Source organism: Pagrus major, chromosome 16, assembly GCF_040436345.1.
Source record: "Pagrus major chromosome 16, Pma_NU_1.0".
Classification (NCBI taxonomy): domain Eukaryota; kingdom Metazoa; phylum Chordata; class Actinopteri; order Spariformes; family Sparidae; genus Pagrus; species Pagrus major.
The window spans coordinates 17,525,088-17,669,266 of record NC_133230.1 but is presented as its reverse complement, the minus strand read 5'-3'; the positions used below and the strand labels follow the sequence as shown (position 1 = coordinate 17,669,266).

At 40.8% G+C, this 144,179-nt stretch overlaps 1 protein-coding gene across 1 annotated transcript; it reads right to left on the bottom strand.

Moving 5' to 3' along the window:
• Positions 1 to 78,258: 78,258 nt before the first annotated feature.
• Positions 78,259 to 143,685, bottom strand: stxbp6 (syntaxin binding protein 6 (amisyn)). Its single transcript, XM_073483319.1, has 6 exons — positions 143,406 to 143,685; positions 132,201 to 132,423; positions 92,495 to 92,625; positions 92,192 to 92,357; positions 81,885 to 82,042; positions 78,259 to 80,018 (listed from the first exon to the last, which is right to left on the bottom strand). Exons 2-6 carry the CDS (start codon positions 132,352 to 132,354, stop codon positions 79,995 to 79,997), a joined length of 633 nt encoding a protein of 210 aa, XP_073339420.1. The 5' UTR covers positions 132,355 to 132,423; positions 143,406 to 143,685; the 3' UTR covers positions 78,259 to 79,994.
• Positions 143,686 to 144,179: the final 494 nt, after the last annotated feature.

Here is a 144,179-nt window from a genome sequence, read left to right as displayed (position 1 = left end):
CTCTGGACAATTTCTAGCCGTGTTTGTGCAGACCCTAACCAAGTGGTTTTTGTGTCTAAACCTAACCAGACTATAAGCACACTTGTCACAATATAAAATTGAAAATTGAACCTAAAGAAACATTCAAAGTTGCAACGTAAAGTTGTGTAAAGTTTACATTTTCATTCAGAAACTTTTATTTGGGCAGGTGGGTTGATCTTAGTTATCGTTTTGAGTACAATATACTAAAAAGTCAGATCAAACATTCTGCTTTTTAACCTTTCTTTGCTGTTTCCCCATCCACAACTAGGTTTCTTTTTTCACTCTTTGAAACATTGCGTGTCTAATATCACCTCAAAAGCCCTTTTGCCCCTGTATAGTTTTGATGGTGACACAGTTTGCACGACCTTGTTTGTTGTCCGCATTCTGGCACGTCTTTTGCCATTCTGACCCTCTCCACTCACTCACCTCTGGGTGCCCATGCCTGCCAAGCGAGCAAACACTCACTGTCAGTCATTTTTTTCGTCAAAAGGCTGAGAGCATTCCCTCAGGACCGATGTCACCAATCAGCCAACCAGTTTCCCCTCTCTCCTGCCCGACGTCCCAGTGTACATGTCCCACTTTGGTCTCTCAAGTGACAGGAAACAATGGAGGCCGGAGCGAGCGATAAAAACTGAAGTTGTTTGGTGGTGCTGACGGACAACTGGTGACGCAGGATGTTCTGATGTCCATCTCCAGAGAGATTGACTCAGGAAGGACTGAATGATGAGAATTATATAATACAAAAAACAAACACACACACAGGCAGAAACTTCATCTTGACCCCGCAAGTGATGATTCATGGATGTCTTCAATCAGGGACTCATGGGAGCCACTCCTGAGTCATTCCATTGCTCACCTGAGAGATGAGCTGGTGGCATACTTTCTATTCATTTTCTTTTCTGCTTTATATTGTAGCCTACGGGAAAGTAATTTTGAAAAAAATAGACACTTTCGTTCAGTCTTTCCAGGGCACAGGGGCAGCAACTTTTTTTTTAATTTAATTTGAATATTCTCTACTTGACTGCAGCACCCCGGAATAAGGAGGATTTAATGTGTCTGGCTGAAAGGCCAAAGGCTATTATAAGGATTAAAGCTGTGACTTTCCAGCTACAGAAACCTTTCTCTATCTGCCAAAGTATGTATGTAGAAGTTTTTTAATTTAATTTGTGAAGCAGCAGTAATAAATCATACTGTTTTACTCCCAGACATCTTCACTTACACTGTATAGCTGCAGTAAATAACCTGCACTGCTAGCGTGAAGGTTATTTTTATTCCTGTTAATATCACATAAGTGACGGCATAACACATCCAATCTGCTGAAATGTCAACATGATTTCTTCACCTGACAGTCTGAAATGCACATATGTATGGGCCACGCCTCTTCATGTGTACCTATAGACATCATCAGCTGCTAGACCGTACAGTTATGTGCGGCTTCTTAGCTCATTCCAAAGGCTTTTAACACCTCCTGCACCGTTCAGGGCTCGACACATCTGAGTGAGAGTGAGTAACACGTGTCACGCTCGCATGATGGACTCCAAACCGCACTAGCTCAGCTTGTTGTTGTTGTGTGTGAGGAGGCCACGGTGCCATATACAGTGACCCAACTGCCAGTTTACAGGAGGGAAGCGAGAGCGGCTGGCCTGCTTTCTCGCACTCCATTAGCTGACTCAAGATGAAGCGTCTGAGATCTTATTTACTCTACATAGGAGCTGCAGGAGTGCAAACACACACTCACATCGAGCCTGACAGCTGTCCAGTAAGACACCATGCCTGTCAGCATCATAAGTGGGGTAGCCCGACCAATGCAGCGCTGTGAGAACACCACAGACTATCCTCCTTCCATCCTTCGTTAGTTTGTTCCTATCACAAATCTGGAGCGTCTCCTATTCTTCATGTCGCTTTGATTACTTGTTTTCTCATCAGTGCCAGAGCTCAGCTGTGGCCATCGTGGCGTCCTCATCTCTCGTCACAGACTGTGTCTGAGGGATGCCAGAGGCTATTCAGACTGCAAACATACTACGCTACACAAACATGCAAGAGCATACACACAGATACACAAATGTTGTTATAGGCACTTACGGGTGACGTAGAGCAGGCAGACAACCCTTGTCCAATACTGTGGTATGCAGTACAATTCAGTACAAACAATTAACAATACAATCTACACTCTAAACAATTACCACAGGAGCCAATCAACACGTTTTTCAGACATTGTAAGATTCACAAAGGCACATTAGCAACCTGCAATAACTGATTACTCACATATTATTGTCTTTTTAGGTGATGTAGTGAACATGACACCTCAATAGTCTAAAGAATGTCCCATTTGACAGAAAGCATATTTGTCTATTCAAGGGTTCAATTCTGTGCACACTTGCCAAAGAGATGTAATTTTTTTATGGTTAGTGCCAGGTTTTTTATTCACTTTTGGCATCTTGCACCTGGTACGCTTGAAGGTCGGAAGTTTCAACTAGGAAATTCCAACCTCTGACTTTTCAGCACCATGGACAGGGCCAGCAGTCACTGATGGGAGAGTCTGCAGGGAGAGTGGGCATTTGAACCAATAGGTGTTTGTATTCAGGAAAACGGCTGTCATACAAATGGGCTTTTGGTTTCATGGGCCATGGGACTCTTGGGGTTTCAGAACAATGGACTGTCAGAACAATGGCATGGCACGATTTGGAGCTAGGCAGGTAGGGTAGTTTCAGTTTGTCAAAGCTTTTTGACTGAAAACAAATGCCAGCTGCAGCCAAAAATCCTGCAATGTCAGCGATGCCAGGGTGCTAAAACAGGTGAGTTGCAGCTCAGAAAAAAAGGAACAATGAGCTGAAATAACGCCATAAACCTCAGTTTAGCTAAAAGGAGCTCCAGATTTGAGTTATAATTCTCTGTGAATTTTTAACCAAATTGCCATTCAATCCAATTTCATTATAATAAAGATTATAGCAACTTTAAATATTGGTAATATCCATTTGTGTCGAAGGATGTTAAAGTTGTTAACACAACATTTTTATTATGTAACGTCATCTTTTAGCTCAGAGGGCTTTTAGAGATTTCAGGATACAAACTCTTACATATGATAAAGGAGACTGGACTTGCTTGTCAAAATGACCCTTTGCTGCATGGGTGAGCTGGCCCAGTGACTCACAGGTTAAAAAAAATGAAAATCCAGGATGACTAATGACAGAGTTATTATAAATGGCTTTGCTGAATTGCATTGATAAAACTAAACGGCTGCTCGTTAATGGAAGAGTGTGTGATTGAGTGTTTGCCAATTGAGCTGTATTATGTAATAGGCAGTCACTTTATACCTGCAGCAAGTTGCTATGGTTTCCGTTTTGTAAAGCGTTTTTTCCACTTAACCTTTGTTTCCCCCCTTCCACACGTCTATTTTCTGTTTGTGCACCTGCTGAAGATTAAAGCGCAGTTGACAGTCCAGGGCTCTTTTGAATGTGGCGGAGCCGAGAAGCAGCCTGTTTCCATTAGCAAACATGGATTTGTGTGCTCAGGACTCTGTGTTCTCTGCCTCTTTCAGCTTTTCTTCCCTTTTTACCTCCCGACCTCTCCCCTGCTGTACAGGGCCAACATTGAGCAATGCACATTAAAACCAAAGATCTTCACATTAACAAATCACTTTGAATGTTGTTTGTTTCCTGAGGCAATTTTCCTTACTTAAATTTCAACGAATATCTCGTTTTGATCTTTGTTCTGACACATTCTGCAGTGTCCTGCTTTGTCCTTTTCCACCCTCACATCCTAATGCAGTAGTTGGTATTCTACACGGCACGGCTTATTTTCACTGTAATACAGAAATGTCATTCAGCTTCACGCCTCTCTCTCAAATATTACCATACAAATAAAGGCAGGAGAGCAAAAGGATCAGAATTTATGTTCTGCATAAATCTAAATAACAGCTCGACTGAGCTTCATGCATCACAACCCTGCTAATGATTATAATAAAAGTCATAAAAAGCTGTCCATTACCAACATGCAAGATATGGATTGGACTAAATTGACCTAATAAATAATTCTCTTTCATTGGTAAGCACATTCACTGGGAGAATTAAATATACATTTTGCAACCTCGCATAAAGTAGCCCTGCATTTTTTCATGTTTACATTCCAGGTTCAAGAGTTCAGTTCAGATGTTTATTACAGGGTGAAACCATAATACGGTATACAAACACACGCAATGGCCTGTGTATTCTGGTTATTTATCATTTCAATATGAAAACAATGGTCTGTATGGTCATATAACAATGTACAGACAACTGTTCATGCACATCCACACTCTCACTCACTACGATCAGGCATAAGTTTATGTATGGATTCAATTTAAATGTTGCAGCTACTGCTCATTTCGATCACTCAAAACAATATATTGCATATGTTCAAGAAGTCAATTTCACAGATCAATCTAAACACAGCTTTCCCTGAAAGAGCCAGACAATGTGTAGAGCAATTGCAGAGAACCAATTTCAATATGTTGTATATTTTATGATTGTACGTGAAAAATAAGGGGTTTTTGTAGATCATTATGATTTCACAGTGACGTTGACCTTTGACTTTCTGGATATAAAAAGGCACAACTTCATCATTTTATCTTATTAGACATTTGTGTGAAATTGAGTCATAATTTGCAGATGAATTATTGAATTATGGCCAAACACTTGTTTTTGAGGTAACAGTGAATTTTACCACATTGCCACCAAAATCGAATCAGTTTATCCTGATAAGATGGGTGGATGGACGGATAAATGGTCGGATGTTGGCTGTTGCTGGTGCATTAAGGCTAAGGGCCTCAGTGTGCTTCAAAGATGTGCATATTGAATCATGTAATAACATCTGTACCCCCTCCCTCCACACACCTTTTCAACAGCAGAACTGCATCCAACAATTTTGTAAAGATTAGCCAGGTATGTAGGGGTGAGAAAAAAAATAATAAGAAAGAAATTAAGAAAGAAAAATCACACAACTACTTATGTTTTGCATGTACAAAACAGTTAATTCTTTCAAGAAAATCTCTTTTAGCATAAATAATTATAATGATCATAAGAGAGATGTGTAGTTTGATAATAGCTACTCATACACTCAGATCATAGCACAGCAACTCATTCAGTTGCTGTGAATTCATCTATTGTTCTTACGCTCAGCTTTCAGTATTTTCTTACCCGAGACGACCAATGTGCAGATTAAGCTAAAATACAGCACGCAGCTGTTGGAAAAGAGCCTGGATTCTTTTCTCCATTGATGTTTGAGATCAGTACTTCATGAGGATTATTTTTGTCCAAAATGCTAAATTCCATCATCTCCAAAAGAAGTCAGCACAATGGCTGGAGAATTTGCAGCTGTTGTGACTTTAAAGAGCTGTAACATTTTGGGATTCAACACAAAAACGTTTCATCCACACTATCTCCCTCTCCTCATTTGGAGCAAGGCTTAACCGAGCCGAATGAAAAGCAACACTATCTCATTGTCTCAAAAGCAGATTATCTGTGACTTGAAAACCCCCACTTTAGGCAATGCAACACATTGCTGCGCTGTATCCGAGCCACTACTCGGTTTCATGGCATAAAAGAGTCTGAAAAAGGAAGAGTGTTAATCTCTTTCCCGATGCAAACCCACTGGAGGAAGGTGGAATCCGCCTGTTTCATTTTGGAGAATGATCTGCATTCATAGAAACTGTGCTTTCTGCAGGTGAGTGTTTATGTGTATAAGAAGTACCAGTGTGTCTGAGGGAATCTGCCAAAGACTGCTACACCTTGTCATTCACATGCAGTCAGGGGATGAGTGCGTGAAGCATGTTGTCACGGGAGTGTGAGTGTACAGTATGTTTGCATGTTTGTATGTCGGTATGTTCGGCGTCAGGCATGACACACACACACACACGGGATGCCCAGTGTCACGCTGGACATGCTTGCTCCCTGCATCTCCTGTCAGGCCTCTGTGGAACTTAACATCTTACTTTGAGCCCTTTCATCCTCATCGAAAGTCTCTCTCCTCTCGTCTGCCCTGCTCCCATTTTCCCTGTCCTCCTACATGAAATTGAGGATTTACTGCCCTCATTGCAAAAGTTGTTCCCTCCTTTGCAGCCTCTGCTTTCCATCACGAAAGACTTTTCTGCCAAATGGAACAAAACTTAGATAGCATCACAGATAATGTGATATCCGTTGTATATGACCTCTCTGATATACGTATTTGTAAATGTTTACGAGTGAACATTATATTTAAATGACAGGAGGCTGTCATTATCCCACTATAAAGCAAATAATCTCTGTCTGTTTATCTGTATGTTTGCTGTTTGCATATCTCGAGAACCATTCATCCAATCAGATTCGTATTTGGCAGGTTTGTTGCTGAGGACCCGAGGAAGTGCAATATTGAATTTGGCAGAATTAGGACACATGGCATGTTCAACATTGATGCATCTTGGATAAACAACAAACACCGCTCTGTGCAGCAGCAGGGGTGTGACTTGAGTGCTCTGGCTTCATGGCTCTGCAGACTGAAGCTGGGCTAACACGTGATCCCTTTCCTGTGATCTCGTGGGGAAGCAGACATAAACAAAATGGAGATTAGCATGGTGTAACAACTTGCTGTAATAAGTTGTAGTTGTAAGTGAGAGAAAAACAAAAGCAGAGGGTCAAAGGAGTCTGGTTGCATGGGGAGATGCAGTCAACATGGGTTTTCTATTCTTCACCAAGAACTGGGGGTGAGATTTTAGGTTTCTGTCAATAGTAGTATGCTAGCTAAATTTAGCCTCAAGGGCTAGCCTCAGTTTATGTGTCTTGGATATTAAGAAATCTTCCTCATTCAAATGGCATACACAAATTGGACATCTCTAGCATTTCCAAGTGTTATTATTCCTGGCGCCACTACACAGGAAACGCTGCATTTATTTCCAAATTCCCATGTAGAAACGATCAACACCACATTGTAAATAAAATAAAAGACAGAAACATGTTCACTAAAGAGGAACATGGTTCTTCCAAAACATATTCCCTCATTTGGTGTTTGGATTATGTCGGTGTGGCATAATTTTTGTCCCATCATTTTCAGGCTCATCAAATCATAAAGGGAGCCCTCGTGCCCTATAGATATATAGCTGTCCTATCCATCCACACGGCCTCCTCATTCTATGATAACGTCAACTGGTTTCCTCTTTTGCGGCTGGCGTTTTTACTACAGCTGGTAGAATGTGACATATGTTGGTTTTATCCTCTTGACATCACCTACAGCAGTTTTTTTCCTTTTCTATTAGCTCTAAACAATAGAATTAGCATGTGTCGTGAGAGTTATTGTTTGCACCACTCCACATAGCAACAGTAGTTCAGATCATGATATGTTGCTGCTTGGGCTTTTCACACCATGAAATGCACCTTGTCTTGCATGATTTAGCCACTACTTACTCCCCTTAAGTGAATTGTATTTAAGATTATCAGTATCTACCTCTTTCCCATAATAAAATGTTATATTTCCTGCAGTCCATCGTATATTATCTGACAAAATGCTGCAGAGTTCTGCTGTGTCACTCCGTCTTACTGCCTCAGGGCCGCAGCCCCCTCCCTGCCTTAGTAACACATATATCTTTATTCAGAACTGGCCCTGTACAGGGGCAAGACATCAATCCGCTTTGTGTCTGCAGCCTCTGCATCGCTGTGCCTCTCCGCTCTGCTACGTGCCTCTCTGGGTGGGGCCTGGTTATTGAATTGTCTGTGGCTTTGTTTTGGCTCGCAATCTCTCTTCTTTTTTTCCTCTCTGCTCCAAAATCATGGCCCATTTATTCTAACCCAATTATTATTGAAGCCTGGCTGAGCGGAGTGATAGATGGTACTTTGTCAGAGCTGGGCTATTGCTGACACACATGCTGCTTTGGTTATACAGCCACCGATTAGGCGCACGCACACACACGGAGTCCAGAAATTGTCCTAATTTATGAGGGATGACAATTTTTATTAATTAACATGGCAGTGTGAGGCAATAAAAAAACAATGTGAACATGAATGGCTTGGCTAATTGAGCAATGAGTGCGAGGGAGGGTTGGTGTTTTATTGTGCTTTGTTTCGACACGGCTCATAAGTCACAACACAATGGAGACAAGAGACGAGGTTTAACTGGAGAAAAATTATGTGCAAAAGTTAAAAAAAGGAGAAAACAACAAACTCAAGTCTGAAGTATTTATAAGGGAAAGCATCCTACAGTGAATCCCCAGTCCAACTGCTGATAGGTAGCTTTAATCAGCCCAGTTCTCTGAAGCGCTCATGATCACACCGCACATGTTGACGAGATTGCTGGGCTGTGCTAATCCCACTGGATGATCCTGTCTGCTTGTTAGACTCAAACAGACTGGAATCACACCACAATGACCTTCTCCTTACCTGCCAATAACTAGCTCACTATTGTGCGGTTGCCCATAATGAGGACATCACCTACTTCTTTGTTTGCAACTGTCCCTTTGTAGTGTTTTTGCGCTTGTTTTTTTTATATTATTTCACAATAAATCCCATGGAAAGACCAAAACCGACAATACATTTGCTGTCTTAGCAACTTCTATGAGTATATTCTGCATATACTGTATATTGCAGCTTACATCTACACCCAACGCAGTCCAAAAACACATAAAATACCCTTAACATCACATTTTGGTGAATTATTGATTCATTACAATGACATGGCATCTGCAATTAATTCTGGAACAAATCTGTCGCATTTGTCAATTGTTACCACATGGTCAAAAGCTCCAGAACAGATAAGTAAGTGACAGTCTTGAAGGGTTGGCCTATTTCATACATGGGGATTTCAACCACTGCCCTTTATAACTCTGTTATGAGGGGCAAGGGGGTGCTCTAAAACAAAGGGTAGGGGTAAAAAAAATGGAAATGGGATTGACTAGGGAGCAGAATAAACACACATCTAAATTATGAAGCAGCTGAAATGGAGTCACATTTAACTTATATATCAAAGCCTGTTAGCTTCTCAACTACTACAAGGTCTGTTACACCCCAATGTGGTATGTAATTGTAAGCCTAATATTATCCTCTCCAAGGGCAGCGAGGGGTGATAGGAAGTCAGGGTGTAATGAACATATGGCCATGATAGCTCGTGAGCTAACTGTCCCCCAGTTCGCTCCACAGCGGAGCTTATCTCTCCTGGACTGGAGGAGAAGCGCTGCCTGCATGTCAATGAACCCGATTCCCTGTTAACCAACTGAGTGCACAGGGTCTCTTGTCTCACACACACTAGCTGCCATCTGCACCCTGAATGGGCTGCTCTGAGGCTGTGTGTGTATGTGTGTATGTGAGCGTGGAGGTGGGGGGGGGGGGGGGTGTAGCGAGAAAGAGAGCTCTTGAGAGGATGGGCTGCAGTTAACCCCATGCACATGGCTGTCTTACAGCCTGCTGCTTTGAGAGGCTGAGAGATCATTGAGAAAAAGATCTATTTTTAGACATGAAATAGGGAGGGGATAAGCATGAGCGGTGTGCACATGGATGTGTATGTGCGTGTGTGTAAGGCTGTTTGATTTCTATGGGTGAGTGTGATGCGTAGTGATAGTCTTATCCAAAACAATGTAGCAGAAGAGGCACAAGCTATCTTAAACTTCACACGCGATCATATAAGCCACACATGAGCCCTTAGAAAAACACACACATACACAAATCTGGATATCGTCCTATTGTGCCTGCAGCTAGGCCTGACAGTGGTGTTGGACTTACATCACACACATGCAGACACACACACACACACACACACATACACATCCTCCCTAGCAACGGGACACGTGATGATGGTATTGTATGCCCAACCTTTTCACGTTCTCTCTCTCTCTGTCTCTAATCCATGTCTTTCATCTTGACAGGTGCCAGCGGCTGGTGAACCAGGCTGCAGATTGATGATTAGAGTGGGCAGGATGGACACATGGACTGGTACCAATCCGAGGTCATATAAAAGTCTGTTCGTCTGTTGGGGAGGAAGAGTTTACCAATCGCGACTCGGGGCTAAAAGTTCATCTTTCGCTTAAAGGCTAGTAGGTAATCATCACAGTACACACAGAGTATTTAGGGCTTTTTATATAATCCTATACAAAAACCTGGCAGGTTGTTGTGGAAAGAGGATTTTTTATGCATGCGCTAGACAAGTATTTCCTAGCCTGGAGGCCAGGTGAGGTATTGCAAGATATACTTTAGGGGTCATGAAATAATTAACAGAATAGGAAAGCTGAAAAAAAAAAATGCTACAAATAATGTTGTGATTCAAACGTAGGTCATACTGTGCCTCCGCTCAGCGCTTGACCAACATAGCAACCATATCTAGCATGTGACTGTCACACTTTGGATTCTCAACAGTTTAGAGGGTTAAGTCAACATACAAAAGCCAAATTGTAAGGAATGGATTAAACATTGTGTTTGTATGCGCTTACGTAATCTGTAAATGTTAGCATACCTGGCTAACAGGTTGACTACCCACAGAAGTAGTAACCCCACATTTTTTCCAGGCTAAGGAGCAGCTGACTCCATTCTACAGCCAAGTCACCAGGATAAAATGTTGCTAGTTGCTGCTCTGCAAACCACTGATATGTTTACATCTGTACGCCTCATAGGCTGCATATCATATTGAAATTTCTGCAATACGTGCTGTATAAAGTTCACATTACATGTTTATGATATATCTGGAGGTGGATGGGATGATGGTTGAGTTACAGGGAAGGAGGCTGCCGAGCTATTGACAGCAGTTCAAGACTGTACTTTAAGGGTCAAACCACTGAATATTTTTCCAATTTCCAGCTGTGTTTATGGCAACAAAAACAATATTTTTGATGAGTAGTTTGGACGTATCCAGCCAGTTATGTAGCATGAAACCAAGGCATTTTTAATGAGATCTCTCCAGCCATGCCTGTGGCGACCAAAACAGGTATTTTAAGTCGAAACATTATCTTTTCCTAACCAACTTATAAGTGGTTTTGGTGCCCAAACCTAACCAGATCATATAAGCACATTGTTGTCAGAAAATAACATTTAAAATTGAACCCAAGGAAGCATAAAACTGCAACATAAAGAAATGTAAAGTTTCAACATATCCAAGATTTGCAGGAATGTACATCACCAACATTTATTCTAGCAATTGGGTTGTTATATTGGAATTGAGAGCAACAATAGTGGCTCCATCCTGTTCTTTATGTGGTTTGGAGATTACGCCCAAGCCAAATTCATCAGGTGCAAACCATAACTGGGCTCTTAATCCCGAAGCCTTTTCTCTTGTAAAACTGAACTGCTGTTAAAAAAAACATTCATTTAAATATGTTACGTGTCTAAGTATTTTTTTCCAGAGTAAGCATCAAAAAAGTGGAATACTGTGTAGCCTAGCTTGAGCCTTTTAGCAATATATCATGCATGAAACCATAAAGTGCATATTTAATGTCCTTTTACAGGGTTCGTGTTTAAAGAACGAGTCAGCTGACAACACAGAAAATTCAGCTGAAAACAGACTTTTCAACTGGTGTGCTGGGCTAATGCTAATTAGCTAGCTAGTTACTGCAAATAAAATCTGCCGCAGACAGTTGTTACTTTCAGCTGATGGTTGCAGATGGGAAGCCTTTTTTGTCGGCTTCTGTGTGAAACTAAAACCCACGTTAGTTTTAAACTGAGAGTGCTAATATTGAACTAAATTGTAATGTTTTGAAATTATTTTTTTAATTTCTTTGTAGGAAAATAAGAACAAACTCTAAGGCTGAGATATGTGAATTATTAGTGGTCTCTGCACCCACCCTGGAGTGTATAAATTACTGCAGCGAGTGAGTACCATGTTTCAATCTTCTACTGAAACAGCTTAAAAAGCATCAAAGCTAATACAGAGTTTAATCTCCTGCAACACACTGGTTGCTGCATAGAAGCGAAAATGACAACGTTGAAAAAAAAGGCACATGCACGCACAGATTGTCACTCACATTACCATATTTTCATTAGCATGCATGTGAGTGCTCACCCACACTTATACCCCTCCCCAGTCTTTACAGTTCCCGTCATGTAAAGAGGCATGTAAACATCAGTGCATTCAAACGTGGAGACGTTTCAGAGTCTATAATCTGACTGAGTCTGACACACAGCATATCTTCTCTAAGACAGAACGTAGTGGCAATGCAACACCAGAAACCCACAATCTTTTCAACCGCCCTCACAGTCTAGATCGATTTCTCAGCCAAACCAAGATATCAGTCCTTTTTCTGTAATAGCTCCAAAGATCTGTCCACCCTCTCAACTCATTTTCAAACCCTTGACCGAAGCAACCCCCCCTCCCCCCTCCGTCACCCAATCTCAGCACCACACCTCTCTTTCATCTGCGGCACCAGCTTGTTTTCATTCCCTGCCCCCTTCAAAACAGTGTCCCCGGTCTCGACCTTTCCGACTGATTGTGCGCTGACCCTGCAAAAAAGGAAAGGCGTTCTTTCGGTTTTAATTATTCATGTGCGATGAGAGGCTCCGGCTCATCTCCACTGCGAGCCAAGAAAAAAGGGCTCCTACAGTAAATGCATGTGTGTATGTGTGTGTGTGTGCCCATGTAACTGTTGTGCCATTTTATGCTGGTGTGCAATTATTGAGAGCATAATTTTGAATTTTTGTCTCGTTGTCAAAGAGTTGACCATCATTTCTAACAACGTACTTAGTAAGTCAGTTACTGAGAGCGAGAATGTAGTGAGCTAGTGACATTGCTAAAAAGAAAAAGAAAAGAAAAAGTAATACCCAAACACATCGATTATACCGAAGAGACCGACCACTGGGACTTACTTTGAATTATCGTACTTAGTCATGGTTTTCCCTGGCAGCAAGGGATTATTGACTATGCCATTGGTATTGACTAGGGCATCTCAGTAGGCTTTGTTTTTAGTTTGATCTTGAAATAAAGTGTTACAACCCGTCCAAGGTCTCTTGGACTTGTATCGTCTGATCTCTGCTTTTATTTAGATGAGTACAATGTTATCACAACCAACTGAACTGATGTCCAAAATGACAAAATAATAACAATAATAATAATAATAATAATAATAATAATAATGCAGATCTATCCTAAAAGTGCGGGAAACTTAACTTAAAGGAGGATATAAAATGTGCAATTTAATGATACATCGTTTTATTACATTTGAATCATATTATTGGAACATTACTATGCAGTATACTGAAATATATGCAGCCTCACTGAATGCTATACCTCCATTAAGCCGCTCTAACTTGTCCAAGTTTAAAGTGATTACTTTTCCCACCAAGCAGCAAACTCACTTCTTTCCCCCGTGACACCACTGACAACTCCGCATGACACCTCCAGGAGAAGCATGATTTTAAACTCCTTACAAATTTCACCATTAGGCTGACAAATGAAATGCAGGCTTTAAGTCGGCAGAGCGAGCCTCAAAAGCTGGTATGGAGTGGATGGAAGGAGATTATAGGGGGCCTCATCTCACCGATACGGGGCAGAAATCGCTGACAGTCAAGGCGATGCGGAGCGTCACGCTTCTGATGCATAAAGTCTGGAAGTTCATTACCCCGCATATCATCACTGAGCACACTAAGGACCCCGGAGCTCTCTGCATTCCTCTCCGCTTCTGTCTCTCTCTCGTGTTTCTACGACCTCTCATTCTCACCGTCTCTCTCTCATTCTCTCTCTGTTGCTGAAGATGATGAAAGACTTCGGAGCACACAGTCATCATTATACACCTCAAACCCCTAAATGTGTCATGGTTAGGTCTGTCAGGCAGAATAATGGCCACTTACTCAGACTGCTAAAGCCATGTTGTGGTACAGTAATATGGAAAGGAGCAGAAATATAACGAGCGAACTTGGTTAAAATTGCAGTTTAAGTGCAAACGTTAATCCCTCACACCAAGAGCTCATCGTGTAAAAGCAACATCGTGCAAGAACTGGTATTTTTTGTGATATGACACCCCTACAGTTTCGGTTTGCAATTCAATTGTACACCGTCGTAAATATAGACAGCTGTACATGTGCATTTGTGAAGATTAAATGACTTATGATCAAAAAGTAGTGAGTCAACAACTTTTCTAACACAGCCAAACATCAAGCAAGTGCAACAACACAAGACATAGCAAGCCGGCTAATATTACTCACAAGTTCAACAAGTTCGCTTTACAACACTTGTCACATTCACCAATTCACACACACGTTCATACACTGATGGCGGAGGATGCCATGCAGGGTGCCACCTGCTCATCAGGAGCAGTTTGGGGTTCAGTATCTTGGTCAAGGATACCTCCTGAGCTACAGCCAGACTCTTGCTCAGTCACTCTCTCTTTCTCTCTTCTCTGTCAACATCTTCTTTTTTGTAATGTTGTCTGTAGAGGTTGCTAAACCCAAATCCATTGCTAGCTCACCCGGCTGCAATTCTGTTGCCCATTTCAGTGCCGCGGACCACCAGCATTAATTGCTCTGGGTCTGAAAACCTCCTCCCAGCAGTCCAGAGCTCTGAGCTCCCAGTCCTGCCCAGGCAGTGTCAGCTAGCTGCACGGCTAACTGAGATTAACTAGCTAAAAGCAGCTACGGTAAGCAACCATTAGTGATTACTTTAGCAACAATTAAGCTATCTGTCCATCAGGAAACTGCATAAAGACTTTCAGTAAATATGATAAATATGATGTTACACACTTCTTGAGGAAGATCACACCCCCTCACCCAAGTTGCCTGCAAAAGCAGGCAATTGGGTCACACAGTGAGATTGACAGAGGTGCTGTTATCCTTATTACAAGTCAGTGTACCATTAAAATTTATGGTATAATCAGTACGCCAACTGAGGGGGAGGCAATCTGCCTTTGTTAGCAAAATGACCAAAATGTGTCCCCTCCAGACCCAGACGCAATCCCATTCAGACCCTGACCTATAACTGATAAATTATTGAAAATTATTACATGTTGAAAGTGTCTCTAATTCAACTGGCACAGCTTTTCTCGCCTTTACTGCACTAGTGAAGGCTCACAGACCAATTGCACACATTGTAAATCACTCATGTATTTTGTCCAGCATTGTGGTTCGCCAGACAGACGAGAAAACTGACAGCGACTGGGTATAATAGTTGCATAACGGTGCTTTAATACACTTCTTATGTGTGCATTTGCAAGCGTGAAGGAATAAAATAAAAAAATAAGGTGTTTTTAATCCTCCTCCAAACACACCTGCATGACACCGTGACTCAGACCATTCGCCTCCGCATCTCCATGGTGACACCACTCCTCTCGCCAGGCGACAGGGTCACCCACTCAGGCGAGCTCATTAGGGCTGTTGTCACGTCGGCCATTCCGCCCGTGGGTGCCTTTGAAGATGACACTGTGTCTGTGTGTGTGTGTGTGTATTTTTCATGCGTGCTTGCCCTCGTTTGTGTAAGCAAGTCTGTGTTGCAGAAGGTGTGTGTGTGTGTGTGTGTGTGTGTGTGGATAATCAGATATTGTGGGACAGCACTGTGTTCTTAGCAGTACCTTGCTGTCACATCATAATGTTAAATCCCACATCTTTCATAAACAAGCACAAGCACACTAACCTGAACTATGACACTAACCCTAGCCCGTAACCCTACATTACACATGTAGCATGTAAAGTAGTCATTTCAGGACCATGGACAGCTGCAGAAATGGGAGCTATACATTAGAGGGTGAATTTCATCTCAGTATATGTATTATTTACTATATGCACACACTCACACACACACACACACATAACCTCCCACCACAGGGCACACAAAGAGAAGCTCTGAGGAAATTTAAGTGAGATTGATTGGTTGAGATGATTTCAGAGCAGCTCTCGCCAAAGGGGCAGCAGTGATCGCAGGTCTGAGACGCTGACAAAGGAAACAAACGACAACAAATGAGACGAATGAAAGCCACGACTCACAAAAGGAAAAAGTTTTAGTTCGGGAGATTTAATTCCGTTTGTAATGAATTTATTTCTTTGTCATTTGCTCAGGGCTCCTCTCAACCTCTGGGGTCCTGTCTTTACTTATTAATCAGCCGTGACTTTGTCAGAGTGTGGCAGAATGCTCAATAATAGATTGGGAGAGAAGTCATGTGACTCACAGACACATTGGGACACACACAGAGATACAAATTGAACATTCAATCACACCAGCTGTTTAGAACGGAAAAAAATAAAGAGGATGGAAGCACTTTCTACTCTCGCCAACACGGGGTGAAATTACATAAACACTCCCGGGAGCTGCGCTTATTCTAACCTGTCCCTTGGCTCAGTCAACTGAGGTAATCTAGCAATCTGCAGAGTGAGACTGAGTACACATTAGCTCACCCTCACCTCAATTATCTACCATCATCCCATTTCTTTTAATTATTTGTGACTTTGATCATCAATGTTTGGACAGTACTTTTCAGTCAGACAGGTCTTGATAATGTTTTCTGGCTTGGCTGTACTTTCATTAGTATCTACGGGAAAGATACTGTGTTCAAATGATTATACTATTAAATTATATCAGTTTTTATGCAGACTATGATTGCTTATTTAATTAGGCAATTATCTCTGAAAACACAAGGAGGGTACATGATATCAGGTAACACGAATGAAGCCTTCGTTAGGCAGAATACCCATGCAGATCCCAAGCAAAAAGTTAGCATCCTCACCAGTTGATAGCCTAATTGTAGCTAGTGGACAAAGAAACAGCATTGTTTTTGTATTGCAGTGTAGATCTTTCAACCCCAGTGTAATTAGTCAGGAGAAATTCCTGATCAGATTGTTATTTCATATTAGCATATTAACATCTTGGACCGGCTTCCATACATTTCAGAAATACCACATGGACATGGATATGTAGGTAGTAAGCTCATTTGCTGGGCATGGTAACAACTGTAGCTTGTGTGCAGAAAAACAAACTCATTTCATACACTTGCTCACATGTTTTGGTTTTGGAAAGGCTAAAATAGACAACACCCTGTAAATGCAGAGTATCGCTCTTGCTACAGCTTCATGCACACATTGGCACATGAAGAAATACAAAGCTGGATGGCTTGCTGTGCTTTGCTACATTGGCTAAGCTATGATTGGGGAATCACTGCATGCTCAGGGAACAGTCAACTGAAGGTTAACATATGATATAAAGGGAGATTAAACAAAACTGTAACAGCTTACTTATTGTACAAACTGGAATTTCAAAATTCACATTATTTCTGTCTATCCCTTACAACACTTGTTATTATAGGTGGCTGTCAACGCACAAACTAGAACTCCTATGGTTTGTTTCTTGTGTGCTCTCTGAAGGAGGCAGATTGTGCTGCCCATCCTCCAGAGTGGATTCGCTGTGACACTGTCTCTTCGAGGGCCTCATGAAGGGAGGCTCGGCTCCCCTCAGAATGGCCTGGGAGCTTGTCAGTGGGCTGCCTGTCAGCACACAGTCAGGCCGGCGACGTTTGATGTACCACATGAGGATGAGAGGACAGATGGGAGGAAGGGATGGCAGGGAGATAAAAAAAAGAAGGTAGGAACAGGTGAAAATAACACACGTACCAGGGGAGTGGAACTGTGGGTAAAACCATTACAAGGTTTATTATTCCCTTTATGACCAAGATTTTTATGTATGACAGGTGGCAAAATCCAGCCGAGCAGTGTTGAGTTGCCCGAGGAACTGATTACTAATCCTGACACCGCCTTGTCTTCACTGTACATGGCAAGACAAGCAGGCAGAAGTGGGATTGCTAATTAGACAGATATTGACTTGGATCAACGTTTACTGCATAACCTCGGGGTAAGAAAGCCAGAAAGAGGAAAAGATTTTCCAATTCAGGCCTGACAATGTCACAAAAGAAGACACTGGGGATGCAGACAATCCTGCAAACTTTAATAAGGTCTTCTTTCAAGCCAGGCTTTGTGATCACAAAAAAGCACCGCAGCCAGATCTCACTGGGAGCCAGTAAAATGTGTCATATTCCGCTTTAATGACTTTATAACTTTCATTTTAAGTGCACCCTGACAGTGACCAAGGAAATTGTAATTTAACACTGCTATGCAGTGCAATTACAACATGCTCATACTAATCATGCCCTACATTTTTAAAAGACATGGAAATTGAGGGAAGCTGCTTCTCTTTTGCTGCTTTTGTCTCGATCCTTTTCAGAAAGGGTTTGGCTGTTTCTGCTTCAATTATATGAAGGCAGAGAAAAATAATGGTCTTTTGGCACTTTAAAATGGCTGCATTGTTGGTGCCCTCATTATATGCACATACATAGTCAGTCTCACACAGCTATAGTCCCACATTATTACGGCACATGGAATATCCCATTCACATCGGGCTGGGAGCCTTCTTATAATAGGCCCTCCTCTGTTCTCTCATTTAATCACAGTGCCTTCCATAATAAAATAATGATTTAAAGCACAGCATCCCATCTTTAGTGGATATATGATGCTCCTTGCCGTAGGACGTAAAATTCATAGTACAAGAAGGTACACATGCTAAGGACGGCAGCTTATGTGTGGATAAATGCACTATTTAATTCCATCCTTACACGTTGGCTCATGTCATTTTGGTTTTGGACAGGCCAAGCCAATTTTACTGTAGATAAGAATTGCAGCAATAGCTTACTCCATAGAGGCGTTGATTGGGGACCAGTTCCAGGCCTGCTTAGCCTCCCTTTAGCAGATTCACACCTTGGGGTAGGGTGTCCCAATTATTGTTGGTATAGGGCGAAGTCTTCGGACTGAGATTGTTTTGAGGCACACTTCAAACCGAGGCCTATGAGAACTGTGATTTTGATTTATATTGTCCATTTCTTTTAACAAGCACAAAGCAATTAATGCTAGTTTGCTGATGTCTCAGTGGCAAACTAGCTAGTTAGCTAACGTTACACTGTTATTGCTGGTTTGTGCATGACAGTCCTCCATTTTGACATATTTCATAGGGGGAGATTTCAACCACTACCCCTTGTAATTGTTCTGAGGGGTAAGTGTAAAAACAGGAAATGGAACATTCGATACAGAGGTCTGGTAGCTGGAGAGGTGCCAATTCACCTCCGGGGCACTTTGACTGAGCAAGGCACCTATCCTTTAACTGCTTGCGGCGTTTTACTACAGCAGAGCCATCCCTCTGACATCTCTCCACACCACCAGCATGTGAATAGGTAATAAGTAATTATTCTTGCTGAAATCAGCTTAAACTACCTTCACTTGTCACGTCAGACACATCGGTATATGTGTGTGATGTACAGTACATGGCAGACACTAGCAGAAAGTGTAATGATTGCCTGTGTTTGCTGCAGTCTAGCACATAATCAGCTAACTCGGGCAGTGTAGGTGACTGGCCTCCGATCTCTGGTGCTTTGGGAGCGCTCCAGCCACACTGGAGGCACTGCACCATTTGTTGCCCTAATTAAGAATTCATTGGCCACTAACGATGAGTTCTGACCTCCATTTCCTGCACCTTTGTCTCCCCCACGGCGTTGTAAATCAGCCTAGAGGGATAGGCTTGACACACACACACACACACACACACACACACAATGATTGGTACTCCGTGGCATGCAGCATAAAAAGGAGGAGTTTGGAAAGAAAGAGGCAGGAGGAGGGAGGTGATGAAGAAGAAGAAGAAAAGGTAGAAGGAGCAGGGAGGAGATCAAGCTAAGTGGAGATAAAGGGGCTGAGTAGAAATGAGGAAGGAGAGGAAACGAGTTGGCCAGACTCCAAAGCCAGCCATATAAAGATGCAGAGTAAGGCTGGCATTAATATGGAGCCTTGGGGAACGCCTAAGGTACTGATAAACACACCCAACTGTCTGTCTGAGCCCTGTTATCTCTTGCACTGCACTGTACACACCACTGTTATCCCTGTGGGAGACAGGAACACTACTAATCTCCCCCTGAGGTGACACTTGCACCTTGGCATTCCCCAGATGTTGGAACGCTGTTCGCTGTTATTACTATTTTCATCATTGCAAACATTTAAGCTACGACAATTAGTTTTCTGTCGTTCTCCTACTGAGCCACCATAATTGTTCCTTGTTTAATTATGTATTCTTGTAGTTCACACATATTTGCATCAGCTGAGCCAGTGGATGCCAGAATTTGATTGACAGATGGCAATTAGAGCACCCCAAGGATGATAATAACTTTATAAGAGGAATTAAAAGAGAAGTGGTGGTGTTTATTGAACCTGGGTACTTACCAATCATGGCGGCTAATGTCTGTGTCTGCTTTTTGTCTGACTCACTGACCGTTATATCACTTAATCGACTACAGATTTCTGGATTGACAGTGTTTCCTTGACTCTGAAACTCTGTCAGACCTATGGCTATGTTAAAATCAAGTTGTGCTGCCAAACATTATTAAAACCAGTAGAAAGTCATATAAAATTCAATATCCCAAAGTTTCCAAAGATACCAAATATGCCAGAAGACATTTTTGGGAAACGTACACAGGGAAGATGCACAAACCTTCAACAATATTTCCACTTGATATAACACAGCTGTCAAAACATGATGCCTTAAGTTTGAATGTGTAATTTGGTGCAAGCATCATACATTTTTTTCTTAAATTTACATTTATTACCTTGCGAGACAGCTAGATTTGCGAGATCACGTGATCATGACCTGTAATCATCTGCCAAGTATTTTTTGAAAGTGCCTGCCCTTATCGAAACAGTTTCTGGCATTGTCTTTCCAGATGGTTCTGTGGAACCAACCATCTGGCACGTCAGGTTAATTTAAATAAACTTCAAGCGGAATTTAATTGCATAATCAGGAGTAGTTTAAATGTCAAGATAAATAATTGTCTGACATTTTAGGATAAACGCTTGTTCACTTTCTTGCTAAGAGTTACTTTAGATGAGACTGTTGTTAGCTTAGCAGAACGGCCAATGTGTCATTGTCCCACATTAGTTTTTGTATGTTTTGATAGATTCTAATAGATGAATCACTGTCTATTGTTAGCCGTGTTACTGTGCTGTGTGGATTTGTTTTCCTCTGCTCCTTTCACCTTATAGTCTGTACCTGGATTGGCGTCTATCAGGGATACAGCGACTCGTCTTGCTGCAGATGGCAGAAAACAAAGAGATATATCCTCGGCATAAGCACTTCCCACTGCCAGAACAATGTCAACTGATTTAAACTGCCACGGCTTTCCTGTCACCACGGGCAGGGCTGGGGCCAGGGCTGGATATGCTTGGCTGAATATGAGCAGGACAGATTGCTCATTCACGCAACACGACGACAAAGACGGATCCTTCAAAGTCTCTCACTTGCGCGCGCACATCCAAATGCACCAACTGGCACGCAAACAAGCATCCCTCATCACCGACGAACACGCACGCATGCACGCACGCACACACACACACACACACACACACACACACACACACACAGCCCGGCATGATAGATGGGAAAAGACACAAAGGTCAGCAGTCAGCAGGGCTTCACTTAGACAGGACTCGGGTTCTTTTACATCACCTTGACTTAGGAGATGGAGCTGACCCAAACCGATCTTTTCCACAGCCGCTGCACTGTAATATACAGTACAGGTCAGCAAATGTTTTAAAGGGCTAGAGCTCTAAAAGGCCTCCAGTATCCTCCCCGCTATATAACCTGTCATGACCCTGCTGTTGCTTACTTCCTGTCCTCTGGCATGTGAAGAAGGGATCCCATGTGGTTGTGAATGACACGTGCATTTATCTTGTCCCCGTTTGCAGATCAGCACTCCCGTCAGCATGATGGTATATCTCGCTGAAAAGATACCCTCAAGGGGAAGTGATATACAGAACATATCATTCACACACACACACACAGGCATGATTACACAACTTGTCGCAGAGATGGCGAGGTGACTGGTTGTCACACCTGTTGTCCCTCGGCCTTCGCTGTGCTATTAAGACACAACATGCACTGCAAGTTTACCATCATACATAAGAGCCTGTGTTTATGGTGTAATCTCATTACTTTGCCCATGTGTGAAGATTAATAAAGATCCTCATGTATCTTGTTATTATTTTCAGGTTTGCAAGTCTGTGCATTTGTCAGTGGAAAACCTATTTTCCCATTCACAGGAAGCAATAACAACAGAACCTGTTGCAGGGCAGACTGTAGTTAAGCTCCTTTGTTGTAACTTTGTTTTCTCAGACACAATCGTGCATACGCCACAGTGCCTGGATCTCATTAAAGCTCCTATAATTGGCCTGACCTTGGTGTGACGCGTCACAGGTCAGGGGTTGGGAAAAGATCAGCGAGTACCACCAGAAAACACTAACAACCTCAGTGTGAGAGCTGTCAGCAGGTTTAGCTGATAAACTAAGGATGACCTGTTGACAGACTCCCACGTGACCGATTTAGTCCATTGTCTGCTGTTGCACTCAGAAACTCTGGGTGGCGGCAACAAAAAATGCCAATTTCTACATAATGTTGCTTTAACTGCTAAATATTGCTTGATGTCTGTCAGATATTTCAGTAGGAGTGTTCGCCAAATAAATTTTACTAGATAATATGTCAATATTGTGTTTTCAGTTAATTTGAGTTAACAAGTGGCCCAAATAATATATTTATGTAGCTTTTATGTAAATGAAACCAAAATATCCCATTAATCTTGACCAAAATTCCTTACCACAACAAGTTTAACCACTTTAAAACAACAACAAATTTAACCAAAGCTATCCAAAGCAATAATTTAGTTGTGCTACCAGAAAAAGAATTAAACTGATACAAGAATTAGGGCAGACAGCTTTCATCAGACAGTAAACAAAAATGTGTGTTTTTCAAAGGACAAACTGGAGTCAATGGCCATGAAAATATGTTGTTCCACTTTACTAAAGTGCATAATAAACCCATGATCAAAGCTCAACCATTAGAAACATTGTTTCAGTAAACAGAAATGCCTTTTTTATTAACTGGGCCAAGGCAAACTGAATGTGTTCACTCAGTGATGGTTGGAATCTTGCTTATTTTTGTCTCCCTTGCCAATCTCCACTGAATAAAACGCAAACACTCTGGCAAACATTCTTTTATAAACATGGGTTCACTGGAAAGCGAACAGAGATTGTTTTTGCTTTGGTTTGTTTGTAGGATGAAAAAGCCTGACCAAGCAGTAACCACAAGCATGCATGAACCTCTCTCGAGGTACACGGTTCCTTCTAGGACACATGGCGGGGCGTTCGTGTCTACTGGGCAAGAAGCTTGGCAACCTGCAGCCTCAGGTTGGAAAAGAAGGCTTAAAGTAACAGGATCAGGGGAGTTTACAATCTCAAGAAGGGATAGTGAAGTGGATTACACTGTAAATGATTCAAGATCTATTTACCAGCATGTCTCGTCAGACGTCTGCAACTTGATGCCTACTTTGTAGTGTTACGCAACAAGGAAAACACAGTGTGCATGCGAATTGGCTGCTTCACCAATCATGTGCTTGCTTGATTTGCATCCTGCATCGCTCACATTATACATAGCACATAGGACACGAAATCAAATCAAATCATCTGCAGTATTTACATATGGATGGCATGTCATTCTGTAGAATCATGTCAACAGACGCTTTGTTACGCTGTGAGAATCTCCATCAGCTAGGGTATTCTGCTACATGTCAACTTAAACTCATCAGTTGGTGGCAAGTATGCACTGAAGTGTTGTTTCCCCAGCTGTGGATTAGCAAACAAGGGAGCCGAGATCTTCTTGGCCATGACTGTCAGTGTGGTGAGATAGACGGTGTAATTAGCGCTTAGTGCCAGCATCCAGGGCAGATCCTCTGACTGGTGGGAACCCACTGGGAGAGAGAGGAAGATGCTAGCAAAAAAGGGCTAGAGGCTGACTGACAGTGGAGAGGACGGAAGAGGAAAGGAAAACAGACGAAGAAAGGGAGATAGGCCAACAATAATGAGTTGCAGCTCTGGGCTTCTGAGTTTTCCTTCCTCTTTCTTTTTCCTCCCTCCCTCCCTTCTTGGCATTGCATCGAGGGCGATGGGCCTCCAGTGCTGTGATGTCCCTTTTAGTGCATGCAAGTGTCTGTTTTGACTACACGGGGAGGCAGAGGGGACTGCCACTGAGAAACACGCATTACAATAACACCCATTTTTCTCATGTATTATGCATGTCCAGTCAGCATTCTGGATAATAGGAATGCAAGGAAAGCCTGCTGACATGGAAGGCTCATTTTGCATGTGCAGTTTAGGGGATAATGTTCAGCATGCATATAAGAAGGCTGATTACAAATTATTCTAATTCAACCAAAAGCAGGCAGCCAATTAGACACATGCACTCTGTGCCAGCAAAGTTGGCATTTTGGAAAAATATGCTAAGCTTTAGATCAAATCATCGCATTACCGAGATATGTGAAATTGGCAAACTTGTTTATTTTTGTTGTCATTTTCAGTAACAGTAACATTTAAAGATATAATTAATTATCATGGATACGCATGGAGGTTTATAGGTTAAATTGCATACAGACATACTGTATGCTAAAGGCTTTGCGAGAGCAGTATGAGGTAAAAACTGAAGCGTGCTTAAAGATGTTATTGTAAATAATGTGATCGGAGGAAGATAAATGCGGAATATAGAGCTAACAAATCATATAAATGTATGCTCTAGCGACACAACAACCTAACAGACACTTCAAGTGCAGCAATCATAACACCATGGGTGATCCCCTAGTTCCCCCATGAGAGTAGACATGGACTGCCTAATCCAGCATAATGAAAGGTCAGTGTGACAGAGACCCGCCCTCTCTCCTGGGGACACTGTGACAAGCAGTGTTGTGGCTAAAGCATGCTGTGTGCTTGTGACATGATGCACCATTGTGTGTGTAGTTACACACATATGCAGTGAAAAGTGCGAGAGAGGTGTGGGAATGATGTGGGTGGGTGTCTGTAAGTGTGTTCCAGTTGGTGCTAGGCTGCTTAAACAGCACATCGTAATTAACCTACAGGTCAGTCTGGTGGTATTAAGGCCATCACTCCAATCCCAACATATTCATCACAGGCTTCAGGTCTGGATTTACAATGCTAGACCCTGCCTGACAGGTTAAGGTGAGCCTTTCACTGGGCAAGAAGCCCCTGTTTTTGCCTCTAACTTATAGCTTGTGGTGCTATTTGGCATAAGATTTATGGCGCTCCTCCTTGCAATACTTCAGTACTCAAGACTGATGAAAATCTGCGATCAATAACCAAATAGGAACTGAAAGGACAGACGGGATCTTAATTCATTGGCATGTGAGACAGGGGTGAGCCATGGTGTGATGGGACTTGGATCTAGGTGTTCCATCAATCCTGCAGCTGGACACCAGCCGACCTGTTCCCATTTGAACTGAAAAACCAGGACACGGAAGGTCTTAAATGCCCAATCACAGTTTATTACATCTCGCTCAGAACCTATTTGGCCAGGTATCTCAACAGCTTTTAAACAAAGATTCATCAACACTAGAAACAACGAGGATAGGGGAAAGAAGATCCCGGCAAGATTAAAAAATTTAAAAAATATCCAAATCCAAAATTATTAATGGATTAATTGGTTCAAGCTTTCTCATGTCAAGTTAGCAATGAACAAAGATAAAACACTATACTTTGACTGCAATTATATCCAAAGTGTTATGTACTCAGAACCACCACTAATGGGAAAAACCACAAAACAGTTTAGCAAGCATTTACAGCTCTTACATGCTATGAAGTAAAGTGTCAGGGCCATGAAAAATGGGGCAAACCCAACCATTAAAAAAAAAATGAAAAAGTGAAAACCCAGAGAAAACTACTTTTATTACAAGCAAAATAACCAAGATTGGTGCTATTCTAACATATCAGGAGAAGACCCTGACTGAATATCAAACAGCTCAAATATTCCTGTTTGTTTATGAGAAGATTGATTAAATCAACAAATCACAGCTGTCAGAGGACTGCAGGATTCATGGTTACTAAATCAGAGCAGCTGAAGATTTATTGCCAGGCTACAGTCTAATCCCTCAAACTGGAAACCACACACTCCCCTGGCACAAAACTGTGTCAGAGGTCTTGGGGAAAAGTGGGTAGAATATGAAATAACACTAAGAGGTTAAGGGTTAGAAAATATTACATTGGTTCTCAGAGTAAATTAGGTTACCAGATTTTATGATTATTATCATTATCTAATATATAATTTGTAACACTGTTGGAAACTGGAAGATTAAAGTAAGTCAGGACATTCTTTCCAAATCAGACAGTCCTGCACCAAGCCCACTATAAGCCGTGGTTGGCCATATGTGTCAAGAGATGTAAACTGGACTTACTGTGGTAATTGTCGTTACAGCGTTCCGGCATACACGATTGCATTGTTTACAAACCGCCCACTGACAGCAGCAGAGTCGCAGCAATGAGTAGCACGAGTCATGATTCCACAAGAGTAAGGTGAGTTGACTGGCAAGACAATGGCAGAGGATTTGTTGTCAAAGGGAAACGCAAATGCACCTATTTGGCAATATTTTGGATTTAAACCTAATGCTAATAGAGAACTTGATAACGTAAGTGAGGGGAAAGGAGTTGGTTACTTCACTGAGAAGTTGTAGGTGTGCAGCCCTTTGCCTGCAACTGTTCACCCAACAGCTCACTGTGGCTGTTCTTCTCGTTCCATTATTCCAGACTGTATGAAACTGTTCCCTGACATATTTTCAAACTGATCCACTGTCACCAAATGCCAAAAGTGCCCAATAGTGGTCAGTGCTAAACTCACTGACAAACACATGACTTGCATTTCTTATGACATAATAGCAGCCAACTCATGTTTCACTTGTCAAATGCTTTTAATGTGAAGCTGAAGCAGTAGGGAGTGTTCGGTTTGAATTAGCAGTAGCTTAATACATCACTCTACAGATGAGTGGTAAGCAGTGAGCATCTTTTCTTGTAAAATGTCTGGCATGATCAGTGAAACCAGTGTTGTCACATGTTTATTGACCGGTGTGAAAATTCCCTTTCCGTGGCATCCCAGATAAAAGTCCCTCAAGCTCTCTGTTTTCAATCTTAACAACAACTTCTTACTCCACTTGATGCATGCACAAATAAGTGTAACACAAGGAGAAGTGCCTGACAGTGTTTGCCTTTATCACTATTTGTATTATTCATTAAACTGAGTCTACAGCAATGCAAAAAAGACAGAAAGGTCTCAAAGAAAGATTAGGGAGGAAGTGAGATTGAGTCTGGGAATATAAGGGGTATAAATATAAATATTTAGATGCGCTCAGACTGCATATTGTACAAATTAGTGGATTTGAAGCATATTGAGGCTTGTAATTCAAATACTGGCAGCAGATATGCACCTCCATCTACCTGAACACATGACACTTTCAGTTGCACATCATTGTCTGTAGACATGGTGCAACTCTTGAAACATAGATGCCAGAAATAAAGCTAATATGTTTCAAATATATGTAATTTATCCTGACCATGTATCACACGACAATCTGAAGACATAAAACTACTCCAGGATAGAGCCTCGGCTGAAAAAACTGACACCTGAATACAGGTCTCAAAAAGCCTTTATGTGTCCTCTGTGACATATTTGACATAACCAGCAACGTACAAATGATTTCAAAGCAATGGATCAATATCTACTTATTTGCTTCACAGCAGGATTCAATGAAACATCACCAGTGTTTACCGTAGTTACTCTGATGTGACACGCTTCATCCTTGCTATAGGTTTGATGTCCATAATCTCTGTCCTGGCTTGCAGCCCAATTCCTTCATCGGAGAAGAGGGTGGAAAGAGGACAAGGTGTTTTTGTGTTTACTCCGTCACAGACCCACAATTCTTTAATCCATACTTTTGAAATGACAAACTGGCAAAGGATAAGAAAGAGTGATTTGGACTTAGCACAAGAGACGCCATGCATGCACTGAGAGCTAAACCTGGCAACATTTGAAATAAAATATGGTGCATACCCATGACTTTGTGCATGATTCTGTGCATGTTTGCATATCTATTAAGCACTGCACGCATTGATGTGTGGTTTCCCAACAACCAGGAGCTCCATTTAGTCTTATTTGCGCAGGGTTGGAAATTAATTACAGCTAAAACACACAGTGACAAGATCAAATCCCTCAACACGTGACCGATGGCTACAGGGGGAATTTTTGCGCTCTCTCCCTCCACTCGTTAAGGCTATAATTAATTAGCTGCTTCTGGAGATCGTCACAAATACATTTAGTGAAATTAATCTTTCTTTCTTTGCCTCTTACCTCAAGGATAAAGCAGATCTCTCTCAGGTATTTCCCCTCATTTGACCTTTTGTTACTGCACCGCCAAAAAAAAAAAAGTTAATAAGAGTGAACTCAAGTTCGTATTAATATCCGCGGGCCAATTTCTGCATCAGCTCTCAGTAACAATTGTGCTACAATCACATATATCTGAAAGCTCAGGAATCTCTATTTTAATGTGGGAGAAAGGCCTCAGAACGACATTAAGCTCTTCACATCAAAGAAAAAGAGTAAATGGTTTTCTGAGGGCTTTTCTCACTGGTATGGAGGAGAAGAGGCTGATAAAGCATGGCAGAACTGCATCGCAGACACTGAGATTGAGATATCGACCTAATAATGTACAAAGGGCCCCTTGATGTGCAATCTCTCCCGGTCTGCCCCCATCTCGTTCTTTTTTGTCTCTCTTTTCACTTCCGACTCCCCCCGTTTCTTTTCCACTCTCTGCCTCTTTTTTAAGGCCTGATTTTTGCGCCTCCCAGGAGGCAGGAGAAACTTCTGAAAGTACACTCATTTATCCCAATGAGTGGCTTTCAAACTCAGCTCATCCGTCAGGGACTGACACTATTCCAGAGTCCAAGGAGGAGAAGGAGAGAGAGAGACAGATGGAGGGCAGTGTGGTGTATAGGAGGAGGAGAGAAGTATGAGTAGCAGAGGTTTGAGAGAGAAAGAGAGCAAAGACGAAGAGATGAGAGCTGGAGAGTACGAGAGTGTGACTCACCTAGCTCAGCAGGAGAGCAGAGGAAGGACGAGCAGGTGATAAATACAGCAGGATGTCATTCCAGCGCCCTGGAAAGCTTTTCTTACGCACTTCCCCTCGTTTCTGCAGAGCTCCACACCATGGAAACAATACGCTGGCCCAGTAGAGCCACAGCAAATGCACACTCACATCAAACCTACACTTTACCCATTGTGCACCATTGTGCAGAGTTGTAAATTGGGAGAAAGCGGAGCATTTTTACTTGTCACACTAAGTGTACTCTATAGGCCCGCAGTGCACTCTGGGTCTGACTTATTAGACAAACCCAGTGAGTCCACTGTAGGATTTATGTTTGATACTGGAAACATTTTTTTGTTCTTGTAGTGTTCTTTGTCCACTCAGACAATGGGAAAAGCTGTCATGTTGCTCAGACAGAGATTTTTGTTTCATTGTTTGTGATGAAACTGAGAGAATGAGACACAATGCTTTATTCTGTGGATAGCATACATATGACAAAGGCTGAGAGAAGCAGCAAATACAAAAACAAACTGTGTGCAATACAAGACTGTATAATGAAGTTTGTAATTCCTGAAGCTTTATACACATAAAAACTACACAGGCTAATTAATAACCAATAATCAAGTCAGAAAAATGGACTATTCATCGTGGAGTGTTGAGGATGAGGTCAGGAATCTCACAGTCTGAGGAAATAAGCTGCTCTGTAGTCTGTAGTCAGCGGATACTTCTGTATCTCTTGCCAGATTGCAGCAGGGTGAACAGACTGTGACTGGGGTGGCTAATGTCTTTTAGCATCCTTGAGGCTCTGTGCAGACATCTCACTTTACCAGATGTGAATCACCCTTAGATGATACTGCCCAGAACTAGTGCATTTCACTGTTGCATAGTAACAGTCAACATTGCCCTCATGCTAATGCTGAATATATTATAATTTTCTATCATCTTGCTCCGTACTCCATATATGCATTGTGCAAACATATAGTGAACATACATGTTAATGTTTCACCTACACAGCAGAACATGGTAATCATGTGTGACTTAATTAGCGATTGGTTATTCTTGTTGTCTACTACAGACAGGTGAAAGGCACAGCTAATGAGCTTTCCACCCTCACACCAGGAGTCATCCGGGGAAAGATCAAAGCTTTCACACACCCCCGACCACACACACACGGAGAACACACAAGGATTCACACAGGACGGATGTGCAGACTAGACAAGAACATGAGTGAGAAGATCGGGGGCAATTAAGAGTCTTGCAGACCACCTTCAAACACTTGGTCAGAATCAATGTTCGGATTAAGTCGCCAATATAGACAACAAATGAAGCCGAAATTGGTGTGCTCTCAGAGAAAATAAGGTTTACGACCCACAGATCAGAACTTTCTCCGCCCCCCAATGAGATGCTGACACCAAGAAGAATATATTCCTGGTAGCTTGGAAAGATGGCCACCGTTCTGCCCGAATGCAATCTAGCAATTCCTGCAAAAAGCCAGTCAACAGCTACAATTACATATAAAATACAGAATACAAAACAAAAATGTAGCTCAGATAAGAAAATAAATGATAAACTCATTATTTTCTTACTTTTGTTTGCTTTTTAAATATCATAGTTGCAGGAGAAATGAGATTCCGTGCAAAACCAACCCAACGTGCATACATAATTTCCCTAAGAGAGTCTATCCGAATATGGACTGGAGGATAATTAGTCCCAATCCAAAATGCAGCCGACCTGAACGGACACTAATAAAGAGAGGACAACGTTGCTGGCAGCAGCATGATGCGCCAATGATTTACAAGCACACAGGGTCAAAATGAGCAGCTATACATGTCAAGATTCCCTTCACTTCACAGTTTACACCACTCATCTCGTGTCAAAGGAGCTGAGAGCGAGTCTGCTCTGATCCATTCAGTTATTAAACATGTTTAAACACAGGTCAGAGACTCCAGTGGACCTGGGATGACTGAATATAACTGTAGAAGCATTACTTCCAAGGTGCATGGAGGAGGGAAAAAGCAGAAAGACATAAAAACTCCAGCAACACATGTAGTATACTGAACAACTTTATTATCAGACCAACACATTTCAGCTTGTAGCCTTCATCTGGGTCATCAATCACGAATCACAAACAACACTTAGAAGGTAGATTAAAAAAAGTAAAGAAAAAAAAAGATATCTATGAAAGACAACCAATCACAAAGGTGGGTTTCCTTATGTGGTCATGTGGCCACATAGCCAACCCAACCTTTGTTTCATGATGACCCTCATGATAGCTCTCATTATTGGCCACAAGGCTCCCAAACAACCGCAGTTCAAGCCTGTGGGGAAATGTCCATTTATTATGGTGACTGGATTGGTATGTGAGTGGACCTGACACACATTTGTTGGCTTTAGCAAACAAAGGTCTGCTGATCATTGTTTAATAAAAAAAATTAAACCACAGCTACATTTAACGTATCCGCTTCCTCCTGTATTATCAGCTCTAACTTCACCCCGACCGTGAAAGCCGCAGACATTTCTCCTCGTCTTTGTTTTGAATTTCACCATCAATATACTGCAGTGAAATTTCCTTTAGCATGCTGGCATTTACACCTAGTCCTGTATTCAACCTTTGAGAGCCCAAAAAAATTTGCATTCATGTGGAGTATACTGGAGGGTTTATGCAAATACACATACACACACTCGGAGACAGCACTGTGGGTCGCAGAATCCTGTTTCAACACATCAGCATAAAGCCAAATCTGGAAGTGGCACAGTTCTGAAGGAAATTAATTATACATGTGTTTTCATGGGATAATATGTCTCTTTCGGCGCAGTCTTGCTGGATATGAATGGTAGGGTTGACTGTGTCCTGCACAGGCCAGGTCAGTAGCTACCCATGTGGCATGACAGGTTACCCTGCTGATGTCGGCCTTTTTTAGAGGTTAGAGTGCGACAGGACTGGAAAGATTCTCTGCATCCGCCCGTTGACATGAAATATCTGCCGTGACACCCCGTTGAGAGGGGGGAGATTCCATAAAAAATTCCGCTGACGCCTGCAGACGTCGACTTCTATTACTCAGCACACATCAGCAAAGTCATTTTCATTGGATAGTCTTCCAGTGTCACCTGTTTCGTGTGCTGTACTCAGGTCCTGCCTTTCCTTTTGTCTTCCTACCATAAAAAAGAGGCACTCCAAGGCAAATTTAAAGATTCATTCAAAAACAAAGATATTTCCTTTTTACGGTCAGTCATTCGCTTTCCATTCTATTCATTGCTGTATGACTGTCAATGTCTTCTCCCTCTTCTTTTACCCTTTTTACCCTCCTCTGTTGAGGATGAGTAAATTCTCAGATTTTGCTCTCTGTCCCCACTGTACTGCCTGACATTGGGTGGACAAGGGTCACCAGCTACCATCAATAACACTGACAACTATGTTTAGACAGCAACTCCACCAGTTTATAATAAATGACAGGAGGGTCATGCAGTTTTCCAGCACGTGAGCGATGCAAGCACTTTTTCCTGGACGCTCTGACAATCACCAAGACAGAAGACAGAACTATTTATTATACCCAACAAATATATACTACAGCTTATGAAGTGAACCTTGAAGACACTCCAGTAGCTCTAAGGGCACAGTTATTTTCCAACTAAAGTGTATGTTTGATGGTTGAACAGATACCAGAGTGCAGAGGGCTGCATCCGACAATTTCTGCAACTTCACAAATCTGACAATCCCACGTTCACAACCACTTCACGCGATTTCTCCTCTTTAACACTGTTGCCAATCTGATGCTCAACCTCCCTAAAGCCAAATCATACTGTCCATGTCCACGAGGGGTCCGCTAGTGAGGTCAATTTCATCATCAGAGGGTGCATGTATAAGCTCTGTGCAGATATCTGCGTAAATCCAATTTGTTGTGACAGTGCAGACTTGTTTGTGCGGCCAGCATGCAACAGCATGGATATTAGACTTCAATAATTAAATCAATAATGTGATGTCAATAATATTGCAATTAACTGTCCAACTGGGGTGAATAATCCGATGTTCCCATGACACTTTGCTTCTCTGTTCAGTGGCTCCCTGTTGCAGCTCGCATCCAGTTCAACACTCAGGACTGCTCTTTACTCCCTCCAGTCACAGTAAAAAACATTTACTCCTCTTCAGCATCTAAGTGATGCTACCACTTACTTATGTCAAAGTTCCTTTAAGAAAAAAAACAAAAAACTCCAAGAGAGTTAAAAAAACATTTAACCCTATGGTTAAATGTTTTTATGCCATCTAGCTCTTGCTCTTATGGAGATTGAATGCACATACTGTGAGTCAATTTGGATAAAAGCATCTGCTAAATGAATGTAATGTAAATATATAAGGCCTCTAACTTGCCTTCTTTGTATCGTAAATCTCCACATTAAGCATGCGGTGATTCATTGACGTATACGTCACCCATGTTGATTTTATTTTTCTACCATTACACGTCTTTACTAAATGTTGCCAGTAAATACAGCAACATGTTCAGTTTATTTACTGGCCTCTTGCTCTTTTTTCTCGGAGCAGTAATATGATAATTTGACTTGAGGCCATAAAATGTCAAAAATGATTTATACTTGATAGTAAAAGGCCATCAATCAATAATTAAATGACATTTGTTCCTTCAGACTACTGTCCATTCCTCCTAGAAAATATTATTTATTTAAGTAATTACTATGTTCCTTACTCACATGAATGACAAATAAAATATTGACATTTGCATATCAGTATATAAATAAAATATCATACAGGTATGCAGACGGAAATGCACAAGAAAATGGCTCATAAGGTATCCCCACTCCAGTCAGTGCAACCTTGCTGTTTTCAGCAACTGTGGCTTTTTTGAGATTTATCCTTTACCTCAACAGCTTTACAAGGACTTTACAGATACTGTATTTCTGATACTTGGGTGCTCAGACAAATCACATTACTAGTGAGTCAATAGGCAGGAACCAGGCTTAACGCAGAAAACTGGATCCAGGGGATCTAACCGGTTCCCACTGGAACTCTTAGATCCTCGAGTCTCTTTCTGAACACGTAAAGTGACCTCAAGAAAGGGACATGTAGAAGGGAGACTTTAAAGTAAGTGTGTGTGTGTGTGTGTGTGTGTGTGTGTGTGTGTGTGTGTGTGTGTGTGTGTGTGTGCAGTGGATGTCATATGGTTTGAGGTTTCAAACCACAAACATTCATTTATTCAACCTTGAGGGCCAATAAAATCAGTAAAGCAGAGGCTATTAAGAGTCCTCAAAATGGTGTGCACATAATGGCTGCAGGGACAAGCTAATGCGCTAACATATCTGTTTCATATGTAGTAGCTGCTCATTAATTTTTTTCAACCATCCGACCCCTTTTGTAACATCTAAAACGCTATCGTCGCTTCTCTTTTTAAATGCAGCTGACTTTGTGTCTCTTCTCTTACATCACACGGATGAATCTGTGTTAACCTGACATGTCTGTTTGCTCCCCTTGTTCCCTCCCCATGAGATATGTCTCGTGGCACCTCAGCTCCATATCCAGAAGCTGAAAAATCATCTGCCTTGCTGCTGCTCCACAAGTCAAAATCATTTAAAGCATTAAATATGACCATTTAGAGTCACTAGCCTTAAAATCTGGAGCAGATGGGTAGAATACCACTGAAATGGTTGTGGTTGTGTCATATTTTTGTCAATTCTTGACATTATATTGGCCGTATGAAGAAGACCCGGCTATCTGTTCCTAATGGTCGCGTTTACATTCTAAGCGTGGCTCTTTTGCTTGCCTTGGTGTAACCCTGTTTTTCTGAAAAAGTTATTCCAGTCAGATATCAGTCAATGCGTTTATTGTGTGTTTAAACACATTGAACAATTGTTAAAGCACTCTTTTGGGAGTGCCACTCTGGATTGAGTTGCAAAAGAAGTTGGTGTTGTGAAACCGTATGCATGCATGTGGGAAAAAGGCGTTTTAAACTATATTTTGGGGCAAAGTCACCAAACTTTTTTAAGCAGAGAAGTTTTCATGTCTCACTGACCAATAAAAATGAAGTTAGGACTCTCCCAATTCATTTTCATAGGGGACTGTTCTGTAACTGCGCGGGGGCATTGCCAAGATGGCTACCAAGTGGCAAGGCTTGCCCATAAGGATTTTGGGTTTGTTTACCTTCTAAGCTAGGCTAATCTGTTAGCCTCAATGTTAGTAAGCCTGCTTCTTAAAAAGTTAGCATGTAGTCGCACAGTGAGAATAACATTATGCAGAAAAATCAGGAATTCTGATGCATCAAAATGGCGTTTAATCATCTCATAGTAGCACTCATGGAATCAAATCGCAAGGTGCCGAGACATGCCCGTCTCTAGTGAGAAAGTTGGAAGGTACAAGGTTAGTCAGGGTGACAAATATGCCCGCGACAGACAGCTAAAGGCCTGCAGATGCCATTTCACCATCTGCTATTCCCCTAGCCACTGATCCTTCCTTTCACACTTCTTCTCTGCTTTTCTGACTACATAACAGGGAGGGTGATGGAGGGATCACACTCTAACATTGACTTTTTACCTCCCTTTCTGCACGGATACAAATGTTTGTAGGAGAGTCAATCATCTGCTTCTCCCTGGCAATAAGCGCAATCATGCTAAGTATTCTGTGGTTTGCTTATCACAGTGCTTTTCCTTGTTTACCTTTTGCTCCCATTTTAATCATGCTGTGTCACAAATATGAGGATTATGAGATTTTCATTGTTTCCACATGAAGCAGACTGGGGGGCTATTTTTTTTAGATGTGGTGGCAAAGTGATCGCATTGTTCAAAAGAACAATAACAACAAAAAAACACGCATGCACATGCACACTCAAATCCAGACATGCACACACGCCATACACACTAACATGTAGCTGCAGAGAATTAGAGGTTTTTAAATACATGGCGAGGCCCACACTGGGATTTGAGGAGGGTAGGATCCCAGCAGCAGCAGCAGCAGTGGCAGCAGCAGGCTCTCGGCTTTGTCCAGCTCAGCTCTCTCAGCACACATCATTAATAACCTCATAGAAGAGGAGAGGGGAACAACTGTTACTCCTTTTGATTTATGGCAGAGTCTCCGTGTTTAAGAACGGATCCAGAGCCTCGCAACACAGGGCCCCGACCAGCGGTAAGTAAACCACAGTCCCCAGTGTGCAAAGGTCAAGGTTTGTTTGCGGAGAGGTCATCTTGTTCTGGAGAGAGAGAGAGGGAAGGTACAGTAGGGGAAGGGGGTGTGGTTTCCAGACTGACATAACATCCTGCCGGTTTCCATTCGACTCCTGGAATGTGTTTGTCCCTCCAGCGACTCTCTGTGCCTCTCTGTCGGTGCTATTTCAAGATCCGCGTGCCTATGGATAGATCAATACATACCCAGAGCAAACAGCGAGTACTGAGCATATACCCTTCCTACTGCAGTGCAGAGGGGCGGATGAAAGGTGTGCTAACTCCACATTGTTCTGGGACATGCTGTTTCGAAAACTCCCTTGCTGAGAGGTTCCCAGGTTTGGAGAGACCAGGAGAGCCGAGTCAGGTAGAGGCATTAATATTAATAAACAGTTGGGGAGTTCTGTTTGTTTTATCCAAACTTTATTCGATCTCACACAGTGAAGGTGACATTTAAGTGACAGTGAAAGATAACCAATCTTAGGAAGGGGGTATAAAAAAAAGCGCAACAGGTTTCCTGAGAAAGGAGCGAAGATGATGGAGGGAGTTCTTTTTTGACAGAGCAAGCATTCACGGCGTGTTCTCAACAACAGCGTCGGCTCAGGATAGGCGAGGATAGAGGATGTCTGTCATTCTCTCAGCGAGAAGCCTTGCCGGGCCCGTCAGCTATCTTCCCCATATAGGCTTCAGAGGCTTAGAGTCGGAAAAATGAGAGAGCAAGCGAGAGGGACAGAGGGGGCAAGAAAACAGAGATGGAAACACAGACACAAAGGCAAAGACAGTGACTGAAGGGTATGAGCGTAGGAAAAAAGAGAATAAAATAATGCAAAAAGAAAAGAAAAGCCCTGAGTCATGCGAGAGTGGGTAGATAAAGCCTGTGAATGTACAAGCATCAGCACAAGTACAAAGTTAGGAATTTTTTCGTTGCACCAGCAATTAATAAGCACTATCTCTTTGGGCATGGGTAGGAGGAAAAGATAAACCCTGATCATGTCAAGTTTTTGGTGGTTCTGGTGGATTTTGAAAGCTCAAGAAAGGATCAGATTGAATCCCCTTATCGTTAATTCACACATCGAACCGGAGTTTGCCTTATAATATTTCTGTGCATAATGAAAGGGCGCCTGTTCTGGCTTGGGGATCCTGTTTTCTATCTCCTGCAGTTTTTATATTAATTTCATCACATCCTGGGAGGAGTAAAAGCAAGTGTTTGATTAGATTTTTTGGTATCATCCGGACTCCTTCAGGAACCTATGGGCTACATACACACTGTTAATAATGCTGCTAAATACAGATACAATGATTTGAGCAGCTAACAAGCTTATAATTATGTTCGCTTAGAGGAACACCACTCTGTTGCTGTTAAGCTACTGGCACTTGATGTATCCAATACAGGACCCAATAGAGACATATCGGTCTTACGTAACACAGATTCACTATCATTATTACTAGTATTTTATAGTTGTTTTATTGCAATGTTTACCTACTAGGCAATGTTTGGTCTTAGGTAATTTGTTGGTAACATTTTTATTTGTTTGCTCTGTTAAGTTGTGTTGAGACAACAGGTGCAAATTCATTTATGGGCTAACACTGGCACATTTACATGGATGAATGTACAATGAATGTGTATTGACCCCTGAAGAAATTTAACAATAAACAAACTAAATTAAAAACACTAAAATAAAAAAACAAAACAAAAACAAAGTGTCTATCACTGGCCAGATTTCAACCAATCAAATAAACGAAGCATATGACGTGGTGTGAGATCGACACCAGAGGAGCCTGTTGGTAAATAACATTCACCGAAGCCATTTGAGAGAAGAGCGAAAACATCTTTTCCATCGAAAAAAGCCTTCAGTGCCAATCTTTGCTCTTCTTTCAGTTAAATAAACTCTGCACTTATGATATAACTGATGCTAGGGCAGCATCTACGCTAAGGTCCTCTTCTTCTCTTGCTGGTTGCCACATGCAAGCGACGGCCATGGCTTCATTAGTCGGTCAGTAGTGGTTCAACACTGTATGTTCCACAACAGCATAGCTTGATGTTTGGCGAGATGGATTCGGAGGGGAGGGTGGTGTGAGAGGAAGCAAACAGTCGTCTACCTCAGTCTGCCCACTTTTGAGTGATCTGTAGGAATGGATTTAAATCATCCACATAACTACACCCTGCCCTCATATTCCATGTCACTCGTATGTCGCCCAACGGAAGATAAAGATGTCTGACGTCTGTTTTCACTGTTACTTGAATTATGTGCACTGCATTGTATTCCATTCAGTTATGATATCCTATTAAGGAAACACTTTCTCTAGCCTTATGACCCGCGACATGGCTTTTAAAAAGGAAAACACACAGCGAGCAGAGCTTTAAATTGGATTAAGGTGAACTGCTCTCAAATCGAATGTAATCCTCACAACAGAAAAGAGCCTGCAGGGATTTTTGAGTGGAACAACGGTGACCTTTACCAGGTCACCTCAAAAGCCAGGCTGCTAAACCCCCACCCCCGTCTCAGGGAATATACCCCCTTACAAGAACACACGATTCTCATATTCCAACGCAGTAAACAGAATGATAGATTCTTTGTCAGGGCTTTTGTCACATCATGCTTTATTACAAGGTTAGCTGAAATGCCAGCTGCTCTCGTGGCATTCAGTTTTATGGCTTCCCTGTAGCTTGCAGAGAAATGGTCTTTTCCCCCAGAAATGGACCCAGAAACTCAGTATTTCATTAATATGCACTCAGCAGTGGGAGGACAGCACCACACATCAGTGCCATACCTGATAGGGCAAATATGAAATAAAGAAAAGGATTAAGCCAACGCAAATAATACTAATCAGCAGGATAACATGCCATGAAACGATTAAAGAGAATATCTTTTCTCCGTGAAGATGACTGCAGCTGGAAGTCATTAAAAGGTCAAGGTTTCTTTTAAAAGCTAAGCAAGTGGACCTGGAGAATTTTTGGCGAACTTAGTTTGTAAATGAGTTTATGCCGTCTCAAAAAAACACAATTACCACGTAATTGGTGGATGATATATTAGAGTGTACAGCGTGGCAGGTGTTAAGCACCATTAACCCTCTATATAGATCCACAGCTCACTTTATGGGTCTTGTTGGCAGAATGCTTTCTATGAGGGCGATTTTTCAAGGGCCCTATCAATATCCAATGGCAGCGTAAGCTCCGAGGGCAGAGTGGTGAGTGATGAGCGCAGCGCTGTCATCATGCAGGGAAGGCTAATGGGAAAATAGTTCCAGCGCCTGCTCCTGCATTGCACATATGATTACAGACATGCAGTGGGAAGAATGAGGTTGTGCTAAGTTGATGACAAGAATATGAATTCTCAAGCTCGACGCCATACCGCAGTATCAGTACCATAAATACTGCAATCTGCAGCCTGCTGGAATTTCATGGAGGTGTAAAAGATGAGATTGAGTTACAGTGACCTGCCTGTTTCCCTGACGTGGCCTACAGTGTGTAGGTGGATGCGGTGGTGGGTGGAGGAAGACGAGCGCGCATGGGGTTGAAGGAGTCAAGGTTCCCCTGAGGGGGGGCTGGATGGTAATGTGGAAACAGGCGTAATTAATCTCCAGATGGGTGAGGGGGCGCTGGGCAGCAGAGTGTCTGTGTCGTGCCTCTCTATGGTGGGGTGTTTCGTGATGGCCCCCCACACCCTCCTCACCCTGAGCCCCTGGGGCCATCCTTCATTCTTATTTATGAGCTTCCACACGGCCACTCAGCTCTGCTGTACCACCTCTGCATCGATCCCTCAAGGTCGACAAGGAGCTCAGCTGCTGCCGGTGAGCTGTGTGCAAAAACGGCTATAAGAGGAAGGGTTAGTGTGTGTATATGTGTGTGTGTGTGTACAGAGACTGTTGCGGCTTCCGACAGTATTTCCGTCTGTCCTGTTCAGGAGGGGGTATACCTTTGAACAGCCATGCAGCAAAACCCCATGGTGCCACACCCAGTCATGCTGCAGAGCAACATCAGGACAAGGTTTCCTTGCAGGAAATAGAGATACGCCCTGCTTAACAGTACGCAGGATCCTCTCAAGCCTCGTGGAGAGGTGGCACTGCTTGAAAACATGATACAACCGAGTGTTACTGCTCTGTGGAGAGTGAAAGAGGGGAAGCTTGAAATGCCAACTAATTCCTACCAAAGGAGATTAACTTAAAAGTATCTCACAGTCTATGAATATGAATAATTTCTACTGGATGGTAATTTTAATGCTGCATCACAAGACCCTGTTGATTGGTTTGGTACACACGCATTTTGGAAGTATCCGAAGTAATCAAGTCGCCATTACTGTCCTGGCACCTCTCTCCAGTATCCTTTGAATGCAAGCAGTCCTAAGAAGTGAACAATTTTCTACTTTCACCTTTACTTTTCATGTTACTTCCATGAGATCAGGATAACCTTGCAGTTCTCAGCTGCTCCACAAAAAAAGAAAATCCATCTCTGATTGCTGGTTAATACATTTTTAATCAGTTAAATTATCGATTTATCAATTAGTGGTTTATCATTAACATCCCTTGGCAGAACACACAAATTGGTCGCCAGATTCTTTTATTAAAATCACAAATAAGATGTGCGCACTTAACGCTGACAACTGCTTTCAGCTGACAGAGACATACTTGAATCAGAGGATGGTTGAATGGTTATGGGAGGAAATGGCAGTGTGGACAGCTCTAATGACCTGACCAGCTCAAGTCTTTCACCTTCATAAATCTCTATTTTCCAGAATTCAGAACGACTGCAGCCTTCAGCCTCTTATATCCTCCTGTAACTCAAATGACTAATCTTTCAAACCTCCGTGCTTCTCAGCGCCTGCCACACATGCCTGCCTGGTACATAGTGACTTAGGCAGCAAAGTTTTCAGACGAGCTGTGAGCAAAAGTCTGCAGCGTCATCCCTCCTCTGAAAGAACTTTGTGGCCTTTGTGCATAAGTGAGTGGCTCGAGGTCAGAGGTTAGCAGGGAGAGCACTGGGATTCGAGTTTGGGGACAATGTCATTGCTGTAGCCTGGCAGGGAAATTGAAGCTGCGGGTAAGGAGCTTCCTGCTCTCCCCTCAGGGGTGGACAGGCACTGTGCGGGTGAGTGACGCAGAGCTCATAAAACCCCTGCGGACCGAGGCGCTACATTTCATGATCTTACTCATGTTGCTCCGGAGCATCTCCCGTGACTGTCAATCTGTGAGTCACACCTGGCTTCCAGTTTCCTGCAAACAGTGTTTTCCATTTTGTCTCTGGTTTTGACTTTCATGACGAGAGATGATAGTTTTTTCTCACGGGACCAGAGAGGAAGTTAGAGACAGCACAGGCCATAAATAGCCCTGACTTTTTGCGACCAAATAAAAATGCACACATTTGCCTTTTTTATATGTTATAGAGTTTTGCTTTCTTTAACAGCACATGCAATACGGTGGCCGTTTCTTATATTTTCATCACATTGCTCACCCTTCTGATTTACGAGGCATCTCAACCGATATTGATAATACAATAGAAACAGTACATTTGGTCATTACTCTTCTGGCATTGCTGTGTAGAACTGAATTATATTGCGTGTTTCTCATATTTTACTGCCTTCCCACGTACTTGCCCAGTGGTTTGAGGAGTTGTAGAAACATAATGGCTTTTTTTTTACAGTATATATCTCCTCTTTCAAAATGCCCCCAGGTGTGTATTTAGTCTTGGATGTTGAGAGCTTTATCTAGAAAAAAACAACAACACTGGCGTATGGCAGAATCGAGGTCAGTCTTTTGGAGAAAAAAACAACACATACATGTAATTTATTGCTATATATTTCATATTTCATATCATGAGGGTATTGTAAATTATATTTTGTAACTCTCATTGACATGCATAAAAAACGAATACATAAAAATACAGTAAGACACGTGCAGTGGAAGCTCTTTATTGCCTTACATCGGTTGTTTTAATCATTCATAATCTACTGCACATTTTTCCTTCACATAAACAGCATCTCTCCCTTGATGCACAAACATTAGATGTAGCACAGTCCTCTGATAAAGGTTGTCATGGTGATCCTAATTAAACATGTCTAAGTCATTCCACAAAATTGCATCATTTTCCTGGTTCACAACATTCGAGGCAGATGCAGAAACACATGAGGGAAATCATCAAACTTGATACCGCCTCCATTCTTTCCCCCGTTCACCGCAGTGCCAATGGGCCATGAAGATGCCCCACCATTACTTAATAACTTCGGTGGCATGCTAATGATGCGGCCATTGCTTTTAATTCCATTTGCATCGGGAAAACTATCTAGCAGGCACACAAGCATGAATACCATTAGCGTGCAAACTCATGGGAGGCAGGCACGAGGGGCAATTCACTACGGAATGGGTTTGGAAAGTGAAAAGAAAAGAGCGAGCACAATTTCTCAGCGGAAAACGGTTTTAATGTGTTTTTGCTCAAAGTGATTGCTCAAATTTTTGTGTGCCTCGTGTTGGCAACAGAACGTTTGTAGACTGAAAACTGGCACATAGCAATTTAGATGTGGCAAAAAGGCGAGACAGAAAGACAGGAGGTATACAGTGCATAAATAGATGTAAGGAGGTAATCAGATTTAGTCATTGAATTTGCATGAAGAGAGCATTAGATTGAAAATAATTTTATGTAATCGTAGAAAAAAAGCTATTTTGAATTACAAATGCCAGTTTAATAATAAACAGTGTTAAAACATTTTACAGTATCATTTTTTGGTTTAAAACGGTGAATGGTGAGTATCATTCCTCCAAAATGGTTCACTTTGTCTATAGCTGACAAATGAAGACCTTCAGGGGACACATTGTGAAATACACGACTGTCCGTTCATTCATACAAAATGAATGACCTGTCCATTCATACACAATACTGTCCATGCATGCACGTATTGAGTTTCATTAATATCTCCTCTCAGCACTATCTGACCGGATCACAATATGCTAGCAACCGAAATTGGCTCCTGGAACCAATATGGCGGGCACGCTGCATAGTGAAAAGGCAGAGCCGAGCCTGAAAAGAGCTTTGTGGGGGAAATTGAAGAATGCTGAGAATAAATGTTTGCTCTATAGGATGTGCCGGCCACAGTGTGCTGTGTTGGTGAATAAATGATGAAGAGGAAGAAGGCCCTGTCCTGCTGAGCTTGTCAGCTTTGGACAGCTTTGTGTGTGTGTGTGTGTGTGTGTGTGTGTGTGTGTGTGTGTGTGTGTGTGTGTGTGTGTGCATGCAGAGCTGACAGGATAGCTGGCCCATTTGGATTTACTGTATATACAGGCATGTTTCATGTCACTGTCAACATTTATGGGATCTGGAATAATTGTCCTACATATTTGCACAGATCAAAGATTTGCACACTGACAGCAGATTCTCCTTTTCCATTTTACAAGAATCAATTGTTTTAGCGAAAAGCATCTGACTTTGTTTTCCTGTCTCTTAACTGTTCCATGCTGTTGCGCATAGCTGGTAGCACACACACAGACTACATCCACACTTCTGTATGGACATTTTTAAGTGTTCAATAACGTCAATGCAGAAACATACCTATGAAACTATGGTATCAAAGCAAATATTTACTCAAAATTCTCATGGTAGCAGGAAGGAAATAACAAGGCACTGGCTTCTCAAAGAGCCTCCCACTCTGAAACAATGGATGGATTTTGTAAACAACATATACAGTATGGAACGCATAACATTTAATCTCAGATTGCAGAAAGATAAGGTACGATAAGATACACCAACAGACTGACGTTGCCATCCATTGAACTATGATGTCACCTCGGCTAAAACAAAAAAAATTATAAGTATAAATAAAGACCAAACCAGATGTTTCCACATGTCCTTGCTGCAACCTATTATTAACATTATTGCTGCTACAAGAAGACATCTTCCCTGCAGGGATAATTGCATCTTAGCACGGTTCGGTAATGAGATCAAAACCAAACCAGTTATCTATTCTCTGTGCTTAACTCTTGTTTTTGTTATCTAAATTGGCTTTGCATGAAGCATGACTAAATAAAATCAACCAGTTTGAGGTTGCCTATTTTTATATCTTTTCAAAGAAATCAATTGTTCCAGGGCCAGTGTTTTGCTGGCTAGCTGTAAATCTGAGGTCATTACAATAATGCCTCAATATCTGTTATTCCCTCATGGATTTTGTTATTGAAGGCTGCATTAGATCCTGTCTTGCTGAGTGTCTGTGTGCACACATGCAGGCATAAGATATGTTAGACACACATGCTGCAGTTGCTGGTAGTCTACTGGCATCACTAATGCAGCATGGAAACAGAAGAGCGTCTCAAGTGCCTGTCTAGAGATTTCTGTCTAAGTTGTTGCCACTTAAGGCCCACAATTTATACAGTGAGTCTCTGGAAGCTCTTTACTGTACGCTGCACATGCATATGACACACTGTCCAGAAGTACTTTAAGCAATAATGCATCAGACAGTCGAAGCAGACACATGGTGGTATGTCACCAATCCATCAGGGATTTAGTCTGTTGCTCCCTCTGGAGCACGTAAAGTAAAGATGCGGGGAAGTCAAGGACAGCATCTTTGAAAACGGAGGGATGATGCTTATGTCACTTTTCATGGCACTGGTAAGATGATGTCACAGTTAAGCTGACGCACACAAGCCCACAAAGAAGTTTCGAACTCCTCGTGAGCAAAAACAGACACATCTTCAAGGGCATTCATGTTGAGTTTGTCATACGCATGATGATGACAAGCACATCCACATACACTCAAAAAATGACACTGTTAATGCGTGCGTGTGTGTGTGTCTGCATACGTGCGGTATTGTGATGAGCCATGGAAGTGTCACCTGCTACTGCGTGTGGCTGCATTCCTCTGTGGTGTTGACAGGAAGAAGGGGGTTATGGGATAGAGGCGGCGACAGCGGCCTTTCAGAATGCAGCAGGTGCTGTCTGCACACTGTGCTCCCTCATCAACTTTCCCTGCCTCCCACCCCCCATCTTCCCGTGTCGTCTCACAGCAAAATAACATCGCAGCATTCTCCTAAAAAACTGAAGTAGATGGGGACTTGGTTTAACACATAAAAAAACAACCAAAAAAAGAATAAAATGGCTCCATACAGTTTGTCTGGTTAAGTCCCGACATCCAAAATTTCTTTAAAAAGATGTTACCCTCGATAAGCGGTCAAACGTGTGCATCCATTTCAGAAGGGGTGCACGCTAACACTTTTAGCTTTCACAGCTACAGTGAAGAATTTGGATTAAAAAAGCTTGTACATAATGACTTTTCAGATCAATTTGAGATTTCATTGCTTTGGGAGACTATAATTATACTGAACGAGCTGAATGAAGCCATTTTTTGTTGTTGTTGTTTCATGTTTTAAAGTCCCCATCTACTTCGGCTGTTTTGGAGAATGCTGCAACACTGTTTTTCATGTGAAGCTCTAGAAATGTTTTGTGAACTAACCCAATTCACCCAACTTTCCATCAGCATGGAGCTGAGTAGATAATGACTGATTTTTCATTTTGGGCTGAACTTATCCTTTAATTAAAAAAGGGAAAAGGCTACCAAACTAAATCACGGCCGAGCTGAAGTCATGGAGTGTTAGCAACCAGCGGCCGTATAATGGTATTTCAAGTCTCGCTAGACGGCTGGAAGATTTATGGGATCATGACTTCCAATCAACCACAGGCATTCTCCATGAAGGCACAACAGATGGAATGCCAGCCTGACCACATGTTGCATGTTTAATATCATCAGATAAATGACCAAACATACCTAAGCCTGCTTAATCTGCAGTGTCACGCATTTCAGTAAACACAACGCACAGCATGCACAATCAGTTGTACACAGTACTTAAATAATTTTACAGTAAATATGCGACATAGTATGATCGGTGGTGGAACAACTGTATAGGGAATGAGAGTACACAGAAGATATTAAGCTGACAGCTGTCAGTCAGCGTTTTATGCTCCACATAGGATTAGTCTGTGCATTAACAAACACCTAATTACCCTCAACTGCTTCTCATTCAGATTCTATGAATATTTAATGGAACACAGTAATGAAATTGTGTAGAAGTAAATTAAGCACAGTGAGGCTAAACAACAATGACGAGGAAAAACTGCTATTATTAAAAGCGCGCGGGCCGCCGCAGCGTGAGCCCCTTCACTGCAAGAGTAATTAAAACTTGGCAAAAATTATTGACAGCAAAAATAATAATGCAGCAACATTCATTCACAGCTGAGGGATATAAGACATGATGTACATGCAGTGTTATCATAAATTTGTTTAGTAATTACATTCCTAAACCCCAGCGTAAACACCAGTAATGACTGAAACAACAAAGTGTATGGTAAACACATCATTTATATGCTAAACCCCTGTGCTGGCCAGCGAAGGAAGGAGCTCCTGGTTTAGCATGCCATGCTAACCATTAGAGGGAAACTTTCCATTGAAAAACAGTGGATCTGATGCAAGACGATGTCCTCAGTGTGAGCCACCAATTAGTGCCCTTCTTTCTTTTTTTTTCTTGTGAAACCCAGAAAAAAAAAGACATCTAAGGGCTTGTTCCCTGATTTTCAGCTGCGTGTTCACATGCATTGTCCTGGACAGGTATTGATCCGCCGAGAAATGAAGAGGAAGAAAATCAATAGCTTTTACATGAATGCACAGCAAGCAGTTTTAGTATGTATGTGTGCAGGATGAGGGCCGAAAGGGGAAAAACGCACAATACTGTAACACGAACGCACGCCCATCTGAACACATGCTCAGTATATGCACACACTAACATGATCACAACTCTGGATATACGTGTATGAGCACCACATAAAGCACTTTTTCACACGTTCAAGCAGACAAAACAATAACAACAGTTGTTGTTCGGGCCAGAACCTGTAACCTGCTCCGTGTACGTTCACTCGAGGGTGAGAAAGGTGGGCCGAGCCGGTCGCACTCCGCTGGAGAGATTTAATAGGGTCCCTGGATTAAAGCCAGGGATTTCATTTCTCTGGAGAATCAGGGCTGACGCCGGCTTAGGTTTGCTGTGATACCCACATTAAAACCATCAAAATGCATCTCTCAGTTTCTGTCTCACGCACCTTCCCCTCTTTGCTGGCGTCCTTTACCTTCCATCCCGTCTGTCTCTCTGCAGTGATTTGTGTGACATGCAGAGCAATCATAGGCCTGTGACGGATTAAGTCTAAATGACCTGTCATTATATTTGAGCAATGGCCAATCAGACCAGATAGAGACACAGACAGACAGCCAGACGCCTGCGTGGATCTAAATCTATGAGCCAATGTGCCGCCATGGCAGGAGGAGCAGATCACCCACACCACCCACTATATCACCCATCAGCTGCAGGTCCTGATACAGCTGGCATGGCGGATGTTCATCACAGGTTTCTGGCTTGCAAAACAATTTTGAAGTGCTGTCAGTCAGTTATAAGGGTGACAGCAAGTTAGACTAAGAGTTGGGATTGTAATGTTACACATCTATAATTGTCTATAATTCTATAATTTACTTTTACTTGTACTTTTGATACTTAAGTAGATTTATTGCCAGAAAATTACTATTGATACTAAAGTGGGTGACTTTTACCAACGTAATATTTTAACAAGATATCTTTACTTTGAATGAAGTATGACTTTACTTTTGGGTACTTTTTTTTTTACAGCACTGCCAGCTACACTTCATTAAAAGCTTACAGAGCCATATATTTTACCGAAGATAAGTGGATGAATTTTCCCGTGCCACTTTTTGGTGTGACAAAGCCTTTAAAACATTTTTGCTGGCATGTGCACAGCCAACAAAGTGGCACATCAAAAGTTCCTTGAGTTACAGTAATCAGGGGAGAGCCTCAGAACTGCCAGAGTGTGACGCGGTGAGTAATTAAGCCTTGCTGCCATATCAAACGGGCGGACAAACGTTTGATTTCGCTAATTCCTTCTCTATTTGTCAGTGTAAACTTGTCAAAGTACACGGCTTGTGTTTGTGTGTGTGTGTGTGTGTGTGTGTGCATTCACATGGCATTTCGCTCCCGTAGTCTGTGGTTTTAGACTATCTTTGTTATACATTTAATAGCAGTAAAGTGTAATGCTGTGTGTGTTTCAGTGTGTTCAGTTAGTCATTCCAGTCATTTTCAACACACACACGCAGCTGTCAGTGTTGGGTGTCTTGCAGCTGGAATAGAGGCTGTCATAGGGACCCAATGTCAAAGCAGATCTGGAGTCACATTTGAACCTGAAGGCATAACCGAAGTCCCTATCAATTCTTCCGTCCTCTATCTTTTCACTCCCTTCTTTTCCTCTATGATGAGGAGATTAAGTTCGTCTTCATTTAGTCCTGTGTGTTACCATCACAGATCATGATAGATTGGCGTCTTTCTAATTAAACATTTTAAGAGGCAGTGGCTCTGAGAAGAGATGTGACAGCAGGGACCAGCGGTAAATGTTTGCGGGGAATTGGAGTCTTTTCCTTGTTTGACACGTGTCTAGGAACCCATGACCCCACAGCTCAGCGCTCACAGGCACATTAGTCACCACAGGCAGATAAAGCCCGTCTTGCCTCCGCTTTGTCATCTTGGGGAGTTAGATTACATCATATCTGAGTCAGATTACTCCTCTGACCTTCTTGTCATCAGAATGAAATGACCAAGAGGAGTTCAAATACTGTAGGTGTGCCGCAAAGAAAAAGCAACTTATTGACACCTTCATTTGCTTCTTTTCTTTGTTTGACCCGCTGTTTTTACATCCCTGAGCACAAATATAACCTTACTTTTGAGCATATGCCAGGATTTGTTTTGTTTTATTATCCCTACACTTCTTCTTCCTCTTCAGATCTGCTTTCTTTCCCTCAAGGATTTTTGCTTTGTTGTGATTTTGAACACTCACAGTCTTAAATATTTATTATTTTTGATTTTTGACACAATTTGCATGAACATAAACATCAGCCTCACATTCTGAGATGAAGGTAGTTTGTTTTTTGTTTTAGCTTAACACCAGCATACCAAATAAAATCATTTAATGGGCTAAAAAATGGGGGAATACATAAATCCGCAGCTCTATATATATATATAAGTCAATACAGGTCTGCAGAAGCAGTACAAGGCACGTAACTGTCAGTGAGAATTGATACTTGTCTATAGGGCAACTCTATTGGTTTCGCTCTAATAAATAGGTGCAGCTCCCTCCAGCTTCTCAGTCTACTGTAGAGCTGAAAACAGCTTGTCTTGCCTCTGATGGATGAAAACAGCGAGGATGAGAGGGAAACAGTGTTCAGACAACACTCATCCATTCAGAAAGACCAGAAGCAAAAGAGAAAATTGACCTATAACGAGAATGAAAGTAGCACATTTTTTTTGGTGGCCATTCGAACAGAACGCTCTGGGGCTAATAATTACATTCCCAAACAGCAGACACAAAGTTAGCGACTAGCTGATGAACATAGTGAAGCATCAAGTGATCATAACTTGCTTCGGCTGCCCCCAACTGGCCAAAAAATAATCAGTAATTGTAGTTTAAGTTAAGCTACTCTTTCTCTAACTGCACTTAAAACCTGCTGATTTACAGTCCTGCCTACCTATCTCTACAACCTTGAGGTTGACAGGGAGATTTACATTAGAAGAGAGGAATTATTGAGTGGATATAATTACGCGCCACTGAATCAGCGTTGCCTAATTAAGCTGTGACATCATGCCTCCCACACCCACACATACACATCAAAGCAGGTGTGAGAGAGCAGGGGGAAGACCTGGTCAGAAGGGTGAGTGAACCTAGCAACTGTCGCCACACTAAATTTTTCAGTAGAAAGCTGGAGGTGGAAGGTCAGAGAGTCCTTGAACAGGTTTACAATCCTGATTTAATCCACACATCTAATGAGGAACAATCATTTCATACTATAAAGGCCAGCCTACAGAACCTGGGCCTGTGTAGACGAGCAAACAAAGAAGAGACATAATTCAAACTGAAGTACTGGAACATTAACTACAAAAACATTAATCAGAATCTCTAAGAGCGCCCGTTTATGGCGTGTGTATGAATACAGATTTATGTAGTCTTAGTACAACATAAGTGTTTGAATAAGATGGGAAGAAACTGTTTCAACACACACTTTTGTTTCACTCTCACGACCACTGTGGTGTCTGCTCTGCTCTCCAAGTGAGAATGTGGATGCCGTCCAGCAGAAGCAATGATGCCTTGGACGACATCCATAATGAAGCACAGGCCAGTGACACTGACACTAGATTACTCCCACGGACGCTATTTTCACCTGCTTGCCTCCCAATATATGTGAATAAGTGTTGTTTTTTTCTGCTCCATTCTGGCAAATGGGCTTCTGTGCTTTCTCTGGTTGCCTTATCGCTTGTATTATGATTATCAGGGTAACCAAAAAAGAAACCTCACCACGCTGCTTCCTCCCTCTTGGTCACTCTGTCCTTCATTTTTTCCCTCCCTCTCCAGCACCATTAGTTTGTGCTCCCATCCCCCATCGAATCAATCTCAGCTCCTTAGCAGTGTGTGGTTTCTTACTTCACTTCACCTGCTGCTATGATTAAACGGACACGCGACGCTCTTGTGTGACCCATCCATCATGCACGTCTCACACTGTATGAATGTGTGGGTGGCGGATAGACTGTACGAATGGATGGTAATCTGATGTTCAAGGGGGAAAAAAAGTGTTTTAAAGCACATTAGCATTCGACTGGCTCTCATTAGTTTGTTTTATGGTTGAATGTGTGTGTGTAGTATTTTATTTCAGTGTTTAAAGGTGTAACATGTAAGATATGGTCGCTTGTCCAAGGTAGCTTTGAAAATGTAGGGGGCAGCATAATCACCAGAGTAACCTCTCTGATGCTCACTGTCCTCTTTGTTGAAGCTATCTTTGGCTGTTATGACTATTTTGGCCATCCACCTTATTCCTAGCCCCCATGATGCCTTGCGTGAATTACAGGCATTTCCCCAGGAAACTTGATATCTTACACAATGCACCTTTAAGTGTAAGTCAATAGGAATGGGCATGTTTTTATGCACGTACACCTGCATGCACATAACCTGTGTATGGCAAGCTTCGGTCACTTGAAGGCTACGCCTCAGTCAGCTCAAGGTCTCCAGACGTAATGCTTGGCCCTTGGTCTCCAGCAGAACATCTTTTACATCACCCTGGGTGCTACTTCTCAGTTTGTTTGTTTTTCCAGCTTTCTTAATTACACATGCACTATGAGTATCGCAGCATGAGGGTCTGGATGCGTCATGCATAAATGTGCTTTAAGTGAGGAGGTTTCTGTCTTTGAGTTGGACAGAAACCAAAAAAATCTACAATTCCCACTCCCATCCCTGCTGTGTCTGCTTCACTGTTTCTTTGCTTTCCTACTCTTTATGTCTCCCCATCTGGCTAGCTGCTTCATTTCCATTCTTTGCATCTCTTTTTAATTTAGTTTTCTATCCCCCCTTTGTTTTTTTTTTCATTTCCTCCCTTGAATCCCTTCGCCTTGTTCACCTTGAGAGGTCTCCTCCACCCCCACCTCTTCCTGTGCGAGAGAGTATCTGTTTCAGAGCCAGGAACACATAGAAATGCTGCTAGTGGACAGAAAAGAAACATCACCACCACCCTCATCCCCACCTCCTCCCCCTCCTCCTCTTCACAGGGATCCATGCTGTCTAGATAGATGTGAATGAAGGTCATCTTGTGGCTGACTAAGAGCCAAACACATTGCTAGTCTTCCTCAGCAATTCAAATACTGGAGGCCTGCTCTGTTTTCTCTGCTTAAGCTATGTATACAGCTGTGTGGACAAACGGCATTGACAGGTACTGCAGCAAACTGATACTCACACATGTGTGTGCATGCATATGCCGTATTTGTTTGCAACATGCATTCATCTGTGTTTGTCTGTGGCGCTTATATGTAAATTGCAGAGACCTGTGGTTGCAGGGTGCGATTATAATTAACAGCTTAATGGGTGATGTGGACCACTCAGAAATGTGCTTGTGGCTGCAGGGTAACACTTCCGTTATTGATCCTTATTGAGGTAGCATCCGCCGATGCATGCAAAGGGGCTGTTTAAATTCATAGCATAGGTTTCATGAAGTAACCCAAAATGGCAAATAACTGCAGATCTTTTAGGTGAAATTAATCTACATACCAGTCTCAGTGCTGCAAAGCTCTTATTTTCCCTTTCAGCGTGGACCGTAACACCCCTGCAAAAAGTAAATCCCCAAGCCCTAGCACAGTGAATAATGCTTGTATTACTATGCATTACACAGCTTACTGTACTTCCATGTTCCCTCTTCACTGAGGCTGTTGGACATCTCGGCCTTGGCTTACAGGAAAGAAAATTAACAGAACAAATCTGTCTTAATGAGTCTAGATCCACTAATAAAGAAAATGAGCCCTCAATCAGTCAACCAGGCAGTTTTTATTTCGCCCTCTCCCTCCCAAACGCTCTGAAGTAATGTAAGAGAGGACCTCGGGGAAGACTTAGCAGATACAGAGCTTGCTGTATGTCTTCATTCTCCTCAATAATCCCTCTCATATTTCATGCATTTCCGCAGAGCATCAAACAGTACATGCACTCTCTGCAGGATATACTGTAACTCTGGTCTGATACTGACTTTTTTCTACTTGTTCTCCCATCTTTTCCCAAAGGCCTGCACAAGTACAGGTTTTCTGGGGATTTTTTACCATCATAATATGGAAATTTGACATCATAGATAACACAGATTTGTCTGCTGAAACATCAAATGGTCACATACAGTATGCAACTGCAACTGCAACCACTGGGGACATCTAATTAAAAAGATAGGATTATAACTATTATAACCTCTACTCAACTCTTTATACTCACTTTAGCCCTTGGTAGTGTTTGAGGACTCTAAAGGGGTGCATTTCATGCTTGATTAAATCATTACATGATAATAACAAGGCTGTGTATTGATGCGCATTTTGGCAACAGGGTCACGTATTGATCTGCCTTTGATTATCATGAGGGTCATTTATCGACGACTTCCAACCGAGATCAATCTGCGCCCTTTAAAAGGTTCAATAGTACGCTGCCTCTTCCTCAACCTCCTGCACCTCTTCATCTTAGTTACCAAAAACAAAAAGGGGGATGGGTTCGAACAAGCGGAATGCGTCTGAGTGCTGATAAGAAAAAATGAAGGCTCATGATGCGATTAGGGCGAGGTACTGAGTTTGAAAATGTTTCAATGCTAATTTGAATAAAATACTGGAGTTTTTGGTGCTGATAACAAACAATATTTGTTCGAGATATATAAACACGTTTCATACAACACTATTCTTTGATTTAGCAGGTAATGCCAAACTTCTCAATGCATCAGCCAAAAACAAATCAACTTAACTTGTAACGTTATGTGGGACCAAAGACCATTTTCAAAGCAAGTTGTGTTGATTGAATGGATCTTGCACGTCTTCCACGAGGGTGAGGGTAGTTTGAGTCCCGTGGGTGAGTAGACATTTCAGATTTTTACTTTTAATGTTTGTGAATTTATTGTTTTCAGATATTTAAAATAAAATTGTTTAGGTAAGAAAAATGCTTGGTTAGCTGAAGGCAATACAACTAATATGTTAGGTTTAAGCAATAAAACTACTCGGTTAGGTTTAGGCAGCAACGCTAGTTGGTGATGTTTAGTCAACAAAACTACTTGGTTAGGTTTAGGAAAAGACCATAGTTTGGATTAAAATAATACGTCAACATTCACTTTTGCTTTCACAAAGGACATGAACAGCCATTATCACAAAAAATAAAAATGACCTGTTTGAAGTTACAAGTGAAGTTTTGAGGCCAAGTTTGCGGCCAAGATGCATTTTGATCGCTAGTCAGAATCTAATGATGACTTAGACAAGTTGGGTATGAGTTGTTGAAAATGATAGTACTTCTCCCCTACGAATCCTGAGTATAATATCTGTGCATGTGCATGTGTGTGTGTGTGTGTGTGTGTGTGTGTGTGTGTGTGCGTGTGTGTGTGTGTGTGTGTGTGTGTTGGACATGACTGCAGTGCAGCCTCAGCACCCAGATGAAGTGTCCCTAATAGGATCCCTGTGGGATTCCTCAGCAGCTTTTCACAGGGATCCTGCCCACTGTCAGCAGTCAGCACTGACAGGGTCTAAAACTAAAGATGGGACATGCTACTCTCTCTTGTCCTCTTTTGCTCCCACTCTCTCTTCACACACACACACTCGCACACAAGCTTACATTCAGTATACACACACACGAACAACCATCAGTCATCAAAATGCATCTGTCAGCTTCCAGTGGAGTGTTGAGATGAGTCAGGCAGTCATAATTATTGTAGCTTGCCAAAATGTTTACACCCTCGTCTACCTTCCAGAATAATTGGATGTGTCTCCCTTCCTGCCTCCCCCAATTTGTGCTGCAGTTGTTGTCTTTTTTTTTTGTCTCTGACACAAACATTGAAATGGACAGCTACTTAACAAGCTAGCTAATACAGAACTGTTTGTGTGACAGGTGAGACACTGTCGGATGTAGGTAGACTTCCAAAGCTGCAAATTGGCATATCATAAAGGCAGCCATGAGGAAGATTGAAAGCACATATGTGGCTTATTACGTAACTTTTATATATGTATAATGATAGCATACTCAGGTGCAGGTGTTACTTTAAACTACCTGATTTGTTGCCATACAAGTGAAATAAAATAGGTCCAGACTGAGCTGTTTTTGTGGGCTGCACAGGGGATGCAGAAACATTAGCCGACAGAATCACCCTCCCAGTGCAACATAATGTATCTCAGAGCCTGAAGGACTGGCTGCTGAACATTATAAGAAGTAATTAACCAGCCCCTCTCTTTAGCTAATTGGAGATTGGAAAGTGTGATAGTCATTAGCAGCTCCCATTTTCTTGTCATGGCTCTGCAGCACAAAAATAAAAGAAAGGGTGAACACTTTGTGAGAGCGCGTATGCAATTCAGTTGGAAATTTCTGGAAGCTAAGAGAAGACTATTAAAAGACAAAATTGAGAGGACATAATATGAATACCGTTTTTGCTATTGAGTCCATCTTGCCAGTGTTTGCTGCCTCTGCCAGCTGGCTTTCATCCCAACTCACCCCCCATTGTACAACTGATGTAGTCAAGACATCCAGGATAAAAGACCAATTCAGCAAATCAGTGTCTTTCAGTGATCGATTGAATGGAAGATAAGAGGAAAAACGATGTTAACACATCTGTGTGACCAGGAAGCAGCAAATAGAAAGAGATTCTCTGTTGAAGTAGAGTCCATATAATCACATCAAACAAAGCAGGAACGATTTAGAGGTTGGATCACGGTGTGCTGATAACATACAGTGCCCGTCTTTTGTACTGTTATTAATCTGGAGCCCAAACAGTTGAGTTTGAGAGTCCCTCGGCCTGTTTAGAGGCCCCTTTGCATTGCAAATATTAAAACATAGGAATCGGCATCTCCAAAAAGGTACAGATAAAGGACACATCCTCCTGCTAAAAATGACTTGGCATGAGATCAATGCTGCCCAGCTAAAATAAGCTGCCGCCATGCCTGGGATGATTTCAATATGGAGCAAATGTTCTACTTAAGGAAGGCTTGTGCATTTATTCAGGTCTGTCTTGAGGAACTTGACAACCCCACACTTGTTATCTAGAACAAACGTACTCTACTGTATGTGTATCTTTGCTCATTTATTGTTGGTGCCCTGACTGTTGATCAGTTGTTCTGGCTCCTTAGTATTCTACTTGGCATTTTGTTGTAGTTTCAGTGGATATTGTCTAATCAGCTTAATACAATATTCATGTTCAGTGTTCTTACACTGCTGTAATAAACTTCATACTATCTGGTCTTTTCTGGGTAAGGAAGAGGACAGGGTGGTTGTTTTTGTTGTTTTTTTATGTGTTTCTTCTTGTGAATTTTTTTGCATAATAGTTCAACTTAAATTATTCTAAGGGAAGGCTTGTGCAGTTTGAAAGTCAAGAAGCTGAACCATGCCTCCTGTTTTTCTTCCCCTCTCTCTCTTCGGTGCTGTCATGAGAGTTTGGCTGGAGACTTTTAACAACCGAAGCTGCAGGGTGTGAAAAAAACTCCATCCGAAACACACAAAAAAGAGACCAGAGCTACACTGCTTACCCAGGCATCAGGTTTAAAGATCTAATTCAGTTTAACTGTCTCATGGTTATTTCATTAAGTGTGGAATTTTCCACTGGCCTTGGACCCAATTTTGTTTCACTGTACAGTTATTTTTGAGCATCATTTGATCAGTCAAACATTATGCAGAGCATATTCATGAATATAATAAGAATAAAACTATTGCATTTTATTTCAAGAAATGTCACACATGCACACGTATAATCAGTGTTCACTGTTTCTGATCATGCGTGCAGCTACAAAGCTACTAGTCTTGTATTGTGGATGAACTGTGTATTATTTTTGGTGTTGCAATAGAACTAGACCCTACATGCCTCCTTCTTGGTCTTCCAGAAGGTCATATTATAAATATCAAACACAAGAGGTCATTCCGCCTATTGACTTTTGCTGCTCAGAAGCATATTTTGCTCTGTTGGATAAAGGCTGTTGTTCCAACAAAAATGTTGTGGTACAATTTAATGGTGGAGTGTATTCCAAATGTGTACATCACATGTACGCTTCACTCATCAGCCTTACTTATTTAACCTTTGCTGTTCCCGCCTATATCATAATGGTTTCCTAATGCAAAACCAATTTTCTTGTAAGCTTGCTATTGTTCACAGATTCATTTATTGTCACCCCTTTCTGTTAAAACAGTTTGAATGGGTATATGCACACTTTAAAAATGTAGTACGTATTTTACCACATCATGTCTGAGATGTTTACTATTTTTACTCTTTACAGTACATCGTTGGATACTGTGATTTTTTCTATAGGACATACTTATTTCCTGTTATTTTTTATAGAAGCACTTTATTACTGTGATTTTCTCAATTACTTTTTGTGTGCTTTAATTTTAAAGAGGAAAAAGTGCAGATCAGGTCGACATTAGGCATCAGGCCTGTATAATACACAAATATACACACATGAAATGAAATGGAGCTCGTGCAACACAGGCAGGACGGCACACACACATCCAAGTATCCAAGCAACTACCTCAAGGGGAACATTGCTAAACTCTCTAAATCATATTATGCACAGCCTCATACATACATAAATCCAAGTCCAATCAAAAATAAATAAGCTGTATGAATACAGAAATATGGTGGCATGGCGACAAATATATACAGCACACAGACACACTCACACCCTTATATACTACACAGGACCTTGTGTAAACTAGTCTGTTTTCTGAGTCTGGGAATTTAAGCACATTATGTATGCATTATACATTGCTGTGGACGAGACCATCAGCTTAAAGCTAAAATATTTAATGTAATGTGTTCGACTCGCTGTGTGCAGACACTCAGGACCAGGAGTCTGACCGTCTGTCTGTGGCTGTTTACGTCAGATGTCTCCCGGATGACAGAATTACTCCTCAACACCTTCAATCTTTATTTGGTGACATCCTAGGTCCTTCACTTCTCTGACTCTGTGTGTGTTTGTTTACAGCCCAAGGACATCCCTGCGACAGATGCACTACTTGTCATATGCCTGGATGTATGTGTGAGCATGTGTGTGCACGTGTGAGCGTGCATGTGTGTGTTTGTGACACCCTACCGCCCTCACAGCATCAGACACACATCCTCAAGGTCACAAATCCGGCCAGGTGGCCATTCGGAAAGATTAAGGACACATTCCTAAAAAAAAGAGACACCTTTGATTTATTGTATTATGCCAATAACCATGGCGATCTCTGCTACAGAGGGCAGAAGTACGAGGGTATGAAGCACGGTTTGGCCGGACACCGAGAGATTAGAGATCAGAATCCTGAATCCTTCTACATGTTACACCCCAAAATAATGGTGGTGAAAGTGAAGGCACGATGTGAGGAGGAAAAGTGGGAGGAAGAATGAAAGAGGCAGAGTGTAAGCGAGACAAAGACATTAAACCCCCACTAGTCCCCCCTGACAGATGCTAGCTAGGGCGGCATGCCAGGGAGGCGCAGTCTTAAGGTGACAGGCTCTGCCATAGTGAACAAAATTGATAATGCCATATGGCGAGAGGAGGGCGGCTGTGGATTCCAGTCACGAAGCCATGAACGAGGAATAATCCTCCTGCCGCTGTTGTAGGACATGGTTTTACTGCCCTGTAAGACTGGAAGGAGGGGAGAGGAAAAAGAGGAACGGGGAAGATGGTGGAGGAGATGGGAGGAGGAGGGGCCCCCGCCTCTTCCTCCTCCTCTTGTTGGGTGCAACAAGCAGAAACACTTCGTCCTATCTCCTAACTCTGGCGGTTTCCTAGATAGCGGCAGCAGCTGACATGACTATTCCTCGTTATACTAAAATCCGATAAAAACGTGCTTGGATTTTCAAGAATAGAAGGCAGGTGGCAGGACTGAGCATTCCCTCTGCAGACACACACACACACACACTGCAGAGCAGGGATTGTGTACCATCACAGTTTACACAGACGCTTTTATAGAGATGGGAATTGTGCAAAATGCAGACTCACAGTTACCTTTTCCCCAGGTACAGAGGGGGACCGGAGGAGACGAGGGAAGCTGGTGGGCCCATTCTGTGGCGAGAAGCAATTAATTTGGAATGTGTAGCACCGGGGGCTGGGAGGTTAGACTTAAATGGACCACAGCCAGCTACAGAGACTAGGCTTAATTGTTTGATTGATTGGCCGCGACTGCAAGGCATATTTCTGCGGCCCCTCTGCGCCGATCAATGAGTCAATGAGCGCCTCGCCAAACCTCGCAGCTTCCCGGCCTCGCGATTCAATTAATGCGGAGGCCTTGGTGGCCCCCGCATGCGATCGTGTTACAGCCCTAGAGACAAGCCTCTTTCTTTCTTATTGAGCCGGGAGCTTATTGCGGCAGATACAGGCTAGGGGGCAGGGTGTGTGTACGAGGGGAGGGGCTGAGAGGAAGGAGTAAAGGGGGCGGGGAGGTTGGCTTTATTAGATTGGTAACAGACACTACATACTGTATCGGACACAAATCGAGTTACCCTCCTAATCTGTCATTTAAACAAATTATCTTGGGTGGTGATGCATCAGCAGTATCGCTCCCCTCCAGGGGGTTGGGAGGTAAGGGGGGAGGGATGGAGGAATGGTGGAAGGGAGGGGTGAGGCTAATAGAGATGCAGGAGAGACTGACACTTTGTCAGGAGAGCAATGGAGGGAGGAAGAGACAACGCAGGGTGACCGGGGGCAACACTTCAGAATTCAGGATACAAGCTGAGGTCATTTTGAGACTGTTGTTTAAATTCACCTCAGTCCCGCTCATGAATTTACCTGCAAACAGACAAAACATCCGAAACTAGAGATAACTAGCAGCCTAAAGCAGCAGTATGCACTATAAGCATGTGAAAAATGCAAATCTGGATATCTGTTTATACAAAGAATATCACAATGCTCGAATAAAAGATTGACTAGATAGACTATTGCCCTAAGGAAGAAGCAAACATCTATAAAAATATGTAGGTAGTGTCGAAAAGCTGAGTCATTTTCCTTTATCTATCCAGACCAGCTGAGTCCAAAGAAGAAGAAAGAAATTCAAGCTGGACTGGGGGGCAACATGTGCTGGTTTTTAAAATGGCAGACAGCTCTGACATGACGTTTGGTCCGGGTCAGGGTCGAGGCTGAAGCCGCCATCACCGAAGATTGACAGGTTCATTGAGTGGACGACATACAGATAAACAGACCAAGAGGGACACCTGCGACTCAGGGGCCACGGTGCCTTATGTTGCAATGTAAACATGAATTAAAGATGCTGCAGTCACAGTGCTGAGTATCGAACTGTATCTATTGATGTAGAAAAAATAAAAAATCTTTATTTATGTGTTAATGAATCTAACCAGCACATCAACTCATCTTTGCTACGACAATTTCAGACCCCAAGTGGCTCAAGAGGGCAGGTGGGGTCAAAGTGCAGCAGGTGTAGCTGTATGAGGTGACGTCATTTCCTACTGGTTGCTGATAAGGGTAATAAATTGACTTAATGTTCCTTAACACGGTACATTTGCAAAATACTGAGACGTTAACAGAAACTTGGACACGCTGCAGTTGTCGTGACGACATTTAAATAACAAATGTAAATAACGTGCTTTCACTGACGTACACCAACGCACTTAGAGAAAAGTGCCATCTGGGTAATGGTCTGCCTGAAGACTACATGCCCATTTTCTTTATGATAACTCCTGGCTCAATATACAAGATGTCAAATACACTGGAGAATGGTTAATGGAGCTTGCCAAGACCCGAAGGAAAATGTCCCGACGTGTTAATCTGAATGATACTCCAGCAATCACAAGACATATGAAAGCTATGATTTCTGGATTATACTGTGTATATAACATGTTTGCAGGTAGAGGCAGCAATACTGCTGATTATGAAACATAAAAGAGTGCAAAATAAATCAAAGCAGCCACATGACAAGTTGCATCATGAAAATGGTGGGAGAGCTACAACATCCATTGTGTTCAAATGCTTGTTTTACAATGATCTACACTGTCTTCCCAGTCAATTTCTTTCACTAAATCCATGCAGTGCATTGGGAAAACGCTAGCATGACACTGAAACCGCTGATCAGAGGAGCACTCACACATTGCATCACAAAGTGAGGTGGTGTGAAAGCACTGGCCAGGAGATCAAGGCAGGTCTCAGAGGCCCACCGCCTCCCTTTGACCCTCCAACCTCTGGAGCTGCACTTAAAAGTCCTAACTCCCCCCCTACCTCCCAGATCTTCTGCCCCCTCAGCTCCCTCTGTACCCGGGCCATGGGATGCTGAGTGCACACTATCCAACACTGCCGACTCAGAGACGCAACGGGTCAAAGAGCGGAAAGGTCAGCTTTAAATCTGCGACCCCTGCGATTTACACATGACACCGGTTTCCTCTGCAGAGCTCTGCTCCCTGCTGGGTCCACTGGTGTCATTAAGTATTCACTCAAACAGCGCCTTCCATGTGATTTTCTCAGCATGGGACATTCACTGTAAGCTCATCTACCTGTACCTCCTGGGGTGCAACATACATTTACGTTTATGCAGTAAAATTACACACATGCACACACTAAAAACTGTTAACACAAGTCAGAAGTGAGACAGTTAATATAATAAAAACATTTCAATTTACTGCACCTGTGTGTATTCAAGGTATCTTTCTCTTCTAGAATACCTAATTTCATTAATTACATTTAAAGACACAAAGCTCACAATCTGGTTGAGTGTATATATGACTCATTTATGTGCAGTACAGCCATGTACTGCACACATGCCCTTTTCTACATTATAAACTAAAGCTCTACAGTGTCCTTTTTGAACAAGAAGCTGCACCTGGGAGAGCTGTCCTCATTAGGGCTCATACACCTACACTACTTGAGTACACACAGCATGCACTATACAATTGCGCACTCACGCACACATTCTTGCAAACAAAGACACAGTAATTGGGCTGCATCTAGAGACATGAATTGTTTCCCAGGTCTGTCTTACAGCACACACACACCCACAAATGCCATTTGCAAGCGACCACTCACTGTGTCATACTTTAGACTACAATGAACAATCACAGCTGGTGTTAAGATTTGCTGCCTTCCATAAGGTGTTCAATCGCAAGGTAAAATAATAAATACTGCTCTAATCAAGAACTCTGAAACTCCTTCATACTTCAAAATACAGGTGGTCTAAAATTTGCGTTTGTCTGCTATTTGATGTAACCTCAGATGAAGTAAATAAATCTCTTTCTCATATGTGACTGGTTATGATTGTAAATCAACCATATATTTACGTAACATGTCACACGTGTCACACTCACAAATGTACTTTTTGCTGAAAATGTACCGTATTATTCAAATATCATGTTTCTATGTAAAGAAATATAACAATAATAGCCTGTAAATATCTTACTAACCTAAAATATCCCGAATCAATTTTTTTTATTCCACTAGTATCACTTTTTTAGTTTCATTTGACATTTTCTTCATGAGTAAACACATAAGCACTGTTTTTCATTTAAAGTGAACAAGATATTTATTTAAATTTGACTATATGAAGTTGTCAGGTAATGGGTTTCTTTAGTTGATTGTCAATTATTGTGTATTGTTCTTGATTATTTATTTTTTCTCATGGTAGCGTAGGCATTGGTTACAAGCCACGATGGCATCAGCTGGTAATGGTTTTTTTAAGTTGAGTCTGGATGTTGTCCTGGAGACACCTTATGTGGCAGAAATTAACACAGAAGCGATTATTTGGTGTTTGTATGTCTGTCTGTAGACAGATTTTGTCGGCGTGATAGCGTCACAATCAAGCAAGATGCAGTCATAAAACTTTGCAGGTGTGGAGCTGAGGTCAAAATGAAGGCAAAGTTCTGGAAGCAACGTTATGTTTTGAGTAAAGGAAAGCCAAAACAAGATTTTTCTTCTCCAATGTTCCTATTTGGTTATGGAATGTGTAAATGGAGTTTTGATTGGGAATAAAAACATTTTCGTTTTGTGCATAACCATTAGAGGAACAAATAAAAAATGAATGAGAAAAATACTTCATCCACTGTTTTATTTATTGGATTTTAATGGGCCCTAAATGTGAGGTTGGTCTTAGGTTAAAGGGAATACATGATGATGGTGGAATGTAAATGTTTAACATTAAAAAACAATTTCCTACAATAAGCTTAATGAGCTTTTTTTCCAAATATGTGAACAGTTTCTCTGTAGGTGAAACGAAATCAAACTGCTATTCCCAACTAGGGCTGCAAGATTAAATGTGAAAAAATCATATTACAATTATTTTGACAGATATTGCGATCGTGATTTGATTCAAGATTAGTGGGAAATGTGCATCACAGTTTTTATTTTCAGTGAAAAAATGATAAAGTGACATTTCTGGTGGTCTGAACCAAAAAAACATGTCGTATTACATCTGGAGAACAAGATCTGTAGGTCAGGGCATCTCAGCAGCACTACAGTACTCCATTATGTTTTTAATATATTTTAACTTTATCAAAAAATTGCAACCTCTTATGATTTGGATATTTAACTTAGCAATGTTACAATTTCAATTATATCACGATTAATTGTGCAGCCCTATTCCTAACATAACTCTCCAGTGTCTGAAAGTCCTTAAAGTGATGGTTAACAGAGCCTGGTTTCTAAAAATGATTCTGTTAAACTCAATCCACTATCCTGGACTTGACTGCAAATGAGTTGTTTAAACTGATGAGTCCGACTGCATGAGTCACATCTTTTCTCTGTGAATTTCACTCACGCTCATTTCGAGTAACACATGAGTGAAGGTTAATTAAAGTAAAAGGCTGAAATGTCAGCTGCAATGATGCTAATCCTCACTACAGGTTTACCTTAGGAGACTCTGACCAGCATCCATTTTCCAGGCTTACCAAAGACACCCAGGAACACATTAACATCCAAGTTCACTGATGATAGTAAAATGAGAAAAATAATTATTTTCCTGAAGACGTTTGGGACTTTTTTTTCTGGCTGTGAAGGTGCCAGCACTCCAAAATAATTAGTTCCACAGCCAGAGCAATAAACATCAACTGTGCACACGAGTGCAGCGATTTCATTTTCTCCTAATTGCTTCTGTGCATTGAATAAGTGAGTAGTTTTAAGGCATGCTGTGGCAGAGTGCATCTCGACCCCGAGTATGACATTCAGTTTTTTTTTTTCCCTTCATCAAGTGGCTAAGAAAAACAACTGCACTGAATAAACACACAAACACATACACACTCTAAAATTAAATTGCCTGTGTGTGTGTTTCTGATGCATTTCTAAGTGCAAGTATATGTGTGCGTACATGCGCCTGAGAGTGTGTGATCCTCTACAAGTCAGTCTCAGCCCAAGTGGTTGTTGAAATATGAATGCATGGTGCAACTGCCCTGCTATCCCACTTGCAGTGCTCCTGCAGTCACTGTCTTCTCGCAATGAGCTGTGACAAGGGAATTCAGGGGGAACGGGGCTGCATCGAAAGCCATTTCTGCTGCCGCTAATTGTCTGTCATCCCGAGTTGATAGGCAGCAGGGCTCTGACAGACAGCTGATCACTGAGATGGGACACCGTTGGATTCTGCAAGTAGGAGCCCGTCTAAATGTCTGAATTGAGTGAGTGTTGGAGTTGCATTACTCGAGCTTCTGACTTCAATATAGTACCTTGAAAATATTGATATTTGATACAATGTTTGACACCACAGGGACATTTTAGCGTTTCATTAAAAACTTAATATAATAAGGCTTACGTACTAGGGGTCGACCGATATGGCTTTTTCAAGGCCGATGCTGAGACCGATTATTAGAAATCAAAGACACTGAAAACCGATATTGGAGACCGATATTCATTTGCAGTAAAAATGAAACTCTTTGTGTCAAAATTTCAAACTACCAGTGATGGAATAAACCATCAAGTACAATTTACTCAAGTACTGTTCTTTAGTACAATTTCCAGGTACTTTAATCGAGTATTTCCATTTTCTGTTACTTTATACTTGTGTTACTCATGTTTATAGGCTATTAAATGGACGTGTTACCAATCGGATAGTGTTGTGGGCGGGACACTGTTGAAGATGCTGCATCAGAGCCTAAGTTGCACAATCACAAATTATTATTTTATCTCAAAATCTGACAGAGAAATCACTGATACCGATAATCGGAAAGATGCTGAATATTGGCCGACAATCAATGCAGCGGTGTCAACTCAGAGAGGAGAGTGAAAAAAAGCAGCTGGTACTGATATATCAATGTACACCTACAGCAATTGTGCCAGGATAACAACATAAAACACTGTTAAAAGATAGATAGATGGATAGATGGACAGAGCAAATATGGATTTGGATTCATAATAGCAGGCAGTGATGCTGAGCCGTAAGCGCTGTGTGGTGAATGTGGTAAAATCCTACCGAGCACCAGTTTATTTCTTCTCCTTCTGTTGTGTTGATATATATTTTGAGACTTTTGGTGTCGGTGTGGACACTTTTGCCATCAACTTGCGGTTGTGTGTAGCTTCTCTGTGGTGTTTTGTCTACATATATTTGCATTGTGCCCTTTAAATATGTGAAGACAAGTCACACTAACACCAGCACATGTTCACACATGCCTTGTTGCCCTGTCAGTCCCGCCCCCTCTTTCCACCCTCTGTATGTAAATCCGTGCATAGAAGACGGAACGCTCTGTATGGCATTTAAATTAACTCTAAAGCCCCAAAGTCAGCGTTATATTTACCTCGCTGACGCACGGTGGGCATTGGATGACACTGATTCACCTGCTGTGCCGGCGTGGGGCCTTAGCTGAGGTGTGAGAGCCATACTGGACTAAAGGATAATGCAGAATGGAAAACACCTGTCCGGCTTGGTTGCGCAGATCACAGGAGGCTGAGGCGACACTGAGAGGCACTCAGGTCAGTGTGAGGCAGCTGAAAATATATATACACTTTAGATTCCAGCTCAGAACAGACAAGTTTTGTACCAGTACAGTATGTAGTGATACTGTACATAGATCTAGGTCCAAGTGAACAAGATGTAAAGTAGAGAATAAGGTAGAAACAATGTGGGAATTAAAGAATATATACCAGGCACCTATTCTGTTATGACAGGGTGCAGCATGATGATGAGGTTTTTCGGGGGAATTTACAAATAACTAAACACTTGAAATATTTCTACTGGGTACCCATTATAATGTGAGAATGATTATCTTTGAGTGCTGTACACAGGTCTCAAACGAGGGTCCACCATCAGTGTTTGCTGGTAAGGTGAGTGGCAGCTGGGACTTTCTTCCATGGAGCTGTTATTAAAGGTCACTGGAGAGATGTTTTGTACATGTGCTTTTGGCATTAGGTTTTCTTGGTTGCAAGTTGGAAGTTTACCGCTAGAAGAGACAAGCTGAGTGTGAAAGTTATGAAATGACTGTGTACGTAATGTCATATTGTACTAATGACTTCTGAGTACTGATGGATCGAAATGTCATCATGTTGATGGGTGTGATCCCACCTCAAGATAGCTTTTAGTTATTATCTGTACCTGTCCAGTGTCGATAAGTACTGTGTGATCACTTTAAAACAAATCACATCAGATTTAAAAAATGTTACGTAGAACCCATTTCCCCAAACTTCTAGCTGTGTTGCTCATTGCAGTCACACTGTACCCCATACTATTACAATAGGTAGCCAGTGGTTACAACATACCTACAGCAAGTGCATGTGCAACTTGTGCAATGAAGGCTTATACTTTTTAGTTGTAAACTTTTCTCAACATTTCTTTGTTTTCTAGTTTCTTTCTTTGTATTTCTCAGTCTCCATCTCTCTGTCTGTTTCCCTTTCGTCTCTTGTTTCATCTCTGTCTCTCTGTAGTGTTGTGTACCCATGCTGAGACAGGAGCGACATGTTTCTCTTCTCCGCATCTTTGAGGATCTGCTGGCTGGGCCGCATGACCCGCCAGCTCCGCTGACCCAGTGCAATCCAGATCCTGAAAGCGAAGGGGCTCTTTAAACCTCCACGCAGGCCTGGATGACAGGCCACCCTCCCTTTTGTCTGATCTGGGAGTGAGACCATTGCTGTTGTTTCAGCTGCATTGCAGTCATCCCGAACACGTCCATATTTCACTGGGGGGAAGAGGGTAGATCGAAGAGGAGAAGGCAGCTGAGGACAGCGCCAGAGCCGAGGGAAAAGGGGATTGACAAGAAAGTTAAATAGACAGACAAGAAAAAGTAACGAGAAAGAGAAAACTAATAAACAAACTAAACTTAAGGGTTTTTGACACGTCTTATCTATCCCAAAGAGATTAGTGCTCCGTGATTTGTCTCAACTGCCGTTGCACACAGAAGGCCACTGAGAGGACACATCAGCCCTCACAAATTAAACAATTTAGGGATATAAGCTTCCCTACCACTCACTTATTCACTCACCACTTCTTTAGATATCTCCCTCTTACTATTCATGACATTCAGAACTCGGAGCTGCACAAATTACTCTCCTGCAGTCCATCTTTAGAGCAGACAGCGGGCAGTAACTTACTGTATTTCTGCAAACTGAGCTGCAGCAGGTAACTCATTTTCCTGACACCCACTGGGAGCGAATTAAAGAAGATGGACCTGAAATCGTCTGACAGTTGACCTATAAATCCACAAGTGGGCCACGGGTGGCGAGGGGATCGGACAGCTGAAGGAAGAGGAGGCTAGAGGGGCAGGGATCAAAAGATAGGTCCGAAGAGAGGGTGGGAAAAAAATAGAAAGTGACAGAAGGAGAAAAAAGACAGACACGTATAAGAATATTATGCGCTTATTCCCATCACAGCTGTCAGGCAGGACAAACACCCAGACGGTGAGGTATGAGACAAGGGTGTGTCCCGTCCGGCCCACTTTCCCCCCCTACAGTTCCTGTGTATGTCTGGCTAGCCTGGCCCTAATCCTCTCTCTGAGACAAACACCATTGCTGTCTCCCCCCCTACGATTTTATTTTTGTCCTCCCTTGTGTACTTTTACATGACAACAGGTTAACGGAGGACGTTGCAGAGATGATTTTTCATGCGGATAAAATGCTTTCATTCTTTTGACAATCACCGCAGCCAGGAGCCACAGATAGACGAGGGACGGTGAGTAAAACGGGGAGACAAAAGTGCGGTATGGCAGCAGAGAAGCACAATGAAACAAATTATTTTTGTGATGCTGTTTGGAATCGGCCCGCAAGATTCAAAACAACGCCGCGCTTATCCGTGAGTGCGATCAAAAAGCAAGTGTTGGGACACATAATGTTTAACCTACATACCCTATCTCCAGCGATTTCCACCAAGAAAGTCCCTCTTATCTGCTAATAGACCTTGGTAATCCCTCAAACACGCATGTACTGCACACTGGCAGCTTCTAATGAATACTGAATGAGGGAAGGGTCTGCTAGAAACCCACAGATAGTTCATACTATTGCATGCGTGGAGAGTCGGGCTGTTAGGCTTCATGGAAAGGCAAGATTTAGGTTTGTTCAAGCCAGTCAGGACTCACACAGCAAACCAAACAGCACATCAATGACTCTGAAGGTTGCAGGACTCCCTCGCTCGATAAAAACCCAAATGTCTAACTCAACGTCGAATTTCCAAGCTAAAATATACAATCTTCTATATTACTGTATCCTTGAGCACCAGATTTAAATAATTACATGAATCATGACCTCTGTAGCGTCAACTGCGGCTGACAGTGATTTGATTTAATCAGTTATCGTCAGCAAACAAAGAGCGGCATCAGGATGAATCATCCGAGGCTGGTTGCAAATCACTGAGAGGGAAAGTTATGCATAACACAACCTGAATGTCAATATGCCCGGCTCTGCCAGTGTGATTAAAACACAGCAGAGTTTCTCCCTCAAAAATGACATATACTTTAAAGTCTCACAAGATCAAATTAGTGCCAATCAGTCAGTTTTTATGACTAATGTTTGAGGGGAAGTGGGGAAAGTGCAGGCTTCGAGGGATTTGGGCAGAAAATCAAAGAGCAGAGAGAGAGAGATGGTAGAGGACCAGTAGTGGAGATCGGCAGTGTGACCATATCCAGAAAATTAGATTAACTGAATTAGAGGGATTAGATTGACTACAGCTGGATTGGACCTGATGCCTCTAAGAAAAGGGGAAAAGATAGAGGGAGGGAGAGAGAGAGAGGGGAGGAGGGCCGACGGTAAGGAGGATAGCCTGGGATGTAAAGAAGTTTCTTCGGGAGTTGGGTGGAAAAGTCGTATTGCGGTAGAGAGGGTAGAGAGAGTAGAGAGAGGAGTGGAGGGAGAGGACAGCTCAGCAGGTTTAGCCATCCTGGGTAACTTTTTAGGGGCTGGCACTGAAATGAGCATCTGACGCCGTCGCGGCCGGTCCTCGCTCCTGAAGGTTCAGCCAGGTTCTTCTGCTCCACGGGACTCTGCTTAAGCTGCAGTGCCCCTCAGTGGTTAAATATGGGCATGTATGCTGAACCTTTGAGCATGATATGGTCCTGACATGAGGCCATGGAGAGGACATGAACAACTGCTTAATCGACAGATCTTAATTAAAACAAATATTATGGTGATATGCTTTCCCTTGATGCGATTATTTCTCTCTTTTATTATGATGATTTGTATGATTTGGTGCATAAGTGCAAATCTTTTTTCTACATTATTTGGCCTGTTTTGACCTCCTCTCATCCTCCATCGCTTGGAGACGTATGATAAGGAGCCGTTATTAGCCCACTATCCTGGACAGAACTATTGTCATGTATGAAAAACAGGTTTGAGCGTCTCATTGTGCAGCAGAGAAAGACAGAGCTCTAACCAGAGGGGGATGAAGCCTAAATCAATGTGATTAATTCATGTTAATTGCTGCCCCCTGGTGTTAGTGCCGCAGTTGTCGTTACTTTGCTGATATACACGATTTTGGGCGCCGCCTCTTTGCCCAGGAGATGAATCTCCCGTGTCGATGAAGAGACAGTTACAAACTCCTGCTGCTTCACAGCTTCACACTGCGGTTACCTCCGGCCCAGACACAGCAAAGAGGGGAAAAAAGAAAACCACGCTTACAATAAATCGCCTTTGCTACCCTCCCTTCAATCCTCTGGTGGAATTTGGACAATATTAACAAGGCTGTGGTGATGTATCAAAGGCAAACAGGAAGTGACAGATTTTGTTATGAATTCTCCCTCCTGCATATTCCACAGTGATTTAGAGGCTTCACGCTGCCTGCACTGCAAAACTGTAGGGCGTTGTCTGCATACTGATGTCCTGCTCACTCCGTGGATCGCAGGCTATCCCTCACACAGCAAACAGAGATGCTATTGAAAGTCATAAAGATTCCTCCAAAAGGCTCAGTATCTGTAACACGCGGAGGACGACTGAGGCAAGGATTCAGGCTGAGATAAAAATTGAGGCTGGTCATGTTTGATGATGTTTGATTCTTCCCCCTCCTTTTCGAAGCACACACACACACACACAAACACACAAATATATACAACACAGTCCAGAATTTGAATCAGCCAATACCTCCTCTGGTCGCAGATCAATGTAAACAGAGACTAACTGGAGCTGATGTGCACGGATGATTAATGGCCCGCGATCAGTCAAACCCAATGCCACGATTGTGAGATTTACGTGTGCGTGCATGTGAATTCTATTACCCTGCTTATCCTCATTCAAGGCCCGATCCATTTAGTGTTTTGTCACGAACGGATGGATATCATCTTACTATATTTTTCCTCAGTAAGCTTGTACTTGATTCACAAAGACTTCAGACAAAAGATGCTTGTGTTTATTTTAAAACAACACACAGGCAAAGTAGGAATCTAAAATAGGCCTGTCACAATAACTACTTTTGTTGGACTATATATTGTCCCAGAAATAACTGCAATAAACAATAGTATTCTCATTTTAAGACCATTTTATGCAACTAATCCAATAATACAATACACAAGCATAATAATGCAATAATATCCAATTACAGAGCATTGAACTTTTAATTCTTAATTTCCAGACATTTGAATTGGATTGTGAAAAAAAATATTTTTCCAGTTGTCCTCTTTTTCTTACTGTATGTCTATTTCTGTGTAATACACTGACAGCAATGTAAACCAAGGTCAAATTCCTTGTGTGTGTAAAGTACACGTGGCCAATAAAGCCGATTCTGATTCTGAAGACCCTGCTAGTTATTCTGACGTCATGTTTGCTAACATCATAACATCATGATGTTAAAACTGTTGTCTCTTCACATCCGGTTGATCATTTTGGTACATTTTTGAATGTTTTCAACTAAAACTATACATATTGCACCTTTAAGTTCAAATTCAGTTGTGTCTCGTGTCAAATCTGCATGAAAATACAATCATTTCCACTTCAAAGTAAGGTTTAAGAAAAACCAAGTGCTATGTTTCTGCTTCTAAGGAAACTTAAGATGAAAATTGATAATATTTAAATGTTGTGAATGAGATCCTGGTTCATTTTGTATTATTACTCCAATTGAAGTTACCAGACAGAAAGCACGAAGTGAAATAGCTGTAAAATCCCTGTGTGAAGGGGGCAGAGTGACTCACATGATCACCTCATCCATGCGATGAGAGCGAGAGCATTGAGCGCTCCCAGAAGAGGGAAAGATTGCATGTCACCGCTTGTTTGAAGCCAATCTGTTTCTCCAGTCAAGTCAATAATGTAACAGCTGGATACACTAGAGGAGTGGGCCACTGGATCAATAATGATGCCACATCATACCATGAGACTCCTGCACACAGGGAGCTACATACAAAATCACTCCATTCTTTTCTATACTAAGTGTTCTCAAGGCGTAAAGGTGGTAAAGACAGCAGCATACACCGTGTTCTTTTCTTTCAGATCTACAAAAACTGCAAGCATCCCTAATGTTTTGCACCTTGTCTAACAACAATAATCCCGTGTATAATGTATTGTGAACATAAATGGCATAAAAAGGTCCACAAGGAAGTGGGTCACTGCAGATCTTTTTCCCTCCACCCCCGTTTGTCTCCTGAAACTACAGTAGTTTCATTTCCAGTAGGAGCTTAAGGTGGTATTTATACTCTCTGTAAGGAGAGAAGATGCCTCTATGCTTTCCCTTCAGCTCAAAAATATCTCTTGAGATTTATTAATAAACACAACAAACTGTGTACGACACAGACTCACACATTACACCAAGCTAAGCATAAAAAAAACAACTTAGCGTACAAAGGGAGTAAAATTCTGACCCACATCTACAAAAAGAGGAAGAGTCGTAATGAAGATAAAAGTGTGAAAGAGTGAGCGCGCGAGGTGGATACATATCGGGATAATGACTGATGATTCCAGCATGGCTGACATTGCACTCCACAGGAACTCAAAGGCAGAGGGGAGAATGGGAGGCCCGATTTAGAGCAAGCAGCTGTTGTGCACTTCGCCTCGCTACACATCTGCCAAGTCACTGTGGGCGGGGCGCTGAGGTGACTTCACGGGCTCCACCAGTCAGTCTCTGCGTCATTCTTACATCAAAATCAAATTCTCTCCGTTCACAGACTAACGCAACAATCACTCATTGGACATACCGTGGTCACTTGCATAATTGAGCTGGCGTACTATTGATGAATGACTTTGAACTGCAGCACCGAAAAGGTCTTCAGATGTGCTGACTCAGGGTGTAGCTCTTGTTCCTTGGTGCCATGTGGCTACACAAAGCTCAGTTCAGCCAAGGTAAACAATGTGTCATTACTCAGCAAAGGTAAATGCTACCTTGCATAAAATCATGCAGTGGTCTTTTCCACGCTGCTATTGTCTGTTTTAAGTTATGCTTTGCTACCGTTTTTGTATTTTTAGTGTTTTCACTGAAACGAGGCACTAGAGAACGTGCATAAAGTCACATCCTTTGGACTTTGGCTGTTCCTGACCATGTGAAAAAAGTTCTGTAGCACTTTCTCTTAGTGGAAATAGTTTGTGGAACTCCTGTCCAGACACATTTCTCTGGATCACACTCTCCAGAACACCCGAGGGACACAGGCAATATCCTGCCGCAGTTATTAAACTTTTGACTTTGGGGTGAAATCCGGTCCTGACTAATAGGACTACTCAGGAATCATTTCAGAGATTTGTATGTGATAATGAGAAATAGAGGTGCAGTCCCAATTCATTCGGCCTTCTCACCCCTGGGTGTAACTTGTAATTACTCCTGTGGAGCTTTGGGGAGGTTGGCAGATTAAAAAGGAGTTGCCCTGAGGCAGGCCAGCCAGCCAGTTAGTTAGTGAGGCAGCCGCCGAGCCTCTCCTGAAGTGACACTAACTCCCTGGCTGACAAGAATGTCAATGCACCTCTCAAGGTGACACCCGGCCGGACGCATTCTCCAGTCCTTTTCTATGATCACGAAATAAGGACCTACAGTACAGTATGTCACCCACACCAGTGCTCATTCTGCATGTGAATATAAGGGCCAAAATCTATCTGAATTAGTAATGTAGGTACATTGTTGAGGTACTTGCACTGCGAGTATAGGGCTGGATGGTATGGCCTTAAAGTAATATCAGAATATTTTTTGCAATACACAATATATACCTCCATATTTTGAAATGTTTGATATTGATGTTGCAACAATATTGTAGGGATTACTTGGCACTTTCACAAAATATCAACACAATCAGCATTTTCTACATTATATCCACATTACTGACGATTATTGATCAGAAATCTCCTTAAGTTTAGAAAATGTCTTCATTTTACTGCAATATAGACTTTAAAGTCAGCAAAAGACAACAGTTATGCCCTATCACGATATAACAATATCCAAAATCTCAGAAAACATGGTCTCATATTGTGATAACAATATATATTGTATATATTGCCCAGCCCTATTTGAGTATTTCCATTTTTGTAGCTTTAAACTTCTGCTTCACTACATTTCAGAGAGGAATATTGTGTTTTATGCTCCACCACATTTGTTTGAGAGATAGGTTAGTGAGAAGACTTTGCAGATTAAGACAGTACATTAAAAACAATGACTCATTTATAAAATATGGTGCAGTTGTGTTTGAGAAGGAACTACCCATGAGTATGTAAAAAAAACACACTTAGCTCTGCTTTGACCAGCTAAATTATAATAATGCTTACACATGCATCTGTAATAATAATTTAACAATTATACATAATATTACCAGACACACCCATACAAAGAATTGATTTCTTTTTGGTACATTTTTCTGGTAAAAACATCTCACCTGCAGTGCGTATTATTGGCATTTTGGCTCATTATTAGTCATTTTAAAGCACTAACAAATGCCATAAACTGCATGATGATATCTTAAAACTAATAGGCCATTAACTAAGAATAACCTCCTAATTGCTGCTTATTGATAGTAAGCAAAGTTGTGCAAGAATTATAATCTTACTTTGCTAAGCATGGGCCTTATGAGGTGGTAGATCCACAGGAATACTCCCTCTCTCTCGGTAAATGTGGTCTTTTGAAAATCAAAAATTACAATGGCGTACAAATAATTTGAAATTAAGTCTTTCTGAATCAGAATATGACTAATGAATTCATGACTAATAAAGTCATATGACTAATGAAGAGCTAGTGTGCTACTAACACGCATGCTGTGTTACCCACTTCTGTATTTTTACACTGTAATTTTAAATATCGGACTTGTAAAGGAGTAGTTTTCTAGAGTTGGATTACTGCAAGTATGTAATCAAAGATCTATGAATACTTCTTCCACCACAGATAATATGCAACATTTCTATTAAATAGAGAAATCTATGTGCAGGAGAAGAGAAAACACCCACACACTGTCCTCTTACTTCTAATGAATTTTGGCCTATGGATATTTCCTCCTACGCACCTGTCTGCTAGAAGCTGAGGGTGTGCATGAGCCTTCACAGTCAGGGTTATTCTATGGAAAAAAGGCAATTAAGAAATCTCAATAACACCCTCTATCCTCAAGACTTCTACTGGTATGTGGTGTGCTCTGTTTGCAGGTTTGATGACTTCACTTCCCACTTGCTCTGTCCCACTGTAACTCAAGCTCCTGCCAAGACCTCCACTGTAGCAATTACTGGTATTGAACAGCTTTCAATCAGCCGTTAACTCACGCCTCCGACCTGCGATCAATGTATACATTACACTGAGATTACACAGTAATAATCAGCTGTTATAATCAATAAACTATCAGGCAATAAAGCTGGCTGACAGAGTTGATTGGTCTTTGTATAAGGCTATGGCACCCTCCGGTGGTGTAAAAAGGTAATTTAACTGTCATTGGTGTACATGTAAAATATAAAGTGTAGATTTTTTTTTTTCCATCACTCCAATGAATCAGGTTACAATTTAAGAGACAAATAATGACTTCCAGGTGTTGAGACATAAGCCAGAATGTGTTGTGTGTGTGTGAGCGTGTGTGTTGTCAGGGAAAGAGCTGAATGGTTAGAGGTGGGTTTTAAGAAGAGGCCAGGAGTGATTCACAGCAGTTGGCAGAGTGAGTAATGGTAGCAGAGTCCTGCACCGGGGCTTTTATGAGGTACTTACTCCCCCCTCCTCTGCAGCACTAAAAGCTATAGATCATGTATTTTAGCACTGCTACTATGCTTATGGCCCTTGTGCCCATCAGATTGCTCTGCATCATTAATTGAAAGATTAAAATAGTATTAACAATTGGCAAGGAGGGACATGATAACAGATGTTTTGATAAGATTAATTCCATGCTGTACCTTGATAAGTCTTCATCAGGCTTGCCCCTTTGTCCTTTCAATCAAAGCACAAAAGCTGTCGGGTATAAATACAATGAGCTCTACAAAAACGTATTATCTATACCAGACTTGGCAGCCCATGAGCCAAATGCAACATTTTGATTTTTTTATTCGTAGTCTAACTGGCCCATTCATTATTTATGTCTGTTGGCAAACAAAGAAATACTCTTATTTCATTTGAGAGCTTTAATAAAGGCTGTTTAAGCAGGGGGGATTTAGGACAATCAAACTGACAACCTGCTTCAAAGATTAAAAAGGTGCATTGTTATTTTTACCTGCACTTTTGTATGTATAGTACGGAAGCCCTAAAGGGCCATTCATTCATACATTTTATTTCCTCCGTTTTCCCGTGATAACGAGTTAATTTCATTTGTTTTCTCGAGATCTCGAGTTATTATCTCGAAATAACAACTGCCGTTTTCCCGAGATAACGGGATAATTTTCTCGAGATCTCGAGATAACGAAACTTTGTTTTCCCGAGATAACGATATAATTAATTCGAGATCTCGAGATAACGAAATAATTAATTCGAGATCTCGAGATAATGAAACTTTGTTTTCCCGAGATAACGGGATAATTTTCTCGAGATCTCGAGATAACGAAACTTTGTTTTCCCGAGATAATGGGATAATTTTCTCGAGATAACGAAACTTTGTTTTCCCAAGATAACGATATAATTAATTCGAGATCTCGAGATAACGAAATAATTAATTCGAGATCTCGAGATAACGAAACTTTGTTTTCCCGAGATAATGGGATAATTTTCTCGAGATCTCGAGATAACGAAACTTTGTTTTCCCAAGATAACGATATAATTAATTCAAGATCTCGAGATAACGAAATAATTAATTCGAGATCTCGAGATAATGAAACTTTGTTTTCCCGAGATAACAGGATAATTTTCTCGAGATCTCGAGATAACGAAACTTTGTTTTCCCGAGATAATGATATAATTAATTCGAGATCTCCAGATAGCGAAACTTTGTTTTCCCGAGATAACGATATAATTAATTTGAGATCTTGAGAAAACAAAATGATAGTGTAGTATATTAAATCATTGCAGGAAACATCATTCAGTGTAGCAATGTCAGAGGAGCAGGAGCATATCGATCACCGCATCACATATCTTTTCAATCAAGGCCCGACAGGCTGAAATAGCATTATGCCATGCTATTACAGATAATATACACATTAGTGTGCGTATCTAAAAAAAAAATCTAAAAAGACGGTTAACAAGGCTTCAGCTATATCTGTGGCGCAATCTAAGTGAGTCTGATGTCGTCGTTAACTACATAGCTGACCAGCTACGAGGTCCCGGGCGTCTCCATAATCTCAGGCCTATCATATCAGTCATTATCTCGAGATCTCAAATTAATTATATCGTTATCTCGGGAAAACAAAGTTTCGTTATCTCGAGATCTCGAGAAATTATGCCGTTATCTCGGGAAAACGGCAGTTGTTATTTAGAGATAATAACTCGAGATCTCGAGAAAACAAATGAAATTAACTTGTTATCACGGGAAAACGGAGGAAATAAAATGTATGAATGCATGGCCCTTTAGGGCTTCCGTAGTATAGCGATTGTTTTTCATTGTGAAAACTAAGAAACAAAGCGGAGAATAAATAAGAAGTTACTTGTTTTAACACATTTAAACTCCTTTACAGGTCAGACACAGGGAATGTAAATGTTCAGCCTATTGGCACTTCAATTTTCTAATCTGGCCTTCCTAAAATAGTAGTTGACTAGGCCTGATCTATAGTATTCTGTGCTGGATGTACACGATATCAACTGCTTGGAGGCTGGCAACAATTGGGAAATGTGTGTAAGCCAAATGATGGATTATTTTACCTTACTTAAACTAAACCCGACATCAGGCAAGATGTTTATGATTGCATTGAAAGCAGGGTAAAAAAAAAACGAGAAACCCAACAGATAAAGGTAAGTTTACTTGTCATGGTAGGTGGTACTCAGCCTTTAAAAACAATACAATGGGGGCACCCTGAACCTGGGAAGAAATGTCAGGATATCTCAGCCTTTGTGGCATCAACATCTTACTGAAAATGTAATGATCAATTGAAGCACTCTAAATACTCAAAACATATTTGGTTGCATAAGCTTTAAATACTATGATCTCAATAATGTAGAAATAAAACTTAAATGTATCAGCAAACATTACCTAAACTCTATCATTCGAATACTCGTTTACTGCTCCATACTCATTGTATGAAAACCTGTTGATATATTTAAGAGAGTAGCAAGTCCCAATCATTGTTGGAGGTAATTGTGGTGGGCCTGGACTGCACACATGCACATATTGCATGCCACACACACAAACACGATTTAACTTTTAGTCTTCAACACTTTCCTTGTAAATTGTGCAGACAGTGCCCTCTGCAGGGGAAAGGAAACAGAGCAATCTCAAAAAGAGCAGTTGCACACACCCTTAATTTGACTGCAGTGTAACTGCATGCTTTGTGAATATTTTGGACAAATAATGAACGAAAAAATGACTTAATCCATGAGTTACCCTTTAAAAGACAAGCAGTACCGGGGAAACATTTTGCACAACTTGAAGAAGAGTGAAGTTTATTACTTTTTATTATTCATACACAGTTCTCTACGGATGGTTGACAGAACTTTGATATTAAAAAATGTCAATATCCCTACTTTCTTCATCTACAATAGTTAATTTAAACAAACAGAATGTTTAAGTTATTTAAACTTGGTGAAAGAAGACAGGGGGTTATAAGAATAATCCTCACTTTTTACTTCAGCATACTGTGACATTTCTAAAACTATTCTCTAAATTGCAAACCTAATATGCAGTATTGTAATCATTTGAAACCAATACCTTAAAAATACTTTTTCTTCATTGATCCTCTGAGGCAGTGTTACCCTGGGTTGCCACATTAAGCGTGACAGTATGAACACTGAGGTGTGACATCAACAGCAAAAGGCACTTAATAAAGAACCATTTTATTTTGATTGTGGATTGGACTTTATTTAACATCATACAGTATTATAGAGAATTGTGATCAGTGTGATAAGAGCATCGTTGAAGCATGAAGTGAGACCGAGCACATCAGACAGAGAAAATTACATAACGACCCTGTGAGCTTGTGGTAGCTTATCGTTTATGAGTAGAGAAAATCCATTTGAGTAAAACACACAAATGCAATAACAATGATAAAGAACACCTAACAAAAAAAATTTACAACTTCTGATTCCATTGTTTGATGGAACGGTTAAAGCTGGTTATAAAAAGGACACTGTTTATATATATTTATATATACTTTTTATTAAAACAATAAACATCCAAAGTGTTAGAGAGAGGAATACAAGCACAGTAAACATTTAGGCAACTGGAACGTTTCAGTATGAACTCAACAGTGCTCTGCAAGATAAGGTTGTCGGTGCATCGTAACATCATGAATTATAAAATTAAAAATATAAAAAAGAATCAAATACATCTCGATTGTGAGCATGAGGAAGCCAAAGTTACAGTCAGTGTGAGAGCAATGACACAAAAATAAACTACTACACACTGCTGCTGCTGCTGCTGCTGCTATTTGAGATATTTTCTCATTTATCTACCAGTATACACATCATTGTAATATCTAACTCAAATTATACAAAAAGCATAAAGTATGACTACTGAATGTTTAAAGTTGAAAGTCAGCCGGGAGTCATTTCAAAACATCCCACGTTCATGGGACAAGTTAACTCTACAGACATTGAGATAATAGTACTAGAAGAATTACTTTGCTTTTTACAATGCAGAAGCTGGTTTATTGAACTGCCCCTGCCCTCCCTTCTAACATAAATTACTACACTTAAAAAGCTTATTTTTTAAAGAGGGAGCTCTTCAAGTACACTTCCAAAAAATTTGGCAACTGTATTCCATGTAGATTTGGTTGATCGTGAATGATAAACAAGTCTAAGGGAGGACTAAAATAGTCATATATTCTGCCATCGAAACCACTTCAATCAGTCTCATACGCAGTTTACGAAACAATATATTGAAAACATTTTTGACTAATACTGTTTGACACATCTGAAATGAAGGACAGAACAACAGATCGAAACACTGCAATGTCTGCGAATCAAAGGAGAGAAGGAAACTTGGATATATTGATGTTCAGGAGGAGTTAATGTTGTTTTCTCTACAGATGAGATGATTTCCTTTCACCTCACATCTCCCACGTGTTGCCAAAATATTCATGTGGGTACAACCTAAAAAGCATCAGGTAGGAAAATCAAGGCTATCTTCAGGTATGTGTGTTATATATTTTTGATGAGAGGGTCCTTCACTCATAAATCAGACTGCATAATCACTGCAGTGCTCATAAATAACTCTCAACAATTAATAACCTGTGAGACAAGCTGTTCCTCGTCTTGGACTGATTATTGATAATGACTTGTCAGCATGTGTGCACTCGCATTAGTGTCGGAGCGCATGAAGAGGGGAAGTGTTTTGAGTGGCTGTAGTTATCCAATACGTAGCGTTGTTTACCCCCACCCGCCCCCACCCCGATTAGTCACCATTAGAAGATGCACCAGAATACAATAACCCAAAACATTAAAATGTTAACATTGTTAACAAAGAGTAATCATATTAAAATCTTTAAAAAGAATAAAATCTGGAATCCTTCTCCTGTACAGCGACTGGCGATTGTTGATCCCCATCCCCCTGTTGGTTTTGGCAGTGGTTTAACACTTGTGCTTCATGGCAAGCTGTAGAAAAATTGGGGAGGGTGCAGAGAGTACAGTGAGAATTATTATAACCCTATGAGTTGAGTGACTTTGGTAAAAACAGCAACAGCAAGCATGTGAACATGAGGAAACAAATTATAGATTTGTAGAGCTGCAACAATTAATCCTTTAGTTTTCAGCTATTAAATTAATTGCTAACTTTTATGATAGTCGATTAATCGGTTAGAGTCATTTTTTTAACCAAATAACGACAGAATTCTGATTCCAGCTTCTTTATTCCTCTATGACAGTAAAATGAATATTTTTTGGGTTCTGGACAAGTAAAGACATTTGAGGACGTCACCTTGGGCGTTAGGACATACTGATCCACAGTATTCACCATTTTCTGACATTTTATGGAGCAAACAACTGAAAAATATGGTGCTGAGGTCTATTAGACAGGTGCTGGAAGGCAGCCAGGGGTCTTGTTTTGTTTTTGTGTTGAATCAGGCAATGGCAAGGCAACTTAATTTATCTCATTAACAAAGGTTCTAATGGGCTCGACTGGAGACTCGTTAGAGAGATGACCACCAATCTAATACACAAAGCCACGGGGAAAGTAGACGTGATAATGGAAGACGCACACATCCACATGAACATGCATTACACACATAAAGACTACAGAGTTCGATTTGAGTCTGTTGCTGTAGAAGGAGGAGAACTGAATTCTACAGATCTAACAAGAGGGGGCAGTAGAGCATCATGCAGAAATGAAGAGTTGTGATTAAAACTGAGCAGCGCAGCTGAATCGGCTGCTGTAACAGTGAGGTGCAGAAATAGGATTGCTGACCGAACTCGGAGAAAAAGAGTCAAGGTCACCCTCTCACAGTACTGCACTTTGCTATAATTTGAAGATACACTGTGTGCAGGGGTCTTACAATACATGCAGATGAGTTGAAAAAGTAGGAAGAACTCAAATCCCAGTTGAGCTCTGATCAAAGTCATCCTCAGACAGAAATGAAACGGATCAAATACAGAAGGTCAAGAAGTTAACACAGAGCTTCAGACATGCAACACCATGAGTCTTGATGATAATGACAAGACAAATGCCAAGTTATAAGACGTATAATATGAAAGCTAATAGCAGCGAGTGAGATGAGAAACACCGGCACTTGAGTGATTCTTCACAGGGGTTCTACAGTCATTCTCTTCTAGAACCACCAGACCCGAGGCATTTTTCTCTGCTTATCACAGTTTTTGTAATTCATCACGGTGGGGAAGCTCATCTGTGAGCCGTAAGAGGGCCGTGCATGGCTCTTGAAATGTCTTTCAATTATCCCACTATCCCTAGCATGGTGTTATGCATCGCTCTTAGATAGCGCATGTCTATCAGCACACTAACAGCTTGACGTTGCAGCTGCAAACCCAGGCATGTCTTATATTCTATGTATTATTAGAAAGACAGTTATGAGGATCATTATCAGGTGTGCGTGTAACAAAGCAATAGATTTTTTTTTTCTTGTACTTTGCCATAAAAACAATCATATTATGCCAATAGCCTCATTAAACAGTATGCAATTAGTTTTCCTGAAAAACAAAAGATATGGGATGGATAGAGGGTGAGGGAACACCCTATAGAGAACTACAAAGACAGTAAATGAGGGAAGAAAAAAATAATCATTATCTTCCCAGAGCAGAGAGAAGCACTGCTGAGAGTCACAATGAAGCAACTCGTATAAATATCCTCAGGTTTAAGTGAAATGTTTGGCCTTTTTGATGCACGTAAAATAATGACTACATATTACATAACACAAGAGGTGAGACTTGAAGTCAGAATCTCAAAGCATCGTAGTAAGCCCCACCCTGAGGTTATGCACTGTAATGTATCCTGCAAACATATCGCCTCACCTTGTGTGCAGTGACAGCGAACTGTTCGGCACTGTTCATCATGTCTGCAGTCTTCTCTTCAGTCCGACCTAATCGCTCGCCACGCTCATTCAGAGCCTGGCTGGCCTTCTGTACGGCACTCGTCACGCTGTCTGCAGCTGTGTGTAGTATACTGTTACCTGCAGATAAGGGTTTTGGGGAGGAGAGGAGCAAGATGGAGCAGAGTGAAGCGAAGAAGAAGAGTGAAAAGACAAAAGGGGAAAGAAATTGTGATTTCTTTGGTGTGACAAATAAACCTGTGACATTAGATGGCTGTAGTTTAATCAGTGACCCTGAGCATTAGCGTTAATGATGAAGGACGAAAAACGTGAATGTCTTCTATCAGGTGCGACGTGGGAAGGTGGCTAATGAGATTTCTCAAAGCTGATTCATTTCAAGGAAAGATCAAGTGAAATTAACCTTTTCAAACTTCAAAGTATGCAACAACAACACGTGTGACACCTGATTTAATGTCTCTTTAAGAAAGTATGTCACTCCTGGTGACATTCAGCACTGCTTGTCTTCAAGCTTGAATTTTGCGATCACTCTCCTCTTTTCTGTGTTATACAGAGAGGATATGTGGTTGTCTGCATGGACAGCTCTGGAGACCCAGTAGTGGATATAAGGCAGAGAACACATCCTCCGATAGCCGTGGCAGCCCTGCGGATGTTTCCTCTGACAAGCCATTAATCTACCACACGTCGAGAGCACTGCTGTTCTGCACCACGCTAGCAACCAGACTAGCAGCAGCAATCTTCCTGCTGCTTTCTCTTTATTGGCAAAACAGCTGCATTGTTCCAGTGGGGTATAATCTGTCATTTTATGTAGATGCATATGATTGCAGCGTGTGCAAAATGTGCACTGGTTTTGAAGTTGTGAACTGAAACCTTCATTTTCCTGAGTCTGTGGTGATCCAGGGCCTGACAAGTCATTTTTTAATTACAACACCAAAGCAGCACCACAGGGCTCACAATGGCAAATTAGAAAATGATTAGGATGACTATTCTGTCTATTTTTATGTATATCTTTAGGGTATTAAGGTTTAACATAGTTATTCCTGTACCTAACTTTAAAAAGTGAAAAATGATAGAAAAACACAACAAACTCCCAGAGAAAAGATAAGCTAGATTTGATTTTCCAAGCTCTATACCCTCAGATATACAGTAAATGAGTTTGAGGAGGAGAAACAGGCCGAGCCAAGCATGAAGGTACCGCCTGTATTAAGACCTGACAAGCCTGATTCTATCTACTCCCGCAGGAAAACTGCAATATAGTGAGTGTACGTCCCATGGCATCAGAGCAGGTAGGCTGAGTGACAGATAATTGGGACGGCTCTCCTGCAGTGGGTTATATGACAGCCCAAAAGCAGACGGCGAGGCCAGCTGGTGTTCCTTCAAAAGAAGTTAACTTCATAAAGTCAAAGCAGTTTGTGTAGAGATACACCTGCGTTGCAAACACACAGATGGATGCGCATACACACACCTGTGCACACAAAAATAAATCTAAACACATGAACACAAGACCTTCCTTCAGTCAGTTTTCCAGAGATTACAGTAAATGAACCACACACTGCCACAGGCCACACTGAAGATAACAAACACATCTGGACGAATTATGGAATAATGAAGGAATAATGAAAACTTTAAATATTACAATACAATGTGAATATTTATTTTCTTAACTACAACAGGGACCCTGTTGCCTTAAGCAAAGTTCAAGTGTAATTCTTGTACATAGTAAATGTGGATTCTGGTTTACATTAACTAAAAAACACGTCTCCTCTGCTTCTAGCTGTAAAAAAAAAAAAAAAAATCCTTTCTCTGTGGAGCTTCACCAGAAAGGATAAGACCTTTTCACCTTCAGACAGATTCCTCTTAATCCTCTGCTTCTCCGGAGGAGCCCGGGGAGTAATACTCCCGTCATCCTTAATGTAACCCCCACCCTCACAACCCCTCCATACCATGCACTCAAAGAACATCTTCTTTTATTTGTCTGCACACCACTTTCCTTTTCTCTGGTGCCTTTTTTTCTTCTCCATTCTGCGAGATCAATGGCAGGTTGCAGCGTGGGCTCCCCCAGTGGAGAATGTAATTACAGAGAAGGCTGGGTGGAGACATTCTGGAGAGCTTATGAAAGGGCTGCAGCATCAGGAGCTGAATGAAACATGTGTAGGAGTAGATTATGTTATGTAGCGCTATCGTTATGATCCAAACTTTGAGCCTGAGTGGCTCTTAACTTAAAGTGGGAGCTGGTCAGCCATCACTGTTATCAGTGGGGATAGCAGCGGTTCTTTTATGATACTTTGAAGACCGAATGCATTCTGCATTTTAATGACATTAATGTTGTACTGGTAAATCTGAAAGAAGAGCTTTTTGTTGCATTGTTGATTGAGCTTGACCTACAGTACCGAACCTAGTACACGCCTCTCTCAACAATGCAGTAGGAATTTTGTTGCTATACTCCATGACAACAATTGAGACTGAACAAAAAGGCAAGTTGTATTTTGACAACAAAGTCCTGTAGAAAACAGAAACTATGAGCAAAGACGTACATAACAAGGAAGCGCTCAACATCAACCCCGTCTTTCCCAGCTCTGCTGTAAGCCTTAGATTACAGGCTAAAGAAAATAAGCTGATGGTTATCATCAAGAACACGTCAGATACACTTCACCAGATGCTGACAGCCGAGTCGCATTTACTCCCAAAGCATATGGGATTGATGAGATTGGATGGTTAACATCAAGAGCAAAACACACCTACACAAAAAGGATCCATTCAAACAACACATGCTAAAGCGGCAGCGAACAGGATCGTATGATCTCAGTGCTAGTAATGCTGTAGGGTATAATATGTGTGGGTGTTTGAAGGGAGCGAGACTCTTACATTAATTTCTTTAAAGTATTAGGGAGCACATACTTATCGGCACTTCAACAAGTACCATCAAAAATTCTCCTTACACCCAGATATTGCCAGAGGGCTTTAGGCTGCGGTTATTCATCCAAAGAAACATATTAAACATTCTGTTAAGGATTTCTGTGAGTGATCTCAAACCCATTCACAGCTTTACCTACATACAAGAGCCTCTTGACTCTGAAGCACCCAGTAATTGCTGTTATTTTCAACCTGGGTCTTTTTCTCCCCCAGTTTCTGCCATTATATGAGACAGGCAGAATTAAAACATCCCATCACCTATTTTACGGTAGATTTATGTACTTGCAATTCACAGGGAGGACATTCAACATGATTAGATGTTCTTAATGTTAATTACAAGTGCTAAAGCATGTCAATACTAGCAGTAAACAGCAGGGAAATAAAAAAATCAAGACTCATCTATTCACACTAATGCAAGTTGAGTGCACTTAAAAAGGCAAAAAATATATTTTTGACCAATTTATGGGTGATTCAAAATTCAAAATACACAATTTCAACATGTTAAACATTGACAATATTTTCAACCTTCACATATTTCCATTTTATAACTGCAATTATCTGATAAATTCCACCAGAACCCAAACTGCACTTAAATTTAATGTTACTTTGAAGAAAAAAAAGGTCTTTTAATTTGTTTTTTAAATTAAACAGATGGAGGTTTCATTTGCTGTGTGTGAGTAGCAGCACTTTCTGAGAAGTGGAGGCTTTAAAATGATTTAGTAAATAATTTGAATACAATAACTCAGTATGAAGGCCAAAGAAAAGGAAAGCCTCTCTCTTTTAAAGCTTCTGTCAAGTTTTCTTATTTAAAATATATAATATTTAACATTTCCAAACAAAAGTGACTTCTAGACCTTTGTTATATACATATTTTGTTTAGTTGTGTATTTTATCCCAAATGTTTCCAACCATGTTCAAACCCAGTGATTTCCTATTTTAATTTTAAGTGAGCAGTGCGTTTCATTTGGTTGTCCGTCACTAGGACTTCAAGATTATGCAAAAAGGAATGATGTATAAAATTAGATAAAAATGAACAAGAAATCGTTAATGTTATCAACATCATATGGGCCTAAAGACACAGTTGTGCAGCTCTCCTCTTGCAAGATAAACCCCGCCGCAGTTTAATTAATGCAAATCTTGACATTATCCACAGCAGCATAATGAAACTATAGCAGAGGTTCAAACAGTAAGGGCACCTCCCTCCGGCAATCCTAACACACATCTATTATTTCTTTATAGCCTTTTATCCAATCACTTTTCTCCACATTCTTCCTGCAGTTATTCCCTCCACACTTCATTCTCTTTTCCCTTTTTCAATGGTCACTCCCAAACCTTTTAGACAAGGCAGTTCTCCCTTTTTCTCAATCATTCAGCCATCATTTTCCCCTCATACCACTCCTTCCCCATGAAATATAAACTGTATATACACATGCTACTGTATATGTCTATTGTTGTCATTCAAACATCACAATGTTGCTCCGTCCCATCTTCACCACCACCAGCATCCAGGAACTTGATCTGCTTTGCATCAGCAGTCACAGGCGATCTCCAGTTCGACCTACATAAACACAATTGAACTATAACTCAATTGTTAATTTAAAATGTGTGATCTGGTGCTGAGGTCTACGAAGAATGATCCTATTATAAAAAGTAATTATTCTGTATTATAATACTGGTCCCTCTGCTTGAACTACATTTGATTACTTTTAATGCATATATGTATGCATCCCACAGATAATCACTTTTACGTTGGAGTGAAGTTGATGTGTAGCCTGAATGACTCTTGGTTGACATCCCAGAGAAAGCAAGATCAAACTGGCCCTGACATTTTTTCATTAGGGGAAAGGCTCGACCTTGCTTGCTCAGCCGGCCTTTAGTTTTAGTCACAGTGCGTCGCTGAAGCCTTTTTTAACCAGCATGTCAAAGGGACACCTATGAGGGCAAACAGGCACATCCTGTCCTCAATGTACCAGACAGTCGTGCCAACACTGACAGAAAAATAGCTGTTAGGTATTCATGAACAACCTACTCTAAATGGCTTTAATCAGCAGATGAATGTCAACATCACACAATGCATTAAACAGCCACAGTTTCCCATTATTACAGTCTTGGCTTAGCTTTAATGTTAATTTGTGAAAGAACAGAATGTTGTACATCACAGTGCGATTTACCTCTGCACAGTATTACTCAGTGACTCTGCACACACAGTCTGACAGTGAGGGGCAAGGACAGTGGACATAACTCACATAACCCTTATATGGGAACTTGAAATCCCTTTCAGCGTGTACTCAACCCCCACACAGTGACAACACGAACCAGGGAAATGTTGACCTTGGGCCCATGGGGAGCATAAAGGGGAAAGCTTGGTGTTTCTAAATGTTAACTACAGTAGAGCCCTAACAATGACAACACAAGCGTGGGGGGCGTGGCATCAACTGAGAGGGGTGTGGAATCATGGCAAACAGCTTAACCAAAAGGCTACAGACCTTCCCCTATCATGTTGCCTTCAGGGAACGTAGGATCTAAAACGATTCGGCTACGCCACATGATTGGCAGTGAAAAAACTACTGTCAGTGACAAACTTCCATTTGCACACCATGCACGAATATCCTGCACAGCTAAAACTGTTTTAATTTCCAAGGCTGTTTAGATGTGAGATGTGGAAGCTGTTTTAGACAGTACTGAGGACCAATTGTAGTACAGGAGCGACAAAATCACGCCAGATTGTGCACAGACACCCACACTTTAAGTACTGAAATGTCCGATTTCCACGTAGCATTGTGAATGCCTCGCAGTGTCCGCTGGCCATGGCGTCCGGTTCTGCTGGCTCACCTGCTGGACCCAGCACACAGGTGAGAAAAGTAAGGTTGGGAAATCGTGATAAATATCAAAATGAGAGGTCGTTTTGTAACAACATACAATGTTTCTGACATCTTTTAAGTGGTGAATTGTCAAAGCTAGAGGTTAAGCATAGGGCCAACGTTAGCATCGAGTGGCTGCTAACGCAGTTGTAGGCAGTAATGTTATATGCCTATGTATTGCGTGAAAAACACTGATACTGCTGTTAATTTGATTAAAGGTAGTGCTGTTTTGTGGTTGCAGGAGTGCATGGGGCGCTGAAAAAAACACAAAACGACCTCTCATTTTGATATTTATCATGATTTCCCAACCTTACTTTTCTCACCTGTGTGCTGGGTCCAGTGCTACGTGTCGGACATTTCAGTACTTAAAGTGTGGGTGTCTGTGCACAATCTGGCGTGATTTTGTCGCTCCTGTACTACAATTAGTCCTCAGTACTGTCTAAAACAGCTTCCACATCTCACATCTAAACAGCCTTGGAAATTAAAACAGTTTTAGCTGTGCAGGATATTCGTGCATGGTGTGCAAATGGAAGTTTGTCACTGACAGTAGTTTTTTCACTGCCAATCATGTGGCGTTGCCGAATCGTTTTAGATCCTACGTTCCCTGAAGGCAACATGATAGGGGAAGGTCTGTAGCCTTTTGGTTAAGCTGTCTGTCATGATTCCACACCCCTCTCAGTTGATGCCACGCCCCCCACGCTAGATCAGGGTCAAAAGTCTGAAACTGAAAAAAAGATTTGAAACTGAAAAAAAAGGATCTGAAACTGAAAAAAAGATTTGAAACTGAAAAAGAAAGATCTGAAACTGAAAAAAAACTAAGATTTGAATCTGAAAAGATAAAACATGCAACTGAAAGAAATAGGATCCCAAATATCAAAACATATGAAAGTGAAAAATGAAAATAAATGATTTATTCAAAAGAATTACCAGAGTTGATCATAATTATTTTTAACCTGAAAAAACTTTTTGTACATTTATTTTTATTTTGAATACGTTGATGTATTTTTCAAAATTCAAGATCAAAACTTGAAATTTCAGTTTCAAATTTTACTTTTTCAAGTACAAAACATTTGACCCTGATTTAGCTCCATAGGGATACACTTGTTTAAATTAGCCCTAAAAACTTTCATTTCTGGAGGAACTCGATACAATAAGAGATGTAACTTTTTACATTTAGTCCAAGTAGTTTTGTATTCTGTAACACCGGCTTACCTCGTCTTAGTAGATGACCTTGGTGTGCAACAAATTCTTTCCTCTTTCTGTTCAAATAGACCTTGCAACGGAAAATGACTGAATCTACAGCTTGGTCCTCTGCGGTGAGAAAATATCAAAAGTCAGCTTTGATATTCAAAACATTATTTAGTTTTGAAATTAGTCGGAGGGGTTACTGTTTTTGGATTATTAGATCATGAGTTGAGTGTTGAGGATTCAGTTCTTTGTGAATGTCATGCAAAAACACTGTGAAACTGTGAAAAGGTTTAATTATTAATTCATCCAACCATTGATTGCAGCCCTCACACAGAGCATGTTGCATAAACTGCAGGGAGACATTTTTGCCTAATGCTAAGGGTTTAAAAGCATCCACTTTAGGCCCACTGATTTAACATTAGACTCATGAATCCATGCTGTGAGATAGAAAAGCTCAGGTGGGAATTGGGGTGTAACAGCGTATATAACAGTGTGGCCAGCTGCCCAAGTCGGCACTGATAACAAGGCAATTAGCAAAGTAACTGCTTTTATTTCCAGACCAATTACATGCCTCATCAAGGACCAAAAATGTGTGCCTGTAAAACTCAGTTCACCTAGTGTTTTACCTAGAATACATTAGCATAAGCTACAAGGCACATGGGTATTGACAGATACATAAGGGAGGCAGATAAAAGCAGTCCGATATAAATAATTTAATCTTGAGTTTTGCTGAAATGTTTCACATCATCAAAATGGCAAGTTCTCCAATAACCCTAAAAACCTTTTTAAACTCGGGATAAAATCGCCTGATGATTAAATGTTAAATATTACTTAACAGATGTAATGCATGGATGAGCTGGCTACTTTCTGGCAGTTAACTATCATTTTAAAGATCTTAACTTTGACAGGACCTCTTGTACTAACATAATCAGCACGTGGAAACAGTTTTGAGATTAAGTAAATTAAATAAAGAACAAAACTGTGAGGGATTTGCAAAACATGCATGTCCTTCTAGAGTATTTAACAGTGTATCACCAGAATTGTGTGCCATAACTATCTACATTTTGTGTTTTCTGGGGGCTGCCATCCCAGAGGATTCTGCAGATCGAGTCTCCCACAGTTATGGTCCCACACCTGAGCAGCGTCATGATTTTTGTTTTGCACTGGTGTGAGACTTAAACTGGAGTGGACAGAGTTGGCAACCGGCTGGCGTCCCGTCTGTTCCTCCTGTCACAATGTGCAAGGTGAGCTGTCAACTTTCTCATCCTCCACACACAGTATCCTCCAGTCACTGAGAGCCAGGGTTCATTTTCAGATCATTTGGCCAGGTGGACATGGATAGTATTATCATAGCTCGATCAATACTGTAGCTGTTTCTACAAAGCTACAGGTGTGGCTCTGAAAAGTATATTAAATAGATGTTTGTGGGTAAATTCTTTCCCCCATTCTTGCATTTATATCATGGGAGATGTTATATGTCTCATAATAATCCTCTCTTCAATTTTGTGCAGTTTAAACGATGCTGCAGGGCTTCTAAGTGTCATTTTGAGATTTACTGGAGGCGTGTGGTTGATTCAACATTTGCTTTCCATAATCCATCCTACTCTAAAGACCCCAGGTTCAGTGCTCTCTGGGACACCACTACCTTCACACCTACACATACAGAGACTTTAGTATGCACCAGGGTGACTTTAAGCAAGTTAAATATGGACATGGTTTTCAGAGTAGGAGGGAGGTCAAGGCAATGTAACAGAATGTTGAAGAGATCGGGCAGCTTTATCATCAATGAATAGAGCGCGGGTTCCCACACAATGAGTAGGAAAAAATATGAGCTAAGGAAATTTGACAGTAACTATAGCTTATTTCTCAGTCTCATCCCTCTGCCATGCACTGTATGTTAAATAATACTTTGCGAAGCTGCGGTTTCACCCACACATCCCAAATAATCTATCTATTTTGCGTCTTGTTGTGGCCGATACCGAGAAGGTAACCGATAATTCAAACTTTTTTGTATTTTAAAAAGGAAGTTCATAACTTGTAACTACTTGTAGTAGAATGGTTAAATGTCATGAGAAAAGATGGATGATTTAATATTCCACAGCTCTGATAAGTTTTGTTTTGTTAATACTTGTACTTCAAGGTACCTCTGCCGTGTGGAACACGTATTTCAATTTGCAATTGTGTTGTGTTTCTCTGAATCTGTACAAAGCGTCCACACTCTTCTCCTTCTTCTTTTGTAGTCTGTAAATGCTGCTCAATGAAAGCAATTTAGCTTCATATTATCGGCTCTATTTAGTGATGTGACTTGTTCGCTGCAAGATTTGCTGTGCAACAGTTGGAATTTTAAAATCCAGCAAAGTGAACCAATTTTTTTCTTTTCACAAAACATCTTTTTCTGGAAATTGATTCTTGAATATGTGGGGCAGATGGACACACTGCAGGAGGCACATTCGGGATGCGTTTCCATAAATAATTCCATGAATAATACAACAGGTTGAATGGTGCTCAAAGATGAAGCTTGGGGATAAACAGATCAATATCTGATTAAACCGCTCAGGATGCTACATTCTCTACTGGGTTTCACTGTAGAGGAAACCATCGACCAGCACCAGAGCTCTCCGCCGCCTGGGTAACAAACACAAAATCTGCAGGCAGGAAATGACCAATTGTGTGGTTTTGCATTTACATGTTTCGTGCCTTAAACATTTGGGAATTTGTTATGTTTTGACTTGTTTGTTCAGCCTGTCTTCACTTATTAGTTGGGCATGAAATGAACATTATTTTCAAAAGGGAGAGGTTAGCTTTCAACTGACTGTTTTTCCACAGTCTCTCAGATTTAATCAGTGTCAATAATTAAGGGCATGTTACAGCTCTTATTGTGATGTTTAATGTGATTATGAAAAGTGGAAAACAGTTGAAAAATAATGAGTCGCAAACCACTCCAGGCACACAATGAAACGTGTCAACATCACATAAATAAAGAATCATAATCATTGAGTGTTGCATTGAGTATTTATCTGTGCTTTAAACCAGTTGATCTGTGACAGCTGCTTTGATTCACAGCTGATGTATTTTGTTGGACATACTCATTGACCTCACTTCAGCAGAGCACTCAACAGATGCTGTGTACGAGGAATAAACATGCATTTTCAAAACACACCAGGTGTTGGTTGTCATCATACATAATGAGATTCAGACTGGCTTACAGCACAGTGAGACAGCAGCAACTCTTGCATCGCAGAGCCACTCTGTTCTTAACAGAAATATTGACAAAGGACAGTTAGCAGAGTTTGTTCATTAGCTGTCTTACCCCCCAGCAGTTTGGACTGACAGTTGATGAACTCTGGTTTCCGCGCTGAGCTGTAGCGCTGGCAGGTGTGGTGAAGAATCTGGATGAAGGTGCACTTCTCTCCTGCTGAGCCAGCAACCCACTGGTCAAAAGCATTTTCGAACGTCAGGTCGAACTCTGGACTGTCCTTGGAGAGAATACCAGCAAAAGAGAGGCATGAGTAAGAGTAATCAGGTAAAAGAAATTTAAATCAGCAATTATCAGGTTGACCCAAAAGCGATCCAAAAAGTAGCAGTTGTTTAAGCGGATTAAGAAATAACATACTTTGTTCGGGTCAATGCCATTGACTTGCCGCAGAAGGTCAACCGTCCACTGTGACCTTTTTATGAAGGCAGACGATCCTTGAAACTGCTTCACCTTCGTGATGGATACGTGGGAGGGTTTCTTATTTGTCACTGTGGAAAGAAAATGAAGATGTGTTTTTAAATGATTAACACAAACCCAAAATTGCAGGTTTAGGTGTAACTTGCAGCCTGTATGTCCACATGTGATAGTTTAGATTAGGATAATTGGACACTTCAGGTCACAAGATGAGGAATATTAGAGTTAAGCAGATGTACAGGCTTCCTTTTGTGGGCGGCGGAAACAAAGGGATCCATTAACAATAGACGTTTCACTTCTGGAGCCAACAGCAACAGAGAGCATGATAACATTTCCTATGAGAAGACAGCCTAACCATGAACAGACAAACCCTGTAAACATGGACTTTTATATTTATCCTGCCAAAATGTGTGCAATACGCTTACATAGAGTATACTATGCTATGAGTTTGTGTTTTGTTTGAGCAACATTTTTTCCGCATCACTGCCTTGGAGAACATAATCACTTGGTTATATTGTTCTTGTCAAAGTACAAATTGCTGAGTATTTTTTACACTGTGCTGGACACAACTCATTTCTCTTGACGGAAGTGATTTATTTCTTCTACAACAGTGCGGCCTACATTTACACTAGTAACAAATTACACTGCATTCAAGCATGGAGGTATTGCCTTTTAAACAATTCACAGGAGAAAAGTACACAAGAACACAATCCAACAGTGGCATAACACTGTGCTTCCATTACAATCATGAGGTATTATTGGGTGGAGTTTTATCAGGTGGTGCAATAAAAATCATTATTAATTGGTTGATAACATCTGTACAATCTAGAAAAAGTATGTTGCCTGCATATTCTTCAAGGTGTTTCTTTGTACTTCAGTATATGACCTAAGAGTTTGTCCTACATGGTGAGTAACTAACAAAGCTGTGGTAAAGTGCCGAAAACCTTCATTCCTTTCCTGCCTCAAATGTTGTCAGAAACATATTTTAGGGTAATGTTTGGCTGTGATTTAGCTGTAATTTGAGTAATATAATTTCCTCCTTGAAAACAAACCAAATATCACTGCAACTTGCATGTGTTGCTAAGCACTACATCACACTTCGTGTTGCTCTGATTGTTGTAGGTCTTGTTTTGTTGCTTTTATTGGTTGTAGACCTATCTAATTACATCCAGAGACATTTTGGTCAGCGTTAATCAATAACACCCCTGGAAAATCAAACATTAAATGAGAGGATCCAGACTAATACACATTTGCAAATTAGTCTAGCAAGGCCAAGCAACAGCATTACAGTATCTTTACTTTTATTCTCATGGATATCTTCCTTTGACTCTTCCCATACAGATAACGAAACCGCAGTTATATCATGTATCTGGACTGCTGGACTTTTCACAAAATGCTCCTGTGTTGTTTGTTTAACCCCGGCAGTGACCCTCTGCTTCCGCCCTCCCACATTTGCCATTGTGTCATCTCCTAAAGAGGGAAGTGTACGGGTCACTTTCACTGATGTTGCTCTTAGCTCTGCTTCTCATCCTTCCAAAAATCATGAGCATCCCAGCTGGTTGCCATGTTACATTATTCCTTTAGTTCAATGTTGTGTTGTGAAAGATCTACCACACCTTTCCCTGGAAATTATTCTGAAAATATAGGTAGGGCCGAGTGTTACATCAGGTGACATATTCTGTAAGCAAACTCCCCAGAGGGGAAAGATGTTTGGATACGTTTTGTGTATCCATTTAGACAGCTGCACTTAATACTCAAGGTGCTGGCCTGAGGTTGTAGGGTGGAAGAGACAGACTGACACAGACAGATACAATACATGCAGACTGGCACTCATTTCTGTTTTATCTTTTCTTTGAGAAATGATTTTTATTCAAACAGACAGCCACTGCCATGACAAACAGATGAAGTGATTGTTCAGATCTGTCTTGGGTCACACAGAAGGCTAATAGAAGCTCCCGAAACCAGAAAATTTCATAAAGAGGACGACAGCTGAATGTAATGAACCAGTGTGTTGATGGGTAGGAGTCAAGAAACTCGGGTCATCCAATTCCCAGCAAGAATAATTTGTCTCTGAGCTACAGTCGTGGCAGATGATGGACTACAGCGCAGAACCACTAACTTTCCCCAAGTGATTAAGTTGAAATGGGGTTTTATTGCTCTCACTTGGTAAGAGGAGGACTGGTAGCTGAGAGATAAAAGACTCCCACAAGCACACTATAAGTATTCAAGAAGACCATCCATCTGCCCTGTACCAGTTTTACACCCAAATCTAAAATTTAAAAGATTTTTTTAAATGTGGGTAAACACACTAAAGATGTTCAAGCGCTGCTTCAATAAAGACAGATGGAAAAGTAACAAGCCAGCGTCATATCATCGGCTCTGACAAGGGGCTAAAATTAACGTGTTCACACGAGTGTTGAGGTTTCATTACAGCCATTGCCAATAAATACCTGGGACTGTTGCAGAGTCAATTGATGTGGGAGTAAATGCAGATTATACACATTAACATTGAAGACAAAAAGAAAAGTAGTAGTAAATGTTTGGCATTTTGTATTATAACTTACTAATCGACTGTTTCAGCACAGCTCTATGTGAAAAGCTTAACCTGCATACGCAGTTTGCGTAAAATGCATGTATTTCTTGTGTTTATTGCAAAGTGTACTCAAAGCAGAGCAAGAGGAATGGAACAAGCTGAAAATACAGTAACAGTAGTCTTACAATATACTGTAGCAGTCACTCAGGTCACAGCTCAACGGTGTAAATTTTTGCCCCTGAAGTACACTGTACAAGATAACAGATGAAAAAAAAAAATCATGACTATGAATGAGTGCGAACCCCGCGCCTGAGGGGTTTGACAGACACGTTCCTGCACAAGCATATTCACCTGTCATATCACCAGCTTTGTTGTGAGGCTGCTTTCAAAACAATCACACGGACTCCAGGCTTACAACAGTTACATAACACTGAATATACTAAATGATCAGTGGCTCACATGGGGAGGAAAATATACTTCATGTTTAGTCAGAATCTAAGCGCACTGTTTGGATTTTTATCTTTTTTTAAATAAAAGTAAGACATTACACTGACACCTGAATAATTAAATGCATCAGTGAAAATTGTGAAAGGGATCCTTCGTCTCAAGGCCGTGGAGCAAAATCGTTAAAGCATCAACACTGAGGTCTTAATCAACCTGCCAGACACCTTTGAGCCTCTCAAATCAATTTCATATTCAGCTGTTGACTCCCACTTTGTCTGAGTAGCTCCCCTGCATATTAAACGATTGCTGAAAGTTAGAGGAGCTGGCTTTACTGAAACGACAATCAAGGAGAGGACAGTGAGGAAATGTATACTCAGGCTTTCAACTGAATAAAACTTCAAGAAGCTCTCATGTTAAATTTAACCACTGAGTGATGCCGTGGCTGCAGGGAAAAACATTTGAGGAGCAATTCTCAAACACAATAATGACAGAGGCAAGCTGGGATACACCAACTGATCATAGAGAGGAGGATGATATTTGTTTCACATCATCAGGCATGGTGACATTATAACTCATTTTATCAATACTTAATATCCAGTGTCACAGTAAGCGTGTTGTCTAGATTGCATCTTGTGACACGGTTCAGCTAAACTAATATTAAACTAGACAATACTCCAAACACCACTCCTCCATGTAATTCCAATCAATACGAGGAGTGAAATGGTTACCAGCTGCATCAACCAAAGTTAGCAGTCTCCCACATGTAGATGCCATGATGCAGCATGGAACATGTGTCAACAAAACATGGCAAATAGAAGTGACAGCATTTCAGAGACTTTTCAGCTTTCTAAGATAACTAAGTGTGAAGTTGGGTCATATTTCTTTTTTTATAAGAGCTCTGAGGGAAAGAATGGTGTCCCTGTCTGCAAACATTCAGAAAGAAAACTCATCTTTGTGACAATTACGCCACTGCTTTACAGTGAATGCAAGGTAAATCAACTTTTCAGCTCAATGCATACTGTGGGAAATTCGGGATGAGGTATAATGAACAGTGTATCCTCTGTAATTGTTTTGTGGTGGCAGGGGGTACATTTTGGCTGTTCCGCGTCCATCCCTGTTGGTCGTAGTTTTGTTATCAAATGTTATTATTTTATGTTTAGGGGGAAAATAGTTCGTTTAACAATTCCACAGTTATGTTGATAACTATGATAATTTGGGTCAAAACAACAGTGAGATGAAATTTTTTATACCGTTTCATTCTAATCAATTATTAATTGGTGAGTAGAGATTGTGTTCACTGAGCTTGAACTCTTGTACAGAGTGAAGATACAAAGATGGATGAAGACACATTTTTCCCTCCCTGTACTTGAACTGAAGTGGATCAAATGTGAAAGTAATACAACACACTTCTCTGACTTGCTTCACTCAAAGCACTCACACCCTGAACACAATGGTACAGCATAATAAACTTTATGAGAATGTGCAAACACCACTTGGCTACATAATATATCTCGAAACGAGGTAAGACCACCACCACTGAGAGGCTGCCAAAGCCATTGTTTCCATGTGTGCTGTCAGAGGAAGGCCATGCTGGGGTCCCTGCCCTGCCCCTTTCTCATGCTCTGATGGTGACATGCTCTCACTTCCTCCAGTGGATCAGTCCCTTGTTGTGCTTGGCTGTGCGTGAGTGCTGCAGCCTGAAGGGAAGCTCGTACTGTACCATTCGCAGACTGCGGACATCACAGAGGAAACGCTCTCAGGATCAGCTTTCCCTCAAGGAAATATTATCATAGCTGTGGTTGTTAAAAGAGAAATGTGGGCGCTAGGACGGACTTTAGCAAAAGCAGTAACAACATAAATGATCATGTGAGAAGTGTGCAGGTTGTCGATTATGAATGCATACAAGTGTTTGTGGAAATGTTGAATAAAAGGATTATGAAAACAAATACAATCCAGTACAACCAATGCCATAGCAAGTATGGAAAAACTGTGGAATTCATGCAAAAATATTGGACCACCGGCATGGGCATAACATTAATAACTTCCTTTCTCTTACATAATACAACTTAATCCCTGTGTCAACATCGATGCATCTCAAAAATCTAACTCCACATGCCAGACATATGATAAGAATCAGCAGAATGGGCCATCCGAGAGGAGACATGAAAAATCAAATCCACAGAATAACAAAAGATAACATCAGATATGAGAGAAAATGTGTAACTCTACAGTCAGGGAGGCACCATGTTGCAATGTTCGAATGACTTGTTGTTCCAAGATTCACCCGAAAAGAAGCAGTGATGCAACTAATTCATAAGACAGAAGTTTGTAGGATTGTATACAGTAGACAGGTACACAATCATAGGCATATGAACTGCAACAATTAGTCAATTAATTGATTAGTCAATCAAAAGAAATTTAATTTCCAACCATTTTTTATCATCAATTAATCGTTTCAAGGTAAAATGTAGCTTCTCAAATGAGGATTTGCTACTTTGTCAATTATGATAGTAAAGGAAGAGTCTTTGGATTTTGGATTGTTAGATGGACAAATAAAGAATTGGTGGGAGACATCACTTTGGGTTCTGGGAAATATTGTTGAGCATATTTCACATTTTTGACATTTTATAAACCAAAGAGATTAATCAACAATTAAGTGATCAAGTAATCATGAAAATATGGGCAAAATAATCAATAACTGTAATCACTGCCTCAAGGTTGTATGCCTCCGCAAAACAGTCAAGATGCTGTTACTGAGCTGTGGCATTGAATAAGGCCAGAACATTTTTTGCAGAATATTAAGTTAACACAGTGAAGCTGACCTTTACCCTTTTGGATATGAAATGTCAAAACTTCATAATTTTTATCCTATTAGACATTTGTGTAAGATTTTGTCAGAATTATCCTCTCAATTCTTGAGTAATGTGTTGTGGGAGCTCCACCAAAATATCAGTAGTCCTTCCTTGAGTCCGAGTGGACACTTGTGCCAAATTTGAAGAAATTACCTCAGAGCGTTCTTGAGATATTGCATTCACAAGAATGGGATGGATGGACAGACAAAAGCAAAAACATGATGATGACAATGATGACATAATGAAAACAATCGTTTCAGCCCTAGTTAGAAGTGCACAGCATACGCATCAAGCCAGCATTAACTGAAATTTTGGAAATCACAGAATTGCATTCACTACTGCAGCTCTCTAAAGGTAATTTAGCAGCTTTTGCTCAAACAAGAAGCTGAAAATGTATTGTATTCATACAAAACCAGTAGTCACACGTTCATTTTACTTAAAACTACTGTTTCCAGGGTCAAGAATATCATGTTTTAAGCCTGTAAATTATTCAAATGATTATATATAAACAGTCCATAACAAACTGAGGATTTTATGATGGATGTAACTATCAATAAAGATGTAAACAGCTATGTTGCTGTATACTCTTTATCAGTAGTTGTATGTTAAGACACCAGTTACAGATGCTTAACAAGAGAGGTTATAGGGGAATGTAAAATAAAGTGTAACCAATCAGTCCACTTTAAATGCTTCTTAAAACATTATATTCATTTATTCCTGTGTGCCGGAAGATATCTGACTCCAGGGGTCTGGAAAAGCAAATATGAAAACTTTAGTAAGTGCTATAGCTGCAATCTGTGATCGTGTTGCTAAACAGATTTATATTACAATTTCTGATTACAGTTTAAGGATGACCTGTTAGTGAAGCATAAAAGATGTTTTTAATCATTTGACTCGCGTCTGTCCTACTTCAAAGAAGCATGTCACAATCTCTATCTCAACCAGGTGGGCTGAGGATCTCTTGACAAATCAGACCCTTTCAGTTTGCAGTCAAGCAGCTCTGTGCTCTGACATTAAGTAGACACAGTTACCATGGCAATCTCATTTGCATGGAACAAAAGACACCTGAGAAGCAGGAGCTGGCACCTGGCCTGGTTCATACGGGGACAGAAAAGCAAGGACGGTTCACATGAGATTGTGACTCTGGGCCGGATTCAGTGTCATGTGGATATCATTAAGACAGTAAGAAATATTAATGGACTAAGTGCTAGGCTACAAAGTACTGTGTGCACTGTTGTTTGTTTGGATTGGCTGAGGGCCAGAAAGGACCTAAAGGAAGAGCTCATATGTGTATGGCCAAACTAAACAGATCAATCATGATCAGCGTTATGCACATGCAATAAATGTACCTTGTGTACATTTAGGAAAGTTCAGATGAATTCATGTCATCTAAGAAAAGGCTTTTTAAATTGGCAGTATTCGTGGATTCAAACTACACAGATGACACAGTACACAGCATACTTCACAACCCCATCTCCTGGGGTAAAAACAACAACAACCTGAAATGATAGCCTGTTGTATTTCTGGATTAGAGAACAGTCTAGTACCTCAGTAGCGAAGACACTATCCTGCAAGGTAAACATTCAGACTGTGCCTCACAGGTTGAACGGTGCAGCTTGTTATTAGAGCTGTCGTCTGAGGGCACGTCTAACACTTTTCTCTGTCTGGGTCTATGATTACAGGTCCATTTTAGAGCTGCTCCCACTCTGCTTGAGCTGGAACACACTGTTATCGTCAGAAAGAAGCTGTCACTGGAATGAACCACAACACTGGCTAGACGAGCAGCAACACCCCGGAACAAAGGCCTCTACAGTCTATTCAGGGGTTGGAAAACACAGTGACTGCTGTGTACAAGGCTCCTCAGATGGGATAACGCTCAGGCAGTGGCAAGGCACCGATAGTAAAAGGGAGTGATGGCAAATAAAAGCTATAGAATAGAGATCAGCTTCGTTCAACCCTCGGGAGGGACAAGTTACTCACACAACAGATACAGACACCATTAGTTTAACACGACAGCATGGTAACAATGGAGCATTGTGCAAAACATACAACAATAAAATATTTATTACAGACTTTAACAAAGCAGTTTTATGAAATCTGAGTTACTATAAAAGTTATTTGTTGCATGATTTACATCAGCTTCTGATTTGATTTTCATCAAGCCGACATTAATCCTAAACGCCTAAATATCTTCATTCCATGAAAGGATTTTTTATCAGCGAGCAGCAGCAGTAACACTCCCAGTTCTGCTTTAATCAAAGCCAAACTTCAGTGAACCTTTAAATGACATGTTTCACAAATCCTAGACTGAAAGTAATAATTTGAATATTTTACAAATCTAGTTGTCTGTCACAGCTGGCTGGCAATTGAGCAAGATGTTACAAGGAAATATTCCTCATGCACATTGTTGTGCGTTATGCCATTGGAGTGCGTTTGAATGTTGATTTTGTATTTATAAATTATATTATTATAAAGTATGATACATTATATCATCTATAAACAATCATGCTGTTAATAGCTGTAAACCATCACAGTGGGAATATGCATGGGGTACCGCAAATGGCTGTTAAAATGACTACACCATCAGGAGATTAGGAATTATTGTTGAAAAAGTAGTTATTTTCACGTTAAATAAAACTGAACTTGCTTGAATTTCAATTATCCCAACTATCACTAGGGTGACACTAATATAACCTCATGTTCATACCATGCTCAACCCACATGTTCATAATAAAACTAGCTTTTGTCTTTGAGGATCTCTTGAAAGTCAAGTCGCTCCTTTCATCCAAGCTCCTTTAAACAGTAAGAATTCAAAACCCAAATGAGCTTTTTAAAACATAGCTGCCTCTTGCCTCCAGTCACATCTGTTATCCATCCAATTATAACATTCACCCAAGGACAACACATTAAAAGGATTCTGAAAGCTTGACAAATCATGTGCGTCAGCCACTCAAAATGAAAACTCTCATTTGAGGCACAAGAGCTTCTTTAAGTTCAGTTCAAATCAAAGCTGCTCGGAAATTATTTAGTTAAAGAATGAGGCTGAACTGAATGTTAAACGAGTTCATTTTTTGACATGTGCTTCACAACTTTTTTTAATGAACCGGTATGATATTTATATTATCTGTATGTAATATGACACTTAAATAATTCTCTACATCACAAACATATTTAGCAATCTAAATAAATGATCCAAGCTCTCTAGTTTCCTTCATCTTCTCGATCTCCTCTACTGAGATCACAGAAAACTTGACTTGGCTTTAATCGTAAGCTTCAATCTGAACTGTAATATGGTAAGACAGCAACACTTTTTTTGGTTATGGGGTGATGAGATGCCCTGATGACAGCTTATGAAACAGTGCAAACACGCTACTGATCACTGTGACATTTTCCCTTGATGTATGAGGTGAAGAGTGCAGCTTGAGGAGTTGATTAATGAAGTAACAGGAAGACTAAAGCTATCTGTTAGTAAAATAAATCAGAGCAGCAGTCAGTAAGAAGATGAGAAAGAAAAAACTGAGCATAAAGGTCAGGTGGGAGATAAGGTTAAAGAGGGACAAAAGCTACTGAAAAAGCTGACGCAATGAATGTTGAAAGAATCTGGCTTCATGAAGGCTTCAACCTCCCCAGCAGCTGTCAACACAAAACGGCCTAATGACAAACTCACCAAGTCTCAAGTCTGAACATTCACTATCAGCTAGTGCATGTTCTTTTGACCTGTCAGTAAACTAAGCTAGGTATGTTACATTGTTTTCTACGCTAGTGGGGGATCGGCGATGATACCAACTGCATGTCATTTTAAATTTGTTCAAACCTGATTTTGAAATGCAGGGTATTTTTTTCTCATATAGCAAGTGATAAATAGCTTCAGACCAATAGTACTAATCACGATGTAAAACAAGCAATACATCTCAGAATCTTATGAGGAGAAACCAAGGAATGAAAGCCATCATCATCAAATACAGTGGCAAAGAAACCAATCCCACTTTCCACAGAGGCAGGCCATTGTGTTTCCCTTTTTCATCTTGCTTCCTGCTCCTGTGCACATCCAGGGAGAAAACACAAGGTCTCTTGTGAGGCCTATATTCCACATCAGGACCCCCTGAGCTCGTCCATCACCCAGTGCTCCATGGAGCACTTAATAACCCAGCTATTCAAGGCTGGGCCCCAGCCTGCATAGTAGACATTCCTTCAGAGCCAGAGCCCACGGATACAAGGAAATATTTAATTACAGTGGGGCACCAACCTAAGGCTCCCCCCCCCCCACGCTGTGATGCTATGGGACGAATTTAACACCAATCCGCCTACCATCCCTGTTGGCCTGAACTGATTGTTTCTGCATGACTCCACCAGGCTCAAAGTGACAACATTACATGTTTTCACGGTTTCTTTGTTTGTTGTCTGGCATTTCAAGATTTTTATATTCAACTTCAAAGGAAGACAAAGTCAGAAATGAATGAATGAGAGATAAAGACAAAAAAAGGAAAAACGTGATGTCAGGTCATTACATTTTGCAGGGCAATCTCTCAGCTTGTATTGGAAAGAGATGAAACGCATACAAAACCTGTTGTAAGTGCCAAAACTCTGGTGAGTCTTAATACACGAAGATTTCATAACAACCTAATCTGGATATCATCACGCAATAGCATGCGTCGCTATTTCAACGATCAAAACAAAGAGCATTCCTCAACACTTACTTCTTCAGGATGACCTAAACTCATGTGCCTGGAAATCCTTAAACCTCTGTGTCAAACCTGGGTCACATAGTATTAGAAAGAAATGGTTACTGACAACCCGTTTGTGATGCTTCAGATGAAGTCAAATATGTTGTTCATCAAAGAAGCATATAGTGCACTCCCTGACTGTCTACATCCTGAAACATCCGCTTTAGGAAATGTTTCAAAATTGCTCATTTATTATGCAACACTTCCTTTTAAACTAAGTCCAACTTTCTGTAACGTTGTCCTCCTAACCATCTACCATCAATCATGGTCACTTCAGAGATACAGAAGTTTTTATCTCTTGTTTGGGTGGTCTGGCTTTTTGGTTCTGTAATATTAATAATCTCCGAATACGAAACTACAATTCTACTACTCATCTAATTTATCTATTATCCCAATATCTGAAATTGTTCACAGCTATTACTGAAATGTTTTGTGGAGTTGGATTGAATACCATCAGTGAGTCATTCCAGTAATTTCTACCTTAAGCCCAAAAAGTGAAATCAAACAGGGAATCAAAGCAATACAGTTCAGGCTCGTTTCCAGATCTCATTTCCTGGCCCATCTGTTCTCTTTTAGATGAGGTTTAGTGAAGCCCTGTCTGCATTTAATATGGAGGGAGAGACCGAGATTAAGACTGCCAAACTCACTTCAACTACCCGAGAATAAATATTACTTATAGCTTTTAAGAAAGCCTTAAGAAAACGGAAAAGTTTCACCGTCATGGTTCTGATGGGTCAACTCAGAGAAAAGATATTTTTGGGACTATACCAGCTGAAGACATTTTTTGAATAGCAAAGAAAATGATTGCACCATGCAGTACTATGTTGCAGGGCACTTTGTTCTTTCAGCTTTGACACACTGTCTACTTCTCATAAGATTAAGGCTAGAAAAAGCATTGGCATTTGTTTGTTGTTCTGTTTCAAAAAGGACCTACTGTATCGTTTGTCGAAAGGGAAAACATCTCATCATTTACTGAAAAACACAGTTACATCTTATGGTTAAGAGTGTGTGCTACTGCTTGTGTGTGTGTCAATATACATTACGGACTGGGTAAGGGCTACATTCACAATGCCAACCATGTGTGTATTGTATTCAGACAGGATTAAAGCCCCACCTGATGTTTTCTGAGGATTACAGAGTGAGGCCAATATTTAATATGGAGTAAATACAAGGTCAATAGTGGAAAATATAAACCTATACAAAATATTTTGAGTTCCATTAAACAGGCTGCCACTGTAAAGTTAGGACCCCTGCTTCATGAGCAGCAGGGATGAATATGATTAACTGAATTAAGGCTGTGTGATATGACGATATACTATATATTGTGTGATTTCAGAAACACATAATTTCACAATATACTCCTTGTTGCGCAGTAAGTCACACCCTGACAGCACAGATGCAAGTGGTAAAGAAGCAAGTAGGTGATTTGCATGAAGGCAACAGAAAAAATTGAAGTGTAAAGTAATTCTGTTGGGCTTATTGAGGTAATTCGAAACAGGAGAAGGACTCGACCAACAAAAATAAACGAGGAGTTCAAACTTAAAAGAGCAGTTACTGCGGTCACATGGATGTGGTTTGGGTACAGAATGTCTGACATGGAGCAGAAAAATACCATACTTTGCAAATTACCTGTCCCAACAACAGACTGAAACACCCGTTATCTCTTAAATCACCTACATAAGATTGTTTCCTCTGTCAAAGAGGTTGTAACAGAGGCAGGATATTTTACAGTTAAACGATCAACATTATTGACTAAAAGGACGTTGTGCACTGAAACAGTAAACTTAACTGTGATTTCTTAATCATTTTAAATTACCTTAAGAGTCTTGTTCTGCAACATAATCTCTAAAAAATAAAGTTACGTCAAAAGTTAAAAGCAAAGTGAGATGCTTAAAAAATGACCTCCAACTCATACTTTATGATAATGTGATCATGATCACACAGGCTGACGACCCAAAAGCTCTGTTTCAAGCATGTGGATTCACACAGCAGCAGGAACTCTTTAAGCTTTTGATTTATGCAAAGTTTTTGGGGTACATGATCGATGTGGCATGTCACCAAAGAGGGATGGGATAGTAAAGAAAATCTATCAGTCTGCTAAAAAGGTGGCAGGCGCCCATGAGGACTCCTCAGCATAAACCTCCTCCAGACATCTAGACCGCAGTATGATCAAGGTCATGAAGATAGTCATCTGAGCCACACATGACATTTACAAAAACATCCTTTTGCACAGAACAGAAGGCTACATTATGAATGCTCCTTAAGGAACAACAACAAAGCCCAGGAGTTATTATAATAACATTTTTAATTCGGCAGCCTGGATTATTTTCTCTACACCAACTAAAGCTACACAGCTAAAATTATGGCCACAACTGGAGTCTGGGGGATGTAATTTTATGCCTCTGCTGGAAATATTTTCCCCCTCATATGGCCCCCACATTTGCTGTCCACATTCACAAAAGTTATCTAAAAGGTAACACAGATGACATAACTGGATCTCAAAAATGATTCAGTGGTGACAGATGTGTGCAATTAAAGGGTTAGTAAGGCACATGTGTATTGTATCAAACTGGAAATTGATGATTAACTGAGGGGTAGTTCCCAAAATGATTTGTTCAGTAGTAAAATCAAGTGAATAGTGGAAGGTTATCCCAAATATGCAGGCCACGATAGTCACTTAATTTACAATGTTATAAACTCTCCTCTCCTTTAGCCTTTACTTTTGTTTGAAATCCATTAGTCCTGTTCTCTAGAACATTTGGAGAGGAGGATGAATAATTCACTACTCATTACAAAGCGGTCATGGGAAAGAACAAAGAGGGTGATTTAACCATAGAAACATGAACGATTGTACATTTGAAATACATTTGTGTAGTAACATATTCAACTAGGGTTTAGTGTGAGACATGTCTCTGTAACACAACCTGGATTCACCTCATGGAGATTATGATCACTGTCACAGCAGATGTATCTCAAGAATAAATACAGTCTAGGGTCTGTATCTATGAGCAAACGATATGGTAGACCTAAAAGACACTCACTGTAACTCATTGAGTTACACTTTATCTGTACATTGATTAATGTATGATGTAATATTATGTGATAGTGAGGGTTGGGTTTAAGCTATTTAACAGAGCGCAATAAATAGAACAAATGACCCCAAAGGACTGAAATATTGGAAAAGCTCAGAAATGTCAACGATAACAAACCTGAAAACCAGATCAATAGTTTCCTCAAGTATCCAATTAGACCGACTGGCTCACTCACTGGATATTTACATTGGTTTTCAGTCACTCAGGTCATTAGGGACACCTGTGTGGCTGTTTTAGCAAATTTCTAATTCATCCCCAAGAATTTTTTGAAAAAAAAAAAAGCATTTCGACACATCCACACCTGTCATATTCACACATTTGAACTTATTTATGCTCCATGTATTGAGGAAAGATGAGAGGAATCTGCTTAATCACCAACAGCTCCAAAAAGCCATTTTCTGTACGGTGTATAATGCAGTTTTGGATTTGTTGCAGTGCAGCTGGTTACCCCTGCTCACATCTGTGAACTAATAAATGCTAAACACATCCTGGACCAATCTCTGCACTGCATGCGCAAAAATTAAACTGATATTGATCCTAACATCGGACAGAGTTTGAGGGCAAATAAGCATATTTCCCTGAAGGTAGGCACATAGCATATTTTCCTGTGATGTGCCATATCTTAAGCTTAAGCCCATCGCTGATCGATCAGAACGAATTACAGTGTAAAGACTGTATGAGAAAAGACAGCAAACGTGTCCCCTGGGGGCTTTACACACACACACACACACACACACACACACACACACACACACACACACACACACACACACACACACACACACACACACACACACACACACACACACACACACACACACACACACACACACACACACACACACACACACACACACACACACAGAAACAGTGTCAGTGAAGGGCACAGATTGCTATTCTGACAGGATGGATCACAAACATGCAGGAAAAGTTTCATTTGTTCCTTCAGTCAATGAGTTTCCATCTGGTCTTCCCATAAATGATGTTCCATCGCAGGAAAACAGCTGGGGGTTGTCAAACTGATACTAAACTATGATATCATTCTTCCTTTCCTTCCGTCTTTAGTATAGCGTTAAGCTCGAGAGAAAATCATTAAATTATCAATTCAGTTCATCTTGTGAAAATCACTAACAAGTGTGATAAGAGATTTCGAGCAGCTAATCTAAAACAGACAATGTTTTTAAATGATCCTCGGTTGTTCTGACATCATCTTCCACTTCAGCATAAATATGAGAAAATGTCTAACACGTACACATTTTCTTCTCAGTGTATATGTGTGTGTGCTTGGCTTCCCACTAGTACGCAGTGTGTACTGATATGAGACTGTCAGGGAGCCAGCAGGGGTGCCAAGTCATGCCCTTAATGTGAAATACCAGAGCAGAGCCCACCCAGTGTCCAACAGAGGAAGTCTCAACAGCAGACCACTGGAGTCCCTGCAGTCTGCTGTCACCAGGTTGTTCAGCCACACAGCTGCCTGGAGAGAGTGAGATGCCAACGTGCCAGCCCTCATCCTGTCTAACCTTTAAATCCTGATGAACGCTAAACTTCAACCCCCCCCTGACTGCCTGGTGCTGGTGTGACCACCTGCTATGAAAAAGTTATGTGTAGAGATATAATCTTTATTCACAGTTTTAACACAGCTCTTCCTTCAAAAGATATAGTCCCTGCAATGCATCAGCAGCAGTTTTTGAAGTCTTTTGAAGGCGACTTTTGAAGATGACTTTTGATACTTTTGTATTTGACATTAATTATCCTAGTGGTCGTCAAAGAGGACAACGAACTTCAGAGACCATCAGCGTCAGTGACTGTTTGGCAGTATGTCTCAGCCTCATATTACTGTATGTTATGCAAGTGTTTAATAAGTTGTATAATTAACCAAGACTGAGTTATTAGAGTAGACCATCAGGAAAGTGTTTCCTAAATACCATCCATCAGTTTACGTACATGTAGAAGAGGCAGGCTTAAGTTAGAAATCAATATTACAAACACCCTTACAAATATTTTGTGGTAAATTTAGATGGATTTTAATTAGCTGTCAGTGTTTCTATCATTCATGTATTTGCTATGAATCCCATTTATATCGTTCACCACTGTCATTGTCGCCATAGTTGTAGTGTGGACTCTATCTAGTTATAGTTATTGTCATAGTTATCGTTTAGGCCTGAAGTCTTACAACGTATAGCCTATTTGCTACAATGGGTCTTGATTGCATTTGGTTTTGCATGCACTTTAAATTAAATGTACACCACTTTGTACAAGGTGACAGAGCTGCACCTAATTTGACCTCAACACAAACTATATGCGCTCAACTAAATGAGCACCTGGGGCTGATCTGTAGTCAGCAGGCTGTGTAGCCCATAAAATACACCAATCATACATAATCCAAACAGAAATTAACATAGAATATCTGCTGTTGGTATTCAGTAATTAAAATTTAAACAATCCCAACTGTAGAGCCTGGAGGCCACTGCCAATTACAGGTTTAAAGATGGTGCAAACTTTTGTTCAATATCCATAACCATTAAACTTGCAGATCTTCCTTTGCATTTCATAAAAGTTATTCTGTATTCTGCCAAGCTGTTATCTATTGCACATTGCAGGGCAGTGCTGTCCAGTAAATCCATGCATTTCAAGGATTTTTTTTATTCTTGCATTTCCAGATTACGTGGAAGGATTACAGGCTGAGAAATCCTCCAAACTGACTCAAATCCTGTGGCTTACCTCAGAAATACATTGTCACCTTCCTCCAAACAACGTTGTTTTTCTTACTTTGTGAAAAGTTGGCATTTTGAGGATAAATGGTTTTCAACCAGACAGCAACGAGAGGCAACTGAGCGATCTATAATGGATGTGTGCACCACATAGAGTTATACCCCCAAATTTGTGGTCTAGGAGGACAGAAAGAAAGATATAGGAGTTGCACTGAAATGGGGAAGTGCATAAGACAAGGTACTGGTCTGTTGGTGAAAATTGAGTCTCTGATGTTCACTTTGTTCTGAAAATCATCCCTGGACCTCCCAACAATTCTAAAGGCGGTGATACAACCAGCAGCAACAGCTGCAAATCTTCAATGAAAATGTGCACGAACTATGGGAGGATCCTTTTAGAGACAAGTAGGTATATTAAGATCAACCACAACAAAAACAGTTATTAGATGCGATGTTGGCAAGAATCCCTGTAAAGGACAGTCTGTACTGAGCGCCACCATCTACAATATTATCTTCTCACTTCTAAGTGACCTGTCTAGTTTATTCTGATGAGCCATTTTTATCATTGCTACGTCTATCATGGAGTTGAACACAGTACTTAAAGTACCATTAAATGGATGATAATAAGAAGCACACTTGAATGTGCTCTCAAACAGGTTTTGCAGGACTACTTTAAGGAGATGTGTTAGAAACTACTACAGCATTAACTTATTTTAACATTCATCAGGTGGCCAGAAACCCATCTCAGCGTTCTAGCCATGCCCGCTTCATAACATCTTCAGTATCTTAGTATTGTGTTTCTTTGAGTTTGCTAGTTTTTTGACCTGCTACCAGTAAAAAAAAAAAATCCCTTAGTGCACTTTATCCTAGTTTGGACAGCAGAGCTCATAGTATCTCACATATCTTGCATGGCCGCAGGCTATGTGGTTGAATTTCTCAGTGCCAGTCCTGAGAAAGGTGTGAGGCGGTGGGTGGGGAGCATATGGTGTTTTTCCGTGTCCTGGTGAGGTTCCCGCCGGGCAGCAACTTCCCTACAGGGAGTGTTGTAGATACAGAGAGGGACTCCAGCTGCTCCTCTGGGTGACCTTCATTACCACAATTAACATGCATGCCACTCACGGGCATACAAGGCTGGGGTAAAAGCTGCAATGTAAGCATTGGCAAAGAGGATATGGGCAAGGGGCAGCTGACCAGTGCAAAAAAAACTAAAGAAAGTATGTTTAAGAAATGAGTTTATGAAAACTATAAAGAGGGAATCAAACTCAATACTAGGCTATTAAAGATTGGACACAGAGAATTATATTAAACAATTTGTCATTGCCAAATTAACCAGGATTGTATTGTACTGTATTTACTTTAGACAAATGAGGTCATGGCTGAGCATAGATCAATACACAGGATATATTGCACCGCTACCTCTTGAGAGATTAGCATTTAATACAATAATGAGCTACCATGCAAATGGAAACTGGAGAACACATCAGGCTCCACTTGCATTAATCTGTAACACTACAAGAGAATGAAATATGTCTTTCACTTACCCACTTGAGCTTCAGGGTGAGTGAGTCATTGGGGTTATCAAGTGGGAACATCCCTCACCAATGTTTTCTTGCATGAGACCCTTGACACCCCAAGACAGCTGAATTGCAGAACTATGTTTTCATTTTTCATGTTATTGCAATATGAATTTCCACAATAAACATATTGCAAAGGGCAATCATATCAATGCAAGGTCTCATAAAGCTGCCATCTCATGGTCCCAGGTGCCTGCTGTACCAGAGCTGTAATAAAGTCCGTCCCACAATCCCAAACATAACTGCCAATAAAAGAAACACTGAAAGATGTAATAATATAGATGCAGCCCACCTTTTATCAGGTGACAAGAAAAAACCTTTTTTGTTTCTGGAATAATGTAGACATGAACCACAAAGGTACAGATTTTGTAATGATGTAGTTATTAGAACGCTACATGTTGTGTTAGCCTGTGACAGGGCTGGGACAATACATCAATGTTACATGGTTATAATTATATGAGACTATTTATTGTTTTAGATTTGGGATATTGTTATATTGTGATATGGTATAAGTGTTGTTTTTTTCCCTGGTTATAAAAGCTGCATTACAACAGAGTGATGTAATCTCTGAACTTACCAGACTGTTCTACTTGTACATTCCTAATGACTATTTATCAACACACTTTAGTATATTTATATTTTGTGGAATATCAATGTTTGATTTTGTCACCCAGTCCTAGAATTTATGAAGCCCTAGCCTGTAAAGATAAAGTGACTCTTACAGGCTGTATACACGGGACACATTTTTCAGCCATGGTTTTCAGACATCCACATTTCACTGTTACAATTTATGGGCTTAATTCTGACCCAAAGCACCCTGTTAGGCTTCAAGTCGTTTTGTCTTTATTGTGTACAGAACACAACTGCTTCAATCAAGGGTCTCAGTTTGCAGCACACACAATAAACACAGTTAACTGCATTGTTGTATTGTAAATTTTTAAATAATTTGTCAAATATTGAGGTGATGACATGAGATGAGTATAAACAAACATACATATTTCTGTTTTCTAAATCGTGCACAAAGTGGCTGGTCAACAGCCGTTTAAGAAATGCAGCTTTATCAGTCAATGAAATGAATGAATGTACACTCTTTGTCCTTCAAGCTCAAATGTCTCTTCACAAATCTGTCCTCACCATTCCTCAACAGTCTGATGAAGCCCAGATTTAAACACAGAAAGTTGGGTTACATCATCTAAAAGGGCAACAATCCAAGTCAAAAACACTCTGCTTTCTGTCAAAAGCCCTGACTATAAAAAATCAATACAGAGAAAGGATCAGCTCATTGCACAACAGCTAATGGGCACTTTATTCAGGACCTTTTGTTTGTTATTGTAAAGCTGATCGATCAGAGAACACAGAGGCCAAACAAGGTGAACGCAGAGACCATTACCTCCTACTTCCCACTGCTTCTCAACACAGACCTTTTCATTTACATGCCTGATCAGGTCTCTCGGGATAAAGCATAGCCAACAAAAACGATGCTTAATTGGTCAGCAGGAGGTTCAGATTTGTAATGACAGAACAACTGAGTAGTGCTAGACTGTTGTGTTGCTACAACAGATGACCTCCTAAATAACATTGGTCTATCACAGATATATCAGTATTTGTAATTATGAAACTCACAGTAAAGTTAGCTATTTCAGTTACTTTAGACAATAAACTTTCATATTAAATTGTAAAAGGTCCTGAATCCATTTTATATTATTGTGTTTGATAACCACTTTTGAGGAACCATAAAAAAGAACCACAAAAAATGTGTGTATATTGATATAATGATATTGGAAATTTGTATCGGTATCGGCATGAGCCCTAAAAATCAAGTATTGGTTGGGCTCTACTAAAAATAATATTTAAAAAAATAAATGGAGGTATTAATTACTTTGATTGCTTTTGTATTTATTTACCTGTGTATCAATTCACTTTTTTATTTGCTTTTCCAATTCATTTTCCATTTTATTTAATTATTTATAAAAGTATTTATGTATTAACATATTTGTTTCTGTATTATTTTCCCCTTGTATTCTTTTCCCTATTTATTTCCCCATCTCTGTACTTTATTTTTACATTTCTTTATACATTTCTGCCTCATTCATTCAGTGCATTTAATGGCATATGAATATATTTATTGAATCATTTACTTATTTATTTCTTTTTGGGGGGACTTTGGCAATTTCAGGCACCCTTAGGAACTGCATCACAATCATTTTCACTCATCAGAAGCCTATTGAACTGGACTAAAACAGTGGAAAATAGTTTATTTACATAATTTTATATTGTTGGATTGTACAATGCAAGTTTTTGTGGGCTGCAGATTTCAATTATGCATATAATAATTGATTTTTTGGTGGCGCACATTATTCAAATGGTGATACAAGGCCAGATGATGCACTCTTTAAACAAACTGCTAGTTCATGTTGTACTGGACACTGCCCTGAACCCATAGAGTTTTATTGACATGGAACCGGCAGCCAAGCCAAAGTGAAAGTGCAGTGGTGTTATTCTGATCTGGCTTTGGCTTCTTGTCAACGAGACCACTTAAAAGCCTTAAGGGCTCAACACCACCATGGTGCTGACATAAACCTCTAAGTGATAGAGTCACATGAACTAGCACCTCAGGTCAAACCCTTATTAAAGTATGATCAAAAGAGTATGCTCATAAAACATTACATATAGGGGAGAAAAACAGTGTCCTTTATTGAATAGTTTATTGAACTGTTTCCAATATGAATCACTTCTCACAAACAAACATCAGTTTAAGACTTTCCTGTTATAAAAATTTTGAATTTATATATTTTCCCAAATAGAAACCCTAGTGACAAACATGCCATAAACATGCAAATGTGTGACAAAAGACAACACTTCACTGGGCCCTAAAGGGAGGCTAGTATGCGTCTTCCTTAGCTTCAAATCTAAACAGTCCAGCTCATCATTACTATAGATAAGACCGAAATTGAGGAAGTACTTTATGGAGGAGATGTGGGAGATGGAGACCAACAGATGTTAAATATAACAAGGAGAAGGTCAAAGATATGAAAGTGAGGAAAGTGAGAGGGGATGTGAACAACGAAAGAGGGGGAAGAAAAGATTGAGGAATAGATACAAGAGCCATTGCGGAAAAAGACAGGGAAAGATGAACAGATTAAAGTTATGGGCAAGAATAGTCCCATCTTTTTAGCCCCCAGTTGTTGTTCAGAGTTATGGGTTGCATGGGAGGTGGGAGTAACGGAAAGACAACTTCATCTGTACTTAAAGCAATTTCAAAGGTCACAGAGCAGGGAATTGGGTCAGAATAAAGCCTCATGACATCTGGATGAACTCCATGTCAAGATCTGCACTGGAAAAAAGTGTTATCACAATTCCTTGAATTCATACGTCAACTGTGTACTGAGAACATATAAAAACAAAATCAACATGATGTCAATGACTTGCTAATTAAAAGGTATTTGTGCAACAGTGATATTTTGGAGAGCAGATGAACATTTGATACAAAACAGTGTTTTCTTTATCAGTTCATCTGCGAGTATAATCAAACTTTGTTTTGATTATTTCATTTCACAAATCTGATAAGTTTATCGTAAAAGGCCAAACGCAATTTCATATTCTCTCTTTTGGCAAGACTTTGCAGCCTGTTGGTTCATACCATGACCATAGAGAATATCTTGATTAAAGAACATCTTGTTGAAAAAGAGCACAGCATGACTGATTATGTTAAACAGACATGGTAACGCCTGCCACTTATGAGGGCAAGAGCGGATAAAAATGCTTCCCCTGCATTTAAAAAACTGAGCAAGTTGATGACTCAAAGTTCAAATGTGATTATAGAAACTTTCATCTTTAAGCTTTCAAAATGCATCAAAACACAAAAATCAAATAAACAGATACTGTTCCAGATCCTAGCAGCTATTTGGTTCAAAGAAATAGCTGCTAGAAACAAAGAAACATTTCACACTGGACAAAAAACCCACTTACACCCACTAAACATCTGGCTTTTGTCATTATAATAAATGGGTACAATCGCATTTACTCATGCATCAAATGACTGCAGTAGTGACAGGTGTTTATCAGCTCCAATGCCTGGGTGGACACGCTAGTTTTCAATCCTGTTTTGGAGCGCTGCTATGAAGTGCGTTGAAGTTAAGGACACTGGCTTGTAAATACTTTTCCATCCCTCTCTGATCAAGCAGCACTTGATCATTCGGTCAGAGCTGAGTTTGAAAGAGAGACTGAAGTAAAGGATGTTAAAAATGTAAAACAACCGTTACATTTTCAGTGGTTTCTGTGTCACTACACCAGCCTTTCCAGCAACGATTTCAATTTTGAACCTCTTCTGGATGGAGCCTGATGAGGTATGTGATCTGCTGCTTTCTACAGTTCCCTGTTTTCCCGTTTTATTGTTATCACTTCCGTCATCACAAACGCGATACACAAGAATAACAAACTCTCCTGGCATGGGAAAGGAGTCAACTGCCTATTTTTAGCTTGGTTTAACCGCATTTAAAAACGCGCAATTTATACGCACTGATGTTGGTGTAAAAGTGGTTTAAGTGGCCAAGATTGAAATTCAGAATCAATAGAAATTTTTAACCTTACACCTGCAAACAAACTGGTTAAGAAACCTGTCAAGTGTCAAGAGTTGCAGATGACCTAGTTTGAACATGATAAAGGCAGTCCAGAGATTGCAGAGCGTATAACATGTTTCTGTCAAATGTTTCACTGGGGTGAAAATTAACAGTGGAAACTTTTCACCAGATGCTGCTTCCCCTGCTGAGACAAAAAAGCACACTTTAGTCTAGACTGTGGCTTATCTGAGCAATGTCTCTTTCTGATTACCTGACTGGAGTCTGACTTGACCCCGACTGTTGCTCAAGATTTCTTACTGGCAAAGAGGAAAATCTCTGTCCAAAAAAGCCATTTATTCTAATCTCACAACAGGCTGGCTTTTATGTGATATATGCAACAATGAGAGATATTATGGGAAGCAGTGTGTGTATGTGAGTGAGTGAGTGCTGTCATGAGTGTGTGCTTTTGCCAAAAATGGGACTGATGTTCCCCACAAGGTCCAATTACTCAAGCTCAGTGGATTCAGCGCTGTCTGTTTGCATCAAAGCTGATCCACATCTAATGTCCTGATCTAAGCAAACACACAAGGCTGCATTCATAAACAAGCAAACAAACACCACTACCAAAACAGCAATCTCTAAAGGACAACAATGGGGTTGTTCACATATGTATCCTGTACATATCCTGGGTAAACCAAGAGGGACTCTGGCTTACCTGCCAGAACGGAAAACAGCAGCATATTGGACAAGCGTCCGTCGCAGCTGTGCTCATGTCTCTTGGCGCTGCCTGAAAGCTACACTGAGGGGACTTCTCCGACAGCTCTACACCGTCACTCACTCTTGCCGGCTCTTACTTTCAGTTCTCACTCTCACTCTATCACTCAGTCACTCGCTTGCTTGTGGCCTCTGAGGGAGAAAGGATTAGAGAAAGACTAAGTCAGGGATCCAGGAGGCTGTCTTGGACCTTGTCCCAATCTCTAGCGTAAGCACCTTGCACTGTTAAGCACTAAAGTTGGCGCATGTAAATTTAGCCTCAAGTGATGGAGCACAGGGAGTACGAATCATTCACTCCCTAGTGTTAACCTCTCTACTGAAGCAGGTGCAAAAATAAAGTTGTTACGGATCCATTGATTGAAACAGTTAATCCTTACTCCTCATTTCCAACACTGTGGCTGAAAGCTCCTCTTTAATGCAAAATAAAAAATGAATACATCCAATCCAACTCTCTGTACCTCATCTTGTAGACTGTAGCTGGACTCAGATCTGCTTGTGAGGCAGAATTCTTCTCCGTTTTGGGGCTGTAGATAAATCCACTCTCCCCTTTTAAAGAGACTGATAGAGTTAACTCCAGATGCACTGGCTCAGCAAATCCATGTGCCTCACTTCAAAATCAATACGAGCAGCTTTAAAATGATATAAGAATCATCAGGCTCAGCGAGCATAAAACCGTGGAATCAGATACAACTCTGAATTCATTATATCAGATGGTATCAATCCTGCTATGCCTTATTAGAGCCTTTTCTTACTATATGCCTTTTAAATCTTTCACGTTCCTTCTCGGACAGAGCCAGAGAACATTTCTGCCAAGTCTAAGAAGAAAACTGGACTAAGTGAATAATGAATGGAGCCTTACGACACAGTTAACTGTGGCCAGCTTTAATGAAAATACACTACATACACTAATACACTATACACTAACAGACTGTTACAGTGACTTCAATAAGTTCACTATTGACAAGAGTAAAAAATAGTACACATTATCCGTCTCCAGTATGTATAGCATGATACTTTCTGAAAAGAATTTGGCCTTATTGTCTTAATGACAGGAGGTGTGTGAAATATAATGGTATCTACAATTCACAATCCATAACGAATGAATTCTGGATGCATTCTGTTTAATTATACCATTAGACATAAGGCTGGTTCATAGCCTACAGGATAGAAGGAGGATCTTTAATTCAACGTGCACTGAGAACACATAATAGCAGCAATTGAGGCATCAGGTGAACATTGGGAGGTTGCATGTTTGAGAAAACTCACCCCTGTAAGATGGTATGTAGCAGCACGATACATTGCATGGTGCATACAGTAAATGTGTATAAAGATCAGCATTCACGTAACTTGGAATTCCTTGGATGTCCAATAATAACATGAAATGATAATGTGCTGAAATTCATGAGAAATGAGACATAGCAGCGATAAGATCCTTTGAAACTGCTGAGATATCAGTTTGTGGTGTGACTCATGAGTTAAGAAAAAAAGTCTAATGTATAGCTACACCTCGGCCCTGGCAGACAAAGATCATGAATCCCATAGATGGAATGGATGTATCAGCAGTTCTACTTGGTGTCTTTATTTATGAGAAGAAGTGGGGGGGGGGGGGGACAAGTGTTAAATGTTTGCTTTTCTGAAGTATAATTTAGCAAATCCTGCCTCCATTGTTCTCTTACTCCGGGGCAGGAGGGAGAAAGCCATACAAATATTTACTGTGCGAGCTGCGAGGGCTTTTCTGCAAAAGAGCCTAATCGATAATTCTCAGTCCTCACCTCAATCACTCACAGCCAGTTAACAAGCCAGTTCTTTCTACGGGGCAACGGAAACACAATTTTATAGCAGAAACTTGGGGCTTTAAAAAAGATGATGGCAGCCCTTATTTGTCTATTTTACACATTCAAGGAGAGGGGGGAAATTGGCGCCAACATTATCTCTTGTTGATTATGTTGGCTGCAGGAAGATCCACTTGCATGGTTTCCCACAGGAAATTATTGAGCAGAGGTGGTAAGCCACCAAGATCCTGATATGTCTCACCTTTGCATTTGCCCTGAATGTTAATGTTTGATTCCATAAAAGTATATTGTACACTGCACTTTAAACATGAATAAAGTAATGTAAAATAAAGTCATCTTTTCTTGGCAATACTTTAATTCCAATGTGCCATGGATAAGTCATGTTCATTTATGTTCCTGAAAACCTGAACTCAGGACTGCTATAGCATGACTATCACACTCATTTTAATAAACACACACGCCCTCATGAACCAACTACCGCACATTAAAGATATTCAAACTGGAGATAATTGAACAGCTTGCTGAAGTAGGAAAAGAATAGTGTGTTTCTCTTAAAAGTTTTCCAGCCAGCAAAATGAGTCCTGAAGGTTAATGCATGGAGTTTCCGGTCTAACAGCTTTCTGCATGTAAGTGTTTGTTTGTGGTGCTGGCTCAGATGTAGAATGCTTTCAGCTTTATTAGTCCTATAATACAAGTTTACATAGAGCTGACAAAACACAAAGACATCTCAATGTTGGGCGAGTAAAGAGAGGACAAATTATACTGTAACAAAACAAGGTTTAAGAGAAAATGTCTAATAAATCATTGTACATTACAGCTCTTATATGTCTCTCCCTCACAATATCTCTCTGAAGACGAAAGGGAGGACAATGATGGAGATGCCGAGCACTATGAAACATCAATGTGTATATCTGTGAGCAGACATGGACAAAGAAGAGGCTGGCAGTTTATAAATGGCATTCATAAATTGACCCAGACAGACCTTTTATTTATGCAGTACTTGAGGTATTAGACACCTTTCTGGGCATCAAAGGAATTGTAAATCAAGGCAAGACACACCTCAACACCAGGAGGGTGTAGAAGAAATGTGTGTCTTGCCCTCAACAAAACACGACTCCGGAGATAAGAGCTAGGAGAAATACATTATAGATGATACATTTTCAATGTGGTGCACATAAATGATTGATCTGTTACCTCGCCCTAGTTATCATTTTATCAATTTTAAAGCAGAGGAATAAAGTTAAACAATTAGACATGGACGCTCATTATGCATCGTAGTTCCACAGTTCATAGAAGGAAGTGTATAGCACATAAGACCACTTATTTGTCTTCATCCCACATCACAAGAGAAAAGCATTTCTGACTCATGTTACATTTTAAAAACTCAAGTACAGTAGAGTAATAACAGTAATAGCTTTCCAACTTCTACTTTCCATTTTAAACCTCCTTCTTTCCAGTAAAGACTATCAGAGGTTAGGACCCTTGAGATCTTTCCCTCCCTTTCTTCCCCTACTGTCTTTTTCACGATCCACAGCTTCCTCCCTGTCTCCCTCTGTCCCAGTCTAAGCTGGTATATACTGTATGCTATAGTCCTCCCTTCTTGTCTGGTTGATAGTTTTGTGTATCTCAGATGGTCACTAATAATCAGATAAGTCTTTCATAACAAGCAGAGTCACAGAGGGAGCCTTGACTGAACAGATTTACTGGCTGCACCTGTAGATTAATATGAGCTAGAAGCAGCCAAACTCACATTTGTCATTTCTATCCACTGAAATTAATCACTTTTATTCTTAGAAATATGGTAGATTTCAAGCTTTGGCCTCTTCCAAATAGGTCTTTCATTGCAAGGTATGTAAGGGAGACAAATCTTCTTACTATATGCATAATGTTTCAAAGATACAAAATAATAAGTCAAATAAACAAAGGGTGGACGTTCTCGCCAAAAGATAATATCACAATCTGTTCACGATCCACATCTAAATTGTGATCTTTTTTCTCAAAGACTATACGCAGACTTGAAATAGCCTTTTAATTTATCCATTTGCACCATTAAAACACGATATTGCATTAAAGATTATAATTTTTTGGCACAAGTTTCACATCTACCCTGCTGCTAGCCATAACTCACGATGCATTATTTACAATACTTCCCCCAAGGAAGAGCCATGTGAAGCAATTTTGTCCAATGACGATCTCAATCGTGTTGTGTATGCGACTTTATTGGTCTGTTCACGTTGCCCAGATGTGCTAGAGCGTTTGTGAAGTTTGGAAACAGAAGTAATAAAACATTAAAGACCGCAATCTCTATAACTCACCTGAAAATTAGATTGTGGAGACCTTAAAGCTCAGTCACAATCTAAAATCGTCCGATCATCCACCCCTAAAATTAAGTTAAATAGAATGTTCTGTAATGTTTGTTTTAGTAAGAATCAAGACAAACACTGATTGCTTGAGCACATTTTACCTTTAAAACTGTGTATACTGATAAAAACAAGTTACTGTACCGAGAGTTGGAAACAATGCCATCTGGCAGCATTCTAACCATATGCTTTTATACAGCTGGACACTTTCTGTAGCTGTACCAAAGCTTTGTCAGCCAAACCAATGATGCATTATACTGAAGGCATGAAGCCAGGATGATTGTGTAGCGTCAATTTTCCAGCCAAAAGACACTTTGCAAAGTCCCTGTATGCTGATTTTCATCCAACAGAGAGCACGTTGAATTGTAGAGTCAAGGTCAACACAACAGGAATTCACCTTTAACTACCAAACATTTCCAAATTGTAGCTACTGTTACTGTTTACACAACTCCCACTATCTCCCTACACTGGTCCTTTATTGTCTCCCTTTATTTCCATTCCTGACCTTTCCCCCCTCTCAACTCTAACACATTAATACATTTTAATTGAGAGAAAGCTAGAAGACCTCTACTCTAATGATGAAGTTCATTGTATTAATCATCTACTTTCCCCTGCCTGCAAACAAACGACTTAATCAAGTACACTAAAATCACTGCAGTCAAACGGAGACAGGTAAATAAATTACTTGAATCCCCGAAGCATTCTGTTCGTGCATTTGTAAAGGCTTGAAAGACAGATGGCACTGGCCGCTGGGAAGACCATTACCAAGCTTCATTTTTTTAAAGTGTTTTCGCCAGGGAGTGCTGTGGCGAAATGTGTTCCTTCTGCACCATATTAAAGATTTGTGTTGTAACTGCAGCTGGCAAACACCTAACATGGAACAACTCACTGCTTGTAAGTGAACTACTGCCAGTAGATATTCTGCCTCATTTGAGCAGTTGGACTTAATGTTTCAGCAAAGCCACATCAACAACAGTTTTAAACCTGAGAAGTCCAATACAACCACGTTAGAAAATAAATGAGTAAAAGGATTTGGCTAAGCCGGAGAGGAAGTATTTCTTTTGCTCATACTCCGATTCCCCAAGTCCAAAGAAGCATTATGAGACAACAAAAGTCCTGTTTTTTTCAATTACTGCTAGAAGAACAGACCATTGCACAGAAAAGAGACAGTGGAGACAATGTACGTGAGTTGAATGGGAAGCAATATACTTCGAGGGGATTCCACCTTGACAGAAGAAAGTTGTTAAAAAAGCAAGCACTACAGAGCTGTTGTGATGGCAAAAGTTTGCTTCTCCAAGTCTACATCACATGCAGCTGCTGAAAGAATGCCAAGTGCAGCAAAGAGGATCCAGGCAAGACTGAGGACTTGAATTACTGGGCTAAAGAGTGTTCAGGACACAATCTTGGAATGCTGTTTTCAGGCCAGACCTAAAAACAAAAGAGAACAACTAGTTTCCTTAGTTTCCTTCACTTAGTCTAAAATGACAGGCGTTGACCTGGCCTCCAAATTCCCAAGATCACAATCAGATCGAGCATCCGTGGGAAGTGCCAGAACCATGGAGGCCCCGCCGTGGATCGAACTTGGCTCTGACCCATCGAGGCATGGACACAGCACCTCTAGGATTGTCCTGTGGTGTCTGGCACAAGGGCGTTTGCGGCGGAGCCTTTGAATTCTGTGCATTGTGAGATGGGGCCTCCAAGGATCAGACTTGTTCTGGATCAATAATGAACAACGCTCACATTAAAGTTGTTGAATGTTCCAAAAGGATAAAGATTGTATCCTCACAAGGCCAATTCACCCGACAGTACGTGACTACTTGTACCATTTATCTAGCAACTCCCTGACCTGAAAGAGGACTGCCTCCAAATTGCTGTGATAGACTGCAATAATAGCTTTGTAAAATGTCTAGAATGTTAATGCACTGGCGGGACACTTTGTAATAAGAGAGGAATGTCAATACATTTTGAAGTAACTATGAACTCTTCTGAAATGAGCCCAATTTTTCAACCAATAAAAATATCTTTCTTTATATGAGCTGTTTGTACTTCCATTATCTTCAGACAGTTTTAATACAGCCAAATGAAAGGTGTCTGAAAGTCAGTTGATTTGAGTGACTTAAGTTGCTTATTAAATGTTAGTTGTGAACTCACTCAGTTTGACAAGAACAGAGCATCAGCTAATTATATGGATGGCTGACTTTTATAAGGCCGGGGCTCTTCGCTCTTTTATTACTGCGCTCTCTTCTTTCCCTCCTCCCCTCCTCTGTTTTCCCTAAACTTCACACTGCACAGATGAGAGGAAGGGTCCGGGGTACAAAGCTTTGTTTGCACATAACAAAAGCTGAGAACACCACAAAGATGATTTTCCAGGTACACAGGGAATTGTGTTGACACAGTCTTTGCTCCATTAGTGAGCCAACACATATGGTCAGAGTACACAGTATCAAAAACATGTGTGGTGTGGTCCTCTTCTCAAATAATTACCTCCTCAATGATCCCTACGTGGCCGTATCACCTCATCTCCCTGTGCCATTCCCTGCTGTCGTGTGCCATCAACAATTCAACAACTTTCTGAACAACAACGGTACATCCCAGCAAGGAGGCCAAAAACATAACCTAATCACAATAAACCCTTCTGTCAAAACAAGAGAGAGTAGCCATGAAGTGTTCAGGTTAAGAAGAACCACACCTAGTTCTGTTGTTGTAATGGCCAGCTGTGACTGTGAGCGGCCACCCTTCATGTATCAGATCAAAGACTCTTCTTACAGTTCAAGGTCTTTATTTACCTCTCTTATGGATTAAACTAGGGCAGGGCGATTAGGCAAAAAACATGATTACGATAATTTCTTCCATAAGATCAGTATCAATATTTATCACAAACATCCTGATAATTACTGAAGCCTGAAGAAACCAGAGGGTTCATTAGTTAAACCGCGCAAAAAAGGTTTGGATTAAAATATATTTTGTGGTATAAAAAATATACCATAAGAGAGTATCATCTAAAAGACATTTAGGTTTGCAAAAATGCTTTATCTGCCTTAACAAAACAATACAAGTTAGCTTGCCTTGGTCCACACGATCATACCCTCCTTGTGATTTGTTGTTTTTCCCGTTTTGGTTTCCAGCCACTGACAGCATATTTTGAATCTTAATCTCTTAAATGTTGTCGTTTTTGATATATCCAAACCACTTTCACATAAATGTTACCTTTTTTGTTTGGTTTTTTCTCAACTTTGGAGGATAAAGCTAAAGTTCACTTTCACTACATTAGCTTAACAAGCTCCATTTGGCTGTGTAAAACCAAACCAGGTGTAGACTGGGGCAGCGATTAAAGTGAGCAGAGTGTTGACGATGTCACATTTTTCCAAGTTTGCCATCAGCTTGTTCAACAGGTATTTCATAAAGTGATCACTTTCTTCCTTTGTTGCACTAAAATATATTGCAAGTCTGTTTAATTTTGTTCACTGTGGGCACTGTACTGAAGTTGCCCCGTGGTTCCACTGTTGTCCAGTGGGCATCTACTTTCAGTGGTAGTTCAAACAAAGTCCAAACCCAGACCAACTGCCTGTTGTGGAGTTTATTTCTGCTTTGTGATAGGCTGTTAGATATATTCACATCGATTAAAATGTCCGAAGCTCATCATCGTAATCAATTTCAATTTTATTGCATTCCCCTATCAAGATCGGATTATTGCCCTGTCCTAGATAAAACTGTGTGCTCTAACCATTCCTCCTTTCAAATATAATTGAAATAAATCTCACCAAAATGATTGTGGTACCCTCATTCTAGGTTCTAGAACAGTTTCCCTCAAGACTACCTAAATTTATATGTATATAGGACAGGAAATCTATCGCTACACCACAACAACTATAAACAACTGTAAAGGAAATAAAGCTATCAGCTCTAAGCCACAGCTTAACACAAATAACTCCCTGTAGTCAAATATATTCTTTAAACGGGTGCAATGAAAGAATACCCAGTCCGTTGCTTCATCTCTTTCATCTCCCATCTCTCTCGTGGAAGCAGGAAGCCTCCTGTTCTAAACAGAGAGTCCTAAAAGAGTGGAGCTGCACCAAAGAGCGAATGAAGAGATAGAGAGAGCCGAGGGGAGTCTTCCAAACCATCAACCACGCACTTCCACCACCACACCAATCATCAGATTTCTTTTAGGAAAAAAAGCTACCTGCTATTTCTGCTGGAAAACAGGCCACACACACCCGAAACAAGAGCAGCAGCAGCTGAAATGCTCACCGAAATATGCCTGATGTGTGAGGAGATCAGGAAGCAAAATTGTAGGTTTGTGAACCAAAGTGATGTCTGGATAGAAGGCAGGCAGACTGAGTCGGACGGTAAAGGACAGAGGAGGGGCCGATGGAGGAGGATGATGGACAGTTTGGCTTTGGTACAGGAAAGCACTGTGAAGAGAGCTGTCAGAACCGCTGGGCCATGTACTGATTTTCCACCACGCACACGAACCCAAACTCAGTCTCTGTAGAGTGGATGAAACACACTGTCCGTCTCTACAGAAAGAGGCTTTAGTATGCACAACAGCACACACACAGCTCAGTCCACCTGCAGAGCACCTGAGCCTTTCATCTATCTTGCTCCACCAGCTGTGTGCGTGTGTGTGTATGTGTGAGCACTATGAGTGAGCAAGTGAATGAGATATTGGAGTCCATGCACATGGGATTATGCAGCTGGCCAACTGCATGTCTTTAAAAATCAATGGGCTTTTCTGTTTTCTATTTAAAAAGTGATAAATTGAAAGAAACATGCCTATGTTGAAATGTTGTTGAATTGAATTAGAGCTCAAATATTACACTGTAGCCCAACAACTGTTACTTAGAAATATTGTTATTCCTATTACTGTAGAAGAAAGTGTGTTTACTTTCTTATGTTAGAGCCACAGGAGAGGATGCATAGTTCCCAAACAACTGGGAACAAGTTGTCGCCAATGAGAACGTTTTTTTTACAATTTCAGAGGAAATTGGCAATTTATGTTACAAAAGGGAACGAATGTTTGAATAAGAAGTGACAGACCTAATGTATGTTGACATGCTTTCTTAAAAACTGTTTCAAAGTTTCCATTTCATCTCTTTAATATTTTCACTTCTGCCCTTCACTTTACTTGTGCACTAGCTCTCCTAGGTAAAGCTCAGGTCACTTAAGCACTGAAACCTTTCACAAGACTCTAAAAGACTCTCATCTTGGCCAGGAGGAGGTTAGAGGCAAAGGGTTGAGGAGGAGGCAGACATGATAAGAGAGGGCGAAAGTGAGGGGTGAAGATAGTTAACGTTCTAGAGAGTGGTCTGGCACAAAAATGAGCTGAGCTGCTGCAAGAACCTAATTAGTCTAGATAAAGACTGCCACAGCACACTGATACAAAGAGGTTTTGATATGGATGCCACGTACACGCGGATGCATGCACATACGCGCACACACGACTTAACAGGGAATGTGGTATTAGTGTCATGCTGATGTATCTGGTCCTGTGCGAGTGGGCTGCATGTCTCTGCTTTCGGTAAATACTGGGAGGCCAGCATCAGTCACTGGCCCTGTGAGAAACGCACAGAAGGCAACATTCTTCACAACAAAACACAGACCACCCACACACCCATGCCAGGCTCATCCTCGTTAACAAACATTTGTCCAGACTCCCTGAGATGTTTAAAAAAAGTTCTATCAGTTGGAAAAATGCAGAAAATGCTGAAAACAACAGTATTGAGCTGAACTTAAAACTGTATAGGCTGAAATGTATAATTGCCATCTCTTCATTGGTACAATTTTCATCTACACTGCCATCAAAATGGACGTTATAAGTAATTACAGCTTGCCTGTTAAAGTCATGTTGCTTGTTAGTATCTGTCTTGATGTATCACTTATTCTGAATTTATTTTTGAATTGATGAAAGGTAAATGTTAATTGAATAAAATTGTGAGGCCAGTGAAGATTCACACCTTTACTGTATAGTCCCTCCAAAATAAAATTTCTTTGAAAGTGCAGTGCTGAATCCTCCAAGATGCTTATAAATATGAATCCATGTGGACTAATGAAGATTTACTAACCTTGGTAAACACATCCAAAAACTTAAATGTATGTACATCAATAACAAAACTCAGACTGATGTGTGTTTGAACTGAGTAACCAAGGTTGTAACTGATCTGACTTTCTGATTGGCCTGAGCAGCTTAATATACCAGTGAGCTACACGATCCATCCATACATCCATCTTACCGTGTAATCAATAGCCTTAAGACCACTGATGATGAATGGAGTGAGGTGGAAAGTACGATACACAAACTTGTGTGGTAAGTGAAGAATCTATATTCTACATGGCCTTGGAGAAAACACTGACACTGGACTCTGTTACTGAATGTGTTTCTTTGAAAGAAAGCAGGAGATCTTTGTCCCTCCAACGAAGGGGGCTTACCGCTGATGGGTGCAAGATAGATGGGAGTGATTGTAATATATGCTAGTGTCATAAATCACTGGCTCCAATTAAAGGTATTCAAAATAAATGATGAAGTACATCCTCTCTACTTTATATTATGGTCTCATTGTGATAAAGCCTAAACGTCTGAAACCAACAACAGAAAGATACACAAATGTACAAAATGAGATGCACACTAACCAAGACACCAGCATGAGGTTCATCAGCATATCATACGTAAGACACAGCCTACGCTTAAAATTAAACATGTAAACCAACCCACATAATAACATGCCTGCATAAACACACTGTACATGAATACACCCATAAACATGCATGCCCACATGCTTCCCACATGGAAATTCACATATTAGCATAAAGCAACAATGAGTGTGTTTACATACGCACAAATATTCTAGTTATGATTGGGTTTTTTGGATCCGTCTAGAAATGACAAACCTAAATATGTGACCTTGAGTAATCAAAGACACAACTGCACACAAATTATCAGAATCCTGGAAAGTGTGAGAATCATGTATGAAAAAACACAATTCTCATCCATGGAAGCATCATATCCCAAATAAGATCAAAAGCAGGAGTAAAGCAGATGTAGTACGTTAGGGCACATAAACACACTTGCTATAGCCAGACACACAAAGCATGTATAAGTGACAGATAACTGGCAGAAGAACATTGGCTTACATCAATCAAGCAAAGTTAGTGAGTGGAAATAAGCGATTGGTCTTCCATAATATGATTTGGAAACCAACAGATGGCTCCTCATTTCCTTCACTAAACCCCAATAGCCGCCAACCTGTAGCAGTTACACATACAAACACACACAGATGTAAGCAACCAGGCCAAAAGAGGTGTTGAAAATTAGGATTGCTCAGAGCAGAAATGGGCTGGGGAAGGATGAAAATATGTTTTCCTGTCAGATGAGAAAAAAAATGAAATGAAAACCATGTAGACTAATAGGCTGCTCCAGTGAACCTTCGGTGTCTTATCTAACTCATCTGGCCTCACATCTCTCCTGCCAAACATTCTGTGGGCGGTCCAGTGTTTCAGCCCTGGGGTCCAGCCATAAAGGCACCGCATGAAGCCCAGTGATCAAAGAGAAAGCTCTCAAACCAACTTGGTCCATGTTAAGCTTCTGGCTTCGCTCCAGCACACTTCTATGTCATCTAGTTCCCTGATGTTGTTGTGAAAGTGTTAACATACATTTGTGTGTGCAGTTGAGCAACTCTGTGTGAACATGTATAAGTATTAGGTCACAGGGATCTTAAAAATCTCATCACAGCGCAATCAACACAAAATTCAAGAACAAAATGGCCATGAGAAGTCGTCTGTCTAAGACAAAGACGCAAAACACTTATGGCAATCACACAGAACTTTTATAATCCTGTCATTCAGAATAAACAAAAAATAAAGTCTAAAGCAACCTCAGAAAATTTTGTAGATAACGTGGTACAATAACTCGGATATCTTTGATAATGAGCATTAGTGAAAACTTAATTTGAAAATTATCTGTAAGAAGTAAAATGTACAGCTAGGGAAATAGGAAAGAAAGATGCATTATGACTCCGTACTGCAACATGATGTTGAAAATGGCTGCCATGATCATCAATGGTATCAGAAGCTTACATTAGCTCAAGTGTATTGCATATATCACATAGTCTTGTGAATGATCTGTGTTGTGTTTTCACCACAATCAAACCTTGAGAGATTTGACTCAGACTGAAAACCATCAGACTGTTATGGCAAACTGCAAAGAAAAAGTGAAATCGGTTTTATTGCTACAGAGGGAATTTAAGAATAATATTGTTCTGTGTTGCTGACTTACACCTGATTATTTCACCCTGAAGCCAAACAAAAGTTAGCTGTGTGAGCTGAACCAGTCTTGTTTTCCTGGAGTCACATGCAATACTGAAACAAGAAGCACTGCTCTCAAAGTGGCAGCTGTCCAGGCCTTATTGTTCCTCTGACAGATGTAGTTCTCCACCTAAAACAAAAAGCCATGTGTTCAACAAACACCCAATTCACCGACTCAGAGTCACCCACTCATGACAAGACAGCTCAAACTGACTGTTGCGGTTACAAGGTCAATTGCATAACATCAATTTTACATGCCTGTAAAAGCAGTGATTTGTTTCAAACAGATAAGAAACTTCCCAACAGTCAGTACTTTAAAACTGTATTGTTTTTCTTGTATTCATTCAGATCTTGTGACTGCATCACAGCATATGATTGTGGAATTAGAGCAGCAGTGATGGCCTGGTGTTTCATCGTGGCACCCTGCTCAGCTTGAGAGAGAAGTGCCCATGGCTGTCTATACAGCACAGCTCCTCATACTGTGGGCTTCCTTTAGCCGTGACATACCACAGATTACATAACTCTGCCACTGTATGGCCCTCAGGCCTCAACTATCTGCTACTGCAGCCATGAGACTGTCAGCAACCTCCTTCCCCCCACCCTTACGTATATACACAGTGCTTTCACATAGTTACACACAAGTTGAACACTCAAAGTCACACACATCAGCCTTGTAACCCCAATGCGCTGGGAGGCGAAGCCTGGTTTCACATTCATGATTTTGCTATACAGTACACTCACAGGAACACACACACATACAAACAAACAACTCAGAACAATGCTTGGCTGGCTTAAAGAAATGCCACATGACTAAGTGAACTACACAACAGTGCTGGCCTTCACTTCTGTGCTCCCACATGTGATACAAAACAGCAGCTTAGTCAGGCGCCTGCTAGTACAGAGCAGACAGCAAAACACTCGAAATAAGCTAACTATAGAAGGACAAACTTGGTTTAGATGATGGTAAAAGTGGCACTAAACTGTGTGATTTTCTTGATTTGTTTTTGATTATGCAACATCTATTCACACATACAGAATATTGTATTCCAAATGAGAGTAGGAGACAAAATGTTCCTCCTTTAAAAGTCACAGACATTGAATCAACAAAAGGCTTTTCAGCAGGAGGATGAAAAAGCCTTATGTCTCCTGCTCTTAATAAGCAAAGATGGCAGTGAATGAATGGCAGTTAGGTTTCTCAGTCCTATGCGAAAAACAGAGAGCCTTGACTCCCACTTACATCCCCTGTGAAGCAAAACAGAAGATGCACCTATTCAGTGGCATTATGTAAAAGGTAAATGAAGTAAGGATAAATCAGCCCACAGTTGCTTTAGTCACACAGTCCATCCTTGGGCCTCCACAGCCTTACAGAAAAGTTGGAGTAGCACTGTAGCAGACATATCTTGCTCCTTCCAGATGTATAGTGGTCTGGGGTGTAAATCCTCCACAGATAGCAACTTTAATGCGGCCTTAAATTGGCTACCCTTCGGCGCATCACCAAGGATTTGAGACTGACCCTGTCTCAGTCATTCTGTTCCCTCCGTCCAGGTTACACTGACACACACACACACACAGAGGCTGCTCTCATTTGGTATCAACATGCAGTCTGAGTGAGCCGATAACAAGTGGACAGCCTTAGGTCTGTCAGATAACACCTGGTATTAACATGCGTCTCGAGTGACCACTTGTGATGTGATCTCACTTCCCCACTCTATACGCAAATAAACACCTATATCACTAGAACAAACTGCTGAGACAGTTTTTACACAAAGAAAGAAGTATCTTCATCTTCACGAAGGGCCAAATAGTTAACAATGTGTTGTAGACAGTGTTTCACACAGTTTATAAAGTTTTCATAACTAACTAAGTCTGGGGACTTTCTCTACAGGAATCAAACAAGTTGTCTACATAGATGACTGTTAACTGTATTTCATGTAGTCATTTTGCAAAGTTAGGGTTTCACAAATCTGCTGTGAACATTTGGAGGATAAGAGCGCCCACAAACGTAATTTAACAGTGAACCACATGGAAATCACACAGTGTGCAATCCATTCTGTTGCGGTTTCTTCATGTTGTTTTGTGGCGGATGTCAGTTGAGAAGGCTGTCCTTCAATGTGGCCCAAAACACGTGCAGACACACTGCTAAGAGGATGTGGTCGAATGTGATCTCAAATGCATCCTCAATGAGTCTTGAGGGTGTAGACAACACACTGCTCAGCATGGCCACAGCTCACACGCAATTACCAAATAAAGACTAGGCAATTTTAGATAATTACATGATTTGCCAAATTTTAGGGGTACTTTTGTTTAATCTCGTATTTCCAAGTATACTACAATCATCTGAGGTGGTGATGAGCAAACTGCTTATTAATCAATTAGCTGAGTACCATGATACAAACCTGACCAGAATCATTTTTATAATCGATTAATACATTTAATAATTATTATTATTATTGTTATTATTATTATAATTTAAAAGTCAAAAGGCCACATGATTGTGTACAATCACTTCTCAAATGGAAAAAGTTTTGTTTTGTTTTTGTAAATCACCAGATTAGTCAGTAACAAACAGAGCTGGTTTGGTGTCTGGCTGAAAGACACATCAGCAGGGGGCTTGCCTGCTCACACAGGGTCATACACATGGGTTCTCTATGTTCACACATGATTGCTCTGCAGAAAACAACACTCAAATCAATATGCCTCCAAGCTCACTTACTTTGGGTTGGCTTTGGCCAATGTTGATAATGATGTGAAAAGGGCTTTCTTTGCTACTGTGTACTGTTCATTGTACATTCCTGTTCATGGTAATGGTGAAAAGATTAAAGCAAACACATGGACTATCAATTTCAAGACTACAAAGAAGGCAGGACTCATAAGAAAAAAGATTTTGCTGATGCTTCAATTTTCACAGCTACATTTGGGATTCAAACCAGCAGCTTTGCAGTCAAAACCAATCTCTTATATATCCATAAAATGGTGTGTATTCTGTTTTAATAATTGTTAAAAAGAAGAGAAGATCGTTTATCCACTTCAATTTTGCCAGGCAGCCCAACATCCATTGACTTTAACTGATTTTGGAGCAGCAGAGCTCAAACGGGGCACAGAGGTGAAGGCTGCTGCTGGGGACTTGATGAGACTGACATTATAACAAGTGAATATCAACCAACACTCATTTCCATATCAAAGGAGACATGAATCATCATAAACCCTTCAGAAGAGCAGTGTGTGTTTTCAAGAACCTGTGGTAAATTGTGACTTGCACTTTACACAACTGGCTTTTATGTGTTTGTATCTGAGAGTGTAAAAACTGAAGCTCATTGTTGTGTAGCGAGAATACTGCAAGACAACCTTGAAACTGAAACTGAATTCCATACTGAGAAAGAGTCCGGGCCTTTGTGCTGTATCGATATACTGATAAGTTCCTCCTTTTCACAGTTAAGTACCTTTGAACTTTTAAGTGATGCGATCTGCTGCCAAAGCAGAGTTTTAATACACAATAAAATGGTAGGATTAAGGAATGTCATTGATCTTCATAAGCAGTTCTGCTGGCACTGAAATTAACAGGCTTTAGCTATTCTCATAAATAATATGCATGGCTAATTCAATTAACAAGCAATATCTCCGCTCGCATTTAAACAGGGGAAAAAACAAAATAATTTAAACCTCAATTTCTGCTGAAACAATAATTAAATTTCAGTTTAAATCTAATCTATTCAAAAAGGATTGACCTAAAGCCCAGCCGTAAATTGAGTTAGCGTGTCATCCTATTGGCAGAGGAAACATAAACATGCTCATCAGTGTGAAAATTAGTGCGAGAATTAGGGGAGACGTGTTGAAATGTGACTTTGGGTTGCAACAGCACGAAGAGAAGAGAAGAGAAGAGAAGAGAAGAGAAGAGAAGAGAAGAGAAGAGAAGAGATTATCATTTGTCCTCTGACCTGAAAGGCAGATGAAGGTCATGTAGTCTCCCTGTCCACCTGTAGCCAGGAAGGGAATCTTCTTCTTGGTCCTCCGCTTCACCTGCACTGCAGCAAGCATTTTCTCGTCATGGGGTATGAAGACCTCCTTGTTGATGGCTGCCTTGGCACTCATCTCTGAAGTAGGCAGGAGTGGACAGGACTGGCAAAGGTTTTAAGTAGAGAGGATGATATCCACTCTTCACTGAAAAGGAGAAGAAAGCAAGGAAAAACAGCAAATTAAGTCAAACAAAAAGGACGGACCAGGCTAACTACTCATACAAAAGTCTCACTTTGTCTCAAGTCTCCTAAATCACAAAAAACACATACTTTCTCACTTTCCTCTACTGGTATCTTGCCATCTAGACTTGATTTTTATTAGTGTTTTTTAATCAATGTTTTGAGATGTCAGTGTAACTACTGTACCAGCGCAAGCAGCATTTGGTATTTTTCTGACCTTGAAAAATGTTTGTACTTTGGTGCGCAGGTAGGAGGAGAGGCACAAACAGGTGGGAGGTTTATTCAAATGAAGAAGAAGGCCAGTTGTTTGTATTTCAGTATTAAAGACAAGTATGAAAAATAAAATCTTCAATAGCAGAATTTAGTTTTTTCATTCCAGTTATAATTTCACCGCCTTGAAAGAAAAGATCTGCAATCTCAATGGGACCTTCCTGGCTAAATAATGGATAAATTTGGGGTGTGTCTCCCCCTAGATTAAGAAACAATGTACTAGAGAGTGAAAACAATGTGGGGTTTTTCTGTATTTAGGGTGAATAACCCCTTTTATAAAAATACAGTAGTGAGGCTGAAGTGACATGAAGCGAGCAGGAGAAATCATTTGGTTAAATAACAGTTAAAATTGTAAAGCTTATGTCTTTTGTATGTTTAAAGCCTCAGCCTCAGGCCAATCACTTCCCTCAGTCTCCACAAGCACACACACAAAACCAATCTAAATGTGTACACTCTCTACTGCTCACAGTGTATGGCCTGTTAAAGTAATGACAGAGTTAGAATGGTTGCATCTCTCTGTTTTGCAGCCAGTCTCCACGCTCCATCTCTCTAAATGCTTTGCCAATGTTCTCCTTGGAAGCCCTGTCGCTCGCAGAGATGAAATGACTTCAGCTGGAGCAGTTAAGAGTACTGGTAGGTCTCACTGATACAGAGCAGCAATCATGTTTCTATTATTGCAAACCAATGTCTACTAGTAGTGAATTTATTTCTTGGTTACTGGGAATATACCACAAGAGACACAGCAGTATGTGTGATGGTGTCAGGGAAAACTGTTCTTAGTTGGCCTAACTGTGCTTAAATGCCAGATACAGTCATAAAGAAGTGGGTTAATTGGGTCCAAATGCTCTCATGAGGGCTACGGAGCTTAATCATTTTCTCAGCCACACACATTCTCTCGACACACACACATACGACACAGGCCACCCAGATGCACCTAACTGTCAGTCTCAACCAGTCGATGAATTACTTTACTGTGAGGCAAAAGCAAGCCAAACTGCAAAACAATGCCTTCATCAGACTGGCTTGCTAATCAACAACAGACCACAAAGTTGAGTGCTCAGCAGCCGAGGAGAAGCAAGCGGAGTCAGGCTTCATTCACTGATCATTACGAAAGCAAAACCTGCAGGAGCAGGAGGTTTACACGGACAGTAAAAAGCACACAAGCCGACTTCTCCACCCCCCAAACGTAGTAACTGAAAGGCTGCCATTGTTTACTGGCGGTCATTGTTAAAGAAGGATTACATCAGGCCTGAAGGAACACTTCAACAACCGCAGAACATAACAGCTTTGGACACAATACTACAGCCACAAAGAAATGTAATCGCATAAATAACCCTGCTGTAAGAAGTACTTTCATGAAGCTATTATTATTATTGTTCAATTTCTGTTGAGTGAGTCAGCTACATGGTAATTTCTAAAACAACATTTAGTAGTGTTTTCATACTGAATTGCATTACAGGCAAAGATAGTGTGTGTAATGGCTAAAAGGGGGTCGACAAAATGCATTAAATAATCTCAAAAAGCCATCCATAAAAATGTTTTACAAAGACATTACAGGTTCCACAAAGAAGAAGAGAAAGCATTTCCAGGCTAGTGCTTTATGTTGGACAGGTGTTCAAGTTATTGTGCATATCTCCTATAAAAAAGGTACAGACAGAAATACAAAAGGCTTACTGAATTACAAACTTTGTTTGGTCCACTTTTTTCTGTTTTAGGTAGTTTACGATTATATTGAGCGTCCTCCGATTCCATCCATCTCCCTTCCTCTCTGCACTTTCAGCAATCCAAGACTTCACAGTAAACAAAAACTTGAGCCAAGATTTTAGGGAGAGTAATTAGAGAGGGTAATAAATATGCCTTTCATTGGAATTTAAAAGATTGACAACATCCAAACACTTCTTCTAAGAAATAGACCTAAACTTTAATGTAAAATTACGACACCCTTGATCAAAGGAAAAAGTTGTTTTGCGCCAAACGCCCTCTGTCAAAGAAAGGAAAGCTTGTTCAATCGGGGCCTTTTAGGCGAGCCAGGCAGGCACCATGTAAAAACCGTACAAAACTCTGCCTGGAGCTGTGTGTGTATATCATACGGGGCTCAGATAAACACTGCAAGACCTGTGCTGTGTCAGTCCAACCTCAAAGACTCAGAAGACTTTGACATCATGTCCTCTGAATACAACATTCAGTATTCTGAGGTCAGCTCTGAATGTATTGCAGAATGCAGAGTTCAAAATTTCACCACGAGTAGTGCTTTCAAACTTGTGTGTATCAGAGCTTTCAGGACTTCAACTTGAAGACAGTAGAGAGTAATTGTTGTACAAAAGGATTTTTGTATTTCTGTGCTGAAGGGCAAAACAAATGCACAATTGTGAGATCTGTCACCATATAGTGCCTCAACAAACCTACACATGCATACTACTGTACACATCTGTATTCATATACATATGCCTTCACAGTTACAGACCCAAACAGCCTTACCCATTCCCCTTGGCACAGTATCTAACATTTTATGTATCCTTCCATTCTTCTCCTCTCAATTATGGGATGGTACAATGAAGAAAACAAAAACAGAAAATCAAGGTTAATTGTTGAAAAGTCGCTGGCGTTGTTGCTCGATCATAGCAAATCAGCCCAGCGGAGTTCCTCTCTGTGGAAGCCCTAATCCAGAGCATCTCTCCCTCTTCTCCTACGTCTTCCAGCTGGGAAAGGCTGCCCACATCTCCCTGCAAGCTGTCACCAGGCTAAGGGGAGCGCATATCCCCCCTCAGGTGGCCCACTGAAGCATGACGGGAAGGAGGGATAAGGGGATGGGGGATGCGAGGAAGAAAACAAGAAGATGGAGAGAGGCAGAGGAGGCAGACAGGAGCCTCTAGGCAGTGAAATGTAGCCAGCTACAATGCATAGCTTATGGTTTGACTTTGAGCAGTCTTATGCAATGCTCACAGCACAGGGCTGAGCAGTTGTATTGTAGGGAGCCAAGGAGCCGTTGTGGCAGTGAAAACTACGCACATATATTTTACGGCTGCTTATCACTCCATTTCCAAGCAGAGCCCCTTTCAAAAACACTTCATTAACTGTGGCTGTGTATTGCCAAGCAGTCAAAAGGAGCAGCCCTGCTTCTGCTCATTCCCTTGGTCCCCCTTTGCCCAGTGTGTTAATGTGAAATCTGTTCAGTCCGTGCTCACGGCTCTCCTGGGACCTCATTGGGAGTGTGGCCTTTGAGTTAGCTGCACAGCTACTTCTTTTCCCATCAACACAGTGCTGCTCTCCAGCTTGTGTTCACAAGCCCATGGGAACATGCCACAGTAGCAGAGGCTCCAGAAGGGGCCCAAAAGACGGGTGGATGATAGGTACCTGAATCGAGGGTCTTTAATTTCCTTTGGAGAGAGATATAAACTCAAAGCCAAACCTTCTGTTGGCCCAGGCTATAAAGTTCCATATAGGAAGGAAGTTACCAAGTATATCTACTCTTCTGCTCATGAAATTAGAATGATGGCAGCTGGTATGAGAATTACTTAGATAGAAAGCCATTAAAATCATATAGCTATGAATTAGTGAGCTCCAGTATGGATGTGGACTAGAGAGCTAAGGCAGACCGAAGGACAACTGAAACTTGATGAGATAGTGACATGAATGTATTGTATGTGTGTGCTTGTCCTATCTTTGTGACAATTAGTTTTGGACCATGAGAGTGAGAACAGCATAAAGTTTAAGTAAAGGTTAAGGTAAGTGCAAGGCTTAGGCATGCAAACATTTATGTGTGCGCATGCATCAGAAAGAGTGATAAGCATGGAAAACACATTTGTATGCCTTATCTTTACTTGTAAGAGAACACCCACAACTGAATGGGTATAATAACATTTAGATTCTCACAGCATCAACTAAGGGAAAGCTCCCTTTTCTGTAAAAAGTCTGTAATGCAGGACCCACTGCAAACAAGAATAGCAGTGTCTTGGGCCTTATCCACTGGGTATTTCTTAAAACCCAGCCTTTTCTATGCATTTTGGCCTTTTGTACATTTTAGGTCACTGAAAACCAGCCTTTTGGAAGCTCTTTCCACGGTCAAGCTATTCAGACACATTCACTTCCTCATCGAGTGTTATCGCTGTATGAATCATCATTGGCCAATGTCAACTCGGAGCATAATATTGTGCATTGACATAATGGATGTTATACTGTTTACATTTCAAGAGACACAAATGGACATTGAAAAAAGAAAGAAAAAAAACAGCTGCTGACAATGTTTTAATAGAAATAGCATTATCTAGGAGGAGAGAAAAGCAGTCACATTTTCCTGCCTCATTTTAGTCTTGTAAAATGAAATACTGGAATTACCTCACAGTTGGATATAAAAAGTCATAACTTAATCATTTTATCCTATTCCTATCGTAAATTTGTGTTGTGAATTATTGAGTAATGGTTAAAAAAGTAACTTTGACCTTTAACCACCAAAACTTAAATCAGTTCATCCTTGAGTCTCGAGTTCAAGGGGATGTCTGTGCCACATTTGAAGAAATACTGTCAAAGTGTTCCTGAGATTTGGCATTCATAAGAACAGGACGCCATGATGTCACAATGACCTATGACCACTAAAATCTAATCAGTTCCTCCTTGAGTCTTGAGTCCAAGTGGACATCTGCGTCAAATTTGAAAAATTCCCTCAAGGCGTTCTTGAGATAAAAAAAACAAAACTAACTAACCTATGTTTGTTTTTTTAACAGGGGTTAGTTTGCTTTTGTAAACTCTCTATTTTTAAAAGAAAAAATGGAAGAATAATCTGTTACTAATATCCTCAAAAATATTCAAAACATGTACATTAGTATTTCTGGTGCCCCTAAACACCCAAAATACGCATCTTTCTGCAAATGTATACAGGTGCACTACACTGGTGTGTCAACAGGCTTTTGTGCTTGTGGGTGAGACAGTAACAAGATAAGGTCTGCCAACAGCACAGAACAAGAGGAAAGGCAATGTTAGAGATATCACTTACAGTTGGAATGTCAACTAAACCTTTGCTGAATAAGAGAGATACACAAGAACAACATTGCAAATTTTGGAACATAATGAATGATATTTAGCAAGATAACCAACTCAAACAGATAATTTAGTCATCCTATCGAAGCAAGTCCCCTGTATCTACTCCTCCCCCTCACATTTGTCTGACTTTGGAAACTTTCAAAGACCAAACAGTTTCTTTCATTTCACACTGCACTCTCAAAGCTGTATGAAAGAAATAAAATGCTTTGCATCATCTGCAGCCTCTCAAGCATATCTTTCATGGCTCATGGCTCCACAAGGCCTTGATTTTTACAGAAAAACCTCCCACAGTGCACACATCTTCATAGATTACATCTTTAGAGAGTGATGTCACACGACAGTGTCAGTTTGAATCCAACATCGCCACATGAACAGATGGTGGATGTTACCTCTCATACAATAATTGAGAGATTACGCCGTCTACCCTGCTGCTTTTGTGTTGTCAACGCCAGCATGTGATGTATTAAAATCCAATCTCAGGTTTGTGTAGCAACGAGCTACAAATAATAGACAAACTCAGTCTTGACATGCGCAGTATTAATGCTTCAGTCACAGGTCATTTAGAATCATGTTGGTTGATATGAACCAATAACAGCAAGAATTATTATGTTGTACAACTACACATTCAAATTCAGACTGAGGAATTTTATAAGACACGACATGTTCAGTGAAGGAGCACCCATTATTTCTGCAATATTCTCTCCATAAGGGAACTTGAGCTATTTTAGAGTTTGTTACTTTCTGGTAAGATAAGTAGTCATCTAACTACTAAAAATGTTGATGACTCATCCGGCACTCTGGGGCATATACAGTACTTATTTTTTGGCAAATAAATGCTCTCTTAATTTTTTATGATGCTGCTATGGATGTTTCAAAAGATGAACACCGCCAGAGGGGCTGTACAAAAACACAACTTCATAAGTTGAACTTTATTTACTGATTTGTGTGGGGCTGCACCTAACAATAATTTTTTTATTGATTAATCTATCTATTTTAAGTTTCGTCCTTGGGCAAACTGATCAGCAGTGGTTCCCAACACACACATGGACCATGGAGTAACACGCCGGATTCAGTGACTCCAGCCACCCCTGGATGCTTCCGCTTCCAGTGCTCGAGCATGCGGGTAGTACTGCTTACATCCAACACATCGACGCACCTTCACGTAAATCAACGTATTCACGTAATCAATTACGTCGACGTGTCACACCAGCCCTAGATTTGTGTGAAACTGGATCATATTTCATGGAGAAAGTATTTTCTTATGTGCTTCGGCTGCTCTGTCTCAACTCTGGACAGATAGCTTTACTTGTTGCTAAAGTAACTTAACTACTGCTAACAATGAACACCTCTGGGCCACAGCCATACACAGCCTCCAAGAACGATGGAGGTTAGTTACAATACTGATGTGATTTATGGAGTTTCCTTATGGACAGATACTGGTAGCTTTTTTGCAAGAGTAACCGTTAACTGTTGCTACTGTACCTGCTGTAGGGTAGTTGGTTAACTTGTAGTCGTATGGCTAGGTTAGCGGTCATATTTGCCCACTAAGCTCAGGATGCAAGGAACTAAACCCGTCAAGAAAACCACCTCGGTACTGTATTCCCCGTTGTCAAACTAGCCTCTGACTTCTTGGAACCTGTGTAGTTCTGTCAGGTCCAGCCATGTTCACTGGTAGTCGGCAGACTGCCGGCTCCCTGGCAGGGGGTGTAACACCAAATCAGCGCTAATGGCTGCAGTTAACACTAATTAAGATTCACAATAGGTCCATCCTTGGCTGTCTATTTTTACAGCAGACAACTAATGCCAAAGCAAACAGCACTCGACTAGTTTTTTTTCTATGAAAAAACCTTGCAGAGAGTGCAAAATAAAAACAGCAGTGCAATTTTTTTTAATACCAGGTCAAAAACAAGCACAAGCGTAGGACTGCTTATTTAAGCTTGGTAAGACTTCAGGTCTGCTTTAGATTACTTTGAAATCTAAGACTAAATCCCTCCATCAGAACCAACTCAATGTGCATGCCAGACAGCAAAGCTCATTAACACAGTTCTTCTGCCATCGCAGACATCCAGAAATCTTAAAATATGCTTGGATTTGTCAAATCTGCAATGCCGTTGTTGTGTGTAAAGACAAACAGGTAAAGTACACATGGCTGAAGCAGTGGAAAGTACAATTCTAAACATCACCTCGCTTTCAAAGTTATCTCAAACTCAGAAATGACAAGCAGTGCTGCAACTCAACTATTCTCTTCTCCAAATTCAGCATCCAGTGCTCTGTTTTCTTTGTTGACACTCAGGTACACTGGTTTCTGAGCTGCTCTCTCTCCACACTCTGCTGCTCTCTCTATTTTAGCACACATTTTTTCATTTTCCTTTGTTTTGGAGAGAGCAGAGCATCTCGATTCCTCACAATCAGATCCAAATGAAGAGTCTTTTCATATGTAACTCCGAGCCTGAATCAAACAGTTCACTGTGTGCATGAAAACGCTGGCAAGACATGAAATTACAGGAAAGAAGCTTGTGTGATTGAACAGTAGAGATGGTCTAGGTTTTGCACAGGAAAAGGTTGTGCGCGGCATAGGGATCAAACTGATTTACAGATAATAGCCAGGGGAAACCCATGTAAGCATCCATAATTGGCTATTCTGATAGATGCTACTACTGTAATTTGTAGGACACTTTATTCTTGAGGGAGCATTACAGCAGTGTGTCTCAAATGCTCTTAGAGAGGAAAGCACTTTCGAGGAAGAGCACGAGAGAAGAGGAGAGGATCTAAACCATTTTTGGCTTAAGATCCTTCTAATAATCTCATTGTTAATTTTTCATACTGTCACAGTAAATTTCTGTCTTTAATGCCACTGGGAGTTGTGTTTTTTTTCCTTCAAAGTATGCAACTAATATAACTAATATAACTAATGTACATTGCACACTGTGGGACGAAAGTCAAATGTCAATGTAGACAAGAATACATACTGTACATCCTGTGGATGTCTACTTTATGTTGTACAATAATGGAGAACACTGATCGCAAAAAAAGAATAGCTCTTCATCAAAGCAGCTTATTGAAATTGGTGTTACTCTTTTCCCTCAAAAAGGAAAGACACGAAAAGACCAATCCATTTTCCTGTTTGACTCAGCTGCTACTGAAGGTTATGTAGTGCCAGGGAGGCATGGGCTAACCATGAATCAATGAGTGACATGCCAGGCCCCCAAATGAGCTCATCCTTTATAGCCCAGCACCTTGTGGCAATAAAACAGTTGGGAGGGACTGAACAGTGGTGGGTAAACAGTAGAAAGGCAAACGTAGAGCACTTACAAAGACATGTCTCGAACACAACTGCAGAGATCATTACCACAATGACTCGATTATGTGCTGGGGCAATGGCTTGAGGCATTAACTGTACAAAAGTGAATGTACAATTTGTTTGCATAAGGATAAGCTAAAAGCAACAGCACTGTGTCAGTATACATAGCCAGAATAATAGATCTGGATGATATACGCAGAGCAAAATCAGCAAAAATTTGCGAGATTGTGTCTCACTTCCCTACTTCTCTATTAAATCTATTGCAAAACAGAGTCGTTGCTTAAAGGAGAGAGAGAAAGAGAGAGCATAATTTCTGTAATGCAGTGAGGATAACCACAGTCTCAGTGATTCAGACTCCTCAGAGACTCCAAATCTTCATGTCATTTTGTCACAAACACTGACAGCCTGGTTTTTGTTCCGCTTTCATTCTATGATCCACTAAGGGAGTGAGGCTTTTCATGTCTTTATGTCTGCCTTCAAGGATATCTGTCCTGTCTGGCAACAGAACAAGCTGAGGTGGTGGACACACAGGGAGGGAGCCAGCTCGACAGTTTACACAATGCTGACTGTAATTGGACACTGAAGTATGGGGAAAGGTATAATCTTATCTTTTATGGCGTACCAGAGCATATTAAGCCCTGAACTCTTGCATGGGAAGAAGCAAATATTGTAATAAGCGGGTTTGTTGACTCCATTGGGAGACACAAGGGTGAGATTAGGAGTCTCACAGCTAATCTGAACCAAACGGCCTTCTAGGTCCTAACCTGTCATAGAGATACAGCTGTGGAGACATGTGGTAATTGCTCTTCAGAGATAAAGGCATTAAAATATATACCAAGCTTTTATCTATCTTTAGTTTCAGGAAAGAGCCAGCCCAAGCAATTCAGAAAAAAGTGCTAATTAAACAGAGTGAAAGAGAATGTAAACTTGGTTTCTTCTTCTAACAAAAAATAATACTCAACATGTTAAATAAAATGCTCACTGTGAAGCTTTAAGCCTTGTATCTCCAATTTTAGTGATGTTTTATACAGCCTACAAATCTTATTCTCCAGATGTAAGAAAACATGTTTGTTTGGTGCGGACCCCAACAAATGTCACATCATCATGAGTTTAATAGCTTTTTTTCAGTGAAAATGAAAACTGCGATGCAAAAATTGATCATTGCCACTAATTATGAATCAACGTCTGTCAAGATATTTGCTTAGTTTTTGACCATACCCTACTTTGAATAATGTCAAAAACGCATCATTTAATCAATCCAAACCAAGGATACTTAATTTAGGAGATGCAGGGGTTTTACCTGAGAACACCAACTTGTTATGCATATGCCTCTGGCCAGGTCTGCTTTGGCACACGAGTGCATCTCAAACATTTATTTCAAAACACCATTGTCAATCTGGTTATACGACTGCTGAGTGTTGTTATATTTAGAGACAAGCAACTGCCAATGATGATCCAAATGATGTATTTCACATCAAAGATTTAATGTTAATCAAATATATTGATTATTTACGCTGGAGACAACACCAGCAGCATCGGGGATGACAAACACCTTACTCCTTATAGCAAAAAAAAACAGCATCATCAGATTACTCTAGTGCTGTATAATTAGACATTAAGTGATGATTTCTTCTGATGCTGATCACATGATACAGTGTCTCATGTTTTTTATGAGCCAACACACTGATGATAAAGACACAATAGGCAGCCAGTCAAGTTGGACAACACCCAAATGCACTTGTCTGGGCTGACAGGAATTTCACTGGAATATCTGCACCTCCAGGTCACATATAGGACAGGAGCCAAACTTCTTTAGATCAAATACTGGACGATTTAACAAGAGTGCAGTTTATTTTTTATTTTATTTTTTACTTTTTTTCAACACACAGTGGCCACAGCCTCTGTTTACAAAGACAGCTCCAAAATGGGGGGGGCGCGGTTCACCTCCGAGGACACCATAAAACACAAAAAATGAATTGAAAATGAAAATGAATTCTGCTAATTTTGTCAAAACAGAAGTTAAAAAAAAACACTTCGTCACCAATTTTACTCCCGAAAGTCAAACGGATATAACACATTCAATTCTTATAATGTGAAAAAAAAAAAATTACAAACAATGGACGCTTGATAACACCAGCACGTGCACTCGTGGTTAATGAGGTAGAACGCGCGCGCGCACCGCAAAGTGGCTGAATTGTTGTTGACGCAGTTAGCGCCAATTGCTAATCAATAATGCGAAGACAACAGCTCAAACGTGAGTACAAAGCCTTAATTAAACTTTTTTTTGTCGTGCGGGAAACCGTTAATGAAAAGCACAGCGTGGAGTTGACGTTACTTACCGATGTGTTTCCACGTGCGGTCCACAAATCCTTCACTTAGCGTCTCCGGCTGCTGTCACAGTTTTTTTTCCCCCCACACTACTTTCAGCAGTCTCCTCCTCGCTGTTGAAGCTGTCGGCTCACACCGAACGGGAGCATTTCTTGTTTAACATCGCGTCGACTTCACTTCCGAGACAGTTGTTGGTGTGTGAGCGGCGGGAGGAGAGTTTGTTTCTCCCTGCTGCCGTGTGAGCAGAGACTGAGACCCACCGTCCGCCTGTTCGTCTGCCTGACCGACTGCGGCTCTCCCCTCCCTCGGTGTGTGTAGTGTATGGGGAAACCAGTAGCAGGTTCCCATGCAGACACACAAACCCTCCCGCCAATCACGTACAGTCACAGCACCACGTAGCACACACTCCACTTCTGCATATCTTTGGAAGTGCGAAGAGAAGAAAGAAGAAAACACTAAAGCCAAACAGTGAAAATGGAGGCTTTGTGATGGATGTTTATGGGCTATAATAGAGCCATAAAACATTTTTAGCACAGTTTTTTTTTCCATCCATGAGGCTTTGCTGGCAGTTCTGGTTTCAAGACTCAAAACCCCGCAGCAAGTTAGAGAGGCTCTTTTCCAGAGGATTCAAACTAACAGCTTGACTTTTTTTTTCTTTATGAGAAACAGCAGAGCACATTTACAGGTTGGAGAAATCTGTCAATAATATCACTATTTGAGAGGTACTAATACCTTATCTTTTCTCTTTGTAAACTCTTGATACTACATGTACTGTAAGCCTGAAG

Coding starts and splice junctions, on each gene's coding strand:
- stxbp6 (XM_073483319.1), bottom strand. CDS start 132,354: ATGAGTGCCAAGGCAGCCATCAACAAGGAGGTCTTCATACCCCATGAC. Junction 92,626..132,200: donor GACCTTCATCTGCCTTTCAG/GTCAGAGGACAA, acceptor TTCTTTCCACAG/TGACAAATAAGAAACCCTCC. Junction 82,043..92,191: donor TCAGTCCAAACTGCTGGGGG/GTAAGACAGCTA, acceptor CCTTATCTGCAG/GTAACAGTATACTACACACA.